The 144,179-nt window shown below is 44.6% G+C and overlaps 1 protein-coding gene across 1 annotated transcript; it reads right to left on the reverse strand.

Annotated features, from left to right (window-relative positions):
* Positions 1–7,381: 7,381 nt before the first annotated feature.
* LOC311101300 (kin of IRRE-like protein 3) lies at positions 7,382–88,351 on the reverse strand (the record flags this gene model as incomplete). The annotated part of the gene is made up of 14 exons (XM_084142428.1): positions 7,382–7,858; positions 10,486–10,572; positions 11,280–11,389; positions 12,068–12,175; positions 14,476–14,674; positions 15,907–16,007; positions 23,106–23,232; positions 23,818–23,945; positions 24,109–24,257; positions 30,243–30,348; positions 51,029–51,179; positions 62,641–62,798; positions 79,489–79,638; positions 88,213–88,351. The coding sequence occupies 14 exons, from the start codon at positions 88,349–88,351 to the stop codon at positions 7,382–7,384; spliced, it is 2,190 nt and encodes a 729-aa protein (XP_083998554.1).
* Between the last annotated feature and the right edge of the window lie 55,828 nt (positions 88,352–144,179).

Consider the following 144,179-nt stretch of genomic DNA (forward strand, 5'->3'; position numbering starts at 1 on the left):
GCGAGGGAGGGCCTTGTAGGCGTTTCTGCGTGTGGAGTTAAGGTGATGTAGAGTTTTGTCGTTTCTAGTGTCATAGGTGACATGCTGGTAAAAATTAGGAAAACCGATTTCAGTTTCCCTGCATCAAAATCACCAGCCAAGGTGAGTCCGGAACTATGCCTGTTTGTCCTCATTTTGCCGGTATGTGGTAAATCTTAAAAGTATTTGCCAGTGTCAAGATGTTTTGGTTGGTTTGAACATATGGAAAACCTTTTCGTTCAAAGAGTGAAAAAAAACACAGGATGCCTATAAATCAGTCATTTTATGACAGCTTTTGTTGGGGGCTTTAGTTAGAGGATCCATCATTTACTAAAAGACAGATGTTGGTATAATGAGCTTCCCACTGCAACAGCTGCCCTTAAACAAAAGGGAGTAAGGGAGGCGTTTTACAGGCTATTGCATTGAGGCTACAGCAGTGTAGGACTTTGCCAAGTATTGACGTGTCAGTCAACTCTATTCAATATTCCAGAAGGACACAATGAGGAAACATTTAGGTGAATTCTAGTATGGCATATGTCTACAAGAATAGAATAGGTATATAACATTATTTACAGAGAACCAAGGTTTTGAGAAAGTTACGTTAATATTACTGGGTACATCCATTAATATTACTGGTATGGACTTAATAGAGGGAGCACATTTGTGTGTGTTTTTCCGATAAACAAATGCTATCAGACATCATTTGCAAATCAGGCCTCACTATGCAGGCCTTCATTGTACAGTTCCCTCCCTCTTTCCCTCTTTCCATCTCTCTCTGCTTCCTCTCATATGCCATGTAATAGCTGTCTGTAGATAATTCTGTAATGGAGTACTTCAGCGCATCAAACGCTGATTCTGCCATCCGCACCAATGTTGGGCCTTTTGTCAAATTGGATTTCAAATCCAATTATCAGGCAAGGTAATTCACAACATAATAACCTGCTGTAATCACTCATTTGGGAGGATGTAGAGTTATTTGGGAGTCATTTTGGGAACAATCCTGCATCTGTGGGTAATTGGGAATAGGTAATGATGCCTGGGTTGGGTTTGGGGAGGGAGAGTTGGAGGAAGTCCCTTACTTTATCTGGAAATGTAATAATTAGAGGTCAGTCAGGAACATGTGTTCAAAATACATTGGTGAAGTGCATGTGGACAACTTCATTGTAACGTTGATATGAGCAAGTATGTACCTTCTGGGTTGTATTGAATTAGTTTCTTGATGTTCAAATTCATATTTTATTTTCCCTACTATGCAGATGCTGTGTTTATCATCAGATATACTGTATTTCAAGGAACATTTTCAATGAGAGATACTGTAGGTGTTCAATTTTAAGACAACGAGAGAATTTGAGAACTTGTTGTGGCATTGGCTTTGAAGACACTTTCTTTACATGCAGGAACAACAAGTGCACAGTCTGTCTGGTTACCTATTTGATGTAGAGAAAACCCTTCTTCTTTTTCATAGCCTTTCAGGGCTCACAAAGAGAGAGAATGCTGAATGAGACAGGATTTCAAGACTGCAGCTAACACTGTGAGAAGAATTATTTGGTACACACCAGTTGTGTCTCAGTTGCCTCTTTCTTTCCCTTCTCACATATTTTATCCTCAATGAGAATTCTACATCTGGTCAGATGGTGAGCTGATTATAATGTTTAAGACTAAGAAGAGCATTTTTTTCTCACCTGTATTATTATCATACAGCTATGTAGACAAGCACTCACACATCTGACTCATACATAAACACTCACTCTTCTCACAATGACAAACAAACAAGCACTCTTGAAGGTGAAATGAAGAAACATTCAGAATTTTTTTTATTTTTTTTATATAATTGTTTTTTCTTCCCCAAATATACAGAGCAAAAGCATCATAGATTCACAGACCAGTACAGGTAAAATACATTTGTTCCATTTTTTTCTCAATTTTCTTTAAATACAGAGGGCCACTGCGTGAAAATAGTGGTTTACCGAGTACAATGTTCACTTTCTCTTTACATTACAGTGTATACGTTGATGATTCACTATGTATATTGACTTTTAAAACTTCCATGTCAATAGCTTTTTGTAGCATGTTATTGAAAGACTGACAAGATATTGATAGGTAGAAAAGAAAATGGAGGGTGTTGTAGCATATACACTAATTGTAGAGATTGACTGTCAGTTTTTCCAGTTTGGTTGGCATCTTCTCATGTGCACTCTCTCTTAGTGATGGTAAAGACATCATTCGGTGAGAGAAACTACACAACCTAGCATCTGTAAACCACAATTTTCAGGCAGAGCTACATTATGACAGTGTCAGTGTTTGGCATGATATATTTCTTCACACATTTTCTTCTACTATTTAATTCAGACCAAGCAAAAGGTTCTGCGGGGAACAAGTCACTGATGCAATATAGCCACTGGGCACAGAAATCATTACAAAGAGAACTATCCACCAATCTGAGACTAGCTCACCCCCTCTCTCCCCTACCTCAGAAACAGCCTTGTGGGATGGGGAAAATGTGGACCAAACATTTGTCTTCAACTCCACTGAAAAATAATGAATTGACCTCCCAGGCTCAATGACCCTGGCAAATGGATGTTGTGTTTTATCAGGGAAGGCCAGCAACCCCATGTTAACGTTGTCTGTTTATTTATTCATCTGTTTGGCCAAGGTATATTTCTACAGCATGGCAAACAGCACCAGCTGGTGCCAAACAAACACCTGTCCTCAGGTCAAACATGCAGACTGGTGTACGCGTACCCACATGGGCATTGATTCCCACTGCAGTGCATGTGATGAGCAGGGCACAGGTGATACACAGACTCCCATGGTAGCGATTTGGTGGTGGGGGGTTGGTAGGAGGCTTGAATGACGGGAACCCGTTTACCGAGATTTACTGCCCAAAATCACTCCCTTTTCCCGGTCCCCTGTAGCTCGGTTGGTAGAGCATGGCGCTTGCAACGCCAGGGTTGTGGGTTCGTTTCCCACGGGGGGCCAGTATGTAAATGTATGCACTCACTAACTGTAAGTCGCTCTGGATAAGAGCGTCTGCTAAATGACTAAAATGTAAATGTAATAAATAACTGCGAGAATTCGGTAAATTTTAATAAATTAATTATATGAACAGCATGGTGTGAAATTGAAATGTTAAATTATATGTGATGTCTAAATCTGGCTTCTCTATGGCCTCTGCATGATGAATCATGAACTCTCAGTATGGAGCGCAGTTCACAATGCATGTAGACCTATCATCTCATCATGGTAACTTTTTGTTGTTGTGACAGGTAGGCCTACATTTGCTGCAGCATAGTCTATGCTACAATAATATAAAGACCGAATGCGCGTCGAATTTACCCATCTTCATCACCTTACTTTTTAATTGTAAAGATTTTTATTTATTTATTGCAAATGCAGAGTTTTAAAACAGCCTATCACTCGAATATTGTTGCTTTAAATCAATGCACATTTCTCTCTCTCCATCAGTTCTATTCAAATTGCATCCAAAATAGATAATCCTGTTCTAGATTAATATATAGCCCTATATATATATATATATTTTTTTTTTTTTATATATATATTTTTTAAATATTATATAGCCTTATATTTAGCTAATGAATGATGGGTTATGCATAATAAGCTTCTAACTTATAGCCTCTGTCTCTTGCGCAATATGCACGCACCTGTGCTCCGCTGGCCTCTCTCCTTAAAAAACGCACCTTAGCTCTTGGAGTCCCATGCAGGAAAGCTGGACTAGAATAGCTTGCTGGTCATTATTTTTGTAGCATTTATTATACCAATAGACTATTCAAAGAGGGATGCAAGCTCTTGTTTGCTGAATGTTAAATACAGCAGCCAATATAACTCTCGGGTAGTTTGAAAGAAGAGCGAACGCGAGATGGCGGTAGATGTCATTAGAATGATGAAGATAAGGACAACAAAACTTATTTCATTTAGGCTAGCTGTTGAACATGAGGAAGGAATGAAGCAACAATAGAGAGAGAAAGAGGAGATAGTCTAATAACACTATGGGAAATATTATGAAAGGTATATAAGCATCAGCCTACTAATTATACAAATAGGCCCTATTGTATTTCAAAATTAAACTAGCCTATACTTGTAAGTTTGTAAGCCGCATGTGCTGCACCAGATCCCATGTTCTCTCCCTGCTTTATCATGGTTTGAACGATGTGCATAATTCCAGTCCATATAATACAGTATAATATAATACAGTTCTGTAATATAGTTCACACTCAAAAAGATTAGCCTACTGGAGCTAGTTTCATTTATTTACTCAAGAGAGCATACAGCTAGCTACATCTATGGGCTTTTATGTTTTTCTGTTGTGCGTAATGTGTATTGGATAATCATTTTGACTTTTTTGGGGCTTGGGCTCATTAAATGTCTTTAATGTAGGGCTCATAAAATGTATTTAATGTATGGCTCATCAGGCTCAGGTAGCTTCAGGCTTGAATGCGGCCGAAGTCTGTTGGTACTACTCTAACCCATCAGTAAGACAAGGCTGTGTCTGAGAAGGGAAGCAAATAGAAGAGTCCCTTTCTCTAGGGATATTCTAGCTCCCATCTCCCCCCATGAACAGTTCCTGTGCAACACCCTAGAGCCAAACAGCTTTGACCGTGTGACTGTGTGAGAGAGACTGCCACAAAGAGATTAAAAACTGCTCACACAAACCACTCGTTTGCAAAGACAAGCTTGGTTGGAGATGTTAATGAACGCTGAGAGGGAAAAAAGGTACGGGAAATTGATTGTCTGTCTGTACAATATTGATGGCATAGGGATTTGTTTTGCCCTAATATACTGAAAACTGACTGAGAAAATAAATAACATCAAAAATATATACAGAGAGCATTGGAGATGTATATACAGTGTTCTAAGCGCCAAGCTGGATTATCAGCATTGAAACAGACCTTTTTGTGTTTAAGCCGTACAATGGGCGCCAATCCATTTGTAAAATTAGAGTCAAACCACCACCACTCAAGTAGAAAAGCCCATTGAAATGCCTTGAATATAATCACATGTCAAGTGCTTACAGCAACAACTTTCTCATTTGTCGAAGGTACTGTCTAACTCTTTCAAAGGATTGTCATTTTTCAGCAAGACAACACAAGGGAAGGACTAGTTAGTACATTTGATATCTATTCCATTGGCCGAGTAGTCCCGCAGAAGAAGACTAATGCAAAATGATGAGATACGAGAGGACTGTTTTAGATTTGAAAAACAGGAAATGATCATTGTAACTCGGTGTCCACTGTATTGGAACATGTTGTTTTCGGGCATTAGGCTACATTTTACCCTTCTCTAATGCTATATCTAATACCGGTCAAACTGATGTTAGAAAGCAGACCTAGAAGCCAGCCACAGGCAAACAGCTTTTACAGGCTTTTGAAGACTAACTGATGATATAACATATGATGTAATTGCGAGGGTGAATTGCTATACTGTAACTAACTGACACTCCAAGAACTGCTCTTGCAAATTAATGTACATCTGCCCCACCCACTTAAGACCTCCACAATGGAGGACTCGTAAGTCTTGTACTGTATGGTAGCTCAGGCCTGACTGTATGGTATGTGGTGATATGTAGTGTGGTGACAAAATGATGTACTGTATATTTTAGTCATTATTGCCAACACAACCACATAGATTATCTCCTCCAATACAGTGTGCTGTACTGGATTAACATTATCGCGGTTGGTCTTGTCTGGTGTTATACTACTTGTCCTGTACGTGACATGCCCTGTGTTTCATGTGACCGTGTGGCCCTCCACAGCAGGCTAGCTAGCAGAGAGGAGGCATTATGGATTTACCATACAAGTGCTTTTGTCTTTCTCAGTGATATGGTTTGTTTCTGTGTTTCCCTAATCTCTCATCTAAAATGACAACAATGATAATGGTGAAAAAAGTGAAATTCCATATCTGGCATGTACAATACATTCACTTAAAACAGTCAGTCTCACAGCAGCCAAATGAACAAAATACCAGAAATCAAAAGAACAATTTACATCATATATTCCTATTATTTTCCTTTGATGAGCAGCTAGATCCCAGTAGGTATCCAGTCTGGATTGACTGAGCTCCAGTGTTAACATGGCATTGGGAAAGCCACATGATGAGAAGCTCTGATACACAATGTTTAGATTTGGTTCCGCAGGCAGCATCCTATCCTGTGGACATGGCTGATGATCTAAAGCAGTTAGTATGAGAGACTTCACATTACATGGGTAGGGCACACCTTATAGTCAGTGAGCTATGCTCTCCTCCGTTTCAGCTGGCATGGTGCCGACAGGTTGACTGAGTAACCAACACCCTTCTTTAAATTAGAACACATCCTGTTCTGCTTCTGAATGAAAACGTTTTCTCCTGAAATGTCGCTCGGCATTTCAAATAGTCCCACTCAAGGCAAGAAGAAAAAATGGAACAAACTCTACTCTCATTTCCTAGTCCGAGTCCTCAAAACAAGTGAAATCAAGCATCTGAGTAAAAATAACGAATGCTGAATAAAAGATGCATAATGTACACTGATATTATTCCTTTATCTCAGAGCGACAAACTGTGAAACGACGACTCAGGCTTTCCGGTTGAGATCACGGGCTTCCTTATCTGCAGAGTTCTGAGGGCCGGGAGCCCGGGGGAAAGACTAAAATTGGTTAATTGTTTGGCAAGTCTGGGCAAATTTTGATAGTTTTACTCCACCCACAGAAGGGATGAAGTTGGATCAGCCAAACTTAACATACAGTGTGTGTGAGGGGAGGCTGGGGGGGAGGCTTGGGGGGAGAGGGGATAAGAGAGAGGAAAAGCTTTGACAATTAACACACATTCACAGTTGTGCTTAGGACCATAAGAGAACAGCAGAATATTGGCTTACACATACCAAGTGATTGGTTAGCTTTGCCACCCATAAGAGAGTGGTCCCGCTTTGTTTGAAAGGCAACTTGCTAACCCCCAGCAGCATTTGGTTATTTTGCTGCAATATATGGGATCCTATTTCCACTGAAATCAGTGCAACAACCACCTCCATACTTGAGTTGTGTCCATGTTGGCAAAATACCTCTGTGGCACAGCTACTGTATGTTTATGGGTTAGGGGCCTTTATTTACTAATTGAAAAACTGGGCAACAGGAGGTGGTTTCTGATGAGCTTAGGATGGGACGTGGGTGGAATGCAAGGCTTCTTGATCCAATGGTTGGAACACAGAGAAGTCTGAACAAGTTCAATGTGAGTTAATGCCACCTATTTCAAGGCTACTCACAAACACACCATGTGCTTTGAAACGTAGGTCCCTTCTCAGGAAGCTGAATGTTTCCCATAGTCCCAACCCATGGTTGGATACCCCAGGACAGACAGGCCCTCTCTGGCGGTCAGGTCAGACGTGGGTCTGCATGCGCTTCTGGAGGGGCCGTGTGAGGTCTGAGTTCTGGGAGGAGGACTGGGAGTAGTGGGATGAGGAGGAGGCGGAGGCGGAGGCCTTGCTGTCCTTGTCGAACTGCACGTAGCCGTCCTGCTTGCTGTAGCTGCTCACACTGCTGTCGCACTGCGTGTCGATGAAGGAGCTGGAGTCGCTGAGTGATCCTCTCTGGAACTCCCTCTCGCACAGCTCGATGGAGCTGCTGCCCATGCCCAGCACGAAGCGTTGGCTGTAGTCATACAGGCGGTTTTGCCCGGCACCTAGGGTGGAGTAGATGTTGGTGAAGGACATGCCCGTGGGTACCCGCTGCTTGCCCCCGGTGGTGGCAGCGGTGGGATTCCGCATCTCTGTAGTCTGGTTACCTTGCAGGGTGATGGTGGGGGTGGAGTGGTGCTCCTTGAAGGTGTTGACACTGTAGTATCCGTTGGTGGGGTCCTTTTGGAGGCAATATGGGAGAGAAGAGAGAGAGAGAAGAGAAGAGAAGAGAAGAGAAGAGAAGAGAAGAGAAGAGAAGAGAAGAGAAGAGAAGAGAAGAGAAGAGAAGAGAAGAGAAGAGAAGAGAAGAGAAGAGAAGAGAAGAGAAGAGAGAGAGAGAAGAGGAGAGGAGAGGAGAGGAGAGGAGAGGAGAGGAGAGGAGAGGAGAGGAGAGGAGAGGAGATAGTTAAAGTATTTTAATTAGTTTTATCATTGTCAAGTTCGAAAAACTGGGTATGCCTTTTTGGCAAAGCACAATAGATGACAAAAAATATTTTCCTTAGTGCGGCAGAAAGTCTGAAAAGCAGTACATCTCTGGAGGGAAACAGAGAAAAGTAAGTCATCCGCTCATTTACATGTATTTATTATTCTCAAAGCTTAAACAGTGTCAAGGTCAAACTGGCTTTAATTTAATTACCATTCAAATTGGCAAATGAATAAGGAAACAGGCTGCAGCTAAATGCGTCAGGTATGAACCGAGAAAAATAGTGGCTAAAGCTCAATATTATGATTTAGTCTTCTTCTGCATAAACCTCTACAATCATGTTACTTGCTAATTAACAGGCCTTGATGATTCACAGTTTGGCATCCAACAAGTCCTCCCAAAGTTCACTAATACCCCAGTTTTAATTGGGCCCAAAACGGTTTGTGAAAACAAAGTCTTGAATTTGATGTATGCAAAATAAATGACTTGTGGAGCCATGGCTGCCGTGCCGAGGTTGCTATTGTCACACAGCTCCTGGCTCTTGCCTCTACGATTGCTGTTGCTAAGAAGCAGCCGTGACAAGGCTGTGAGAATGAATGTGAATGTCAAGCCCAACGAGCACAATGGCGCCATGGCTGCAGTGCCGAGGTTGCTGTTGTCACACAGATCCTGGCTCTTGCCTCTACGATTGCTGTTGCTAAGAAGCAGCCGTGACAAGGCTGTGAGAATTAACGTGAATGTCAAGCCCAACGAGCACAATGCTGGATCCCAGAGGAGCCATGCTAATCATGGCGAAATGGCACAACTATGACAACCTGAGAGAATCCTCGTTATGAGTGTCATTATCAGACTTTGTGTCCCCTTATCTGGTGTCTGGTTCCCGGTGATCTCCTCCCGTACACACACTCATCAGTGTGGATCAAAAGAGCCAGGTCCAATGGGAACAGGTATGCAGACAGAACACCAGATGAATACTCTCGGGTACTGGGGGAATGGCATAAATAAACAGGACCACAATTTGATTTTTAGTTCCTGATTTGCTTTGGCATTTTGAGTCTGAATTGGACATCACCCATAGTGAGTTGTTTGTTCCACAGTCTAATGATATTATCTGTGCGTCTCGTTTGAAGGAGGTTTTTATTTCAATATTTATTTCTTCAGATGGAGAATGCCATATCTCCCACACTGTAGATGTGCTAAACTCTGCATGCAGAGTGAGGTAATGATGCTCTGAACAGCACAGTGCTTGTCTAATTGAGGAATTTGCATGTCTGAGAACCAGGGGGCCTCTTGTTAAAAGAGCCTATACTGTCTCTTTGCCTGTCTGTTTTAACTATAGCTTCCTCAACAGCCTTATATACCACTCCAAGTGAGTGTTTATGTTGAAATAACAAGAATTGTTGTCATGTGTGAGAAGGTTTTGGAACAAAAGCAGTGCAGGGAGTCCCTTTCGATTCATAGGCTTACTGCTCTCCTCATTATCAACATAGAAATGTACATGATATCCAGCATTATATTATCAGAGGGAACGTGTCATGCTTGTACAGTAAGTCCAGACAGGTATAGTCCAGTGGATTTTGTGAGTCTGTTGTAGTGCTATTAACATACAGTAATATATCTGTTGTCAGAGTGTTGGCAAATTAAAAGCTTCTCCTTTGCGAGGCACAGACTCAGCAAGTCCTCCAAACTGTATCTAGATTAGCAGTAGTGTGGCTTCTCTGGCATAACAAGTCTTGTTGATTAAGCATACTGCAATTCTAGCACACTAACCTTTCACTTCATTTTTGTCACATTAAGAGCTCTTTCATTCCAATGGAAATATGAGGAGGCAATTATCGCATTGAATTATAAATTATTGGTTTTGGTTGAATACAATGTCTCTGGAAATTTGTTTCCACTTTTTAAGTGATTTGATTGCAGAAATGGTGAACTCTCATTACAAAAGTTTAACACTGATTCTGCTTTGCCGAAGTGTGACTAATGAATATTACAGAGTGATAACGTTATTATTTTATTTTTCCAAACCATCCATCAGTGATTATAAATGTCATTTTGCCATACACATACATACTTTATACTTGTAGTATGGTTTGCTTTCTAAGTAATTGGTAACTGGTAGTGCCAGTGTATTCTGCATTCTACAGCATGGCTCCTTCACTTTGAACCTCCAGGGCCACATTTGATGACCACCTAATTAATCAAATTAAACCTTAATTGGAAACATTTGACCCCTGGCCTTATCCTCTCCAAAGCCAAAGTGGAAGGCAAATGGTCCTGAGTTGAAGATCAAGCTGATCCCTCTTGCCTGCCTCCTCCCATTTTTCTCCTTCTCCACCTCTATCTCCTTCCATCCTCCATCCATCCTCCATGATCCTGGACCTACCTTGATATGCTGGTACTCTTTCTCCTCCTCTTGCAGCACCTCTAGCTGCTTCAGCACTGACTCCTGCTGGAACTCCCCGTGTTCTACCTGCACATAGGCAAGGCACGTTTAGAAATATGAAAGTGTTGGGCTCTCAGCTTCTTTGGTCTCGCTGACGTTATCAAAACAGTCAGCATACAGGGATTTCAATTTCGAAAGATTCTGTAATAACATTCAGACACATTTCAACTTCACTCGGGGAGAGTTACTATAAATAATGTATCCATGAACCTCATTAGAGAAATGCAGATATGTAAGGTATCACATGCAGACACATTAACTCCCATGAAGTGTTACAGAGCATAATATAATCAAAGGCCCCTTGCTGAAACCATAGCCCTGCACCCCTGGGCCTTTTCAAAGCGCAGTACTTACGTAATTCCAAAAAAATGAGGCAGGGTTTTTTAATAGTCAGACATAGGGCACAATTAAAACTGCCTGCGACCCCATACGAGTTTCCACATCTCCATAGCTACACCTTACTGTGGCCTTCTCCCTCACAGGGAGAAAGAACATGGGCCTGTTTTCTAGATACAGGCCAACACAGTACCTTGATCACAGTGAATATACATCTACACACATCCGTCCTGTTCCATTATTCAGCAGGTTTCTTTTGTGCCCTAGAACAGTGCTATTAATTATATCCTAGAGATAATTAGCATTAATTATCTGTGAGTATAAAGAGGGCTGGAGGGGATAGGGTTTTCTGTTTTTTTTACAGTAAGTGGAAATGGTGGCAGGACACTCACACTCACCATCAGTTGCTTCATGGCAGTGTGCTCCTCGTTTTCCCGGGCCGCGTTGTGGTCTTTGTGTACAATCTCCACTCGGATGTCGTTCTTGGCCGACACCACCCCTTTCAGATCTGGTGGAAACAACAGTAAGTTACAGCTCAAGATGCCGAGACACACAATATTCACAGAGACATTGCTCTTCGCCCAATATCTTCAATACACTGGACTTCAAATCCCCTTGGCATGGCTTTTGAGAGTATAGTCCCCTTCCCCAACAGTACAGAGCAAGATATGCAGTTTATTTTGTTTTGTTGTCAAGATTTGATTATTTTCTGCGTACATAAGCACATCTCACACTGGCCTTGCGGTGGCTCATTTAGAACAATGCGGTTCATACTGTCATATAACAAAGTCTTACTTTCTGTCTTAATTTTGCTTGCAAGTTCTCTCTGGTGAGCACAGATGGAGACGGGTAGTGAGGGCATAACCAGGTGCACTTCCTCTGTGGTATACAACAACAACATGCTGAACGCTAGTAAAGGGTCCCACACAGGGACTCACGCACGCAGCAGCACAGTTTTGGAAAAGCGCAATGGCTGACTGTTTCTAACCTGAGGCACTGTTAGGGATGGAGTTTTGAATTTGAACATTAGACAGGATGGAAATAACTGTAGCTAGCAATTTATAGTGAGGTAAGTTATACTGCTCAATTATGAGACATGAGCCCTCACTCTATCTATCTACTGCTGAGGACCATGCCTCATTTAGCTTTGTCATGCAGTGGGTGACACAGGTACGGGGATACGTACTTCTCTGAGAGCGGGTACAACAGAAAGCTCCGATGGTCCCTATGAGGACGATGAAAGCCACCAAGGCCCCGACCGCCACCCCGATGATGACCGCCACCGGGAGAGACTCTGCGGATGACAAAACATTCCCTTCTACAATAACACATTGCAAATACAACCAGTACACTACACACATATCAAGTATACATAGATGCAAACATACAAAACAAAGTACAAACAATTCCATTGAAAAATAATAAAGACATTAGTGTCACAACCTGATCTGTTTCACCTGTCTTTGTGCTTGTCTCCACCCCCCACAAGATGTCTCCCATTTTCCCCCATTATCCCCTGTGTATTTATACCTGCATTTTCTGTTTGTCTGTTGCCAGTTCGTCTTGTCCCGTCAAGTCCTACCAGCGTGTTCCCGTGTTTCCAGTGCTCTAGTTTTTTGTTTTTCCTAGTCTTCCCAGTTCTAACCTTTCTGCCTATCCTGACCCTGATCCTGCCTGCCGTCCTGTACCTGCCTGACTCTGATTTGGATTACGACTCTTTTCTTGCCTTGACTTACATTTTGCCTGCCCCTTGTTCAGTAATAAACTCTGAGACTCGTACTATCCGCCTCCTGTGTCTGCATCTGGGTCTTAGCCTGAGCCGTGATAATTACTTAGTTTTACAAATACACACATCTCAATAACATATTAATAATAAATATTTTCCCAAATGTTTTGATGGCCAATGTGATTTGTGAACCGTCTTTGTATTCTAACATATTTCTTATTACACTGCTGATTCCTTCCAATCACATTTAATTCATACTCACTTGCAGAAGCGGCTGACAGTATTTTCATTGAGTGGTTAAATAGCAGCAGGGCTGTGAGTTGAATCAGCCTTATCCTTAAAGGGATAATTTGAAATTTTGGCAATGATGCCCTTTATCTACTTCCCCAGAGTCAGATGAACTCAGTATGAAAATGTATGCACTCACTAACTGTAAGTCGCTCTGGATAAGAGCATCTGCTAAATGACCCCCAAAAAAAAAAAAAAAAAAAAATAAGAAAATGGATACAATTTGTATGTCTCTGCATGCAGTTTGAAGGAATTAGCGCAATTACTAAGTGTTAGCGCAAAGACTGAAACTCTATGGGAACAGCTAGCATGCTCCTGTAGTCTTTCAGTCATTGTGCTAACGCTACAGTAGTTAGCATTGGCTCGAGAAAACTACCTCTAACTTCCTTCATACGTGACAGATACATACAAATGGTATCTATGAATTCATCTGAATCTGGGGAAGTAGATAAAGAACTTTGTTGCCAAAATCTTGAAGTATCCCTTTAAAGTATCTATGCGTGGCCGGATTATAATGAAGACTTAGACACCCACCTACATGAAACAAGTGCAACACAACAGAGAGCCTTTTCCCCAGCATTAACATCTATTTAATTCCTTAATTAATCCTTTCATATAAGCCAGCAATACAGTACAATTTATGGGGAGTGAATAAAAACAAAACTTCCCCATTGAAAAGACAGAGCAACACGTCCAGCTATGAAACCCAGCCAAACAAATAAAGGCTTTTAATAATAAAGCATTGGTTTAAACAAAGCCATAGTGGAATATTTGTGTTGTCGTGTGGTATGACTACTGATGTGGTATGACTACCGATGTGGTATGACTACTGATGTGGTATGACTACCGATGTGGTATGACTACTGATGTGGTATGACTACCGATGTGGTATGACTACCGATGTGGTATGACTACTGATGTGGTATGACTACCGATGTGGTATGACTACTGATGTGGTATGACTACTGATGTGGTATGACTACCGATGTGGTATGACTACTGATGTGGTATGACTACCGATGTGGTATGACTACTGATGTGGTATGACTACCGATGTGGTATGACTACTGATGTGGTATGACTACCGATGTGGTATGACTACTGATGTGGTATGACTACCGATGTGGTATGACTACTGATGTGGCATGACTATGAACTCTGCACTTGAGTTGCACCTTATCTTAACTAGCTAATTAATTCGCTGCAAATTACTCACACTGTGATTGAATATACAAAATGAGTGCAGTAACTATAAATGCATTGGCTGTTTATTTCATACTGTATCTGTCCGATTTCAACAGTCTGGGTCATCCTATTGTCCTAAAGTGAAATAATGTGAAGTGTTGATAAATCAGACACCACAAAAATGTCACTCAAACGAGATAGGTGTTGTCAACGCCTAAACACTGTATGGTGCATGTGGGGTTCGTTGTGATTCATGGCTGATAATGATAATGGTTGGTTCAACATGTGTAAACCCATCAAATCCATTGACACACACACACACTCTCTACACTAGAACCACGGCCACCACAGTGTTGAAGTAGAGAAGGTGGAACCTGTCGAACCTTGGCTCCCACCTTGTTCCTTGAGGCGGATGATTTCCGTGTCAGATCCAAAGCTGTTCCATGCTGTGCAGTTGTAGATGGTCTGGAAGTCTGCAGGGACGATGTTACTCATGGTCAGAGTAGAGATGACTCCTTCTTCGGTGCTGACAGTCTCCACCGTATAACGGCCAGACGTCCCTGACTCCAATACTGTCTCCTTCCATGACCAGGCCTGTAAGGGAATCACAAGTTAAACATGAGGCGGGGGAGAAGTTCCCCGTCTTTCACTGGGTGATCTGGCGCAAGAAATAGTGTTCCAAATGACAACAATTGATTGCCGACAAATAAGATGATTTGCAAGCATTTTTATGGTTGTTAAAACATATTCATAAGCATAAAAGTAAAAGTACTTTCACATTTATCCTTGATAAATAGGCATGCTACCTCTTTAGACCCTCCCATCAAATCAACAGCATATTCATTATGCAGCAAGTTAATGCCCATTATCAACACACACAACACTAATTAGTAGATTGCAATTATGCCAAAACACACACACTCACATGTGCACTCACATGTGTACACACACACACGCACACGCACACACACACACACACACACACACACACACACACACACACACACACACACACACACACACACACACACACACACACACACACACACACACACACACACACACACACACACACATACACACGTACACAGTTAATGGAACAAGAGAGGGCTCTGAGATTATACTGTTTATCTAAGGGCCATACATCTTAATGGGATCTGTGCTAACAGAGCATCAGCATGCATTAAATGAGAAATTAAGGGTCTAAGCTTGCCATGCTTCATGCCCTCCCATTCATACAAAAACAAATGGTTAGAATACTATTATATTCATTAAACTGATATCTTTCTCAGTTGTATTGCATGTGTTCTTAGATGGTTTAATAAAATGCTAATAACGCAACAAGAGTCCTGTCAGGGTGTCACAATGTCAGTGTATGCGGTAGACTGAAGTCAGGCGCAGGACACAGAACTCAAGGAAAAAACATATCTTTACTTAATCACGTAAAGTAACAAGAGGCCTCCACGCAGGGAGGAATAAACCCGCTCACTCACGACATCCGCGAACAAACAACAAACACGCACAGAACACAAGGGGAGCCACAGGGTTAAATAGGGGCGGAGTAATCACAAGATGGGCAACAGGTGTGAAACAATCTGACACAACAGGTAGAACATAGAAACATATAACATAGATCGGCAGCAGCTGGTACTCCGGTGACGACGAACGCTGAAACCTGCCCGAGCAAGGAGGAGGGGCAGCCTCGGCAGAATCCGTGACACAGGGCACCATGGCTGTAATGCAACCCATATACCATGCAATGCTGTGGCAAGTAGAGATAAGTAAAAGAGATAGATATTGAAGGAAGTGGTGTTGGTGTTACTCACGATGCGGTCTGGAGGTGGAGTGCTCCGGATGAAGCACTTGATCTCTCCCTTCTCCCCATGGAGAGCCTGATGTGTCTGGGTACTGGAGATTGTGGGAGGGCCTGTGGAGAGGGCACAGAGGAGAACATGTCAACACTGTACCATGAAGGCCTGTGGAGAGGGCACAGAGGAGAACATGTCAACACTGTACCATGAAGGCCTGTGGAGAGGGCACAGAGGAGAACATATCAACACTGTACCATGAAGGCCTGTAAAGAGGGCACAGAGGAGAACATATCAACACTGTACCGTGAAAGCCAATCACAAACCCACACATCATCACAATCAACCACTGCCAGATTCCTGTGGGTTCAGGTTCATGCCATGTAACACTGATTCAATCAAGTTGTGCTGCATTCAATTAAGCGGTAGACCCCTAACTGCATTCTTTCAGATAGTAAATCCTACTTCCAATTTCCAACCGACTCGGAATGCCGGCAGTAAACAGTCATTTTGGACAACAGTCATACGAACATCGCATCCAACCTCCACAATATCACCAAGGGCATGTTAGGGCTGTATGAAGGGCATCCGTGTGGGCCCAAAAAGTTGAGTTACGGTGCTCTTGATTTCTCCCACAAAGATAAGGGTCATGGTGGCGAGTGGAGAGGCATTTCTATGGGCGTAATCATGATGGGAGAAATGTCATTGTGGAGAGATAACACTCCTCCCTGTGTCTCTTCAAATTCAATTTAGCTTGCCAGAGCCTTGCACTTTGACCCGCAGCAATGACATCAATCGGATAACCTCCAGTCCTCCCTCACGACAACAGAGGAAGCAGTCTATCAGCTTAAATGGCCAATAAAAACATAGAAAAAAACTATTTTTTTGTGATTTAAGAGGATTAAGTATAGAGAAGTGGGGAAACAACTTGATTAGTAAGAAGGTGAGCTTCCTATCAACTCCCCTCCAACCCGTTCCCTGGCATCTCTCTGCCGGTACATAATTGCAGTTTATTACCTGTCTCTTATTAAAATAAATTAGCATTTTAATAAGATTCTGGCAGATGGTGTCTCGGTATGCCACTGCATGCAGGAGACTGGGAGTTTGGTTGCTGCTGCTGTGGAATGATTTCTGCAAACTAACAGCACTGCATTGAGCACTATGCAGCAACACCACTGTCTTAGTAGCCTATGGTGGACTGGCATGGGGGGTCCGGTTTGTGTGGACCTGTGTGGATGTGTCAGTGTGGTTGCATGCATAAGAATGTGTGTGTGTGTGGGTGTGAGTGTGTGGGTGTGTGTGTGTGTGTGGGTGGGAGTGTGTTGGTGTGTGTGTGTGTGGCTGGAATGGGCTCCTGTGGTAAACACACTCAGATCTATTCCTCCCGGGCTGCCCAAGGCGAGCACTGGTGGCTCGGGAGAATCTGCTCTGTGGATCAGGGCTCCAAATGAGAAATATAATTAGAGGGTTTTATCTCCCTGCCTCAGACTGCTGGGGTGTGGTAGCTCCTCCAGAGGATAGGGAGGAGAGTGTGTGTGTGTGTGTGTGTGTGTGTGTGTGTGTGTGCACGTGCGTGTGTGTGTGTGTGCGCAGACTGTCTGATCAGAGAGAGAGGGAGTTGGTGGGTGGTGTGAGTGGCACAACTACACTGCTCCAACTGTCAGTGGACACAGTCGATATGGTAGGAGACATTTCTTTAGAGAGGCAGGGAGTCTATGGAGTGGGCCGCCTCACAATCTTATCTTTGTTATCGTTTGTTCATCACCTTGTCGAAAGAGCCTACGCCAATGACCGGGCCTTGCATTTCCAAACAGAGGTGAAAGTATAGTCTGAGCTTTGAAAAGGTGTGTCATTTTGTGCTTCCTTGCAACAGCTTATTTAGCACCTCAGAGCTGTTGTCCTCTATTACAATCTCTGTCACATCCATTTGAATGGCATTTCTCAGCTGAATTATTAATTTTCACTGGTTTCTTTAAGCTCTGTCTTGGCACTTGGAGAGGGAATGAAATGCTAATTTATTGAGCATATAAAGACTATGTCTGGGGAAAGAAAAAAAGAACTACAACAACAAGATGCCCTGTGGGTGACTAGAAGGCACATCGGCCCACTTTCTCCATTAATGTGTTTATGTGCTCCCTCTCCCTGGGCTGCCTGACATCTGATTAGACATGCATACAGACAGACATACAGGACAGGAAACCACACCTACCAAGACATACACATGTAGAAAGATGGACAGACTCATACCTCTACTAACAAACAGATACACTCATTCAAATATAATATATCCATGTTCATTGATATGGACATAAACACATGCAGGCTACAAATTGAGCCATATACCTACTAGTTTTCTGTGTGCGTACAATGCACCAGGATGCATTGAACATAGGATCAAAAGAACAAGCACAATACAATAACTTCACTCAAACAAATATTGAAGCTCAGACTGACTGTGTGAGGATACTAAACTAGAGTGAGCAATATGTATCCATTAGTGACTTCAACATAAACTCCCTCCCCTGCTAGCTATTTGATTATAATTAAATTACACCAGTCCCCAGGGAAGGAGAGGATTCTCTTGTCTGTGTTGCTGCGCAGTGGGAGTCGTTGACATGCAACGGAAGAAATAACATATTGACAAATTCTAAACACATGCATTTTAATTGTTCAGGGTAAAATGATCCAGGCATAAGCAACGGGAAACAAATAGCAAAACATGCAAACACATACACTCTCCCACACCGTGCATATACTCTTGAGTATTCCTCAATCTTTCTGAGATATGATCAAGGCAGTCTCCCAAAATGCACGGTCATCAGTCATGCCCACTGTCAGAGCCAATTGGATCCTATTGGATGTCAAAGACTGCAGGTTGATGAGGGCTGAGGAAGATACAACTTAAAACAATAATCTGCCATAAAGAAAACAATCAAGCAGCAAACCGCGGGAGAGTCCTCTCCATGTGCTGCCACTTCAAAGACTCTGTTTGTACTTCCTCGGCTTGACAATCTGATTCGCCAAGAGGACTGGGTAGGGTAGAAATGTGAACATTTCGACTGAGGACCCCTGGTGTGGTTTTGAGAAAGCATGGATTTCAATTATTCAGAAGGTAAAAAATTATGTGGCTTTTTAATGTCAGAGGCAGATCCAGGCTGTGAGGCAAGAGAGGCAGAAGAACAGGCTAACATAAACAAATTAAAGAGAAGTCAAAGACCAATAAAGAAGTGGGTAATGCTTGACTGAAGTCTGCAGAGACCAAGTAAAAACTTTCAGCTTTTTTGTGGTATTTTTCCCGATGAGTGTCCAATGAGTCTTTATTAAAACAATGCATCTTCTCTTTGAATCGTGTTTTATACAGAAGTAACGCAATCTCCATAGATTGTTGTACATGAAAGAAAGAACACTTCAATTGGTTTAATAAACTTCAACAGAGATTTTGTTTACTAGTCCAGACAGTAAAAAGGATGCTGGGATGAAACAAAACTGTTAAGATGTGAATAAGGAATGACTTTGCGCCATACTTGTCACGACCGTCTTCAAAAGGAGCAGACCAAAGCGCGGCGCGTTGAGTGAACATGACTTTATTAGAGTAAAGACACGAACGACAAAAACAATAAACAAAGACGGCTAGTGAAGTCCACAGTTACAAATACTGAATACGGAGCAAAAACCCACAAAACCAAGGTGAAACCACACAGTTTAAATATGGCTCCCAATCAGAGATAACGAGCCGACAGCTGTCACTCGTTACCTCCGATTGGGAGTCACATGAATACAAACAAGGAAGACAACCACCTAGACACCCCAACCAAACAGCACACAACAAAACGAACACACCCTATACCCAACCTAACCCACACAACACCCAACAATACAAACACACCCTGGTTCATAAACAACGTCCCGGAACCAGAGCGTGACAGTACCCCCCCCTAAAGGTGCGAACTCCGGGCGCACCAACATAAAGTCTAGGGGAGGGTCTGGGTGGGCGTCTGTCCACGGTGGCGGCTCTGGCCCCGGTCGTGATCCCCACCCCACCAAAGTCACAAACTGCTTAAGTAGCCTCCTCCCACTGACCACCCTCCAAACTAACCCACCTGGATAAAGGGGCAGCTCCGGGCTAAGGGGCAGCACCGGGCTAAGGGGCAGCACCGGACTAAGGGGCAGCACCGGACTAAGGGGCAGCACCGGGCTAAGGGACAGTACCTGACTAAGGGGCAGCACCGGACTGAGGGGCAGATCCTGGCTGGCTGGCTCTGGCGGATCTTGGCTGGACGGCTCTGGCGGATCCTGGCTGGACGGCTCTGGCGGATCCTGGCTGGCAGAAGGCTCTGGCTGATCCTGTCTGGCCGAAGGCTCTGGCTGATCCTGTCTGGCCGAAGGCTCTGGCTGATCCCGTCTGGCGGAAGGCTCTGGCTGATCCTGTCTGGCGGAAGGCTCTGGCTGATCCTGTCTGGCGGAAGGCTCTGGCTGATCCTGTCTGGCGGAAGGCTCTGGCTGATCCTGTCTGGCGGAAGGCTCTGGCTGATCCTGTCTGGCGGAAGGCTCTGGCTGATCCTGTCTGGCGGAAGGCTCTGGCTGATCCTGTCTGGCGGAAGGCTCTGGCTGCTCCTGTCTGGCGGAAGGCTCTGGCTGATCCTGTCTGGCGGAAGGCTCTGGCTGATCCTGTCTGGCGGAAGGCTCTGGCTGATCCTGTCTGGCGGAAGGCTCTGGCTGATCCTGTCTGGCGGAAGGCTTTAGCGGCTCCGGTCTGGCGGACGGCTCAGAAGGCTCATGGCAGACGGGCGGCTTATGCAGCGCTTGGCAGACGGACAGTTCAGACGGCGTTGGGCAGACAGGCAGTTCAGGCGCCGTTGGGCAGACGGGCAGTTCAAGCGCCGTTGGGCCGACGGGCAGTTCAGGCGCCGTTGGGCAGACGGCAGACTCTGGCCGGCCGAGACGCACTATAGGCCTGGTGCGTGGTGCCGGAACTGGTGGTCCCGGGCTGAGGACACGCATCTCAGGGCTAGTGCGGGGAGCAGCAACAGGACGCACAGGACTCTGGGGACACACAGGAGGCTTGGTGCGTGGTGTAGGCACTGGTGGTACTGGGCTGGAGCGGGGAGGTGGCGCCGGAAATACCGGACCGTGCAGGCGTACTGGCTCCCTTGAGCACTGAGCCTGCCCAACCTTACCTGGTTGTATACTCCCCGTCGCCCGACCAATACGGGAAGGAGGAATAACCCCTACCGGGCTATGTGGGCGAACCGGGGACACCATGCGTAAGGCTGGTGCCATGTAAGCCGGCCCGAGGAGACGCACTGGTGGCCTGATGCGTTGGACCGGCTTCATGATATCCGGCTCAATGCTCAATCTAGCCCGGCCGATACGTGGAGCTGGAATGTACCGTACCGGGCTATGCCTGCGTACAGGAGACACCATGCGCTCTACTGCGTAACACGGTGTCTGCCCGTACTCTCGCTCTCCACGGTCAGTCCAGGGAGTAGGCGCAGGTCTCCTACCTGACTTCGCCATACTCCCTTTTAGCCCCCCCCCAAGAAATTTTTGGGTAGTACCCACGGGCTTCCAGCCACGACTCCGTGCTGCCTCCTCATACCACCTCCTCTCGGCTTGAGCTGCCTCCAGCTCTTCACGAGGGCGGTGATATTCCTCCGGTTGTGCCCAAGGACCCTTTCCAGCCCGTATCTCCTCCCATGTCCATGAATCCTTTGGAGGCGTCCATAAATCCTGTGTAGGTAGGTCCTGTTGCCGCTTGTTACGCTGCTTGGTCCTCTTGTGGTGGGTTTTTCTGTCACGACCGTCTTCAAAAGGAGCAGACCAAAGCGCGGCGCGTTGAGTGAACATGACTTTATTAGAGTAAAGACACGAACGACAAAAACAATAAACAAAGACGGCTAGTGAAGTCCACAGTTACAAATACTGAATACGGAGCAAAAACCCACAAAACCAAGGTGAAACCACACAGTTTAAATATGGCTCCCAATCAGAGATAACGAGCCGACAGCTGTCACTCGTTACCTCCGATTGGGAGTCACATGAATACAAACAAGGAAGACAACCACCTAGACACCCCAACCAAACAGCACACAACAAAACGAACACACCCTATACCCAACCTAACCCACACAACACCCAACAATACAAACACACCCTGGTTCATAAACAACGTCCCGGAACCAGAGCGTGACAATACTATTGGAGCGCTGATCTTGAACAGAACTAGGCTATTGATAGAACAGGGCCTCATAGCACACACTAGTGGTTGTAATCCAATGCTTAAGGGGGCATATGGATGCCATTCTCTCTGATGCACAGCTACTGTACAAGTTCAAAAAGAAGGTCTTGACAATCAATGTTTGGTATATTCAGTCGCAAACTAGCAACAACGCTGCCAACGACAGACATTGTACGATTGCATTCAACATATCCAATATATTGTTGAGGACAATACCTCACGAAAATCCTAGTCTCAACATCTGTTGTCCTTTTCTTCTATCTACCACCCAATCAAAAGGACATGGTGAGAAAAAGCCCTTTAAAGAACGTGTAAATTCTGCGAATGAAAGCTAATGCACGCTCTGTGAATACCAAGCGGTGTTAATGAAGTCATTTGTCTGAGAGTTGCCAGGTCTCCCACCATTCCATTCCTCGGCATTCATTAGTCAGTCACTGCCTGAAAACGTCAACCTCCCTCTCCTCGACTCCTACAGAATCTAATCAGCATTAAAGCACATTTCCTGTGTTTAAGAAATATAAGGCTATATCCTGGATGTGCTAGCTATATTTATCCATCCCTGTGTCTTTCTAATAAGGACTGATGAAACATAATGGAAAATAAAGTGTAAAGGAAATACATTTTCACGCATCTGTTACTGCGCTTGCTGTTTCAACAATGCTGTGAATCTCTCTGCTGTAGGCTACTACACGCTGTAGCAGAGATGTCTGCAGTGTTGAATTTGAAACATTTTTCTAGTGTAAATACACTGAGAGATGGCCTCAATGCAAACATTTATTCAGAGCTTTAACACCTGGAGAGACCCAATAGCAAACCTTCTCCTTCTCCTGTATTGTTGGAAAGTCTTTGGGATGAAGATGTGTTTTTGTGTGTAAACCACGGAAGATGCTCAGTACAGGCTGCAGTGACAAATTGCTTTCTTCTTAGCAGATGTGACCCCCAAACCTCTCAAAACATTCCTGACCAGTGTGACACTTACCGTTGACGGTGAGAGAAACCTCCTTCTCCCCGGCGCCGACTCGCGGAACCACGGCACGGCACACATATTTCCCAGCATCTTCCTGCCTCACAGCCTTGAGTGTCAGGATGTTCTCGTTGCTTAGTACCTGCCACACAGAGGTCAAGAGTCACTGAATGAGCAGCGAGAGGTCACCTTCTCATTTGAGGCAGCACAAAGCAGCCTATGCTCCTCTTAACGCCTTAAAGGTCACCTCTCTTCTATTATTAAAATCCAATTTGGGACCAGGCTCATATGAGAGAGGGGCGGTTTTGGTCTCCATCTCCAGGCTCTGAAGTTTGACGTATACGGAGTTGAGGAATGAGCCTGGCTGGCAGATCAATTGCATGCCCCTTTGCTCACCTCAACACATCTCCAGCCAGGAGTCAGGGAGCAGGACCGCTAATGAGCCCGAGCCACTAGCTGCCTCAGGATTTTTGGATTAATGAGACTTTGAAAACAACTGATTTGAGCTCAAAGGGCACTGCTTTGTCACCTGAATCTTGCGTGACTGCTGCGGTTCGACTTTTTATAATTAATGAAGTTACTGCTGTGGCCAGCATGATATAAAGTAAATGACATTGAAAGTATAGGCTAACCTGAATGGAGCAATGGATCACAATCTACAGTGTTTTGCACCTAGTCAAAACATAAACTAGAAATTTTGAAAGACATTGGATATGGGAATACTTACCACTCCAGAGCCCCTCTTCATCCAGACGATGGTGAGAGAGGGGTTTCCCATCCAGGCACAGTTGAACACAGCATCAGACCCCAGATCCACCTGTAAGGACTGGGGCTCTGCAGCCATGCGTGGACCAACTGCAGGAACACAGAGATAGTCAGTACAATCAATACAACACCACCAGCACCACAGAACACTCTATAACACAGTACCATCCGGTCAGCTACAGAATGTATCTAAATAGGATGCATAACATTGGGTGGTTAACAACAGAAAGAGCAATACAGTACTAGCACTCACAGTAGACGTCGACATTGCGGCTGATGTTGGTGCTGCCCAGAGGGTTGGTGACCTCACAGGAGACTGGCTCAGTGAAGAAGGAATGGTCCACAATGACCTCATAGGTGTCACCAGAGACCTCCTTTATCACATTGCCTCCTTTGGCCCACCTGTAGTGAAGGACAATACACAGAGAGAGAGAGAGAGAGAGAGAGAGAGAGAGAGAGAGAGAGAGAGAGAGAGAGAGAGAGAGAGAGAGAGAGAGAGAGAGAGAGAGAGAGAGAGAGAGAGAGAGAGAGAGAGAGAGATGAGAGAGAGAGAGAGAGAGAGGGAGATGAGAGAGAGAGAGAGAGAGAGAGAGAGAGAGAGAGAGAGAGAGAGAGAGAGAGAGAGAGAGAGAGAGAGAGAGAGGAGAGAGAGAGAGTGAGAGAGAGAGAGAGAGAGAGAGAGAGAGAGAGAGAGAGAGAGAGAGAGAGAGAGTAACCTTGCATGAGAGGGGTGGTCTGATAATAAACTGTTACTCGCAACTTGCTTTGACCTTAAAGTTGACCTATGGTCGCCTGGCCTATGGTTGTCAGAAAATACTCTGCTAAGGGCCCAGAATACCTGAAGAAGGAAGACCAATATGACCAACACCAGACCAATATGAAGAATGGGTTGCTTCTGATTTTTTTTACTTTCAGTCCCGGTCATCAGTGAGGGATGATGGCACCTGTCTGAAGGATGGGAGAATGAGGGGAGAGGAGGGAGGGATGAAACATTAAGACAGTTTCTCTCCTTCCATATCAATACCACGTTGTTCTCTGAATAAACCATTCCTGTGCAGGTTCTCTGCTGGCTTCAGTATGTTTTTGTGGCAGCCATCCATGCTGTCACATGACGAGTGCCCTAGTGACTGGGGGAGTAGACAGCACGTTCCTCATTAAGACGAGCGGAGCAGAGCGGCTAAGAAAAACGATATACTCCTAAACCCCTCCTCCCCTTCCCCAGAAAGAGATGTGTTTGTATGCTGATGTGGACGAAGATAACCTTTCAACTTTTAACTGTCACAAAACATGTATCTATTTTCTCACCCAACAGCACAGGGTGCACTGTGCAGTATTCCAGGGATAGGGGATTCATTTGTTATCCATGAGTGAAGCCTTGGTCTATGCTTGACTGGAATAGTATAATTTAAATGAGAATAGATTACCTCATTCATTCAGCAAGTGAAGTGAAGCAGCTTTCTAATTGGCTACAGTAGATTTTTCTCTGCTGCACACTATAGGAGCTAGTTCACTGTATGCAAAATGAAGCCTGCTGAGAGCACTGTCAGTTTAATATGCACAGGGACTCCTGTGTTTCCAAAAATATTACAATTAGGGCAGATGGGTGTGCTTGGCTCGTCTGTCCCTTTCTTACATAATTGATCCAGGAGGAGAATGTGCTGGATTCGAGAAAACATATTATTACCGTTACAGTAAGCTACACACAGCAAACGTTCTGGGTGTATACTCCCTCAAGAAAACAATTATGTACACAAAATATTGAATGAAATATTATGATAATGACTACGATAATGATGATGATGATGATGGTTTCTAAATCTCACAACACACTGTCTATGAATATTAGATAAGAATTCACTAGACAATGTCAATAAATGCGCTGATGATGACAGCGATCATCAATGCCCTCTGAATCGCAGTGTCTGATGATGAATGACTCTCCACAGGTTGAGAGTCTATGGTTGATAGAGTACTGGAGGAGTTACAGTGAGTTAAGCACAGAAGTTTGACCAGCAGGTCTCTCCCAAATGGAGTGTGAGGCTGCCAGGGCTGGGAGTTACACAGTGCAGAGAGAGCAGAGACAGAATGCTAGTGCCTGCAGGGAGTGTGAGAGCTTGGCTGGTGTGCTGGTCCCCATCCAATACAGTCTAAACATAGCCAGCTCTGCATCCATCAGACACCTGCATCTCCTCTGGGAGGGCAGAGGGGCCAGCGAGAACTTACTCAACAGCTCACTTACCACCCAGACCTATTCAGGATTTAGGTCACACAATGAGGTGCAAGTCAGGTGTATGCCTCAGGGTGTTTGTGTACGTGTGTGTGTGTGTTTGTGTGTACTCCCGAGTGGCGCAGTGGTCTAAGGCACTGCATCGCAGTGCTAGCTGTGCCACTAGAGATCCTGGTTCGAGTCCAGGCTCTGTCGAAGCCGGCCGCGACCGGGAGACCCATGGGCGGCGCACAATTGGTCCAGTGTCGTCCAAGGTAGGGGAGGGTTTGGCCGGCAGGAATGTGGGTTTGTTTCCCACGGGGGGCCAGTATGAAAAAAACAAAACATGTATGCATTCACTAACTGTAAGTCGCTCTGGATAAAAGCGTCTGCTAAATGACTTAAATGTAAAATGTGTGTGCGTGGCAATATCAGTGAAATCAATGTGTACCAGGGAAAGAGCAGTGAAAACCCAACCTTGTTCTCTCCCACTGATATGATTAAGGTGATAGCAATGGTCAAACTGAATTAAATTAAACGTCTATTGATGTTATTAACATATAAAATACATTATTATCAACATGGTTATGTACACCACAGCACAGATTATGTTGCTCATTTACATTTTCTTAATGTTGAATATATCAAAATACTTATTTCAATAGAAAGTAGAGACTTTCATAATGATGTGTCGATGAAATCGCACCCTGATGTTCCTTGAATAAAATGTGTAAATTAAATAAGACAGAAATGTCTCTTGGTTTGACATAATATGACAGAAGGCCCAATATTAGACGAGAGAACAAAACATTGTCTATAGTTTCAACACATTGTGAATGACATTCCAATATACTGTCTGCCATGGGGTAGGGGACATGAGCAAAGATGATGAGACTGTCAGTTTGGTGCCTCACAATTTAAATATAACCAGGAAGTCTGTTTGTCTGGCAATGACATCACAGTATGGTAGATCATCACTGTTGTACCTTCCTTTGAAACATTACTGGCATTAGTGGCATGGTACTAGTCAAAATAGTGTGCACAGCCAAAGTGTTTATGCCAGTAGAGCAGACAAGATGGATTTAATTTGCTGTGCCTGCTGCTTTGTTGTTTTTCTCTCTCGCTATCCTCCTCGTCTGCTGGATGCACTGGGTGGCACAAAGCGAGTCGCAGGGGAAGCACGGTTGAGGAAAAACAAACATTGGCGGTGCCCACAGACAACGTGACGGAAAGCACCATGATGTAAAACCTCTTCATTAGCCACCTCAGAGACACAGACAAGGAGAAGGTAGATGGTAGAACTGACAAAAAAATCATCAAACTAGCAACAACATCATAATTGTTAAAGTGGGTAGAGAATTGGGGATGGTGTTTGCTGGGCGTGGAGAGGGATGTGTTTGTTGTCGAAACTCCTCTTCTGTTGCATCCCGCTCTGGAGCGCCTCTTCTTAGAGTAGTGAGAAAAAAAAAAGTTTTGTATCTTTATCACCAGGGCGTTGAATATGATGTCGATGTATTATGTTTACCCCTCCTCCTTCCATTAGGTAATGAAGATCCCTTAACAGCTCTATTGTTTTACAATTCCTTGATTCACACCAACACACTCAGACAAAAACACAAACTTAATTCCAGCAGTACTTCCCTCCCTATCTAGCCTATGCGGAGTTGCCAGAAAACGCTTTCATCCGGTTTTCAGGGATACAGTATTTTCAACTTAATTCCGTTTTCCCTGAAAAGCGTAAATGGGAACTCCGCTCAGTCATCTTTCTACGCCTGCTTCGTTACGTTACTCTCTATCCTATACACAGAACTATCCCTGAGACACATGTTCTCTCCCCCCAGGAGTTAGAGTTCTGGCTCTGCCTGAGAGATATCTGTAGACTAGAGACTTATTTCCATTCGCTTCGTTAAGTGGCGTAGTGGTCTAAGGCACTGCATCGCAGTGCTAACTGTGCCACTAGAGATCCTGGTTCGAATCCAGGCTCTGTCGCAGCCGGCCGCGACCGGGAGACTCATGGGCGGCGCACAATTGGCCCAGCGTCGTCCAGGGTAGGGGAGGGAATGGCCGGCAGGGATGTAGCTCAGTTGATAGAGCATGGCGTTTGCAATGCCAGGGTTGTGGGTTTGATTCCCACAGGGGGCCAAGTATAAAAAAATGTATATGTATTCACTAACTGTAAGTCGCTCTGGTTAAGAGTGTCTGCTAAATGACTAAAATGTTAAGCAAGATTCATAGAGCGGCCAATCACAACAGATCATAGAGAATAGAAATCACCATGTCATTGACTCCTCCTCTGCTACCTTGGCTCTGTCTGTCTGCGAAGTGCTTATTGAAGTGGAGGATGAAATGGCAGAGTGGTGTGCTGGGGATGGATGGCACTCTGGAGGTTGGCAGAGAGGCCATCACTCTAAGGGCTGCCCTGTCCTTGTGCCGTATCTGATTTCCAGAGACAGGGTGTATTAGAGCTGACTAACAGCCACACCGCACCGCTAGCTCCCTGCTCTGCACTGCTGTAACTCTCTCCGGGGGACAAGGAGGGTTCTCCTCAGTCAACTCCCCAGTGGGGATAGGAACAGTCCAACACTCCCCCCTGAGATAAAATAACAAATGGTTATTTATGAGAATGTGTGCTAAAATGAATCGTAAATGAATGAAAAAATGTGATATATTATCACAGTCCTGTGAACAGCAGTGAAGTGTGGGTTCAGACTCAACTCAAAGTGGTATTGAATCCTAACACTAGTGAAACCCTTCTAGAGAGTGCCTACTTCAGCCTGAAGTTCAATCCCCCTCCTTCTTTCATCACATTCTCCCATGGTTTCCAAGGCCAAAGGAAAAGTAATCTGACCCACCAAGGCTCCTTAGGACACAGGCCCTGTAGATATGTCAGCGGAACATTGATCCTGGTCCCACTACAATAGAGACGGATTTCCACAGCGATTGTGGCAGAAGACCTACCTTTGGGGTATACCTGCACAATCAAACACAAGTCTTGTTTGCCTTGATATCTGTTTTTTAAAAGGGCAGAATCCATCAAAGGAACATCTCTGTTATGCCACCTGTGAGTGTGTTGTAGATCCATTTAATTTCCAAATACTGCTTCAGACTCAGTGTCGGCCGGGCAATTCCCTTCACTATTGATTTAGTTCCACTTATCTTCCCTTGGTTTTAAAACCCACACAGAAAAGCATGTCTTGACAAATCACCTTGGCATTTCACCTCTTCAAGGACCAAGTAAGATTTTATGAGAATTTATTTTTATCCCCAATCCTCTCTGAGAGGAAAGGAAACGTTTCTTGTGAGAATTGAAAAACTCAATGTTCCAAATCAAGTCTCTCAGTGTGTGCTTGCAGTTGTCAGGCAGAATCCAAAAAGGATTGCGAAAAAGCATAAGACATGGGTCCAGCGTAGGTTCAGAAGATCAACCCACTCCTTCCACTCAAATGTCCATTGGCCCTGCTGCAGTACTCTGACACCCATGTCCCCCTTTTAACATGAGACGTCGTAACCCTGACAACCTCATCAGATGCAACACAGCTCTTCTCCCACTCAAGGTATCTATGTTCAGGGGATATAGACAACAGTATCTCAAAACAATAGCCATGCAAGTCAATGCATTCAATAGTCTCTAAGTACATGACTGGGAATGAATTTCAACAGACATTTGTCATTAGATTTTTTTCAATATGTCTTTCTGTGAATATTATCCAAATCGACGAGAGATTTAATAGTGTCACGGCATCATAATAATTCTCTGACAGTGATTAATACCATCAATAATGAAGTGCCACATTTGACTTAATGTGAGAAGTTACAAGCTACAAGCAACATCAATCAGACAGGACCTTTGTATATCATTTGAAGTTTGTTTCAGGGTTTCTCTTTCTCATTACGGGGCATTGCATAATGCATTATGTCTGTCCCACATATATTTTGCTATGATACATTTCTCATTTAGAGACTACTAATGGAGTTTAAAGTAATGTTCTCAGACAGCATGCTAAAAGTCTTGCAGAGAGAGAGAGAGAGAGAGAGAGAGAGAGAGAGAGAGAGAGAGAGAGAGAGAGAGAGAGAGAGAGAGAGAGAGAGAGAGAGAGAGAGAGAGAGAGAGAGAGAGAGAGAGAGAGAGAGAGAGAGAGAGAGAGAGAGAGAGAGAGAGAGAGGTAGGTAGGTAATCTCACCTGTACAGTGTGACGGGTGGGTTAGCCTTGGCCGAGCAGTGGAACTTGACCAGGTTTCCTTCCAGAATGGGCTGAGGCTCCACTGACAGATTCACAAGTGGCAAATCTGTATGGACACACACCAGAGACAGACGACCAATTATAAAAGACCCCCGTAACAACCTAACAGTAATCTAGGGCTGTTGCAAAAACTTGCTTGCCATTTTCATTTACCAAATAGACCAGCATATCCCCCCTATAGTAGCTTGGCACCTAAAACCCTCACAAACTTTTACAGATGCACAATTGAGAGCATCATGTCACCGCAGGGCTGTATCACCGCCTGGTACGGCAACTGCACTGCCCGCAACTGCCGGGCTCTCCAGAGGGTGGTGCAGTCTGCCGAACTCATTACGGGGGACAAACTACCTGCCCTCCAGGACACCTACAGCACCCGATGTCACAGGAAGGCCAAAAAGATCATCAACCACCGAGCCACCGCCTATTCACCCCGCTATCATCCAGACGGCGAGGTCAGTACAGGTGCATCAAAGCTGGGACCGAGAGACTGAAAAACAGCTTCTATCTCAAGGCCATCAGACTGCTAAATAGCCATCACTAGCACATTAGAGGCTGCTGCCTATTGAAATCACTGGCCACTTTACATTTACATTTTAGTCATTTAGCAGACACTCTTATCCAGAGCAACTTACAGTTAGTCCTTTTTTTTTTTTTTTTTTTTTTCATACCCCCGTGGGAAACAAACCCACAACCCTGGCATTGCAAACACCATGCTCTACCAACTGAGCTATGTCCCTGCCGGCCATTCCCTCCCCTACCCTGGATGACACTGGGCCAATTGTGCACCGCCCCATGGGTCTCCCGGTCGCGGCCGGCTACGACAGAGCCTGGATTCAAACCAGGATCTCTAGTTTCACAGCTAGCACTGCGATGCAGTGCCTTAGACCACTGCACCATTTTAAGAAATGGAACACTAGTCACTTTAATAATGTTTACATATCTTGCACTACTCATCTCATATGTATATACTGTATTCTATAATATTCTACTATATCTTAGTCCATGCCGCTCTGTCATTGCTTGTCCATATATGTACATATTCTTAAATTCCATTCCTTACTTAGATTTGTGTGTATTGGGTATATGTTGTGAAATTGTTAGATATTACTTGTTACATATTACTGCACTGTCGGAGTTAGAAGCACAAGCATTTCGCTACACCCGCAATAACATCTGCTAAACATGTGTATGTGACAAATAAAAATTGATTTGATTTGATGTGTTGTGTGATATTTTAACAGATGTGGAAATATACTACCTATACTTTTTTTAAATGTTCATTAGAGACATTAACCTCTTAAGGATCGGACCCTTTTTTTCAATTTTTGCCTAAAATGACATACCCAAAACTGCCTGTAGCTCAGGACCTGAACCAAGGATATACATATTATTGTTACCATTTCAAAGGAAACACTTTGAAGTTTAAATTAATGTAGTAGAATATAACACATTAGATCTGGAAAAGATAATACAAACAAAAAACATGCGTTTTCTATTTATTTGTTTGTTCCATCATCTTTGAAATGCAAGAGAAAGGCCACAATATAATATTGCAGTTTAGGCGCAATTTAGATTTTGGCCACTAGATGGCTGCAGTGTGTGTGCAAAGTTTCAGATTGATCCAGTGAAGCGTTGCAAGACTGGACTATTTTGTATCAAGTCTGCCCAAATGTGCCGAATTGGTCAATTGATACATTTTCAAGTACATAACTATAGACAACATACAGAAATGACATGGTAATACAAAATGTAAGTTTACACACTCCCAGGAATGTCATACATGATGGACCATTAGCTTATACACTAACTTTCACACATCTAGATGGCCAAGTGGGGTGGGTGTGGAGCCAGAGACAGCAGGGGTTCAAACTGTAGAACCCAGTTCCTACATTTGACTATAAAAATGGATTTGATCAAACAAAACGATGCTACATTTTATCTCTGGGACCTTAGGATGACAAATCAGAGCAAGATTACTGAATGTAAGTACATTATTTACCTTCAGAGGTGAATGTATCAAACCAGTTGCCCTGATAAGTTTTTTTGTTGTTGTGCACTCTCCTCAAACAATAGCATGGTCTTTTTTCACTGTAATAGCTACTGTAAATTGGACAGTGCAGTTAGATTAAAAAGAATTTAAGCTTTCTGCCCATATAAGACATGTCCTGGAAAGGTTGTTGTTACTTACAACAGCAATGCTAATCACATTAGCGCACGTTAGCTCAACCATCCCGTATACGGGACACCGATCCCGTAGAGGTTAAAAAGCAGAAAAACACAGGAAATCAAAGCAAATAATGCAACTCTTGATAATGAGTTTTTCAGTAACTGGCAATTTGCAAATAAGGATGAACTGAAACAGTGATTTGCCCGCTAAGCACTCCATTATAATTACAATAATAAATAAACACTGAGATAGACACAATTAAAAATACATAGATGATGTTAATTCAATAAACAGTAATTAAATGTGTCTAAAGGTATAGCATTCTTTTTGAAGATACATTTTAATCGCTTTTCATCTCTGGGTGGCAAATGGTGTATCCTCCACTTCGGTCCCCCTTTATGTTCAGATAAAACATTTCAAATATGGCAAGCTATTTTTCAATTAAGTCCAGCATTGATGAAAGGGCCATTGGGATAGCCTGTAAAGTATGTAAATAATGGAGGGCCAAAAGTCCTCATCAAACACTGGCAATCTGAGTGATAAAAAACTATGGCCTTTCAGCAGTATAAGCTCCATCTCTGAACATCATGGGGCGACTCAAAGGTTGTCTGATATCACTAATGGAACACGGCAGCCACGAGCATGGCCCCTCTCACCTTTCTCTACGTCCGCTGCTTCAATTCAAATAGACTACTGCCTCTTAACTTCTACTGTGGCAACTGTCCAAGCATTTTCCATTTCTAGCTTTATATGTAGATTGCTTTTAATACAATCAAGTTCTAGATTTAACTTTGCTTGATGAAATCTAACAAAACTCTGCTGTGAAAGAGGGCAGCATGAAAGCTAGAGGGGAATTCTCTCTGAGTGCATATCCATAAATCATATGACTAATCAAATATATAGTGGGTTCCCAAATTATTGACACCCTTTTTTGTATTTGTATTTATTAAGGATCCCCATTAGTTCCTGCCAAGGCAGCAGCTACTCTTCCTGGGGTCTAGCAACATTAGGCAGTTGCATAGAATTGAAAATATTACATTACATTACATTTCATAACACTTTACCCAATATATTTAGCGTGTTCCCTCAGGCCGCTACTCCACTATCACATATGTACAATACAACATCCATGTGTAAGTGTGTGTAGAGTGCGTGTTTTATCATGTGTATGTGTGTCTGTTTCTGTGTGTCTCTTCACAGTCCCCGCTGTTCCATAAGGTGTATTTTATCTGTTTATTTTTTCAATCTGATTCTACTGCTTGCATCAGTTACCTGATGTGGAATAGAGTTCCATGTAGCCATGGCTCTATGTAGTACTGTACGCCTCCCATAGTCTGTTCTTGACTTGGGGATTGTGAAGAGACCTTTGGTGGTATGTCTTGTGGGGTATGCATGGGTGTCCGAGCTGTGTGCTAGTAATTTAAACATACACCTCGGTGCATTCAGCATGTCAACACTTCTTATGAAAGTAGTGATGAAGTTAATCTCTCCTCCACTTTGAGCCATGAGAGATTTACATGCATATTATTAATGTTAGCTCTCCGTGTACATTTAAGGGCCAGGAGTGCTGCCCTGTTCTGAGCCAATTGTAATTTTCAGAGGTCTCTCTTTGTGGCACCTGACCACACGACTGAACAGCAGTCCAGGTGCAACAAAACTATAGCCTGTAAAACCTGCCTTGTTGATAGTGTTGTTAAAAAGGCAGAGCAGCGCTTTATTATGGACAGACTTCTCCCCATCTTAGCTACTGCTGTATCAACATGTTTTGACCATGACAGTTTACAATTCAGGGTTACTCCAAGCTGTTTAGTCACCTCAACTTGCTCAATTTCCACATTATTTATTACAATATTTAGTTGAGGTTTAGGGTTTAGTGAATGATTTGTCCCAAATACAATGCTTTAGTTTTTGAAATATTTAGGACTAACTTATTCCTTGCCACCCATTCTGAAACTAACTGCAGCTCTTTGTTGAGTGTTGCAGTGATTTCACTCACTGTAGTAGCTGACGTGTACAGTGTTGAGTCATCCGCATACATAGACACACTGGCTTTACTCAAGGCTAGTGGCATGTCATTAGTAAAGATTGGAAAAAGTAAGGGGCCTAGAAAGCTGCCCTGGTGAATTTTTGATTCCACCTAGATTATGTTGGAGAGGCTTCAATGTTATGTTAGACAGGTAACTCTTTATCCACAATATAGCAGGGGGTGTAAAGCCATAACACATACGTTTTTCCATCAGCAAGCTATGATCGATAATGTCAAAAGCCGCACTGAAGTCTAAGCAAACAGCTCCCACAATCCTTTTATCATCAATTTCTCTCAGCCAATCATCAGTCATTTGTGTAAGTGCTGTGCTTGTTGAATGTCTTTCCCTATAAGCGTGCTGAAAGTCTGTTGTCAATTTGTTTACAATAAAATAGCTTTGTATCTGGTCAAACACCATTTCTTTCAAAAGTTTACCAAGGGTTGGTAACAGGCTGATTGGTCGGCTATTTGAGCCAGTAAAGTAACAACATAGGAATCACTACAAAACGTATTGTATACACAATATTAGGCCCAGCCTTTGGAACTTTGGTTTTCCAAGATATGGCTACTATATTGTGATCACTACATCCAATGGATTTGAAGCAAATTTCTGCAGCATTAGTAAAGATGTGATCAATACATGATTTAATTCCTGTACTGTTTGTAAATACCCTGTTAGGTTGACTGATAACCTGAACCAGGTTGCAGGCACTAGTTACAGTTTGAAGCTTTTTATTGAGTGGGCAACTTGATGAAAGCGAGTCAATATTTAAATCACCCAGAAAATATACCTCTCTGTTGATACTACATACATTATCAAGCATTTCACACATGTTATCCAGATACTGACTCTTTGCACTTGGTGGTCTATAGCAGCTTCCCACCAGAATGGGCTTTAGGTGAGGCAGATGAACCTGCATCCATATTCCTTAACAGTATTTAACATGAGATCCTCTCTAAGCTTTACAGGACTGTGGTTGTGAATATAAACGGCAACACCTCCACCTTTGGCATTTCTGTCATTTCTGTATGTATTATAACCATGTTGTCACGGATTCTGCCGAGGCTGCTCCTCCTCCTTGCTCGGGCAGGCTTCGGCGTTCGTCGTCCCCGGAGTACTAGCTGCCACCGCTGGATGTTTCGATAGTTGTTTGGTCTAGTCTTGTGTGTGCACCTGTTTCGTATTGAGTTTTGATTATGTCACCTATAAGTTTCCCTTTTGGTTTGTTTGCAGTTGTGTGTAATTGTCCGCTTGTCCGTTCGGTGTCTCGTGTATGTTTAGTATTTACGCGTGTGTGCGTAATCGTTCGCCTCCTTTGTTTTTGAGGCCTTTGTTTTCCCTGTGCTTTATTTAGTAAAGACATGTTGGATTGAACCTCCTTGTCCTGCGCTTGACTCCACAACTGCATCCACATCCGAACTCTGACACACATATTGGTACCACCTTATCATCAAAGGTATTATCTAAGTGAGTTTCAGAGATTGTCAGAATATGAATGTCATCTGTTACTAGCAAATTATTGATTTCATGAACCTTGTGTCTTAAGCTACATATGTTAACATGGGCTATTTTTAACACTTTTCTGGGATGCTTGATTGCTTTCATTGCTTTATTGGGAAGCTTAGCAGAAGTAGACATGCTCATGTTCTTTATGTTAGTGCAGGGTGAGCTGCACACAGTGGACTTCCTACTAGGGCACACCGGCTCAGTGCTAACAGTATAATTTTGGTTCATTGGCACATGATTACTGCATATAATAGCTGTAGGATCAGCAGAGGCATTAAGGGGAGTTAGAGGGACATACATTAGGTTACTTACATTGTGTCTTCCAACACCCCTGGGATAATGTACATTTGCTGAAGCATTATGGCAACTCAGCGACACAATGGTAGGGATTAACTGAGCTGGGCTAGGGTCATTGATAAGTCATTGTCTCAACGCAGCCTTATAATGCTGTGAAAGGATCCAGGAACCCAAATGATTTGGGTGGATCCCATCCTCCTTATAAAACGAGCTTTGTTTCCAGAAGTTATCAAAATTGTCAATACATGTTACACCCACAGAGCTGCAATAGTCTCGTAGCCAGTTATGGAGGGCTAAATGTCTGCTGAAACGTTCAATTCCACAATTTAGGGAGGGCACATGGCCAGATATTATGGGGTGTTTGTTAGTGTCAATCAGAGACCCAATCAGTTCTTTAAAATCCATCTTCAGCTGTTCTGAGCTGCCCTTCATAATGCCATTGAATCCCACATGAACTATGATAGACTCAATTTCCTGATGCAGGTTTAAATGTTTGGGAGCAGCTTATTGATGTCCTGTACTCGTGCTCCTGAATATAATAACGTTTTTGCTCCAGGGACTGAGACATTTCTCACCATTGAACTGCCCAATACAACGGCCGGAGAAGGGGATGGAGAATTCCGCCCATTCCTACCCCTCACAAAATTAATTGAACCTTTCATGGGCCCATGAGAAACAGTATAGCATATGCCCGGTGCTCCGGATGATAGGTCCAGAATTGAAATTTGCAGAATTGAAATTTGCTTGCTAAGGATAGCCACCTCATTCCTGTAATCCTCCACAAGCAAACAATTGCTGCATTGGAACTCCGGATTGTCAATATTGTCCCAGATAAGAGCATAATAAATACAGCTTCTACAGTGCTGGAAACGTTTGTTAGCTATTCCAGGCGAAGTGGGCTCCATTGCAAACTAGCTAGCAAGCTACAGTGGCTTGCGAAAGTATTCATCCCCATTGGCATTTTTCCTATTTTGTTGCCTTACAACCTGGAATTAAAATTGATTTTTTGAGGGTTTGTACCATTTGATTTACACAACATGCCTACTACTTTGAAGATGCAAAATATTTTTTTTGTGTGAAACAAACTTGAGCGTGCATAACTATTCACCCACCCAAAGTCAATTATTTGTAGAGCCACCTTTTGCAGCAATTACAGCTGCAAGTCTCTTGGGGTATGTCTCTACAAGCTTGGCACATCTAGCCACTGGGATTCTTGCCAATTCTTCAAGGCATAACTGCTCCAGATCCTTCAAGTTGGATGGGTTCCACTGGTGTACAGCAATCTTTAAGTCATATCACAGATTCTCAATTGGATAGAGGTCTGGGCTTTGACTAGGCCATTCCAAGACATTTTAATGTTTCCCCTTAAACCACTCGAGTGTTGCTTTAGCAGTATGCTTAGGGTCATTGTCCTGCTAGAAGGTGAACCTCCGTACCAGTCTCACATCTCTGGAAGACTGAAACAGGTTTCCCTCAAGAATTTCCCTGGTGTTCTCTGGGTGATGAGAGGTGTTGGGTTTGCGCCAGACATAGCGTTTTCCTTGATGGCCAAAAAGCTCAATTTTAGACTCAACTGACCAGAGTACCTTCTTTCATATGTTTAGGGAGTCTCCCACATGGCTTTTGGCGAACGCCAAACGTGTTTGCTTATTTTTTTCTTTAAGCAATGGCTTTTTTCTGGCCACTCTTCCGTAAAGCCCAGCTCTGTGGAGTGTACGTCTTAAAGTGGTCCTATGGACAGATACTCCAATCTGCGCTGTGGAGCTTTGCAGCTCCTTCAGGGTTATCTTTGGTCTCTTTGTTGCCTCTCTGATTAATGCCCTCCTTGTCTGGTCCGTAAGTGTTGGTGGGCGGCCCTCTCTTGGCAGGTTTGTTGTGGTCCCATATTCTTTAAATTTTGTTATAATGGATTTAATGGTGCTCCGTGGGATGTTCAAAGTTTCAGATATTTTTTTTATAACCCAACCCTGATCTGTACTTCTCCACAATTTTGTCCCTGACCTGTTTGGAGAGCTCCTTGGTCTTCATGGTGCCGCTTGCTTGGTGGTGCACCTTGCTTAGTGTTGTGTCAGATTCTGGGGCCTTTCAGAACAGGTGTACATATACTGAGATCATGTGACAGATCATTTGACACTTAGATTGCACACAGGTGGACTTTATTTAACTAATTATGTGACTTCTGAAGGTAATTGGTTGCACCAGATCTTATTTAGGGGCTTTTTTTTCATTTCACTTCACCAATTTGGACTATTTTGTGTATGTCCATTAAATGAAATTCAAATAAAAATAAATTTAAATTACAGGTTGTAATGCAACAAAATAGGAAAAACGCCAAGGAGGATGAATACTTTTGCAAGGCACTGTACCTACAGGTGATGACACAAACACTTAAGAACAAAATACAAATAAAACTTTGACAACTCGACAACGTTCTCATTCACCATTATTCACGATTCATAAAGTAAACTTTTGACTACTTTATTTATAAGAATCTTTAGGTGTGTCAATAATTTGAATCCTACTTTTTTGAGAAAAAAAGTATTACTTGTTAAATAAAATATAATTTCACTTTTTTTTGCATACAATATAGCTTGGTATTTGAGTAATTTATTTTATACAGTCATTACGGTACATCTACTTGAAAAGAGAAATGCAAGATGATGATTGCAGTTGCTATGGCAGGATTTTGTTTCCAATGATAGGTGTGGTTTGACCCTACAGCATACAGACAAATACATGAATGAGGAATGATAGATATGTGCAGCAAGATGTTACAACATCATTATTTCAAACTGGAAAGGTTCAAAGCCTCTACAGACCATAGACCTCCCTAGCTTTAAACTTTGAGAAAGTAGAATAATTACACATCTGTCGTTATGTAATTTGGAGATCCTTGGGCACATTACCAAAGTAGCAAAGAGAAATACGGAGATCCCATGGGGTTGGAGTTGGTTTGGTGCAGGTGCAGTAAACATCCAATTGGATGGTGTCATGTCTTCATGTGCTCTGTGTCCATTTACACTAAAGTAACATCTAGGGGCCCAGTTAATTGGATGCAGCGGTAACAGTGTGGTGGGCTGTGGGCACAGCTACTAGCAGAGAGAACAGCCCAATCCTCCCATCGTTGTAGCTGTAGGGAGATGGTTCATGTGAGCGTGAGTTATGTGTGTATGTTTCTGTGTGTGTGTTCTTGTGTACAAGTGTTCATACTTCCCTCTGTGTATGTGTGGGCATGGAGAGGAAATCCACTGTGCTGAAATCCACTGTGCTGTTTGCCCTGTGGGTGTGCAGCTGGTCTAGGCAAGCTCAGCTGCCAACGCCCCCAGAGGGAGGGTGGTCCAGGTGCCATGCTTACCCCTCATCTGCTCCCTCGACTTTTTGGGACACTATGCCCTCTTACAAACACACAACAACCCACACACCTGTGCCAGGTCTCTCCTGCAGGCCAATAAAGGTAGGAACAACATGCTGGATCCTGGAAGACACCAGGCCATCATTAACATGAACCTAGGCCAAGCTGTGAGCAGCAGTGTTAGCAGCAGGGTAGGTGTGTAGCACTATGGCTGGCTAATTGGGCGTACAAAGACGCGTGCAGAGGGAACTGCAGAGAGGCAGAATGTTAGATGTGGAGGTGGTGGCAGTGTACAATGCTACTCTGCTTTGTGGTGGGAGCTTTTCCATGGGCCTACTACCTCGACAACATTATCCTAATCGTGTGCTTGGACTCTGTAATACCTAACTTTACTGTGAGTGAGATCTAAGGACATCTTGGCCCATTGCTGTCTTTTATTACTGATTGGGCCAGGGAGTTCTTTGAAGCCAATCAGCCTGTGAAGACTGACCCTCCCTGAATGAGAGAAGCACCCAAGTGTTATGAGATGTTGTGGCATAATGCCATGATGTATTTCGCAAGTGAATAAGATGGCGTAGCAGTGCGGTCGTGTATTCTGTAGTGTGCTCGTGTAAATAGCCTGTTTTTTTTTTTTTTTTGTCTTTTTCGTATATATTTCTCAATCTCACTTTTCATCCTTCAACTAAATATACTTTCCTGCAACACGCCTCACCCAATGTGGAACGGATTCTATTATTTCTTATACCTTTTTATATAGAACTGGCTGACACTAGCCAGCTAGCCAGCTAACTAGCTACTTGCGCGCTACTTGCTATTAGCCACCATTAGCGGTTTTCACCATTGTCCGTGGCCTGCACTAACTACCAGCCAGCTCTAGCCTGGACAATTGTCGGCCAGTCTGCACAGCACGCTATCGACTCAGAACATATTGGATTTTCTGCCGGAATCACTGAATCACTGGACCTTTAACACCGGATCATCGCAACTAGCTAGCTGCAACCGAATGGATGTTGTTGTTGGCTAATCACTACTGTCCCGAAGCTAGCACCAGTTAGCCTTGAGCTAGCCTCGAGCCAGGCCCATCTCCCGGCTATCTACCTCTCTGTCAACCGGACGGGACCTCCTAGTGTCGACACGGAGCACCGGCGATCCATCAAGACTGGTCTGCCGATGTAATCGCCTGATGTGGTTTCAACAGGCTTCCCGTTGCGACGACCTTGAAGATCCATCTGCTAGCCCCGGCCCGCTAGCACACGCAATCAACAGTCGTGCCTCCTGCTCGCCTGTGCCGTAGCAGCCATCAAACTTGCTCCCGGACTCACCTATTGCTGTTCACTGGACCTTATGATCACTCAGCTACACAGCTGATGCCTGCTGGACTGTTCCTTTACACAGTACCCCATCCTGTTTATCTGTCCTTTTAATCTGTTTAGCCTCAGCCCAAACTTTCGTCGTCATTGCCAGTTGATGTCTTAGCTCTTTCGAATAACACCTGTGATTGCTTTATGCCTCTCTCCCATGTCAATATGCCTTGCCTATTGCTGTTTCGGTTAGTTCTTATTATACAATTTCACTGTAGAGCCCCCAGTCCCGCTCAACCTGCCTCAGATAGCTCCTTTGTCACACCCCCCACACACGCGAAGACCGGCTCAATCAGTGCCTCCAGTGATGCTATCTCTTTCATCGTTACCCAACGCTTAGGTTTACCTCCACTGTACTCATATCCTTCCATATCCTTGTCTGTACATAATGTCCTGAATCTATTCTACAACGCATGGAAATCTGCCCCTTTTATTCTCTGTACCCAATGCACTAAAAGACCAGTTCTTAAAGCCTTTAGCCGTATCCTTATTCTACTCCTCCTCTGTTCCCCTGGTGATGTAGAGGTTAACCCAGGCCCTGTAGCTCCCAGTATCACTCCTACTCCCCAGGCGCTATCATTTGTTGACTTCTGTAACCGTAAAAGCCTTGGTTTCTTACATGTTAGCATCAGAAGCCTCCACCCTAAGTTTGAGTTATTCACTGTGTTAGCACACTCCGCCAACCCTGATGTTCTAGCAGTGTTTGATTCCTGGCTTAGGAAGGCCACCAAAAGCTCTGACATTTCCATCCCCAACTACAAAATGTTCCGTCTAGATAGAACTGCCAAAGGGGGCAGAGTTGCAATCTAATGTAGAGATAGCCTGCAGAGCTCTATCATACTATCCAGGTCTGTGCCCAAACAGTTTGAGCTTCTACTTCTAAAAATCCACCTTTCCAGAAATAAGTCTCTCACTGTTGCCGCTTGCTACAGACCCCCCTCAGCCCCCAGCTGTGCCCTGGACACCATATGTGAATTGATTTCCCCCCCATCTATCCTCAGAGTTCGTACTGCTTGGTGACCTAAACTGGGATATGCTTAACACCCCGGCCGTCCTACAATCTAAACTAGATGCCCTCAATCTCACACAAATTATCAAGGAACCTACCAGGTACAACCCTAAATCCGTAAATATGGGCACCCTCATAGATATCATCCTGACTAATTTACCCTCGAAATACACCTCCGCTGTCTTCAACCAGGATCTCAGTGATCACTGCCTCATTGCCTGCATCCGTAATGGGTCCGCGGTCAAACGACCACCCCTCATCACTGTCAAACGCTCCCTAAAACACTTCAGCGAGCAGGCCTTTCAAAGTGACCTGGCCCGGTATCCCGGATGGATATTGACCTCATTCCGTCAGTATAGGATGCCTGGTTGTTCTTTAAAAGTGCTTTCCTCTCCATCAAAATTCAGAACTAAGAACAGATATAGCCCCTGGTTCACCCCAGACTTGACTGCCCTTGACCAGCACAAAATCATCCTGTGGCGTACTGCATTAGCATTGAACAGCCCCTGTGATATGCAACTTTTCAGGGAAGTCAGGAACAAATACACAATCAGTTAGGAATGCAAAGGCTAGCTTTTTCAAACCAAAATGTGCATCCTGTAGCACTAACTCCAAAAAGTTAAGGCTAGACAATCTGGTTTCTAAAATTAGCCACCAAAATTGTAGCAACCCTTGTTACTAGCCTGTTCAACCTCTCTTTCGTATCATCTGAGATCCCCAGATATTGGAAAGCTGCCGTGGTTATCCCCTTCTTCAAAGGGGATGACACTCTAGATCCAAACTGTTACAGACCTATATCCATCCTGCCCTGCCTTTTGAAAGTATTTGAAAGCCAAGTTAACAAACAGATCACCAACCATTTCGAATCCCACCGAACCTTCTCCGCTATGCAATCTGGTTTCCGAGCTGGTCATGGGTGCACCTCAGCCACGCTCAAGGTCCTAAACAATATTATTACCACGATCGATAAAAGACAGTACTGTGCAGACGTCTTCATCGACCTGGCCAAGGCTTTCGACTCTGTCAATCACTGCATTCTTATTGGCAGACTAAATAGCCTTGGTTTCTCAAATGACTGCCTCGCCTGGTTCACCAACTACTTCTCAGATAGAGTTCAATGTGTCAAATCAGAGGGCCTGTTGTCTGGACCTCTGGCAGTCTCTATGGGGTGCAACAGGGCTCAATTCTCGGGCCGACTCTATTCTCTGTGTATATCAATGATGTTGTTCTTGCTGCTGGTGACTCTCAGATCCACCTCTACGCAGACAACACAATTTTGTAAACATCTGGCCCCTCATTGGACACTGTGTTAAAAAACCTCCAAAAGAGTTTTAATGCCATACAACACTCCTTCAGTAGCCTCCAACTGCTCTTAAACGCTAGTAAAACTAAATACATGCCTTTCAATCGAACGCTGCTTGCACCCGCCCGCCCGACTAGAATCACTACTCTCGGCGGGTCTGACTTAGAATATGTGGACAACTACAAATACCTAGGTGTCTGTTTAGACCGTAAACTCTACTTTCAGACTCACATTAAGCATCTCCAATCCAAAGTTAAATCTAGAATCTCATGCTAGATGCTGCCAAACATGCCCTCGTAAAACTGACTATCCTACCGATCCTTGACTTCGGCGATGTCTTTTATAAAATAGCCTCCAACACTCTACGTAGCAAATTGGACGTAGTCTATCACAGTGCCATCCGTTTTGTCACCAAAGCCCCATATACTACCCACCATTGTGACCTGTACGCTCTCGTTGGCTGGCCCTCACTACATATTCGTCGCCAATCCCACTGGCTCCAGGTCATCTATAAATCTCTGCTAGGCAAATCCCCACCTTATCTTAGCTCATTGGTCACCATAGCAACACCCACCCGTAGTATGCGCTCCAGCAGGTATATCTCACTGGTCATCCCCAAAGCCAACACCTCCTTTGGCCGCCATTCCTTCCAGTTCTCTGCTGCTAATGACTGGAACGAACTGCAAAAATCTTTGAAGCTGGAGACTTATCTCCCTCATTAACTTTAAGCATCAGTTGTCAGAGCAGCTTACCAATCACTGCACCTGTGCACAGCCCATCTGTAATTAGCCCACCCAACTACCTCATCCCCATATTGTTATTTATTATCACTCCAGTGTTAATACTAAATTGTAATTATTTTGCACTATGGCCTAATTATTGCCTTACCTCCATAACTTACTACATTTGCACACACTATATATAGATTTTCTATTGTGTTATTGACTGTATGTTTTGTTTATCCCATGTGTAAATCTGTGTTGTTGTTGTTTTTATCGCACTGCTTTGCTTTATCTTGGCCAGGTCGCAGTTGTAAATGAACTTGTTCTCAACTGGCCTACCTGGTTAAATAAAGGTGAAATTAAAAAAAAGCTACTTGGCTCTTCTGCTTGGATAGCTTTGTCCTAGGAGAACCGGAGGGAAGGGAGTTGCCAACTTGCTGCCCCCTGACCCCCATGTAGACAGACAGTCACTTAATAAAGAAGTCTGTTTGTCACTTTGATGTATAAATGCATGAGTGGGAGTGAGCTCATTTGAGGCTTCACGCAACAGGCCCATCAATATGCAGGGCCGTTAATTCCTCAGATTCATCAGGAGAGTGATATAGAGAGGGTTGGAGGGGAGCTGGGAATGGCAGTGCTGTTGATGATGGCAGTATCGCGACAACAACAGGACGACTAAAAAAAGAGGAAGACAGTGTAGTCTGCTGATAGCTTTTGATCTGAAGTTCAAAGAGAGGAGCAGGTGGCGTTTTTGAACAATCAGCCAACTTCTCTAGATTTCCCAGAGATGGTGCCAACGTAAATTGCTTTCTTCCCTTTCTTAAAGCTCAATTTCCACTCTCTTTGGGTCATTGTAGACAGCTGTTCCTCCATGAGGATAAGCCTCCAGGAGCAACGGCTGGTCATGAAGGATGGGGAGTCTGTTTACAGTGCCTTGCAAAAGTATTCATCCCCCTTGGCATTTTTCCTATTTTGTTGCAATGGATTTTCATTTGGATTTCATGTAATGGACATACACAAAATAGTCGAAATTGGTGAAGTGAAATGAAAAAAAAAACTTGTTTCAAAAAATTATATGAAATAAATAACGGAAAAGTGGTGCGTGCATATGGATTCACCCCCTTTGCTATGAAGCCCCTAAATAAGATCTGGTGCAACCAATTACCTTCAAAAGTCACATTATTAGTTAAAGAAAGTCCACCTGTGTGCAATCTAAGTGTCACATGATCTGTCACATGATCTCAGTATATATACACCTGTTCTCAAAGGCCCCAGAGTCTGCAACACCACTAAGCGAGGGGCACCACCAAGCAAGCGGCACCATGAAGACCAAGGAGCTCTCCAAACAGGTCAGGGACAAAGTTGTGGAGAAGTACAGATCAGGGTTGGGTTATAAAAAAATATCAGAAACTTTGAACATCCAACGGAGCACCATTAATTCCATTATAAAAAAATTGAAAGAATATGGCACCACAACAAACCTGCCAAGAGAGGGCCGCCCACCAACACTCACGGACCAGGCAAGGAGGGCATTAGTCAGAGAGGCAACAAAGAGACCAAAGATAACCCTGAAGGAGATTGGAATATCTGTCCATAGGACCACTTTAAGCCGTACACTCCACAGAGCTGGGCTTTACGAAAGAGTGGCCAGAAAAACAGTGAAGCATGGTGGTGGAAGCATCATGCTGTGGGGATGTTTTCATTGGCAAGGACAGGGAAACTGGTCAGAATTAAAGGAATGATGGATGGCGCTAAATACAAGGAAATTCTTGAGGGAAACCTGTTTCAGTCTTCCAGAGATTTGAGACTGGGACGGAGGTTCACCTTCCAGCAGGACAATGACCCTAAGCATGCCGCTAAAGCAACACTCAAGGGGTTTAAGGGGAAACATTTAAATGTCTTGGAATGGCCTAGTCAAAGGCCAGACCTCAATCCAATTGAGAATCTGTGGTATGACTAAAAAATTGATGTACACCAGCGGAACCCATCCATCTTGAAGGAACTAGAGCAGTTTTGCCTTGAAGAATGGGCAAATATCCCAGTGGCTAGATGTGTCAAGCTTGTAGAGACATACCCCAAGAGACTTGCAGCTGTAATTGCTACAAAAGGTGTCTCTACAAAGTATTGACTTTTGGGGGGGTCAATAGTTATGTTTTTTAGTCTTATTTCTTGTTTGTTTCACAATAAAAAATATTTTGCATCTTCAAAGTGGTAGGCATGTTGTGTAAATCAACTGATTCAAACCCTCCACAAATCCATTTTAATTCCAGGTTGTAAGGCAACAAAAATAGAAAAAATGCCAAGGGGGGTGAATACTTTCGCAAGCCACTGTATTTGCTACTAGAGCGGTGGCATATCCCTAGCAATATGGAGATGGATGCTGCTTGCTGGTTGGCCCAGTGTATTACTGTAGGCGGGCACACAGGGGCAGACAACTGCAGGTTCACAGCTTGACTAACCCACAAAGCCAACAACATGCATTTATTTACCCACTCACACAATGCAGGCATATGTTTTTGCCATTCAGATTGAAGGCCCTGTGTTTGGGCTTTTTACATTTTCAAGTACCTGCAAGGTTCAACTGTAGATCTGACGCATGGTTTACTTTCAAAAGTTTGAAGAGAAAACTGGGGAGGCTGGTGGGCATAGCTAAGTAGAGTGATGGTACAGATGCTGCTGATCTCTATTCAAAACGTAACATGAACGTGACAATACAATGAATCCAGATTGAGCCACTGCTCCCAAATGTATTCCTTATTATAACATCATTACACCTCTGGCATACTTGAACTATCAGCCAAAACTAATTTCCAACCCATGTTTTCCTCTCTTTTTTTCCAGATGAATTTGTCATTCTCTGCTTGATTGTGCAACAAGGGCATGAAGCAGAGCTGGGTAACAAACACAAATCCTCCTCCACCACACATCTGCATGTTTTCTATTATATAGTCTCAACAAATGGCATTATTTTCCTGCTGCTCGCCTTATTTGCAATGCAAACACATGTTAGCCTTAACCCCCACCCCTCTCATCAGCCCTTGTGTGTGGGATGCCGTGCCCGCATGTTGGACGCAGCTCAACAGACAAATAGACACACAGCCAGCCAGGCTGAAGATATTATCACAAGGCTTGCTATATGGTGTCTTTGATTCAGAGTTGGAGGAGGTGATTTTCAGGCTTTGCCTTAACACTGGAAAAGTCTATAGAGCACAATACAAAGGCTGCCCAAAGTCATGGTGTTGTTGAGAGAGAATCATGAGCTAACCCTGCTATTAAATAATTACAGTGAGCTCATGTACTCACCCACACTAAAGTCAGCAATCTGTCCATGGTCCTGAACTCAGCCTGCCTCCTGCTTTAAATCACATTTGGCAACAGTGGGATGTACATATCTAGATGCTAATGTCCTTAACCCCCAGGTCAGATAACTCTGTATGAACTTATGTTGAGCTGAAAATGCTGAGGACAATGTAATTCACAAGCACATTAAAGTGATGATAAAGGGAAATAGTGCACACAAATGTATTGGATTTGACACAGGCTTATGCTGTGCAGTAAAGTTTTGGGGTAATGTTTAGATTACTACAAATTAGACAGCGAGAGTTAAGGCATTTTAACTGGGAAATGTGAACAAAATATAAATGATCCACTTTGGCGTTGAAATAGATAAATAAATCAAAAGCACAACCTAAATACTCAGCGTTCCAGAGATAATTCCATGCTGGGGGAGCAGACTAACTAAAATAGGACATGGTCTGTGGATGTGTAGCGTTGCTTCACCAGCACCTCAAAGACTCTCTGTACTGTATCTAACCTTCATGAAAGCCTAGGCAGGACTAATAGCCTTCATTCACCTGGAACTGGAATTGATCCTGTCTGCCTTTGTTAGAGGGGCCTGGGAACAGTTGTGCACCAGTCATAACACATGAGATACAACATACAAAGGCAAAGGCAAAGAGTATAGATTTATTCTTAGTACTTGACATGGATTACACACATGGCTTGAGTTTGTCTCGGTAACACAGCACTGTATTATTAAGTTGCCCATTCAGGCCTGAATGTTGTGTGGGGCCCAATGAAATGTTTGGTTTGAGGAGAGTTTAAAGCAACCCTCTAGAGTTCTAGGGAACTTTGGTCATGCAGTGTATTCTCTTAGCTTAGCCTTGATCGGGTGGTACTGGGTGGGTGACCCCAAAAAAAACAAAGAACATGTTGAATTTGCATCCTCCTGCAAAATGGTTTGACTTAGTCCTACATTTCTGTGTGGGTCTATTTCTGTGTGAAAGGGCTGGAGTGGTTTTTATTTTGGTCCTATTCCACTCCCCCAGGTACCTCCCTGTTCTGTGAGCAGACAGCTGTCTCTCATCAATATTTACCGCCCCCTGTCCTACACACTGCCCCCCTGTGGAGAGGAGAACAGGGCCTCTGTGGTGGCTACTCTGCCAATGGGAGGTTTGGGGGGAAAGGAGGGTGCATGTCTACCTCTCTCTACCTTGCCAATTGCTACATCATTTATTCATTTAACACCTGTTTTCTCTCGTTACAATGGGAAACCTTTGCACACTTCCTCTACTAGACAACTCTTCCTCTGTATTCACACTGAAGTGGTCTTTAGGCTGTCTATAAATGCTCATTGGAATCTGATCCTATTAGCTCTATCAAGTGTTTAAACTTTCATCACCCACCTCCTGATATGTACAGTGAGGGAAAAAAGTATTTGATCCCCTGCTGATTTTGCACGTTTGCCCACTGACAAAGAAATTATCAGTCAAAAATGTTAATGGTAGGTTTATTTGAACAGTGAGAGACAGAATAACAACAACAAAATCCAGAAAAATGCATGTAAAAAATGTTATAAATTGATTTGAATTTTAATGAGGGAAATAAGTATTTGACCCCCTCTCAATCAGAAAGATTTCTGGCTCCCAGGTGTCTTTTATACAGGTAACGAGCTGAGATTAGGAGCACACTCTTAAAAGGAGTGCTCCTAATCTGAGCTTGTACCTGTATAAAAGACACCTGTCCACAGAAGCAATCAATCAATCAGATTCCAAACTCTCCACCATGGCCAAGACCAAAGAGCTCTCCAAGGATGTCAGGGACAAGATTGTAGACCTACACAAGGCTGGAATGGGCTACAAGACCATCGCCAAGCAGCTTGGTGAGAAGGTGACAACATTTGGTGCGATTATTCGCAAATGGAAGAAACACAAAATAACTGTCAATCTCCCTCGGCCTGGGGCTCCATGCAAGATCTCACCTTGTGGAGTTGCAATGATCATGAGAACGGTGAGGAATCAGCCCAGATCTACACGGGAGGATCTTGTCAATGATCTCAGGGCAGCTGGGACCATAGTCACCAAGAAAACAATTGGTAACACACTACGCCGTGAAGGACTGAAATCCTGCAGCGCCTGCAAGGTCCCCCTGCTCAAGAAAGCACATATACAGGGCCGTCTGAAGTTTGCCAATGAACATCTGAATGATTCAGAGGAGAACTGGCTCTTTGGCATCAACTCAACTCGCCGTGTTTGGAGGAGGAGGAATCACTATCAAGTGTTTAAACTTTCATCACCCACCTCCTGATATGTATCTCATTGCATATAGGCTACGTACTCCTCGCTCTCTTTTTCATCTGAATGATATTCGTTTCATCAGTGTATTTTAGCGTTTCATATCCAGTCGCCGAGGCATGAACCCCATAATCAAATCAGTCAGCATTGGAAGTTATCAAATTGCTACCCAGCACCAATGACTCAAAGTTAAATTACAGTGCCTTTTATTTCTCGATCTCAGCGTGATACCAGAGACAGAGGCGGGGAGCATCAGCCTCGCTACCTGTCCACAGGCCAAGAGTGGAGGTGGAGAGTGAAAGAAGGTGAGTGGGAGGCCTGGGGTTAGACAAGAGGTGAGTGGGACGCAACATGACGCTAGTCAATTTGGTCCTGCTCACATTCATTTATTCATCACCCTGTGAAAAACTGTAGTTGAAGCCCCAGTTTTGCAAGTTGCAAAGATCGTTTTCCGGGATTGTTTGCTAGCAACTACTCCTTCCCCTTGTTAAGCCTTGTGTCACGCCCACAGGAAACCAGATGTGGAGCGTGGAGGGAACATGCCCGTCACAGCCATCATACCATAGCTCCTCATTACTCTCTGTGTCACACAATCACAACACACCACACTTCCTCTCACTTTGCATGACAAAAACATTAGAACAAACTGCGAGGGTTGAAAACACCAACAACTGTTAATCATTTGTACACCGGCGCCTCCATTCGCCTGCATGCTGGCATTGAGCCGGAATGCGCCTCTCGTGGCGTACATAATGAAAAGAATGGAGGCGTCACTTGTAATGGATCTCTAAATAGCATTTTCTGCTTTATTAGTCGTACTTAATGGTGTTGAAGGGGGCTGATGCCAAATCCCATTGTTCAGAATCACGCTCTTGCTGTGAATAGTTCTTGATCTAAAAAGATTCTCTGACAATTGAGACTCAATGTGTTTTACACTCCGGGCTTACTTTTCCTATTTTGGAGGGGATTGTGCATGCTCTCGTCAAAAAGATTGATGGCATAGGAGAGGAAATAAAAGAGCCAGGGATATGTGCACAGTGCCGCGGAAAGATTGTTGGAGCAAAGAAAAAATCCCATTCACTTAAGACAGACGGGTCCAGTGATATTTCATCACTGGAAACAAAAAGGTGATATTGTACTTACCCACAAAAGAAATGCAAACTTGAAACCAGTTATGAATATGCATCAGAGCTTAAAATGAATCTAGATGTTTATAATGGGTTTTTAACTGCAACTGTCAAAACGGCCTCTTTGTGCTCAAAATACCTCCACTTTCAAGTAGAAATGGTAAACAGAGAAACGTATTATCCATCGAGTCAGGGGCTGATACTGTGGTGGGAAATACCCTAGGACGCAATAAAGTTTGGTCAGGGACCAGGGTATAGGCCTTCAAAGGAGGGGAAACTCACGCTGGATGTCGATGTTGACGCTGGTCTCTTTGCCATTGGGCACAGCCTTGTTGGACGCTCGACAGATGATCTGCTGGCCTGTCTCGATGTTGGAGGCAGACAGGTAGAGGGTGCTAACCGTACTCTCCCTCCTTCCATCACGAAGCAGTGTCTGAGAGGAAAATAGAAAAAGGAAAGAGTTTAGAGTTCACAGATGATGTGGTAGTGGAGATAGTGAAACATTCTGAATAACACCATCAATCGAAACTCAAGGCCTGGAACCCAAATGCAGCAATTCACCTGGATGCCCTGGGGACAACACAGACAAATAAACCCCTGGCATGCTCAAGCCTGTAGTCTTTCTCCAAGGCTGATTGATCCGAAAAAAGGAATATGTTTCTGAGCCTCTTTTGTGTGTCTGGAGCTGTGCTCTGGCGCGTGGCTTGTCATACACCACAAAGGAAATCAATCTTCTTTTCAGTGCTCATCCTCGGAGCTGCAGCCCTACTCGCATTGTGAGAGCCATCTGGAGGCCACCCGGTGCAATTCTGCCTTGCCTGGTGCTCAGGGAGGACTGTGGGAGCCCTGCTAACCACCATGCCACAGTGCAAGCTCACCCACCAGAACAAATTGGCCATGCCAGGAGCACTGTGTGGCCAACCACAAAGTCAAGACAAATAATACTCTATTGGAGCTCTATTCAAATATAGTGTCCATTAACACAACCTCTGGGTTAGTTTTGCAAATAAACTACTGGGATTCACAGCAGAAGCTCTTCCAATATCATGTATTTTTCACTCAATGAAACAAGCAAAAATATGATATAGAGGTCCAGCAATATAGGACATGTTAGACAAGGGCAAGTTGGGACATGTTGCTCTTCATTATATAAACTCCTTTGGTGCTTTGTGTGTGTGTGTGTGTGAATGTGTGTGTCTGTCACACTATAGCCACAAAACAAAATGCTCCTCTGCAATTTATCTAAAGTTTATTCAGGATTTAATGACTCACTGTTGTGATGAAACCCTTTATTTGCTAGCAGTACTATGAGGAGCTCTGATGAGAAAATAGCATAGACAAGAAAGCTCCTCAAACTTCCTTTGAGGACCTTTATGCACTTTTCAAACCAAGGTTATGACTCGTGTGGGAGGAAAGTTTAGACATCACAGCTGCCCTCTGAAACCGGCCCTCAAGTCCTTGTTTCATAATAATCCCTGTAAATTCGCAAAAGGTGACAATATTTATTTTAGCCGCAATAATCGTTACATATGAAGGAATGTCACAATGAAAGCTATTGACAGGTTGCCGGATAATAGCAGTAATTACCTCCTCAATTTTCTCCTTTCATGGAAGTTTGAGAACCGTAATGAAACCCACCTAGATATGCCACACACTGACTGGATATTAAAGTGTCAAGGAACCTGACATTATATTAGTTGTGTGCCAGGAAGTTTGGAGGTTCTGACATGCCTTTTCATCATCTTACTTTTCTGCTTTCTCCAGTCAACGACTATGTCTTCTTAAGATATACAGGTAACTGCCAAAATCTCTTAATAAGGCGTTGGGCCACCACAAGCCTGAACAGCTACAGTGGCTTGCAAAAGTATTCACCCCCCTTGGCATTTTTCCTATTTTAACTTACATCCTGGAGTTAACATTTATTTTTGGGGGGGTTTGCATCATTTGATTTACACAACATGCTTACCACTTTGAAGATGCTAAATATTTTTTATTGGGAAACAAACAAGAAATAAGACAAAAAAACTGAAAACTTGAGCGTGCATAACTATTCAACCCCCAAAAGTCAAAACTTTGTAGAGCCACCTTTTGCAGCAATTACAGCTGCAAGTCTCTTGGGGTATGTCTCTATAAGTTTGGCACACCTAGCCACTGGGACATTTGCCCATTCTTCAAGGCAAAACTGCTCCAGCTCCTTCAAGTTGAATGGGTTCCGCTGGAATACAGCAATCTTTAATTCATACCACAGATTCTCAATTGGATTGAGGTCTGGGCTTTGATTAGGCCATTCCAAGACATTGAAATGTTTCCCCTTAAACCCCTTGAGTGTTGCTTTAGCAGTATGCTTAGGGTCATTGTCCTGCTGGAAGGTGAACCTCCGTCCCAGTCTCAAATCTCTGGAAGATTGAAACAGGTTCCCTCAAGTATTTCCCTGTATTTAGCACCATCCATCATTCCTTCAATTCTGACCAGTTTCCCAGTCCCTGCCGATGAAAAACATCCCCACAGCATCATGCTGCCACCACCATGCTTCACTGTGGGGATGGTGTTCTCGGGGTGATGAGAGGTGTTGGGTTTTGCGCAAGACATAGCGTTTTCCTTGATGGCCAAAAAGCTCAATTTTAGTCTCATCTGACCAGAGTACCTTCTCTCACATGCCTGTTGGCGAACACCAAACGTGTTTGCTTATTTTATTCTTTAAGCAATGGCTTTTTTCTGGCCACTCTTTCGTAAAGCCCAGCTCTGTGGAGTGTACGGCTTAAAGTGGTCCTGTGAACAGATACTCCAATCTCCGCTGTGGAGCTTTGTAGCTCCTTCAGGGTTATCTTTGGTCTCTTTGTTGCCTCTCTGACTAATGCCCTCTTTGCCTGGTCCGTGAGTGTTGGTGGGCGGCCCTCTCTTGGCAGGTTTGTTGTGGTGCCATATTATTTCAATTTTTTATAATGGAATTAATGGTGCTCCGTGGGATGTTCAAAGTTTCTGATATTTTTTTTATAACCCAACCCTGATCTGTACTTCTCCACAACGTTTTCCCTGACCTGTTTGGAGAGCTCCTTGGTCTTCATGGTGCCGCTTGCTTGGTAGTGCCCCTTGCTTGGTGGTGTTGCAGACTCTGGGGCCTTTCAGAACAGGTGTATATATACTGAGATCATGTGACAGATCATGTGACACTTAGATTTCACACAGGTGGACTTTATTTAACTAATAATGTGACTTCTGAAGGTAATTGGTTGCACCATATCTTATTTAGGGGCTTCATAGCAAAGGGTGTGAATACAGATGCACGCGCCACTTTTCTTTTTTTTGGGGGGGGGGAATTCTTTGAAACAAGTCATTTTTTTTCATTTCACCAATTTGGACTATTTTGTGTATGTCCATTACATGAAATCCAAATGAAAATCCATTTAAATTACAGGGTGTCCATCTATGCCATGGTGTACTGCACCATGGCATAGATTCTACAAGTGTCTGGAACTTTATTGGAGGGATGAGACACCATTCTTCCATGAGAAATTCCATTTGGTGTTTTGTTGATGGTGGTGGAAAACAATGTCTCAGGCGCCACTCTAGAATCTCCCATAAGTTTTCAATTGGGTTGAGCAGTGGTGGAAAAAGTACCCAATTGTCATACTTGAGTAAAAGTAAAGATAACTTCATAGAAAATGAGTAAAAGAGAAAGTCACCCAGAAAAATACTACTTGAGTAGAATTCTAAAAGTGTTTGGTTTTAAATATACTTAAGTATCAAAAGTAAATGTAATTGCAAAAATATACTTAAGTATCAAAAGTAAAAGTACAAGTATAAATAATTTCAAATTGCTTATAATAAGAAGATCAGACGGCACAATTTTCTTGTTTTTTGTATTTACGGATAGCCAGGGGCACACAACAACACACAGACATCATTTACAAACAAAGCATTAGTGTTTAGTGAGTCTTCTAGATCAGAGGCAGTAGGGATGACCAGGGATGTTCTCTTGATAAGTGAGTGAATTGGACCACTTTCCTGTCCTGCTAAGAATTGAAAATGTAACAAGTAATTTTGGGTGTCAGGGTAAATGTATGGAGTAAAAAGTACATTATTTTCTTTAGGAATGTAGTGAAAAGTAAAAGTAGAAAAACATAGAAATAGTAAAGTAAAGTACAGATAGCTAAAAAATAATATGTATTTTTAGTTAGTATAGTATTTTTAGTTAAGTACTTTACACCATTGGGGTTGAGATCTGGTGACTGAGACGGCCATGGCATATGGTTTACATAATTTTCATGCTCATAAAACCATTCAGTCACCACTCGTGCCCTGTGGATGTAGCTCAGTTGATAGAGCATGGCGTTTGCAACGCCAGTATAAAAAAAATATATATGTATTCACTAACTGTAAGTCGCTCTGGATAAGAGCGTCTGCTAAATGACTAAAATGTAAATGTAAAATGGATGGGGGCATTGTCATCCTATGTGAGAATAGCCATGGTAGCGGAAATAATGGCCTGCCCAGCATTTCTGTACATGACCCTAAGCATGATGGGATGTTTATTGCTTAAATATCTAAGGAATCACTCCTGTGCGGAAGCACCTGCTTTCAATATACTTTGTATCCCTCATTTACTCAAGTGTTTCCATTATTTTGGCAGTTACCTATACCTAGCGAAGCAAAAATACTATTGTCTTGGAGTGAAATAATATGTATGTAAGGAATACACAAAATAGCATAAAGATACATGATCATATACAGTGGGGAAAAAAAAGTATTTAGTCAGCCACCAATTGTGCAAGTTCTCCCACTTAAAAAGATGAGAGAGGCCTGTAATTTTCATCATAGGTACACGTCAACTATGACAGACAAATTGAGAATTTTTTTTCTCCAGAAAATCACATTGTAGAATTTTTAATGAATTTATTTGCAAATTATGGTGGAAAATAAGTATTTGGTCACCTACAAACAAGCAAGATTTCTGGCTCTCACAGACCTGTAACTTCTTCTTTAAGAGGCTCCTGTCACGATCGTTGACGAACGAGAAGGACCAAGGCGCAGCGTGATATACATTCATGTTTATTAACGACTAAACACACGACAAAACAACAAACGAAACGTGAAGTCCAAGGTAGCATACAAACAACCTACCTTACACGGAACAAGATCCCACAACTAACTCGTGCCAAAAGACTGCCTAAGTATGGTCCCCAATCAGAGACAACGAGCGACAGCTGCCTCTGATTGGGAACCACACAGGCCAACATAGATCTAGACATACTAGAATCTAACATAGACAAACCCAACACAGAAAATACACACCCTGACTCAACAAATACAAGTCCCTTGAATCCGGCTCCGGGTGTGACCACCACTTACTCTCCACCTCCCCGTTGCGCCCCTGGTCTGGTCTGGACCTTGTCGCGCTGCTTCCTCTCTCCTTCCTCCCACGAAGTACCACGCCCTGTCTGGACCCTGGTGTGGGAGACCCCGAACCTGGAGAGGGGCTGACGTCTGGGTCTGGACTGGAACCGCTGACTGGAGCTGGACCCAACGACGGTGGATCGAACTGCTCTGGCTCCCGGGTGGAGCCGCTGACCGGAACTGGATCAGGCACCGGTGAAGCGGACTGCTCTGGCTCCGGAGTGGAGCCGCTGACCGGAGCTGGACTGGACCCCGGTGGAGCGGATTGCTTCCGCTCCAGAGTGGAGCAGCTGACCGGTGCCGGACCAGGCACCGGTGGAACAGGCACGGGCCATGCCGGACTGGACACACGCACCACTGGCTTGGTGCGGGGAGCAGGAACGGGCCGGACTTGGCTGACGACGCGCACCACTGGCTTGGTGCGGGGAGCAGGAACGGGCCGTACCGGACTGGCAACGCGCACCACTGGCCTGGTGCGGGGAGCAGGAACGGGCCGGACTGGGCTGACGACGCGCACCACTGGCTTGGTGCGGGGAGCAGGAACGGGCCATACCGGACTGGCGACGCGCACCACTGGCCTGGTGCGGGGAGCAGGAACAGGCCGGGCCGGGCTGGCGAAGCGCACCACTGGCTTGGTGCGAGGGGCAGGAACAGGTCGGACCGGAATGGCGACGCGCACCACTGGCTTGGTGCACGGGGCAGGAACAGGCCGGGCCGGGCTGGCGACGCGCACCACTGACTTGGTGCGAGGGACAAGAACAGGCCGGACCGGGCTGGCGATGCGCACCACTGGCTTGATGCGAGGAGCAGGAACGGGCCGAACCATACTGGGAACACCCACCACTGGCTTAGTGCGGGAATCAGGAATGGGCCGGACCGGACTGGCGACACGCACCACTCGATTGGTCCTTCTGCTGCCTAACCAGCTCCTCTCGCCGTGCCTCTACACTTTCCTTCTGCTCCCTCTGAACCAATGACCCCCTTAATCTGGCGGCCTCCTCTGCAAAACGGCTGAACCGCTCTATCGCGGCCTCCTGCTGCCTCGTCGTCCATGGCGTGAGCCCCCCCCTAAAAATGTTTTGGGCTTGTCTCTCCCCCGTGATCATGGCCTCCATCCCTCTTGCCAGACTCTCTCTCATCTCCTCCCAAGTCCATCCTCTCTCCTCGTCACGCTGCTTGATCCAGGATTGGTGGGATCTTCTGTCACGATCGTTGATGAACGAGAAGGACTAAGGCACAGCGTGATATGCATTCATGTTTATTAACGACTAAACACACGACAAAACAACAAACGAAACGTGAAATCCAAGGTAGCATACAAACAACCTACCTTACACGGAACAAGATCCCACAACTAACTCGTGCCAAAAGGCTGCCTAAGTATGGTACCCAATCAGAGACAACGAGCAACAGCTGCCTCTGATTGGGAACCACACAGGCCAACATAGATCTAGACATAGTAGAATCTAACATAGACAAACCCAACACAGAAAATACACACCCTGACTCAACAAATACAAGCAAGTCCCTTGAGTCAGGGCATGACAGCTCCTTTGTCCTCCACTCGTTACCTGTATTCATGGCACCTGTTTGAACTTGTTATCAGTATAAAAGACACCTGTCCACAACCTCAAACAGTCACACTCCAAACTCCACTATGGCCAAGACCAAAGAGCTGTCAAAGGACACCAGAAACAAAATGATAGACTTGCACCAGGCTGGGAAGACTGAATCTGCAATAGGTAAGCAGCTTGGTTTGAAGAAATCAACTGTGGGAGCAATTATTAGGAAATGGAAGACATACAAGACCACTGATAATCTCCCTCGATCTGGGGCTCCACGCAAGATCTCACCCCGTGGGGTCAAAATGATCACAAGAACGGTGAGCAAAAATCCCAGAACCACACAGGGGGACCTAGTGAATGACCTGCAGAGAGCTGGGACCAAAGTAACAAAGCCTACCATCAGTAACACACTACGCCGCCAGGGACTCAAATCCTGCAGTGCAAGACGTGTCCCCCTGCTTAAGCCAGTACATGTCCAGGCCCATCTGAAGTTTGCTAGAGTGCATTTGGATGATCCAGAAGAGGATTGGGAGAATGTCTGTCATATGGTCAGATGAAACCAAATATAACTTTTTGGTAAAAACTAAACTCGTCGTGTTTGGAGGACAAAGAATGCTGAGTTGCATCCAAAGAACACCATACCTACTGTGAAGCATGGGGGTGGAAACATCATGCTTTGGGGCTGTTTTTCTGCAAAGGGACCAGGACGACTGATCCGTGTAAAGGAAAGAATGAATGGGGCCATGTATCGTGAGATTTTGAGTGAAAACCTCCTTCCATCAGCAAGGGCATTGAAGATAAAACGTGGCTGGGTCTTTCAGCATGACAATGATCCCAAACACACCGCCCGGGCAACGAAGGAGTGGCTTCGTAAGAAGCATTTCAAGGTCCTGGAGTGGCCTAGCCAGTCTCCAGATCTCAACCCCATAGAACATCTTTGGAGGGAGTTGAAAGTCTGTGTTGCCCAGCAACAGCCCCAAAACATCACTGCTCTAGAGGAGATCTGCATGGAGGAATGGGCCAAAATACCAGCCACAGTGTGTGAAAACCTTGTGAAGACTTACAGAAAAATTTTGACCTGTGTCATTGCCAACAAAGAGTATATAACAAAGTATTGAGAAACTTTTGTTATTGACCAAATACTTATTTTCCACCATAATTTGCAAATAAATTCATTACAAATCCTACAATGTGATTTTCTGGATTTTTTTCTTCTAATTTTGTCTTTCATAGTTGACGTGTACCTATGATGAAAATTACAGGCCTCTCTCATCTTTTTAAGTGGGAGAACTTGCACAATTGGTGGCTGACTAAATACTTTTTTTCCCCACTGTATTATTATTCTGCATTTGCATGAAAACAAAAGGACTTGGTGAAGAGTGTCTCAGATCTCACCAGGCTACAGAAGCCCTGGGACCTCTAAAGCAGAACGTATTAGCTGTCAGCAGCGGGATGTGTCAATGTAATATCCTTTCTGACACCATCAGGATTGTTTCTCTCATAGCTCTGGACCTGTCTGAAGTCATTAATCTTGTACAGGCCTGGATACAGCATAGAACTCAACACCCAGCCACTAGCTGTTTTAAAATAGCCCAAATTACAAATTGATGATTTCCCATATCACTGCCTGGAGCATGTGAGGAGAATACCTTTCCCAAGTTAAGAAATGAATTTAAAAATGGAGAGGGAGAGAGTGAAGGTTGCTCTTCAAGATATGGGATAAGGGGGCAGAGACAGTAGAAGGTCATATTGAGTGAATATGAGTGAACCTATAGTATAGTGATAATGCTGGTTACATTTCTACTGATAAATATGGAGCTTTTTCTATTTTGCAGGTTTTGTAGTCCAGAGTCTAATTCTGACAAGCTGTATATTGTTTTTACCTAACCTTAACACTAATTGTTTTTCTGTTTATTACAATTAACAGGAAGGTTAACAAAAAATGTAACATGGACAGTTTTCACCTTGCAGGCATACCTGAACTGCTTTGATTAGTTTAGGTAAAAATCCCAGTGAAAGGGAATATAAAGGGGGGCTCAGAGGGATGTCTAGTCCCTGTTTACACTAATAATTGGGCTGACATTAATATTATGCTGTTAATCTAATGAGCCTTTGATATGTCCAAACATGAAATGTGGCTCCAGGTTAAATTAAATCAGACCACACCAGAAGCACATTTCAAAGCTCATTACCAGATATTAATTTCACTTAGAAAAAATATAAATTGCATAAACTTTGTACAACCTATTTCTACAAAAGAGAAAATAATATATTTTCACAATTTTCTCTGGTCATGGGGTTAAAGAGGTCTTATTTGATTAATTTATATAATCCTACTACCAGAAAGTCAGATTCTGTTTAACAATATTAATTAAACTACTCTTTTAGTGCACCCAAGGCTACTTTTAATTTCTCTTGCACAAAGCCAGCGAGGTTAATTAGCTTGACAAGAGAGAAAAACAAAGAAAAAGTGAGAGACTGATACTTTTTTAATCATTTGAAAAACGTTAAATGTAGTGAGTAATATGGAAATACTGGAATAATAATGGGTATTATAGATTAATATGCAGGGCAACTACTTTGAACTCTACCTGTCTTTGAATGTGAAAAATGTGACATGTATAATACACTCTCTAAAGTTAATTGGTTACTTTTTCCGGGATGATTTCCCCCTGCCTCACTTGGTAGTGAGTATTACTATTAAAAGGAAATCGCTCTAATTATACAGAAAACTTTGCTGAGATGAAGGTTGGGAGGAAAATAATGAAATTGAAATACAGATAAAGAAGCGTCTTTGAAGGTTTGTGGGGGAGGAATGAGCAAGGAAACTTATCTGTGGAGGAAGAGAGGGACGATAAGCAGAACTTCCTTTCTGGTGTCATGCATTTGAATGCTTCACAGAGTAATGGATTCCCTCAGCCCTGTGGATGTTACTATGGTGACAACCCTTATGTTTTTTCATCAGTCTGAAATGTGGTTTGGGTTTACATTGACATTATACATTTTAGTAATTTAGCAGACACTCTTATGCAGAGCGACTTACAGTAGTGAGTGCATTAATTTTCATACTTTTTTCGTACTGGTCCCCCGTGGGAATCGAACCGACTACGAGACGGTTAGGGTTTAGTTATGCTCCCTTGCTCTCAAATTCAGATGTTTCCATCATCTGAAGCTTGTACTAGGCCCCCTCACAACGTACAGTATGCAACGAGTACAACAACCTACATCCGCAGGTACCAGGTCAAGCCCATACTCAATGCCATTCACATGCAGTATAACCAGATCTTTTTAATGACTGCTTCATACAGTAAGACCATGCCAGGTCCAAGTACTTATCACAAAGTAACAGCTTAATTAAAGATAATTGATCCATTAGGATATTGAGGGAGGTCATTCTGAGACCTATAGGGGTCAAAGCCATTCTTGTAGAGTAGAGGAAGCCATCATCAGGAAACTACCATCTCACTCTAGCACATCTGGCCACATTACCTCCCATCATCTGTGGAGTGTGGAGCGAGGCGAGGGTCGAGGTGAGGCAGGACAGACAATTACTAAATTTCTCAGGAGACAATCATCCACTTTTAATTGAACGCATTTATTTTTAATGGTAGTGAAATGAGGGGAGGGCTGTGACTAGAGACTGCATGGCTCAGCTGCTGCTGCCATCCATCAGCTGGGCTACAATGTCCCCACATCACTGCTGCTGCTGTTTCAGAAAGAGGAAGTGCAGGTAGGAAGCACGCTATCCCCCTACTATTAGCAAACGGCACCTCCGGCAATCGTTTTATTCAAATGGGCTTGTGCTGTATCACAGCCCAATCAATGGCATTTATCTGCTCTTGAAAAAATACGATAATGGGATGAGACAGCGGAGAGAGAGTTGGTGCCCGCTCACTCTCCTCGTTTATATGGAAATTCACACAGTGGCATTGATTACATGTTTAGCCTGCGAGTTAGTGTCATTGAAGTGCCAGAGGGGTCAGATGGCAGTGTGGTGTGGCATTATGTGTGGTGGAGTGATGGTTGAGTTGAAGGCTAGGGTTGGTTGGCAGATAATCTTCTCTGAATACCACAGATCAGGGACGGCTTCTCCAACAGAGAAGTGACCGAACTGATCTCTTTATGGACCCTGGATCTCTTTATTGACTCTGGATTGACTCTGGATCTCTTTATGGACTCTGGATCTCTTTATGGACCCTGCCACTGAAAAGAGTGATCAGGGCACGTAGGAGACAGCAAAGGCGCTGGATAGTCGCTGACTTTCATTCTTACAGTGAGGGAAAAAAGTATTTGATCCCCTGCTGATTTTGTACGTTTGCCCACTGACAAAGACATGATCAGTCTATAATTTTAATGGTAGGTTTATTTGAACAGTGACAGACAGAATAACAACAAAAAAATCCAGAAAAACGCATGTCAAAAATGTTATAAATTGATTTGCATTTTAATTAGGGAAATAAGTATTTGACCCCCTTCGCTCACTGTATCGCCCCATCATCTACTGTATCGCCACACCATCTACTTGTTGAGTAGATGCATTAGCTGGGTGACGAGGACAAACATCCTTTAGATATCCCAGAGAAGACACCGGATATTCGGGGGATTTTATTCCAATCAAACTAGGCTGAATGCTGAGGCACAGTTTACAGATGACACAAGTAATCACCCGTCACAGATGGCTAGTGCTCTTAAAGTGGCTATTCACAACAAACTTCAAGGAAAGGATTGACTAGTGTCAACTGGAATTTGATGAGTGACATAACCTATTAAATAGAGGAAAATAGTGTTTGGCTCATTTTGTCCGTAATAATAATTGAGGGCTTTTGCTTTCTACCTATGGGAATGGGTAAGTGTCTAACCACTCCCCCCTCAAAACCCCCAGCCCTCCCTCCACCCTTAAAAAACAAACTGTGTATTACACACCTCGATGCTTACCTTGGAGTACATGGCTCCATTGAGGACCTCTCCATTGCGGATCCAGATGATGGATGCGGCTGGCTTGGCGTTGTCAGCATGGCAGGTCAGGTTTAGGGGATCTCCTGCTCTCAGGCTCACCACTGGACCACCACTGATCACTGGGTCCTCAGGAGGAACTGGAGGGAAAACAGAAAGGCATTGTGTTGTAGCTACGTTATAAACATGTAATAGCATATACTTGTATACAACGACAACTGTTTTTTCAAGGCAGAGTGTCATTATGTTCACTGATGAAGGTATTGGTCAAACCTCAGACTCATCCATTGGATTGATAGAAGATATGTCTTGGACATAAGAAGGTTCGTATAAGGTGAGCTCTGTATCTGTGTGACTATGTGTAAAACTACCTGTTCTCTCTTTTTGAGTAATACTGTGCAAGCCAAGGACAGGGCGATTACTTCAAATACAATATAGCTTTGTGAATGACAAGTGAGATGAGGGGTTTCAGTTTTTTTCCCTTTTCTCTCCTGTGAAATTGAAATCCCTGGTGTCTATGTTCACTGATGCAGAGATGTCAGAGGCGTATTGGGCAGACTTTGGTCACCTCATATGTATGGAGTGTAACCAACAATGGACTCAGAATAAGAGGCCTCAGAAATCCAAAGCACAGTTCAGCTTTGTGCTGTTACTGACAATGTGAATGGATGATACAGACATTGCTGCATTTTAATCATGACTTTTACATGTCCATACATGGAGGCAATTGGGGCAATCAAACCTTTGAATAGAATTGACAGATTGCCAGGGAATGGCAGTCAGTCGTCATCTCATATGCAGAAAAGAGACAGATAGAGGAAGAGAGTGGTGGATAACTGCAGAATGCAGGCCCCTGAATGGCACTGATTACACTCCTCTTTTTACACACATGCTGATCACCCTGTTTTTATTCAAACTCCAGTGAATTATTGATTGGCCTGCAACGCTCATTACAGTGCAGATCTGGGGCATGATGGAATCAAAGGCTGCGAGCAGCTGGCATTTTTGCCTGTGAGAGTGAGAGGGTCGGAGAGAGAAGGTGGGCGGGGTTCTTCTGTCAAACAGCCAAGGGTTGGTATGAAAAAGGGGGAACTATGGATACTGTGCTACACTGTTGAATGATTTTATGGACAATGGCCTATACAGTGAGGGAAAAAAGTATTTGATCCCCTGCTGATTTTGTATGTTTGCCCACTGACAAAGAAATGATCAGTCTATAATTTTAATGGTAGGTTTATTTGAACAGTGATAGACAGAATAACAACAAAGAAATCCAGAATAACGCATGTCAAAAATGTTATGAATTTATTTACATTTTAATGAGGGAAATAAGTATTTGACCCCATCTCAATCAGAAAGATATCTGGCTCCCAGGTGTCTTTTATACAGGTAACGAGCTGAGATTAGGAGCACACTCTTAAAGGGAGTCCACAGGGAGTCCACAGAAGCAATCAATCAATCAGATTCCAAACTCTCCACCATGGCCAAGACCAAAGAGCTCTCCAAGGATATCAGGGACAAGATTGTAGACCTACACAAGGCTGTAATTGGCTACAAGATCATCGCCAAGCAGCTTGGTGAGAAGGTGACAACAGTTGGTGCGATTATTCGAAAATGTAAGAAACACAAAATAACTGTCAATCTCCCTCGGCCTGGGGCTCCATGCAAGATCTCACCTCGTGGAGTTGCAATGATCATGAGAACGGTGAGGAATCAGCCCAGAACTACACGGGAGGATCTTGTCAATGATCTCAAGGCAGCTGGGACCATAGTCACCAAGAAAACAATTGGTAACACACTACGCTGTGAAGGACTGAAATCCTGCAGCGCCCGCAAGGTCCCCCTGCTCAAGAAAGCACATATACAGGCCCGTTTGAAGTTTGCCAATGAACATCTGAATAATTCAGAGGAGAACTGGGTGAAAGTGTTGTGGTCAGATGAGACCAAAATCGAGCTCTTTGGCATCAACTCAACTCGCCGTGTTTGGAGGAGGAGGAATGCTGCCTATGACCCCAAGAACACCATCCCCACCGTCAAACATGGAGGTGGAAACATTATGCTTTGGGGGTGTTTTTCTGCTAAGGGGACAGGACAACTTCACTGCATCAAAGGGACGATGGACGGGATCATGTACCGTCAAATCTTGGGTGAGAACCTCCTTCCCTCAGCCAGGGCATAAAAAATGGGTCGGTGATGGGTATTTCAGCATGACAATGACCCAAAACACACGGCCAAGGCAACAAAGGAGTGGCTCAAGAAGAAGCACATTAAGGTCCTGGAGTGGCCTAGCCAGTCTCCAGACCTTAATACCATAGAAAATCTGTGGAGGGAGCTGAAGGTTCGAGTTGCCAAACGTCAGCCTCGAAACCTTAATGACTTGGAGAAGATCTGCAAAGAGGAGTGGAACAAAATCCCTCCTGAGATGTGTGCAAACCTGGTGGCGAACTACAAGAAACATCTGACCTCTGTGATTGCCAACAAGGGTTTTGCCACCAAGTACTCAGTCATGTTTTGCAGAGGGGTCAAATACTTATTTCCCTCATTAAAATGCAAATCAATTTATAACATTTTTGACATGCGTTGTTCTGGATTTTTTTGTTGTTATTCTGTCTCTCACTGTTCAAATAAACCTACCATTAAAATTATAGACTGATCATGTCTTTGTCAGTGGGCAAACGTACAAAATCAGCAGGGGATCAAATACTTTTTTCCCTCACTGTACATGCTATACAGTTATACATTTATTGTTGTAGAAAGGGCCATTTTCCTTTTCTGCCGTGTCACTGACTCATTTAATGCTAAAGGTTAAAGATGTAGTCAGGGATGTTAAGCACAACAAATTCATAACATATTGTACAAATTGCATCAACCAAAAAAATAATACGAATTGCAAAAACCTATATAACAAAATTGCAGGACGTAACATATAATACGAAATGGATGAAGCATTACACAATTGGATGACATACCGTAGTACACAAAAAATAGGGACCTCTTTTGGCTCGTGAGCACAACTTTCAAAACTACTGGCTGAAATCACCTATGGATGATCAACAAGGACTGTGTCACCATCAACACATCTACAACTTCTGGCATAAAATAGAGTTAACATCCAAACTCAGGAAGGAAGCTCATACAGGTTATTTTTATTGCCTCTAGTTAATTTTATTTTTGGGGTTATGGAAGGAAAGAAAACTGCAGACTAAATATAACTGATGCATTCCCCTGTTTCCACACACGTCCTCCTTCCTTAGGACAAGCAATTAAAAAGGCAGGGCTGTATAGTACCGGTGACATACTATGACAAAGTGTGGGATTGTGCAGCAGGGGAGAGCTGGGGAGAAGGGCTGCTTTTCTGCTTTGCCAGTTCAGTCTGGCTAAGCCTTGTGACTCAGCTCCCAGGTGATTCTCCAACCTGTTTCTAGACCAGACCCATAGACACATTCCTGCCTCTTCAGATGCCTCTGGCAACAGTGATATAGTGTGAAACGTTTTGTTTGTACAGAAAATATTGTGATTATTTCATGACCTTTTGATCTGGTGTTCTTCATGATTTAAAGTTATACAGGTTGGTGTAAGATAGAAATACTGTGTCTGAACAAATGGACATACAGTACATTGTAGAATGGTAATATTGTTGTGTAAGATTGGAAACAAGCTTTACCCTTCTCTTTGTCACCTGAATGAGAGAAGCCCTATCAACCCTCTCATTTGTTCATGAAGATATGAAATAGTGAGGAACAGAGATGGAGAGATGACAGTTGCTTCTAGAGATCCAGTGTTATTGGATTGCTGTCAGTGCTCACTCAATGCTGCTGAAACATTAATTAACTGTCAAGTTGTTTGAGGTATGCAAAGATTTCATCTTCTGAAGTGGCAAATTGAAAGGAAAAACTGCTCCATTTGGAGCTCTCTTAGAGCCTAACACTATGTGACTGACGACAGCACAGGCATGCATATTAAAGATGGAGTAAGTGGATTGTGGATTCAGGCTGGTATTGACTGTCACCACTCCAGTCACAATACCATGCCATCAAGGAAGAGCAACGGCTGTTAACTACCATATTTTCCGCACTATAAGGCGCACTTAAAAGCCTTTAATTTTCAAAAAAAACGACAGTGCGCCTTATAATCCGGAGCGCCTTATATATGGATCAATTGGTTAATTAGTTGATCCATTCTGGTTGTACACGGCGCTCAAGGCGCTCTGTCAAATTGTTTCAGTATGAAAAAACAATAAAAACAATGTAATAATAATGAAATGTTTCAGTACGACTGGTAAACTACAAAGCCGCACCGCTTGCAGCATTACGGCTATCGTAGTCAGTAAACACCGGTACTGTGCTTACTCACAGTCCCACACCACTTGTGTGTGTATAAAGACCCCAAAATTGTTGTCAGAACGCTTAATAAAGTTTGACTTTATCTGACTGTTTTGTTGACATTCCCTTTAGCACAGCTCTATCTAGTGGATGCATAACGCAACCCCAGTCAAACGTTTGACTGCAGCATCTTCTATTCTATGTGCCTTATAATCCGGTGCGCCCTATATATGAAAACAGTTCTAAAATAGGCCATTCATTGAAGGTGCGCCTTATAATCCGGTGTGCCTTATAGTGCGGAAAATACGGTAATCCAGATAAAATGTGTTGACTTTCTATCATAGAACATGACAGCTCAAGGCTTCCAGAAACCAGATACCCACCGGGCACACACTGGTTGAATCAACGTTGTTTCCACGTCATTTCAATAAAGTTATGTTGGACCAACGTAGAATAGACGTTGAATTGACGTCTGTGCCCAGTAGGTACAGTACAGCCAGGAAGTGATGCAATGCCACTACAGAATATGAAAGTGTAATATTTTAAAGGCTATTTTCAACCCCTCTCCTAGAGACATTATTGACCCATCTTGACCTGTAAAGCTGATAATAGTTTAGCCTTTAAACCATCCATAAGGTTTCCCTCAGAGAGGACCTGAGTGCCGCTCTAGCGAAGGTTAAGATTTAATGCATGGGAATCTCCATACGCTGAGGTCCATGGCAACACACACAGATTGTTGTTACGCTTTCAGGTCGTGTGCTCTGCTCTGGGAGACGGGCAGTGATGTGCCATGGGTGGATGGAAAACAGACAAAGAGGAGGTGGCAGGTAGCTTAGTGGGTAAGAGCGTTGTGCCAGTAACCGAAAGGTTGCTGGTTCTAATCCCCGGGATGACTAGGGGAAAAATCTGTCGATGTGCCCTTAAGCAAGGCACTTAACCCTAAATGCTCCTGTAAGTCGCTCTGGATAAGAGCGTCTGCTAAATGACTTAAATGTAAATGTAAAATGAGAACGACTAGCTTGGCTGCCTCCGACAGGGCTTTTTTCATTTCCTCAATGTGTCTGGTGTCTGTCACAGGGATGACACCGAGGATCTCTGAGTAGAATGAGAGCCAGTGTAATCTCTTTGCTAAGTGATTGGCACAGGTGGCATGCTCTCCATCTGCACTCCTCAAGCTCCCACTGTGGGTTTCCCTTTTAGGTACACAGGGGCAATCCCCTCACAAAACCAAAGGCTCACTCAGACGTACTGTAAGTACTGCATGACTGAACAATGGGCAAGTAGTTTACCTCAACCCCTCTACCTCACATGCCATAGATCTATATTTGTACATTCTACAGTGGACTTTCTACAGTGGACAATGAAGCAACAGTAAAGAGTAGCCTATTCCGAGTCACAGTCTAACTGCCAGGACAGTTACAAAAGGAAGTGTAATTCCAGTTCCCTCTCTCTCTCTCTCCATACAGGGCTGCTGTTAAGCCATCTCTCCACCACCGTCCTTCTTGCGGGCCAGTCTGACAGCCGCACAAAGGCCTCGAACCATGCCAGTCATCATCATTACAGGCCTGTTTGCAAACTCGGCAGCCCCTAATGGTTCCAAATTAGCGCTTTACTGCGGCCCCGCAATGGATTTCTCACGAGCCGGTCAGCGGCTCGGATTGATCGCTCCTCTTTAATTACCAGCTGGCTCGCTGAAATACTTCCTCTTTCCCCACTTCACTCTGGGAGAGTATAATGCAATCTCCCACATACAAACACACACACTGCTCAATAGTTTCTCAACTCCTCGGTTGGAGAGCAAAAAAACATCCTCTTGTTGTCTGAGATAGGGCGTGGAAGAGAGAGATTCTGTGAGTTTTCTTTAAAGGAGTAGATTAATCAAGAGAAGATTAGTTCTACAGTATGTGTTCTCCTCTTACTTGGCTCATACTGCTAGAATCCCTGTTTTTCCTCCCTGCTCTGGAGGAGGGATCTCAGGCATGTATTAACATTTGACCTCTAAATGTACCTTGCTCATTACTTTTTCTCAACCTTAATGATTATTTGGAGGGTTATGGTCTGCCTGTCTGTCACTACTTCACGGGCCATCACAGGTGTACCAGTTAATTTCACATATTTATGCTCCAAGCAACCTTTTTCAGGGAGTGAGACTAACAGGCGATGTGTGTTTTGATTGGGCACGCAGTGTGTCACAACTTACATTAGCCCAGCCCTCCTCCTCAGATAAGAGATTCCACTGAAGTTCATTAAAGGAGCACTGGAGTTTAATGGAATTGTATCGCCCCCTCCTGAGAGAGATAGCACTAGGGTTTGTTTCATGTTTTTGCCCAACCCAGAGCTCAGAGCCATGTTTTACCATTAAACTCAGAGCAGGCTGGGGAGAAGAAGGCAGGGCTGATTGATTGTGTTTTAGTGAGATAATTTACTTTTAGTGTATAATCAATGTTATGTATAAATGAGACTGAGGCATATGGATTTGTAATTAACCCAACCATGTGTGACAGTAAGTCTGTTATAGGCAGGGCTTGTCCGAATAAACATTGAGTATAAACCTACCCTGTGTCCTGGGAGACATTTCAATACCTCAGAACCTCTGGGATTAGCCTGGTCTGAGAAAACACCTTGATGGCGCCATTACTGGGAGAGAAGTAAAGCCAGTCTATTACCATTGGAGCTCTGCTGATGGCGGACAACCTGAGTCATTAACAGCCAAACCCAGGCTGAGGAACATTCTCCAAGCAGCCTGTAGTCCTATACACAGCCTTCCAGAAGCAGGAGAGTTGGTATCAAAGGCAATTTGGAGGTGAGTGAATGAGAGGGGTAACCTCAGAAGGAGCTGAGATGGGGGGGGGTCTGGAAAAAGCAGCGTGCAAAGTGCTCTGCTTTTGCCGACGTGTCTGGAACAACAATGGGTCGGCTCGCCCGTCGGTTTCGGCGGAATGCTCGCGCCAGCCGCCTGTCACCCCAATGCGACGGTGGCGTGACAGCTTGCAGAGGTTGTGATAGATAGATCACAAAAGAGAAGGGAGAAAAAAAAAAAATCCATCGTAGGTGGAAGACAAGAGACATACGTGGCTCACTGTCCCAAATCACAGGCCTCTTCAAGTGCTGTCACCATACACCTGTTTGTAGGTCACAAGATCCTGCCGCACACAGACTGTCTCTAACTGCTCATACCAGCTGTGTTAGTTTGCCTTTCTTTTTTATTTTCTTACAGCTGCATGCATGAATGATGCCTATCCAAAGTATCATAGTGGACACTGTCCAAATGAGAAGACAGATGATCAGTGATAGAGAGATGAATGTGTGTGTGTGTGTGCATGCGTGTGTGTGCTGACCCACAGAGGGAGAGTGAAGGCAGGGATGAAGAGGTTTTCTGGAGACATGGGAGGAGTGGTGAGATACCAGAGCTGTCAGCAGCGTGCAGAGATGGCTCCGTCACAGAGCAGCGATGTGTAGCGCCAAAGTTGCTCTCCACAGATTGGGAGGGCACTGACATTGCAGTGTTTGTGTGTGTGTTTTTAGTGTGTGTTTATATGTGCTTGTGTGTGCATGTGTGTTTGTTTGTGTGTAGCTATGTGGCTGTCATTTTGCAGCCACATAGCTGCAAAATGACATATATCTTTCCATTAAATGTTATGGACATGCATTGTTCCTTATAGAGTGTCAATCAATCTCTCACCTTCTCCAGTTCTAAATTTGTTTAAGTCAATAATCGTTATTTTCTTATGATAATTTATTACTAAACATATTATATTGATTTGAAGAGATTTCAAAAACACAGCTGTGCGTGTGTGTAAAAGTACCCCTTCCTATTAAAACTCACTCAAACCCCCAAAAAATATCTTACCTGCAATCTGTTGGGTATTAACATACAGCTGTTCATAGAGTCAGTGATATTATAGATGTTCTCTTTGTCTCAGATCTCAGTAATGTACTTTAATGTAAATCAGGGTAGTGTTAGCAGGATAATGGAAATGGAAGAGCCATATTTCTAACAAAATGACTGCTGATCAGGGGTTCTTATCTGGCCCTACTTCAGCTGACATTCTTGGCTCGAGCCAAATTGACTTCTGTGAGAGATGTATTGGTTACATACAGAACACTAGCACACTTAAACTGCAAAATGAGGTGTTTCAACATTTTATTTCAAGAGAGAGAGAGAAAGGGAGAAAGAGAGAGCTGGGGAGTGCATAAAACCAGTTCCATTAATTAGTTGTAACGGTAAAAGTGGTGCCGATTGAAATACTGCTCCCGTCGTGACTGTTACTGCAAGCCAATCAACTTGCATTCTCCCCCTGTGATTCTTCAATAAGGCATTTACTTTGTGTCCTTTCCGTTTTCATACATTACATCTATTTTGAAATGCATGATTCCGTAAATCATAAGTGGGATTCAGTGGGTTGAACTACAGGAGACCTAGGGACAATTACTGCTTCTTGTTTATGTCTTGTTATAAAAACACAATGTTCCTCATGAAGTTGCCCTTCGGTTTAGTGTTGAGATTTCATTAGCGAGACAAAATTCAGTTTTACCTTCAACAACTACAGTTGAAGGGCACTTTTTCATTAAATGATTGAGTTTTTTCCCCCTTTCTCTATCACTGTTTTAAAGTTAAGTAAAAAAAAAAAAAAAAATACATGACATTGCAATGTAATAGAATAAACATATGACTGAAGATTTTCAAAGTTCACATTAGATGCACTTCAGTAGAGAGACTACTCAGTCAGATGTCATGCTAAAAAGACCCTGCTGTGCAGAGCAGCATTGTTTGGTCCAACACTATTGGAGAAATCTAGTGGATGACCTACACTCCCCAAGGTGTGTTAAAGTCAAGTAAGTCACTGGCTCCCTCCCCTGAATGGACAAGTCTATTTTTTGGAGGACAAAGGAATGAGGTGGAAGGTAAAAATAACAAAGGGTCACGTTGAACAGACAATCAATCATTTCACCACAGGACGAAAAACTAGACATAAGACTAGAGGTGAGCTCCATGCAGTAAAAAGAGGACACTGGGAAGCAAACGATCTGTGCACAGTTAGATATAACTATATTATCCCCTTCCAACGTCGTGCTGCAAGGCACACCATGACCCCTGGCACTGTGCAAGGCTAGACCAGCCAGAGAATAATAATCAACAAGTTTTCTTGTAAAATGTGATTTCTGCCTCTGAAAATCACAGATTATCAAAGGCAAGTCAGAACTCAAAGGCTGTTTGCCCGTCTTTATCTTTGGCTGCTCCAATGACAAATGTTCAGCCATTTGGAAGGATGTGTTTTGTCAGATCTCACATCTTGCACTCTTGCAATGAAAGTTAATAATCGGAGTGCCTCTGGATGCTCTCTAAAGTTACAAACAAGGGCAGAAGAGTGGCTGGGACACTTTGGCTCTAAGACCTGCTACTTACCGTTATTAATTCCATGCTAAGGAAACTTGATTTTCCCTTAGCAGTGTGAATCTAATTAATCATTATCTTGACAGCAAATGAAAAACTGAGGACAGATCTGGCCCTCGTATTTTCTTCTGAGTTAATCTGCTTTAAAGTAAATATTTCCTAATGGGCAATATCAAAACATAAAATTCCCAGAGAATACTTATGAATGTATTAGGGCCTTATGGCATTACTTTACATCCCTTAAATATCGGTTTTCATCTTGGAGTGCATCAAATGTTGTAATCAGAGAGGGTTATGGCCTTGCATTAAAGAGAAAGACCTAGTGAGGAACAGGAAGGAACAACAAAGGAAAGATAAAACATAAGCGATTGATGAGGACTGAAGGTTCATTAGAAGACCTGTCGGCAGAAGAATGTCAATGAGCTCTCTAAATGTCACAGTAGAGACAACAGCAGACCTCATCACTCAATGTAGGCCTACTATGAAAACAGCAGCAATAACTCTTTCTCCATCGCTAAATGGTAAATGTTGCACATTTCTCTTACAAAATATTACCTGGTCTCACAGGTCTGTTTAAAGGTAGATACCTTATTCCAGAGAGCCCATGCCTCCCCCTTCATTCCTACCCCAGACCAAGGTGAACACATTGAGGCATAGGTTTGGATGCCTGCTACCTTGCTGAAGGGGATATAATTAGCCTCTGGACTACCCCCGGACCACAACCCCTAGATCACTCTCGACCTTCATGCCTAATTCACCAGACCTCAGCCCCCTTGGCCTCCAGGGCTCCATGGTTGCAGCCTGGATCCCATGGCTGCACTCAGAAATGGGGTTCAAAGTTCAAAGACCATTTTTCCAAGGGGACATATTTTCTTGAAATATTTCTGAGGAGGGAAGTTGACGCCTGGTTGCTTTATTGACGACCCTTTCATTCCTCTATGGGGTTTCCCTGACACTGCATTTATTTGATAAACTTACGTTTTACTCCTAATGCTACTCAAACAAGATACTCCAAACTCACCCACAATTGTTTTGCTAATGTGAAAACAGGAGTAGGGACTGTAGATCCTTGGCTTAAAATGCCACCCAAAATTGGATTTTGCGTTTTTGCCCCATTGAGGCATGCTGGGTATTTTGTGTTTGAAGATCATTTAGGTGTAGGAGTTCAACAGTCTTGGAATTGCCTGTAGACTAGAATTTCAAGGCTTTCTGTAATAAATGAACAAAATGACACAGTACCAATCTTAAGGGAGAATATCGAGCGACAAAAAAGCACTCCAAATCTGTGTCTTTTATCTGTAAATAACAAAGTCATAAAGAAAACGGTTCCCTTTGATATAGAACACAGTAGAGCTGGGACAGATATTGCCTGATGAGAGAGCGATAAGGGGAATGTTTTTAGATTCATTTGACAGTCAGGTAGGAGAGAAGGGAGACTGTTCCACTCTGTGGACGGACCGTCACTGTCTTCCGAGTCGATAGACACACTCTGTCACCACTGGCGGGTAATTCACAGCTTAGAGTTTTTAGTGACACGGGGCTTGCATATATTTATTCCATTACCTTGCATGTGTGCCTGCCTGGGGGCCCTCCTTCGCAATATATTCAGAAGTCAGCCAGCTAGGCAGGGGATTAAACACATCTTTTGGCGGGGCTTATGAGAAAGAATGATAAGTGTTTCACCCTCAAATAGCCAAAGAGGAATAGAGACAAATGGCTCCCCTCGTTTATTGATGATTAATCACTTTAATGGGACTTGAACAGACAAGCCCTTTTCTCTAAGTAGCGATCTTTACTTTGTTAGAGAATGTGACTGCAGCTCAACAGGCCTGGGTTAGAAACGTACAGTATATATACAAAAGCTCACAGAGCGGGACCGCCGAGTGCTGAAGTGCGCAGCGCGTAAAGATTGTCTGTCCTTGGTTGCAACACTCACTACCGAGGTCCAAACTGCCTCTGGAAGCAACGTCAGCACAATAACTGTTAGTCGGGAGCTTCATGAAAAGGGTTTCCATTGCCAAGCAGCCACACACAAGCTTAAGATCACCATGCGCAATGCCAAGCGTCGGCTGGAGTGGTGTAAAGCTTGCCGCCATTGGACTCTGGAGCAGTGGAAACGCGTTCTCTGGAGTGATGAATCACGCTTCACCATCTGGCAGTCCGATGGACGAATCTGGGTTTGGCGGATGCCAGGAGAACGCTACCTGCCCGAATGCACAGTGCCAACTGTAAAGTTTGGTGGATGAGGAATAATGGTCTGGAGCTGTTTTTCATGGTTCGGCTAGGCCCCTCAGTTCCCGTGGAGGGAAATCTTAACGCTACAACACACAATTACATTCTAGACAACTCTGTGCTTTGTGGCAACAGTTTGGGGAAGGCCCTTTCCTGTTTCAGCATGACAATACCCCCGTACAGAAAGCGAGGTTCATACAGAAATGTTTTGTCGAGATCGGTGTGGAAGAACTTGACTGGCCTGCACAGAGCCCTGGCCTCAACCCCATCGAACACCTTTGGGATGAATTGGAACACCGACTGCGAGCCAGGCCTAATCGCCCAACATCATTGCCCGACCTCACTAATGCTCTTGTGGCTGAATGGAAGCAAGTTCAGTGTCCACATACTTTTGGTCATGTAGTGTATCAACTGTTGCAGTAGTGTACTGAGCAGGAAAAGGATGCTTTAGTTAAACTCAATGTTGATCAAGCCCCCAAGCAACACTACCATCAAGAGTCAATTAATCAAATCCAACTGAGAAAGACCACAAATAAACAGAGGGTATAGCAATGCATCCTAAATGATTAGTGTCTCATACCCTTCTCCTCTCCTTGAGGCCTTGATCAAACGACTTAGCTGCTGTGAACGGCGGGGTTGGAGGAAGATAAACTTAACTTTGAATGGGTGGAGGGGAGGAAGGGGAAGCGGGGTATAGCTCCTTTGACTCTCAGTAAAGAACTTATAATTATTCATTCATATCCATTTGCAAGGGTGAGAGTAGTTGGGCCTCAATTTGTCTTCCCTCTCTCCTTTCTCTGGCTGCCTCCACCCCTACAGATCATTAGTTTAACTTTTCATTAGCGGAGATCAATAAGGCGTATCAGTCTCTCGTGGCGAGGATACTCTCGGACCTCCCACTCTCCCTCCTCCTCTCCCCTCAGTCCCTCTCCCTTGTTCTCTGGCTCTGTCATTGACTCCAGGTCCCCCCCATATTACCCATCATCCTCCACAGCAGAAGGGTATACGGAGTGGAGGGCAGAGAGAGAGGGAGATAGAGAAGAGTGAGCAGTGATTTTACTAATGCTGCTCAATAAGGCAGAACTGACAACGCTGAATGATAACCCAATAAAGTTTAATTAAGAACCAGCAGCCTCTCAGGCTTAATACTGAAGATGGCTGGGTGTGTAGCAGGAAATGAAAGTAAAAACATTAGGGACTGGCAAAGTTTAGAGATGCTGTACTGTTTCCATTTGCTGCAGCATTATCTTGATAGTTGCTGTATGCTTATAAAAAGCTGTGGCTTTTGTGACATGATCATTGATTCAGTGCACAGATTTAGTGGATTTTGAAAGTTTTGAGGGAAGGGAGGAGCACTACAGATATGACATTGTGGTTGGTTTGAGTTGGCTACTAAGTCACGGACTGCCTCCGTTGCCATTTTCTCTGTGAACATTCTTCAAAATGTGTCTATTATCAAATCAAATCAAATCAAATCAAATCAAATTTTATTGGTCACATGCGCCGAATACAACAGGTGCAGACATTACAGTGAAATGCTTACTTACAGCCCTTAACCAACAGTGCATTTATTTTAAACAAAAAAGTAAGAATAAAACAACAACAAAAAAGTGTTGAGAAAAAAAGAGCAGAAGTAAAAAATAAAGTGACAGTAGGGAGGCTATATATACAATAGAATAAAGTGACAGTAGGGAGGCTATATATACAGGGGGGTACCGTTGCATAGTCAATGTGCGGGGGCACCGGCTAGTTGAGGTAATATGTACATGTGGGTAGAGTTAAAGTGACTATGCATAAATACTTAACAGAGTAGCAGCAGCGTAAAAAGGATGGGGTGGGGGGGCAGTGCAAATAGTCCGGGTAGCCATGATTAGCTGTTCAGGAGTCTTATGGCTTGGGGGTAGAAGCTGTTGAGAAGTCTTTTGGACCTAGACTTGGCACTCCGGTACCGCTTGCCGTGCGGTAGCAGAGAGAACAGTCTATGACTAGGGTGACTGGAGTCTTTGACAATTTTGAGGGCCTTCCTCTGACACCGCCTGGTATAGAGGTCCTGGATGGCAGGGAGCTTTGCCCCAGTGATGTACTGGGCCGTACGCACTACCCTCTGTAGTGCCTTGCGGTCAGAGGCCAAGCAGTTGCCATACCAGGCGGTGATGCAACCAGTCAGGATGCTCTCGATGGTGCAGCTGTAGAATTTTTTGAGGATCTGAGGACCCATGCCAAATCTTTTTAGTCTCCTGAGGGGGAATAGGCTTTGTCGTGCCCTCTTCACGACTGTCTTGGTGTGTTTGGACCATGATAGTTCGTTGGTGATGTGGACACCAAGGAACTTGAAGCTCTCAACCTGTTCCACTACAGCCCCGTCGATGAGAATGGGGGCGTGCTCAGTCCTCTTTTTTTTCCTGTAGTCCACAATCATCTCCTTTGTCTTGGTCACGTTGAGGGAGAGGTTGTTGTCCTGGCACCACACGGCCAGATCTCTGACCTCCTCCCTATAGGCTGTCTCATCGTTGTCGGTGATCAGGCCTACCACTGTTGTGTCGTCGGCAAACTTAATGATGGTGTTGGAGTCGTGCCTGGCCATGCAGTCATGGGTGAACAGAGAGTACAGGAGGGGACTGAGCACGCACCCCTGAGGGGCCCCCGTGTTGAGGATCAGTGTGGCAGATGTGTTGTTACCTACCCTTACCACCTGGGGGCGGCCCGTCAGGAAGTCCAGGATCCAGTTGCAGAGGGAGGTGTTTAGTCCCAGGATCCTTAGCTTAGTGATGAGCTTTGAGGGCACTATGGTGTTGAATGCTGAGCTGTAGTCAATGAATAGCATTCTCACGTAGGTGTTCCTCTTGTCCAGGTGGGAAAGGGCAGTGTGGAGTGCGATAGAGATTGCATCATCTGTGGATCTGTTGGGGCGGTATGCAAATTGGAGTGGGTCTAGGGTTTCTGGGATTATGCTGTTGATGTGAGCCATGACCAGTCTTTCAAAGCACTTCATGGCTACAGACGTCAGTGCCACGGGTCGGTAGTCATTTAGGCAGGTTATCTTAGAGTTCTTGGGCACGGGGACTATGGTGGTCTGCTTGAAACATGTTGGTATTACAGACTCAGTCAGGGACATGTTGAAAATGTCAGTGAAGACACTTGCCAGTTGGTCAGCACATGCTCGGAGTACACGTCCTGGTAATCCGTCTGGCCCTGCGGCCTTGTGAATGTTGACCTGCTTAAAAGTCTTACTCACATCGGCTACGGAGAGCGTGATCACATAGTCGTCCGGAACAGCTGGTGCTCTCATGCATGCTTCAGTGTTGCTTGCCTCGAAGCGAGCATAGAAGTGGTTTAGCTCGTCTGGTAGGCTTGTGTCACTGGGCAGCTCGCGGCTGTGCTTCCCTTTGTAGTCTGTAATAGTTTTCAAGCCCTGCCACATCCGACGAGCGTCAGAGCCAGTGTAGTATGATTCAATCTTAGACCTGTATTGACTCTTTGCCTGTTTGATGGTTCGTCGGAGGTCATAGCGGGATTTCTTATAAGCGTCCGGGTTAGAGTCCCGTTCCTTGAAAGCGGCAGCTCTACCCTTTAGCTCAGTGCGGATGTTTCCTGTAATCCATGGCTTCTGGTTGGGGTATGTACGTACGGTCACTGTGGGGACGACATCATCGATGCACTTATTGATGAAGCCAGTGACTGATGTGGTGTACTCCTCAATGCTGTCTGAAGAATCCCTGAACATGTTCCAGTCTGTGCTAGCAAAACAGTCCTGTAGCTTAGCATCTGCGTCATCTGACCACTTTTTTATTAGCCGAGTCACTGGTGCTTCCTGCTTCAGTTTTTGCTTATAAGCAGGAATCAGGAGGATAGAGTTATGGTCAGATTTGCCAAATGGAGGGCGAGGGAGAGCTTTGTATGCGTCTCTGTGTGTGGAGTAAAGGTGGTCTAGAGTTTTTTCCCCTCTGGTTGCACATTTAACATGCTGGTAGAAATGAGGTAGAACGGATTTAAGTTTCCCTGCATTAAAGTCCCCTGCTACTAGGAGCGCTGCATCTGGATGAGCGTTTTCCTGTTGATTAATGGCCTTGTACAACTCATTCAGTGCAATCTTAATGCCAGCATTGGTTTGTGGTGGTAAATAGACAGCTATGAAAAGTATAGATGAAAACTCTCTTGGTAAATAGTGTGGTCTACAGCTTATCATAAGATACTCTACCTCAGGCGAGCAAAACCTTGAGACTTCCTTAGTATTTGATTTTGTGCACCAGCTGTTGTTTACAAAAATACAGAGACCGCCACCCCTCGTCTTACCCGAGTCTGCCGTTCTGTCCTGCCGATGTAGCGTATAGCCTGCTAGCTGAATGTTGTCATTGTTGTCATTCAGCCACGACTCCGTGAAACATAAGATATTACAGTTTTTAATGTCCCGTTGGTAGGATAACCGTAATCTTAAATCGTCCATTTTATTATCCAAAGCTTGAACGTTGGCTAATAGGATTGATGGGAGAGGCAGTTTACTCGTTCGCCGTCGGATCTTTACAAGGCACCCCGACCTACGTCCACGGTATCTCCGTCTCTTCCTCACGCGAATGACGGGGATCTGGGCCTTGTCTGGAGTCTGTAGAATATCCTTCGCGAACGCCTCGTTGAAGAAAAAGTGTTCGTCCAACGCGAGGTGAGTAATCGCTGTCCTGATATCCAGAAGCTCTCTTTGGTTATAAGAGACGATGGCATAAACATTATGTACAAAATAAATTACAAATAACGCGGAAAAACACACATAATAGTACAATTGGTTAGAGGGCTGTAAAACGGCAGCCATCTTCTTCCGGCGCTGTTTACATATTATATGCATGTATGTGTGGTGTGCATTTGTGTGTAAATGTAATCCTCACTTACCCAGCACAGTGAGTCGGGCAGGGCGGGACCTCATGGCTGCCTGGATTGCCTGGCACTCAAAGACAGCGTCATCCATCAGCTCCACACGTTGGATCCGGAGGTGGTGTTCCCCTGTACTGTGGTCCCCAATCACTGTGTAACGAGGATAGCCTGGAACACAATGCAACACATGCCCTGTCAGAACCTGGAGTCTTTCAACTTATATCAGCAACACTCAATCCAACTGACATTTTATGAATTGTGCAACAATGCCTGAACACAGGCAATCACAAATGAGTGAAGGATCAGTGGTGCAATATAGATTGTTGACTGCTGTGTTACCGTAAATATTAGGTAATTTGCAGTGGCATGTATTCATGGATACTAAGGGAAGCTTCCCCCCAAAATGGACCAATAAAAAAAGAACACAAATGTAATAATTTATATTTCGTCGCTCTGTGTTTCATTATTTTTCTTCAATTCGCAAGAGGTTAAATGTATCTCACCGGAGAAAGCATCCGAGAGAGCGAAACAGCGCCCCTCTGTCTCTGTATGTGTAGGCCATCTATCTGATGCTCTCTAGTCAAAAAGAGTATGACATTGTTGCTGCCCGTAGCATTGAATGCAAGGGAAGCCAGCAAACATTTGGCCTCCCTTGATAAAGAAAAGTATAAAATAATAGCCAATCAGCTTTGAGCTAAACTGAGTGAGCTCAACTGTGAATGGTCCTGGTGCACCAAAAATACGTTTTGAGGGAAGCCAATTTGGATTTGGCTTCACTCCAATCACATCACATTGAGAGCCAAACGTCATTGACAGAAACAACTTGAATCGTTGCATCTCATTGTGTTGTCCTACGGTGGCTAGCTAACTAGCTAAAATTGGCCCTTTCCTAAATTAGCCATGGATGGAGACAGGGATTTGGACATGTGGTTTTACTTAATTCTCCGTACTGGCCAATGATTATAACGGCGATTCTGATCCAACAATAAATTCATACATTGTGGCCCTGGCCTGAGAGGATGGAAGTAGCTAGATGTAGAAGGCTAATTCAATATGTAGCTAGATGTAGAAGGCTAATTCATGTTAACTAGCTAGCTCATCATTGCTCATGAATAGAAGTTAGGCTAGCGAGCAAGCATTTTAGCCAGGTAGCGTAGGAAAACAAAAAATAAAAGCATGTACTGTATTGCTCTATGACAGAGTCATAGACTGTTTCGTCAACATGAAAGAGAGGAGGATGGCATTGGCGTTTCTCTACAAGTAGGGTGAGTCAACATCTTTTTCTACTTGCACGAACACGCATGCGCACGTGCACGCACGCACACACACACACACACACACACACACACACACACACACACACACACACACACACACACACACAAACACACACACACACACACACACACACACACACACACACAGAAATCAGAACCATGAACATTCACATCATATTTAGCTTAAGTTGATTGGACTAAATAGTTTTTGCTATCTTTTAGTTGTCACTGTATTAGACTAAGCAGAGGTGATTTGATGATGTTGAAATGGTGCTGGAGTAGTGGACGCAGCTCCTGTTTTCTTTGCAACTTGCGGTAACTTACCGTGGTTCTAAACCAATAGTTGTTTAGTAGTACGAATATGTTGGAAACATTAACTTGCTTGACCATGCTATAGGTCATGTAACTGTTTGCTACAAGCAATATGCTTTGTGGACTTCACCAGACAGATGTTGCTCTCTGGTTTTGTGATGAAACAAAGTGTGGTTGAATTTATTCTGCCACTGTGTCTTCTCATTGTCTTGGCCTTAGGCCTATATATCACAGTGGCAAGGCATATGAACTAACAGGTTATAGAGCATACAACGCAATTATCACAACACATAGTTGTAATATGGCTTATTTTTTCTGTCTTGGTTTACCCAGTGATTTTACCCACGCACCGCTAATGCTCATTTGAGATGGGCTATTATTTTTCAAATGAGATGAGATTGGGTAGCAGGTCACTTTAATACAGTATACCTGTCTTAGAATTATTAGTGTCACCAATGTGAAACCAGATTTTCTTATTACAAGGGTAAAAAAACACTACATGTTGAAATAGACATTTTAACATTGGATGAAAACATTGGCATATGAGATTAATGAAAGGGGTTGAAGAGGTTTCTGTATTCTGGAGAGTGAGTATATTTTATTGCAATGGTGAAGAGGCATGGCTAGAGATTGAGATGTGTTTCAGCAGCACAGTGGTGTGAGATTTGGAATTTAATAATGCAGGAAGAGGTATGTCCAGGAGTCCTGACCATTTTACACCGCAGAGTAAAGTTGGATCCCACTGGGCACAGACATCAATTCATCATCTGTTCCACGTTGGTTCAATGTAATTTCATTGAAACGACGTGGAAACAATGTTGATTCAACCAGTGTGTGCCCAATGGGATAGCTCTAAAACACTTGACTTATTGAAATTTGCATTGAGAGTGTGTTGAGGAGTGCATTTCCCCATTGGTAAAAAATAAGTCAGAAAGGGATATGTTTGATTGTGGATCTTTATGGAAAACTGCACAAGCTATCAATATGAATAACTTGAACAGCTCTCTAAAGGCTGACCTCTGTCTAATTATTGGAGAAATGTGTATTAAACAAAAATCTCTGCTTGTGAAATTCTCCAAAATGTTCAGTGTTTCTTGGCAGTGATTGCTTTCTCCTCCTAAGGTTCTCCTGAAATTCACTGATGACAGAACCCGATAGAGTGGAGAGTTTAAGCATAACCAGGCCAACAGTTAAACATTTTATCCAATGATGCGGTTAGTCACACTGAACTTATAAATCAGATGGTATTCCACTCTCAATCTCTGCCAACCCCGCTGTTGGATCACTGCCAATAAATATCTGGATGAAAAATCGATTCCGTTGCATCCATCAATGAGTCATGTTCTCTTCAAAGATTTTCCAGTGACTTAGTATTAAACACTGGGGATTTAAAGAGGTATGTTTTAGCACATGCCACCCAAAATGAGTATAATAGATTAGGATTAATAGACTAGGAGATATCTTAGTCCGATGTAAAATTGAATTTGCTTAGATTTATTCTGACTATTTTGAGGAAGTGTATACTGACTATGGCATCTTAAAATGGACAAACAGTACTATTGCTGCATTTTTCAAGTGAAAGTATTTTAAGGGAGTATGCGAGCACACTCATTTGGTTAGTCGAGTTCGGCTAGGCGCCAGCCGAACTGAAGCATGCTCATGCAGGACGGAAGAGTATATAGCATAAACATAAAACATAGGAAAACATAAAAAGACCAGCATACAATAAGGTACCAAACAAACAGAGAGGAGTGGGTAGGCTATGTGAGCTCTGAGTGGTTCCTCTGTTTATAGGAAAGCCAGATCCTCAGATAGAGAGCGCTCTCGTCTGCCCACATACCGCTGGCAGTTATGGGTCTTATTATTCACATTGACACAAAAGCTTCCATACAGGGCCAGAAGAAGGTCAAAAAGGTTACACATCACTCTAATATAATATAGTGTTGATCAAACTGGGCATCACTCGCTTAATAACATTAATGACCATTGATCTTGAGTTCCATGCTGTTGTTGATTATGCAGCCAGTGAGTCAATGGCTTCGTTGAACTATTTATTTGCTATAAAGGACAGCTTGACAGACGTCTTTCTCTGAAGTTGAATGAGACTCCATTCCTGGAATATATGCTTTGAATGAAGATCCTTCCATGTTGTGTTCAATTACGAGAACCTGCACATTGCACTGGTGTGACCCTGTGTAAGCTCAGGAGAAATTAGATGTTATTTCTCCACAACAAGTAAATGGTATGACCTTGAAGTGACCCCATCCGCCATATATCCAGTGGAGGAGCTTACTGTACTAAATACACTACATGACCAAAAGTATGTGGACACCTGCTCGTCAAACATATCATTCTAAAATCATTAATATGGAGTTGGTCCCCTCTTGCTGCTATAACAGCCTCCACTCTTCTGGGAAGGCTTTCCACAAGATGTTGGAACATTGCTGTGGGAACTTGCTTCCATTCAGCCACAAGAGCATTAGTGAGGTCGGGCACTGATGTTTGGTGATTAAGTCTGGCTTGCAGTCGGCATTCCAATTAATCCCAAAGGTGCTCCATGGGGTTGAGGTCAGGGCTCTGTGCAGGCCAGTCAAGTTCTTCCACACCAATATCGATAAACCATTTCTGTATGGCCCTTGCTTTGTGCACAGGGGGATTGTCATGCTGAAACAAGAAAGGGCCTTCCCCAAACTGTTGCCACAAAGTTGGAAGCACTGAATCGTCTAGAATGTCATTGTATGCTGTACCGTTAATATTTCTCTTCATTGGAACTAAGGGGCCTATCCCGAACCATGGAAACAGCCCCGGACCATTATTCCTCCTCCACCAAACTTTACAGTTGGCAATATGCATTGGGGCAGGTAGTGTAAACCCAGATTCATCTGTCAGACTGCCAGATGGTGAAGCATGATTTATCACCCTAGAGAACACGTTTCCACTACACCAGAGTCCAATGGCTGCGAGCTTTGCACCACTCCAGCTCTTGGCATTGCGCATGGTGATCTTAGGCTTGTGTGCGGCTGCTCAGCCATGGAAACCCATTTCATGAAGCTCCCGAGGAACAGTTATTGTGCTGACATTGCTTCCAGAGGCAGTTTGGACCTCGGTAGTGAGTGTTGCAACCGAGGACAGATTATTTTCAGCACTCGGCGGACCCGTTCTGTGAGCTTGTGTGGCCTACCACTTTGCTGTTGAGCCGTTGTTGATCCTAGAAGATTCCACTTCACAATAACAGCACTTACAGTCGACCGGGGCAGCTCTAGCAGGGCAGAAATTTTACGAACTGACTTGCTGGAACGGTGCCACGTTGAAAGTCACTGAGCTCTTCAGTAAGGCCAATCTACTGCCAATGTTTGTCAATAGAGATTGCATGGCTTTGTGCTCGATTTTATACACCTGTCAGCAATGGCTGTGGCTGAAATAGCCAAATACATTAATTTGAAGGGATGTCCACATACTTTTGTATATATAGTTTATGTACTGTAGGCATATTATGTTGTACTGTACAACAGAATCCCACTGTTCATGTACATAAACAAATGACCCAGTGAATTCACTCCTCTTGCCCTCTAGCAGATTGAACATAATAAGATGTGCTGTTGTAATACAAAAAAGCTTGCTGAGAGTAAATGAAAAACATACCTTAGCGTATATCCAGTTTAATGGCATCTAAATGCCTTTTAAATAGACATTGGTGGATTTAGTGACGACTTTGTCCTGTGACATAACTGGGTTACGTTTATGTCAAACAGATCACACACACAATGGCATTCTTATGTAGAGTGTAGAGCATGCAAAAACCCTGCTTCATTGTTTGGGAGGAAATTTCAGGGATGTCACTGTTGTATAAATATAACTCACGTTGATCTCAATGAATTTCAAAGACAACGTGTGTTAACTAAAGCAAACAATGTAAAATAGCCCCATTAAGGGTAATGAATCCATCAGGACAGAAATGGATTTGTCTTTGTAGTGGATCAATGGCAGGGGAAGGGACGATGAATAGAGGCAGGGGCATAGTGATTTACGCTATTCAGGAAGGACACGTCTCACACTGACACCTCCAGGGATTGAAATAGGGTAGTTGGGGTTGGGAAATGGATGACCAATTAATTTGCTGTCGGGGACAAGCCAGAGGAGCACACGTGTCAGATAGCTTCCAAATACTCTTCACCTCTGTCTAGAATGTTAAGAACACTATCTGGAACATTCTAACACTTAGGTTTTCAATCATTCCATTTGTGCCCTCCAAAAAAGCATACACCAGTGGGCACTCTCCATGGACTGCTTTGAGATATATTCATGCCATTCATGCATATTCATGCCATTCATTTGGTGCAGCTTTGCGCCGGTACATCTCTCTCTTTAATTAGAATAGAAGGCGCTATACAAAGAGAAGGAGCAGAAATTCAGGGAGTGATAGGAATCATCCTCTTTTGTCCTCTGATTTATCAGACTGAATAGTGAAAGATTTTTCTCATTTTAATCACTGTTCCTCTGAATTGACACAGGCCCAGGCGGAGCGAGCTATTGCAAACGCAGCTCCTTCAATGAATAGCAGAGTGGTTCCTATATTGAAATGCGCTGCACAATATTAGACGCCTCACACTTTTATGTATACAGCTGCTTTCCTTGTGTATATAGCCGTGTATATGCCATCATTCTTTATGGCTGACTGTATTGCTTGTTGACATAGGCAGAGACGATAAAAAGAGCAGCTGTGGTACACTTTATTTCAAAAAGTGACATTCATCTTAATACACTGCTCTAAGACCCTGTCCATGCTTTTTAATAAAGATCTCTTTCGTCCATGACAACCTTCTTCAATTCGATGTATCTCATCGACACAGGCTGAATGAAGAGTGGCATTCAGATTCTGCCCATCTCTGAGTGTCCTGGCCCGGCCATTGATCAGCATACAGAGTGGAGTGTGGGTGCACAGTGGTGGAGACATGATCAGTCCACAGCCTCCGTCCACGGCCTCTCGCCCATGACCGTTAAACTGCTGCTGATGTGCCGTTAAGAGTCGCTCTCACCCTCTCTCTCTCTCTCTCTCTCTCTCTCTCTCTCTCTCTCTCTCTCTCTCACCCTCTCTTTCTCTCACCCTCTCTCTCTCTCTCTCACCCTCTCTCTCTCTCTCTCTCTCTCTCTCTCTCTCACCCTCTCTCTCTCACCCTCTCTCTCTCTCTCACCATCTCTCTCTCTCTCTCCTCGTTATCGTAAGTCCTTCTCCTTCTACTCCCTCTCTTCCAGACCACTTCAAAACTGTTGGGTCATTGTTTACTGCCTTCCCCAGCCTCCCGGGGGCCTGATAAGGGCCAGACCGGTGAATGGGACGGATTTATTGGGACAGCGTCGTCCACTGAGGTTTAATTAAGGAGCTCTATCGGTGACAAGAAAGGCACACTAGAGCAGTCACTGAAGGTAAGAGGGTAGGAGACACCAGATCTCCAGTGGAATACATATTTAATCGCACGGATCATAAGAGGCCCCGCTTTTAAAGGGCCCCAGATGATTATTTTGCCATGACTTGAATGGTAACTACTCTGAGAGACAGGCTAGAGATCCCTCAGTGATGGAGGATCTCTAGTGATGGAGGTGTGAAAGGAACTTGGCTATTTTCAGACTCATCTCCCTTACTCCCTGTATAAGGCCGTAGAATGTCGTGAATCCCAAGGATCCCATTTCTAAAGACAATCGGGGGGATAAAATATATTTTAATAAATAATGCAGATTTTCTAAGCTATATGGATTTACTCCCTCAAGAGGTCGGAAGTTAAAAGGTTGTAAATATTTATTTGGAAGAATAGATAGTCATCGCGTCTCATGAATATGGATAAGGCGCAAGCGTCAAGTGGAGAAACTGCAGGCTACTAAAATGACAGTGCAGCAGTAAGTGGTACTCCAAATTAAACAATTAAGGTAATAATACAAGAGGCACAATGTAATTTGGATTGTGAGTTACTCTTCAAAAGCCCATTTACTAGCTAAAAGTACTTGAAATGTGACCCCTGGCTACATTGATACACATTCAGTGTTGATTTTGGGGCTTCTTTGCCCACCACAAACTGTTAATTAATTAGGTTTATCTTTCTATTAGATACTGATGAGGCCTTGGGTACATTTTTGTGGTAGTGCTAAAGTGAATACAACTGTCTGGGGTATTTCACTGTATATATTATTGGACACTAGATATTTGGGGTGGAACATGTAGTGTGGTAATTAAATCTTGAATCCCACTGTCACTGCGTTTTGGACCCCTTTTAAACTGTGTTAGAGCTACAGATGTCTTCTGCATCCACTGATACCAACCATTAGTATGTGTGATTAACAGGGTTAGACTGGTGTTTGTGAGACAAGGGCGGATCCCAAAGGGGTACGGGAGCGGTTCTTCTCACAAAAACGTCTGTAGAGTTCGAATGGTTTGAGCTACAAACTATTATGCTGAGACTCTCACGAACACGTACATGTAATCTGTTTTTCTCTATGACGCTCAGGGGTTCTTCTACATAGAGGGGTTTTTCTACATAGAGATCATAGGAAATCCCAGCACATATTGTCTATAATACTGTAAGCTCACATAGCTGCTGTCACCTTCAAACTCCACACAGTTGTCTCTTTCTACTAGTTGGATATTAATTTCCCACTGAGCAAACAATTTCTGTACTTACACCATTATTATTAATAAATGTTTTATCAGGGTTTTGCTTGGCACACCTTATTTGTTTATTGACATTTGTCAATAAAACTCATGAATGTTTATGTCAAATGTTCCTTCATGTTCTACTTGTAGTCCTGGTTGCCCTGAACAGAAAATGGTAAAACACTTCAATGTTAGCCTAAATATGAAAATGGTTGTTTTGCTGTGGTTACAATGAAGTTAAGACCACATTTAACGCACAGTGCTGCATTGTTATAGGATTATACTGTATGTTTGTCTACCTGCAAAGTAACATTTCTATGGCGATGAGAAAGAAGACATAAACTTTCAAAAGATGAAAAGCAGTGAAGGGAGAAATCCAACATTGACAGATATATGACAGCGTGTAAGTAATAGTACTGGCTTGTAACAGATTGGAAAAGGGATCAGAAACAGACACGTGACAGAAGGAGATTAAGAGTGACCTATGGTTTGATCAATATCTTTCCTTACCTGATAGGTCTCTGCCAACGCCTAGAGCCAGGCCATCTTTGATCCACAGGACAACACCATGGTAGCCAGGAATGGAGCAGGGCAGGGTGACGGGCTGGCCGGCCACCACCACCAGGTCCTGGGGTTGCTGGGAGAACATAGCCTGGACTCCTGGAGAAACATACAGAAAGATAGAGGCACGGTCAGATACTATGATCTAGTTCTCTAACACATTCAAAGACATCGCCTTCAAAACACCTAACCCAAAAGGACAGGTGCAAACACATAACCCAAAAGGACTGGTGCAAACACCTAACCCAAAAGGACTGGTGCAAACACCAAACTTAACAAACCCCTAACCCAACAAGATAGGTGCATTAAAGGTGCTCCACTTTGCTGAAACTCTACTCTGCAAAAGTAATCAAAGCATTTTCATTTACATAGGATTTCCACCCATGCAGATTGGCTGCTCGTATGACACTCCCTCGAAATCACAGCCCTGTCTGCCAACACCACATCTCTGGCACACATTAACTCACACTCACATTCATGTACTTCAGCCGTTCCCGTTATTAGCCGCATGGTGCTACCAGAGCTCAGGCAGAAAGTGTGGTGTGACGGACCCCATTAGGGGTAGGGAGGGGGTGGTGGGGTGGACATAGGGTACTGGAGGCACAGTTGGGGAATGGCACTTAGTGAGAGGTGTCACTGACATGCAGAGTGTTGGTGAGCATGTTGAGGCTCTGATATCTTTGAAGCTATCTCTCTCTGAGTCCACCTAAACAGCAGCCCCCCATCCCCTTCTCCTCCTTGGCATCCTACCACACTGTAGCACAAAGACCATTGGGTAATTGGAAGGCCTTGTGAGAGGAATAGCGGGGAGAATAAAAGCCTTTTAAAGTCAGCCTGTCATCTGGGCTACAGTTCTCGCCTGCCTGTATGTAAAAACAGGCAATGCATCTTGGGATGGGGGATAAGGCAGGAATGTCGACATAGGTTAACAAGTGACACGTGGTCTCAGATCACTAAGATGGACGCTCGTGGTCTCAGATCACTAAGATGGTCTCTCGTGGTCTCAGATCACTAAGATGGTATCTCGTGGTCTCAGATCACTAAGATGGTCTCTCGTGATCTCAGATCACTAAGATGGTCTCTCGTGGTCTCAGATCACTAAGATGGTCTCTCGTGGTCTCAGATCACTAAGATGGACTCTCGTGGTCTCAGATCAGATGGTCTCTCGTGGTCTCAGATCACTAAGATAGTCTCTCGTGGTCTCAGACCACTAAGATGGACTCTTGTGGTCTCAGATAACTAAGATGGACGCTCGTGGTCTCAGATCACTAAGATGGTCTCTCGTGGTCTCAGATCACTAAGATGGTATCTCGTGGTCTCAGATCACTAAGATGGTCTCTCGTGATCTCAGATCACTAAGATGGTCTCTCGTGGTCTCAGATCACTAAGATGGTCTCTCGTGGTCTCAGATCACTAAGATGGACTCTCGTGGTCTCAGATCAGATGGTCTCTCGTGGTCTCAGATCACTAAGATAGTCTCTCGTGGTCTCAGACCACTAAGATGGACTCTCGTGGTCTCAGATAACTAAGATGGTCTCTCGTGGTCTCAGATCACTAAGATGGTCTCTCGTGGTCTCAGATCACTAAGATGGTCTCTCGTGGTCTCAGATCACTAAGATGGTCTCTCGTGGTCTCAGATCACTAAGATGGACTCTCGTGGTCTCAGATCAGATGGTCTCTCATGGTCTCAGATCACTAAGATAGTCTCTCGTGGTCTCAGATCACTAAGATGGACTCTCGTGGTCTCAGATCACTAAGATGGTCTCTCGTGGTCTAAGATCACTAAGATGGTCTCTCGTGGTCTCAGATCACTAAGATGGTCTCTCGTGGTCTCAGATCACTAAGATGGACTCTCGTGGTCTCAGATCAGATGGTCTCTCGTGGTCTCAGATCACTAAGATGGTCTCTCGTGGCCTCAGATCACTAAGATGGTCTCTCGTGGTCTCAGATCACTAAGATGGTCTCTCGTGGTCTCAGATCACTAAGATGGTCTCTCGTGGTCTCAGATCACTAAGATGGACTCTCGTGGTCTCAGATCAGATGGTCTCTCGTGGTCTCAGATCACTAAGATAGTCTCTCGTGGTCTCAGATCACTAAGATGGACTCTCGTGGTCTCAGATCAATTGGTCTCTCGTGGTCTCAGATCAGATAGTCTGTCGTGGTCTCAGATCAGATGGTCTGTCGTTGTCTCAGATCAGATGGTCTGTCGTATCTCAGATCTGATGGTCTGTCGTCTCTCAGATCAGATGGTCTGTCATGGTCTCAGATCAGAATGTCTGTCGTGGTCTCAGATCAGATGGTCTCTCGTGGTCTCAGATCAGATGGTCTCTCGTGCTCTCAGATCAGATGGTCTCTCATGGTCTCAGATCACTAAGATGGTCTCTCGTGGCCTCAGATCACTAAGATGGTCTCTCGTGGTCTCAGACCACTAAGATGGACTCTCGTGGTCTCAGATAACTAAGATGGTCTCTCGTGGTCTCAGATCACTAAGATGGTCTCTCGTGGTCTCAGATCACTAAGATGGTCTCTCGTGGTCTCAGATCACTAAGATGGTCTCTCGTGGTCTCAGATAACTAAGATGGACTCTCGTGGTTTCAGATCAGATGGTCTCTCATGGTCTCAGATCACTAAGATAGTCTCTCGTGGTCTCAGATCACTAAGATGGACTCTCGTGGTCTCAGATCACTAAGATGGTCTCTCGTGGTCTCAGATCACTAAGATGGACTCTCGTGGTCTCAGATCACTAAGATGGTCTCTCGTGGTCTAAGATCACTAAGATGGTCTCTCGTGGTCTCAGATCACTAAGATGGTCTCTCGTGGTCTCAGATAACTAAGATGGACTCTCGTGGTCTCAGATAACTAAGATGGTCTCTCGTGGTCTCAGATCACTAAGATGGTCTCTCGTGGTCTCAGATCACTAAGATGATCTCTCGTGGTCTCAGATCACTAAGATGGTCTCTCGTGGTCTCAGATCACTAAGATGGACTCTCGTGGTCTCAGATCAGATGGTCTCTCATGGTCTCAGATCACTAAGATAGTCTCTCGTGGTCTCAGATCACTAAGATGGACTCTCGTGGTCTCAGATCACTAAGATGGTCTCTCGTGGTCTCAGATCACTAAGATGGTCTCTCGTGGTCTCAGATCACTAAGATGGTCTCTCGTGGTCTCAGATCACTAAGATGGACTCTCGTGGTCTCAGATCAGATGGTCTCTCGTGGTCTCAGATGACTAAGATAGTCTCTCGTGGTCTCAGATCACTAAGATGGACTCTCGTGGTCTCAGATCACTAAAATAGTCTCTCGTGGTCTCAGATCACTAAGATAGTCTCTCGTGGTCTCAGATCAGATGGTCTCTCATGGTCTCAGATCACTAAGATAGTCTCTCGTGGTCTCAGATCACTAAGATGGACTCTCGTGGTCTCAGATCACTAAGATGGTCTCTCGTGGTCTCAGATCACTAAGTTGGTCTCTCGTGGTCTCAGATCACTAAGATGGTCTCTCGTGGTCTCAGATCACTAAGATGGACTCTCGTGGTCTCAGATCAGATGGTCTCTCGTGGTCTCAGATGACTAAGATAGTCTCTCGTGGTCTCAGATCACTAAGATAGTCTCTCGTGGTCTCAGATCACTAAGATGGTCTCTCGTGGTCTCAGATCACTAAGATGGACTCTCGTGGTCTCAGATCAGATGGTCTCTCGTGGTCTCAGATCACTAAGATGGTCTCTCGTGGCCTCAGATCACTAAGATGGTCTCTCGTGGTCTCAGATCACTAAGATGGTCTCTCGTGGTCTCAGATCACTAAGATGGTCTCTCGTGGTCTCAGATCACTAAGATGGACTCTCGTGGTCTCAGATCAGATGGTCTCTCGTGGTCTCAGATCACTAAGATAGTCTCTCGTGGTCTCAGATCACTAAGATGGACTCTCGTGGTCTCAGATCAATTGGTCTCTCGTGGTCTCAGATCAGATAGTCTGTCGTGGTCTCAGATCAGATGGTCTGTCGTTGTCTCAGATCAGATGGTCTGTCGTATCTCAGATCTGATGGTCTGTCGTCTCTCAGATCAGATGGTCTGTCATGGTCTCAGATCAGAATGTCTGTCGTGGTCTCAGATCAGATGGTCTCTCGTGGTCTCAGATCAGATGGTCTCTCGTGCTCTCAGATCAGATGGTCTCTCATGGTCTCAGATCACTAAGATGGTCTCTCGTGGCCTCAGATCACTAAGATGGTCTCTCGTGGTCTCAGACCACTAAGATGGACTCTCGTGGTCTCAGATAACTAAGATGGTCTCTCGTGGTCTCAGATCACTAAGATGGTCTCTCGTGGTCTCAGATCACTAAGATGGTCTCTCGTGGTCTCAGATCACTAAGATGGTCTCTCGTGGTCTCAGATAACTAAGATGGACTCTCGTGGTTTGAGATCAGATGGTCTCTCATGGTCTCAGATCACTAAGATAGTCTCTCGTGGTCTCAGATCACTAAGATGGACTCTCGTGGTCTCAGATCACTAAGATGGTCTCTCGTGGTCTCAGATCACTAAGATGGACTCTCGTGGTCTCAGATCACTAAGATGGTCTCTCGTGGTCTAAGATCACTAAGATGGTCTCTCGTGGTCTCAGATCACTAAGATGGTCTCTCGTGGTCTCAGATAACTAAGATGGACTCTCGTGGTCTCAGATAACTAAGATGGTCTCTCGTGGTCTCAGATCACTAAGATGGTCTCTCGTGGTCTCAGATCACTAAGATGGTCTCTCGTGGTCTCAGATCACTAAGATGGTCTCTCGTGGTCTCAGATCACTAAGATGGACTCTCGTGGTCTCAGATCAGATGGTCTCTCATGGTCTCAGATCACTAAGATAGTCTCTCGTGGTCTCAGATCACTAAGATGGACTCTCGTGGTCTCAGATCACTAAGATGGTCTCTCGTGGTCTCAGATCACTAAGATGGTCTCTCGTGGTCTCAGATCACTAAGATGGTCTCTCGTGGTCTCAGATCACTAAGATGGACTCTCGTGGTCTCAGATCAGATGGTCTCTCGTGGTCTCAGATGACTAAGATAGTCTCTCGTGGTCTCAGATCACTAAGATGGACTCTCGTGTTCTCAGATCACTAAAATAGTCTCTCGTGGTCTCAGATCACTAAGATAGTCTCTCGTGGTCTCAGATCAGATGGTCTCTCATGGTCTCAGATCACTAAGATAGTCTCTCGTGGTCTCAGATCACTAAGATGGACTCTCGTGGTCTCAGATCACTAAGATGGTCTCTCGTGGTCTCAGATCACTAAGATGGTCTCTCGTGGTCTCAGATCACTAAGATGGTCTCTCGTGGTCTCAGATCACTAAGATGGACTCTCGTGGTCTCAGATCAGATGGTCTCTCGTGGTCTCAGATGACTAAGATAGTCTCTCGTGGTCTCAGATCACTAAGATGGACTCTCGTGGTCTCAGATCACTAAAATAGTCTCTCGTGGTCTCAGATCACTAAGATAGTCTCTCGTGTTCTCAGATCACTAAGATGGACTCTCGTGGTCTCAGATCAAATGGTCTCTCGTGGTCTCAGATCACTAAGATAGTCTCTCGTGGTCTCAGATCACTAAGATGGACTCTCGTGGTCTCAGATCAGATGGTCTCTCGTGGTCTCAGATCAGATAGTCTGTCGTGGTCTCAGATCAGATGGTCTGTCGTTGTCTCAGATCAGATGGTCTGTCGTCTCTCAGATCTGATGGTCTGTCGTCTCTCAGATCAGATGGTCTGTCATGGTCTCAGATCAGATGGTCTGTCGTGGTCTCAGATGAGATGGTCTCTCGTGGTCTCAGATCAGATGGTCTCTCGTGCTCTCAGATCAGATGGTCTGTCGTGGTCTCAGATTAGATGGTCTCTCGTGGTCTCAGATCAGATGGTCTCTCGTGCTCTCAGATCAGATGGTCTGTTGTGGTCTCAGATCAGATGGTCTGTCGTGGTCTCAGATCAGATGGTCTGTCGTGGTCTCAGATCAGATGTTCTGTCGTGGTCTCAGATCAGATGGTCTGTCGTGGTCTCAGATCAGATGGTCTGTCGTGGTCTCTCAGATCCGATGGTCTGTCGTGGTCTCAGATCAGATGGTCTCTCGTTTGATTTCTCTCCTGGTTCTTTTATATTTTCTTCTTCTTTTTTTGTAACTTTCAAGTTAAATTGTTGTGCGAAGCTTAGGATGGCCTTGGCTACGTTATTTGTGTTATTTCCCTCTTATGTACACACACAAACAACCCAATCCCACATACACAAAGAAAATAATGAAGAGATATGTGCTTCTTTCCCTGATAATTATGTTGCAATATCTCCAAGGGGAGTAAAAGCGGCAGATAGGAGAGGAAATGTAACAGATTGCAATAATAGCAATAACAGCAAACATAGTCAATGATGTTGCTGTCTTTAATGCACCTTTATCTACACAACATATTGGATTTGCTTTCAATGATCCTGTTCTTTTTGTGCTTTGGGTTGTTGTTTTCCTTCTTTCTGATAGTAATTACATAGAAGAAACAGATTAGCTTTGTTTTACAACATTAGTATAAATCAGAGAGAGGTTATAGATTATAGAAATACAAACACAATGTCTTCAGTGGAAGTATTACATTAGTAAACATATCAGTCATATTTAGTCCTGCAACCGGTGAAACATGAGTGATAGCTAGTTAAAAGGTAAACACAAGTCTCCGTATTGATTTATACAAATTCTCCCCCACTGTATGCCTCATCTCGTTTATGCACCCTCATTATTAAATCAACATCTGAAAAAAGGAGTTGGGAATCCGTAAGCACATATTGGGCTATTAGTCTTCGGGAACCCGACGGGCCTCTCTGGCATGTTTTCCTGTGACGTTTTTGTTGTGTTGGCCTTGGGTATACTACCCAGACAGCCTTGTTCCGACTCCCCTATGAGGGGTTTATCTTGGCTGCACGCAGTGAACCAGTCAGCGCTCAGACACATGGTAGGAGAGACGGCGGCTTGGCAAAATCTCTTGGCATGTGACAGAAGAAGAGAATGCGAGAGAATTCGCTTCTTTTCCGCTCTCTATCCTCCCAGTCAGGATTGCTATTATCAACCACTTCAACCTGTGCTGTAATTGATTTAATGTCGGCGGCGTCTCCGGCTTGGCAGCACTAATACCCCCATACCTTCTACCTCTTCTAACCCGCTGTTCAAATCCCTTCTCCCCACTCTGTCAAAATCCTTCCCGTCATCGTAACAAATTAGACAGATTAGGATGATTTTCTCCGAGGTTGTCACAGCCTCCCTTCCTCCAGCATCAGGTCTTCAACTCACCAGTAATTATTATTATTCACAGCCTAGGATAATTATTTTAATTAGCACTAACATCTAATCAAAGCGGTAATGAAAAAATACAATGCCAAAAAAACTCCTGCCAAACAAACATGCTAACCTAAATATTCCCTTCTGGAGATACTCTGGTTCAAGACAGTAGCTAGGTTTCCATCCAATTGGCAACAGATTTTCAAGTAAATATTCTAAAATCCGCATAAAGAAAAGAAGCACACTACACACATTGTGCACAAATTCCAGCTTCACTAGATGAATAGGGACTAGATCAACAGCGCCAAAGCCATTGTTAACTCCCCAGTATTCATAAACCACCCCCTTAGTTGATGAAAGAGCCATTCTCCACAGACATAAATATGGGAGCACAGAGATTTCTCAAGAGTACAGACTCTCTTAGACCCTTACAGACATAAGATGGCTGCATAAGTCGGTGGTAGAGAGAGAGGGAGAGAGAAGCAGGGAGATTAAGAGGCGCCCTCCCACAGAGGAAAAAACAAGGTCCACCTGGTGTGGCCACTTGACCAGCAAAATGGAGATCTACTTCATTCACATAAATAGGCTATCTATGGCAGTCCACATATGTAGGTCACCAGAGGAGTACTGAGAACAGGGTAGAGGTGGCGGTTAGGGAGGGTGGGGAAGGGGGGGGAGCAGAGTAAGCCCATATCAGACTGGAGGTCCTTCAGCAGTGTTGGTGAAGTCACAGCCCTGTGCGTCGTACAAGGCTCTGTCACATCTGCCAGCATTCCGCTCCGGTGGACAGCAGGGCGGCTTTAGCGGAAACCCCTCATTTACCTCCTCCTCTTCCTCCCTGGGCCAGCTGCAGAGGCAGCCGAGCATGACGTGCAGTGGAGTGGAGACAACAGATTCCTCTCCTCCTCTCCTCTCCTCGTCCTCTCCACATGCAGAAGAATGGGGGGTCGATAACAAAGATGATCAAAAACGAGGAGCGAGAGACAAAAAAATAAAGTGTAGCAAGAAAAACCCAGGCGATTTTATAATAACAAATAGACAGTGAATTAAAAAGTTCTGTGCGGGTTTGGGAGGCGCTGGTAGCCGGAGAGGGGGCTGATTGCAGTGAGGCTCAGGTGCTGGAGGAGATAGAAGAGACCAGAGATCCCTCTTAATACTGTTTTATTAACTTCTGCTAATGGAGGAAGATGAGAATGAGCCTTGTGAAATGTCTAGACAGAGCAATATGGTGAGATTAATGGGGCCTGATTAGAGAGGTCAGGTGTGTGTGTGTGTGTGTACGAATGTGTAGGCATTTGTAGAGATAGTGTAGACACCAGGTGACTATCGCCGAGGACAACCTGAGGGCAACAGCTCCTCAAGCTAACACCTCTCACCTGTTTTCACAAACATTTTCTATAAAAAGCGCTGACCAGTAAGTCTCCATTATTCTGTGAATGGGAGGTGTGTTTCTCTCAGATGGAGTACCTTGGCTCGGCTCTGTCCAAAGCAATAGAATAAATGGGGTCCATCCTTTGTTATTTTTCAAGTAGGGCCATAGAGAACATGAATACCTCTCACCATTGACCCATGGGCCTCCAGACCTCTGCTCACCCCCTGAGGCCTTGCAGCTGCCTCTCTCCCTATTTACCCAACACAAATCACTGCTCATTCCCACAACGCCTTTTGATTGAACTCCGTGGGTCAATTGATGAGGTAAAGGCGGCAGACCTTTGATTGGGAATGAAGGGCTGAGGGTTCTGGAAGAAGCAGGCTGTTAGATGTGCTGAGCAGGGCCACATAATGCCTATAAAAGCATATTGCCTTCAACTAATGTTTTCATTTAACTTCAGATAATTTGTTTACTGTTGGATGGCTACTGCGTTTCCACACACTCCAGTGCTATTTTCACCCAGCGCTAACGGCCTCGCTGCGGCCCCCAATCTCGCCTCTGTCTGCCAATCAGCCCTGGAAATTACCATTAGAGCCGCACATCCAGTCCACTTGAGATTACTAATCAGAGCGGCGGCCGCCCAACGCCTGCCATGCCGTCCACGTTGCCTGGAGCTCAGCTACGGATCATAAGAAGGGACTATTATCCCCCTGGTTTTCACGTATCCTCAGGCCTGAGAGAGCTGGAGAGAGGAAGGAATGTACAATAGGGAAGGTGTGTGCAAGGTAGTTTTGTGACATCTTTGGCCGACCGCATGGTATGGCTTCCCTGATGGCTATATTGGCATGGATATGCTCCCACCCACTGGGCATGCTGTGTCGGTGTGTTAATTTGCTTGGGGAGGCAGCTCCGTCTCGTAATCCTGTGCCTGTCTGCTGAGCCCAGCTACCTCTAATGAGAGTGTGAAATGAATGAATAAATCCCATCATTATTGTGTTTTCCTTTTCAACATCCAAGGCAACCTTAGTCAAGTTAGAATCACCTTCCGCTCAGCTAGTGGGCCCCCACTGTTTCACTTCCTCCTGCCCAAAGATGAAAAGCGCCCCACTGAAGACAGATAGGAAAATTATCTAAGCACTGCGACAGGCTTTAAATGTACCTGTGCTGAGGCGATGTGAGTAATTTGAGGACATAATAATGGGTAAAAGGACTCCAGCAGATCTCCACTAATCCAAGCCCGAGGACTAAAGTAAACACAAACCCAAGCAATATGGATTACTGTATCTAAGCTCATCTCTCTCTAATTGAATTCTGCCCATTGGGCCCAACCTGATGGCTGGATCAATCTGAGCTCCCTATCTCTCTGCCTATACATTCATAGCCAAATGTTTATCTAGAGCTCATCCTTCTGGCTTATCACCCAAAGCATCGCTTTGGCTCCCTAATTCTCCTCACTCAATCCCCAACAAGGCACCTCTGTAAAAACAGCCCAAAACAACATGAGTTAAAACTGTGTATCCATTTGTGCGATGTGTAGATTCCACAAAAAAGAAAGACATCATAGAATATGTAGCAGCAAGTCATGGAGGTCAGTGGATGAAGGTTAGTTTTTTGGTGGATCAACAAGGGTTTAAAATCCGGCATTAAAAGCACTTCTTTCAAAAGGGCAGACAGCACTGAATGCAGTCTTGCTTTAAAAAGTAATCTTCCTATGCTGGGAATGTGACCCAAAATTGCATAAATATGACAGCACTTCCATGTCATTGGATTTTTGCACGTTGATAACATCTAATCGGAATGCAGACGTTCCCTGCAGGAAGTCTTCGGTACTAGAGTCCCCACAGTACATCAAGTCAGGATGTTTTATTAATCGATTTCAGTGTATTCACTTATGGGTTTTCTGGGAATAGGATGACAAGAATACTAAACAAATTAATTTAATGTGATTCTCAACTGTAAACAATGTCTGTACTACATCTATCTCTGCTGAGGGCGTCATAAACGTCATACATCAGTAAATGCTCTTTGAAGCCATAGTACACTACACCATATACACAGTACACTTAATTCTTTGTCATTTCTCCTCAAATGGTGTCACACCCTGGCTCTGGGACTCTATATGTTGAGCCAGGGTGTGGATATTCTATAGGTTGTATTTCTGTGTTGGCCAGAGTGGTTCCCAATCAGAGGCAACGAGTGTCAGCTGTGGCTGGTTGTCTCTGATTGGGAGCCATATTTATAGAGGCTATTTGCCCACAAATGTTGTGGGATCTTGTTCCAGTTGGTTGTGTTTGTACCGTGGACTTCACAAGTCGTTTTGTTGATTGTCCGTATTTATCACTAAAGATAAATAAACATGTTCGTTCATCACGCTGCGCCTTGGTCTATTCCGTACGACGATCGTGACAGAAGATCCCACCAAACCAGGACCAAGCAGCGTGTCCAGGAACACACGCAGGAGGTAACGCTGGTGGATGTCCTCCTCGGCTGGGGGCAGATTACGAAGGAGGAGGCCGTCCGGTACCGGAAGGCGATGAAGGGGGAGACCCAGGCAGGAGTGGAGAAGCGGCGTCAACCGGGCCGTGGTCGGACAGGCGAGAGGCACCCCCAATAATTTTTTAGGGGGGGGCACACGGCATGGGCGACTGGGCAGCAGGAGGCTGCCACAGGGCGAATTGGGAGATTAGGAGAGGAGGCCACCGGGTTTTGAGGGCCAGAAGGCAGGTTGGCGGAGCCTGGATGGAGAGCAGAGCCAACTCCCCGTACTCAGGCATGGCAGCATGAGACTGGGCAGGTTCCGCGGTATGCGGAGCTGCGCGCTGTGCCACGAGTGGTCCGGCATAGTCCGGTACGTCCTGTGCGAGCACCCCGCACGTGTTGTGCGAAGGTGGGCATGCAGCCAGGACGGAGTGTGCCGGCTCAGCGCTCGTGGCCTCCAGTGCCTCTCCTCGGTCCCGGATATCCTGCGCCAGTGTCACGTGCTGTTATGCCAGTACGGGTACACAGCCCTGTACGTCCTGTGCTGATGCCTCACACAGAGTGTGTGAAGGTAGGCATTCAGCCAGGACGGGTTGTGGCAGCTCTTCACTCCAGGTCTCCTATCCGTCTCCACAGCCCGGTCCGGCCTGTCCCTGCTCCACGCACCAAGCCTACGGTGTGCGTCACCAGCCCGGTCCGGCCTGTCCCTGCTCCACGCACCAAGCCTACGGTGTGCGTCGCCAGCCCGGTCCGGCCTGTCCCTGCTCCACGCACCAAGCCTACGGGGTGCGTCGCCAGCCCGGTCCGGCCTGTCCCTGCTCCACGCACCAAGCCTACGGTGTGCGTCGCCAGCCCGGTCCGGCCTGTCCCTGCTCCACGCACCAAGCCTATGGTGTGCGTCGCCAGCCCAGTCCGGCCTGTCCCTGCTCCACGCACCAAGCCTACGGTGTGCGTCGCCAGCCCGGTCCGGCCTGTCCCTGCTCCACGCACCAAGCCTACGGTGTGCGTCGCCAGCCCGGTCCGGCCTGTCCCTGCTCCTCGCACCAAGCCAGTGGTGCGCATCGTCAGCCCGGTCCGGCCCGTTCCTACTCCATGCACCAAGCCAGGGGTGCGCATCGTCAGCCCGGTCCGGCCCGTTCCTACTCCACGCACCAAGCCAGGGGTGCGCATCGTCAGCCCGGTCCGGCCCGTTCCTACTCCACGCACCAAGCCAGGGGTGCGAGTCGTCAGCCCGGTCCGGCCCGTTCCGGCTCCACGCACCAAGCCAGGGGTGCACGTCGTCAGTCCAGCACAACCCGTGCCTGGGTCACCGGTGCCTGGTAAGGTACCGGTCAGCTGCTCCACACCGGAGCCAAAGCGGCCCGCTTCTACGATGTCCGGTCCAGCTCCAGCCAGCGGGGCCAGACCGGACCAGGGGCGCCACGGGGGGATGGTGGAAGGGTGGTGGTCAAGCCCGGAGCCGGAACCGCCTCCGAGGAAGAATGCCCACCCAGCCCTCCCCTGGTGTGTGTACGTTAGGCGCGGTCGCAGTCCGCGCCTTTAGGGGGGGGGGTACTGTCACACCCTGGCTCTGGGACTCTATATGTTGAGCCAGGGTGTGGATATTCTATAGGTTGTATTTCTGTGTTGGCCAGAGTGGTTCCCAATCAGAGGCAACGAGTGTCAGCTGTGGCTGGTTGTCTCTGATTGGGAGCCATATTTATAGAGGCTATTTGCCCACAAATGTTGTGGGATCTTGTTCCAGTTGGTTGTGTTTGTACCGTGGACTTCACAAGTCGTTTTGTTGATTGTCCGTATTTATCACTAAAGATAAATAAACATGTTCGTTCATCACGCTGCGCCTTGGTCTATTCCGTACGACGATCGTGACAGAAGATCCCACCAAACCAGGACCAAGCAGCGTGTCCAGGAACACACGCAGGAGGTAACGCTGGTGGATGTCCTCCTCGGCTGGGGGCAGATTACGAAGGAGGAGGCCGTCCGGTACCGGAAGGCGATGAAGGGGGAGACCCAGGCAGGAGTGGAGAAGCGGCGTCAACCGGGCCGTGGTCGGACAGGCGAGAGGCACCCCCAATAATTTTTTAGGGGGGGGCACACGGCATGGGCGACTGGGCAGCAGGAGGCTGCCACAGGGCGAATTGGGAGATTAGGAGAGGAGGCCACCGGGTTTTGAGGGCCAGAAGGCAGGTTGGCGGAGCCTGGATGGAGAGCAGAGCCAACTCCCCGTACTCAGGCATGGCAGCATGAGACTGGGCAGGTTCCGCGGTATGCGGAGCTGCGCGCTGTGCCACGAGTGGTCCGGCATAGTCCGGTACGTCCTGTGCGAGCACCCCGCACGTGTTGTGCGAAGGTGGGCATGCAGCCAGGACGGAGTGTGCCGGCTCAGCGCTCGTGGCCTCCAGTGCCTCTCCTCGGTCCCGGATATCCTGCGCCAGTGTCACGTGCTGTTATGCCAGTACGGGTACACAGCCCTGTACGTCCTGTGCTGATGCCTCACACAGAGTGTGTGAAGGTAGGCATTCAGCCAGGACGGGTTGTGGCAGCTCTTCACTCCAGGTCTCCTATCCGTCTCCACAGCCCGGTCCGGCCTGTCCCTGCTCCACGCACCAAGCCTACGGTGTGCGTCACCAGCCCGGTCCGGCCTGTCCCTGCTCCACGCACCAAGCCTACGGTGTGCGTCGCCAGCCCGGTCCGGCCTGTCCCTGCTCCACGCACCAAGCCTACGGGGTGCGTCGCCAGCCCGGTCCGGCCTGTCCCTGCTCCACGCACCAAGCCTACGGTGTGCGTCGCCAGCCCGGTCCGGCCTGTCCCTGCTCCACGCACCAAGCCTATGGTGTGCGTCGCCAGCCCGGTCCGGCCTGTCCCTGCTCCACGCACCAAGCCTACGGTGTGCGTCGCCAGCCCGGTCCGGCCTGTCCCTGCTCCACGCACCAAGCCTACGGTGTGCGTCGCCAGCCCGGTCCGGCCTGTCCCTGCTCCTCGCACCAAGCCAGTGGTGCGCATCGTCAGCCCGGTCCGGCCCGTTCCTACTCCATGCACCAAGCCAGGGGTGCGCATCGTCAGCCCGGTCCGGCCCGTTCCTACTCCACGCACCAAGCCAGGGGTGCGCATCGTCAGCCCGGTCCGGCCCGTTCCTACTCCACGCACCAAGCCAGGGGTGCGCATCGTCAGCCCGGTCCGGCCCGTTCCTACTCCACGCACCAAGCCAGGGGTGCACATCGTCAGCCCGGTCCGGCCCGTTCCTACTCCACGCACCAAGCCAGGGGTGCGAGTCGTCAGCCCGGTCCGGCCCGTTCCGGCTCCACGCACCAAGCCAGGGGTGCACGTCGTCAGTCCAGCACAACCCGTGCCTGGGTCACCGGTGCCTGGTAAGGTACCGGTCAGCTGCTCCACACCGGAGCCAAAGCGGCCCGCTTCTACGATGTCCGGTCCAGCTCCAGCCAGCGGGGCCAGACCGGACCAGGGGCGCCACGGGGGGATGGTGGAAGGGTGGTGGTCAAGCCCGGAGCCGGAACCGCCTCCGAGGAGGAATGCCCACCCAGCCCTCCCCTGGTGTGTGTACGTTAGGCGCGGTCGCAGTCCGCGCCTTTAGGGGGGGGGGTACTGTCACACCCTGGCTCTGGGACTCTATATGTTGAGCCAGGGTGTGGATATTCTATAGGTTGTATTTCTGTGTTGGCCAGAGTGGTTCCCAATCAGAGGCAACGAGTGTCAGCTGTGGCTGGTTGTCTCTGATTGGGAGCCATATTTATAGAGGCTATTTGCCCACAAATGTTGTGGGATCTTGTTCCAGTTGGTTGTGTTTGTACCGTGGACTTCACGAGTCGTTTGTTGTTTTGTTGATTGTCCGTATTTATCACTAAAGATTAATAAACATGTTCGTTCATCACGCTGCACCTTGGTCTATTCCGTACGACGATCGTGACAAATTGCTTTGTTCCAACTCAAACGGTGATCATTTGGCCTTGCCTCCAACTCATTCAAGTGAAATGCAACATTGTGATTGACAGCAGAGATTTACAATGCATCCCCCTCCATCTCGTCGCCAGTCGTCCTTCCTCCTGGAGACAGAGACACATGCTCTTGCCCTTCATCGCCACACGCTGATCAGTCACACACTAACCACTCCACCGCTCGCCCTCCGACTGACAGTGCCGGGGCCATGATTGACGCACTTAATTATCCAGAGCGCAATCACTAATTCGACAACCTCACAGAACCGTGCTGTGAGGTGCATCAATTAATTAGTAGGGCATAAAGCATAAAGCCACAGTGTGTAATACTCAAAGTCATGGCATTTCCCTGAGTTTCTTTCATTAGGTATGAGAACAAGCTAGCTTGCTGCTTCGCTACACTGATTCCCTGCACTACTTATCAGTCTCTTTTGTTTCTACCATTACTTCTAGACTGGACCGTGGGAACTAAGAGGCTGACAGGAAGTGAGGTGAGGCTGGACTATTATGAGGAAGCGTTTGACTAACATAAGCTACAGCAAGGTGAGGCCACGGCTGAGGCCCCGCACCCATCTATCTCCATTATGTTAACAACCAATCAGAGAGAAAAAGAAGGGTCTTCTATGGAGTGATTTCATTGCCAACAGAAATTGTATTTGTATTCCATCATTTTTAATTTGTATTAGGATATTGCATTTGAATGTAATATTTTTTAATTTGTAATGTACAAAATGAATAATTGAATTCATAAATTGAACTTGAATTTCATGATTTGAAAGTTAATTGAGTGAATATTGTATTCAGTTTTAAATTCAACTTCAATTAATATTCAAATTAAATATTTACTGTATATATTCAGTTTCAATATGGTAGATATTGCATTAATTGTCAACATCCTTATACTTTGCCAGTCAGGAAAGGTAGAAGAGAACAGATAGAATCAAACTGTCACTGTGGTAAACAGAAGCTCCTGGTGGTCTCTGAAGCCAACGTGGCATGTTTTAATTTATTTTCTTCCTATGAATTTGGCTCTAGCATTTGAACCGTTTTGCTAAGACTCTCTTGAACATGGACGTCCCTTCTGTTTCCCTCGATGATGATCATAGGCCGCTCTAGAAGGGAGTGTCACAAAAACCATAATTTGGCCCCCATTAGAATACAGTTGTGAATAGCAGTGTCATAGCTCTTCTAAGGATGGCCTTTCCACTCCCTTTTTAATCTTGCCCTTGTGACTGACTGGGTTTGAACCAGGTCTCCTGCATGTCACAATATTCCCTCAATTCAGTTTCAAATCATAAAATACAAGTTTAATTTATGAATTCAATTATTCAATTTGTGCATTACAAATTCCAAAATATTACATCCTAATACACTATCCTAATACAAATTACAAATGATGGAATTCAAATACAAGTTCTGTTGGCACTGAAATCACTCCATGGTCATCCCCTTTTGAGACAGCTAACATACTGTATGAAATTCCCTGACACCCCACAAAAGACTTCTGGACTAAAATGGATGAGTTAGGGATTGAATGGATTCCTTTGCTGTGATATATTTAGCTGTATGACATCATACTGGGGACTGATTACAAGTCATCATGTTCTGAAGGTCAAATTCAAATCAATGGTCATTATAATGTAATCTATTATGATATTATAATAATTAATGACATAGGAAAAGGGTTATGAGGAGATTACGGGTCATCACATTAACCTTTCAATTATTTATCATTAATTTACTTCTTAATAGAGCTTAATATGCCAATTATAAGGTCACTTCCCTGATGTTTGGTCACCTTGATATTGCATTGCCACACACACAGATGTACACACAAGTATTGTAATATTTATTATTTATTTAATTAACCTTTATTTAACTAGGCAAGTCGATTAAGAAGAAATTCTTATTTACAATGACAGCCTACCCCGGCCAAACCCAGATTGTGTGCCGCCCTATGGGACTCCCAATCACTGCCGGATTGTGATACTGCCTGGAATCGAACCAGTGTCTGTAGTGACGCCTCTAGCACTGAGATGCAGTGCCTTAGACCGCTGCGCCACTCGGGAGCCTGAACTTGGTTCTATCTGCATTTTTGTTGAAATTTTGTTATTGACATAGCCTTGTTCTGTTCAATGTTCTCTACCTATATAGTACTCAAAATATCCCAATTAATGTTGTTAAGTTCAAAAGAACACACAATAAAAATTGCTAACACCATTCAAACCAATGAGGGTTTGGAAATGTAAAGTAAATTATATCATAATCATCTTTTAGCAGATAGAACCTTGTAGACCCAAGCTCTCAAAGTAGCTAATAGTCTTTAAAGGATGTTTGCTTGAAAGCAAGATAAGACACTTTGCTATTCTTAATTCCTTTCTCCTCTGAAATATTCTGGATGTCTTCAGAGGGATTCTTTGAGCACAGAATGTCTGGAGCAGACTGACTAACTGACGCTTCAAATGAAAGGGCCTGGAGATGGACAAATGGTTAGCTTGCCAGCCAAGAATAACTCACTTTTGATATGCAGTTGTAAATTAACTGGTATTACACCTGAAGCCTAGGCACCGGAAGGCTTTAAGTGAGCTGTTCAGAAAATCTAATTCATTCTAATTGCTTTTGTCTTGATCCAAGTTACTGAAAATTACATTTGATGTAGAACAAGCATTTTGAAAGATTGTCCATAAGAAACTTTACTGGGAATTAAAAGGAAATTAGGCTAATTATCATGGAGAATTTGTTTGCGGCAACCAGGAAAGAATACACGTCTTCATGACAAAGCTATACTTCTATGTATTAGTGATGATGGGCCAAAACAATTATGTTTGAAGTTAGATTTTTTAAATAGATTCAGACTAGGTTGAGACTAGCCTCAAGGTTTTTCTGCCTGAATCATTAGATCAATTGTCTGAGCTGCACAATAAATCATGTATTGCCTTTTCTGGATACTTCATCAATGTGGACAAAATTGAATCCCTCAGCCACAGCTGGTAAAGTTATAACATAGTTAGCAATAATGAACATTTCATAAAGTGGCTGTGGAATCCATTAGATGAGGCATTGCATTGCTGTCTTTATCTTCCCCTATCAGAATGTACGAACCCATTTTCCTCACCCGGCCAATGCTAAAACAAATAAGCCGACATATCCACCAGGCCCTCTCTGCAACGTGATGGCTGCTGTTCTTATGAAGATTTGTCTCTGAGACTGTAAATACATGGAGCAGGAAAGATAAACACAGCAGCCGCCGGAAGCCTGTGTATTTATGCCCGCTCTCGCGCTGCTCATTAGTGGAACAGGACAGTTGCTGAGGCACAATCAAGACGGATTGCTTCCAATGATGAGTTCAAAAAATTACAAATGGCAACGGGAGAGAGCCTCACAGACTCGCTCTCTATCATCAGCCACAGGGGCAGAAAGAAAAAATACTGTTTGTACGGACAATAGACATTCGAGTATCCAGTGCCAAAAACCTTTATTCAATCTTTCTGGCCTGCATATTTCTTTCAGTTGGCATAAAATCAACTCAAAAGAGCTTTAAGGCTTCTAAAGTTACAGAATGGGTTCTTAAGTCATGTTCTGTCCTAAGTTAATTCTGTTTCAACATTTTTATAAAACGGGAAGGAGGGCTAATGGAAATGGCTGGCCAGACAGCCTTTTGAGTTTTTAAGTGGTCAAATGTAGTAGAGATAAATACAAAGTAGGCCTATCATAATTTACTCTGGCTTTTTGCTGTAAAACAATGGGATTAATCTGACCAGCGATTGTGATTACTGTCATGAAAAAGAGAGTAATGTGGGCTTGTTTCCAAGGTAACTCCAGTTGAACATAAATAACAGTTCACTTAGCATAGAATGCAATGTAACACAGCAGTCTCTCAGGGCGTGTATTGATTGAAAACCCAGAGGCTCTCTTTGCAAACTATACTTCTTTTTTAAAAGCTTTGAGTTTTGCATAATGACAAGTAAGAACATAAAAGAGATGCTAATGAAAAAATGGGGAGAAGGAGGGTGAAGTTCAGATGTGTCTGATTGAAATGGAAGGTCCCCTTCTGTTTCCCCGGCATTGCAATTAGGTTCTCTCTCTATGAACTTCCTCCCTGGCTCTTCAGGCCTCTCTGTCACACAGTCGTGAGGTGTCTTTGAATGCCAGTGTGTAATGGCAAGTCTTCAAGGAGATATCACAATGGGGTTGTAGCTGAGACATTGAGACCAAGCATTTTCTTGGAATAGTCGTGTGGTGAAACTCTTGATGCTTTGTAAAGGGAATACATTTTGCTAGAGATGGACCTTGAAAGGTCCAGTCACAATGTGGTTTTAGTGGGATTGATCAGATTCATTATTCAGTGATGAGAACTTTGGCCAGCCTCGGTTGAGTTGCTTGATGGATGTGATCTAGAGAGGGGTTTCCTTCAATGGGCACATCATACATTTAGAGGGAGAGTCCAATTTTCCATTACATGCTGTGTCACAACAGGTAGAGAGCCACACAGCCCTTTGTCCAGCCAAAGCTGGGTTGACGAGATAAAAGATATGACTTTCAAGGCATATGACGTTCAAGGCATTGAGCAATTCTCTCCTCTTTGACAAAGATTAAATCAAAAGATAGATCAAAGTGTTTTGAAGTAAGCCCAAAGGCATAAACGCTGTGTCATGAAAGGTTAGGAAACATGTACAATTCACATTCAGGGCTTAATAAATAGAGAACCCTAACCAAGTGATATTTGTTCAGCCCACTAAAGCTGCAACCCCAGGATTGTAAAGAGAATGAAATATTATCAGCATCATGTATTCTTCTACGTGGAAGGTGTTTTTTTTCTATTACATTTATGTCCTCAAATCTTGCTTTGACACTTGGAGCACATGCAACACATTGTCTACAGGGAGTTTGTTTAGAAAATGTATTCACTCTGAAAAGTCAATGTTTTGGGAGTCTTTTTATTGAGGTAATATAGAGATGACAAAGTCAGCGAGTTTACGTAGGTGATGCTAATCCCCAAACACTTCAACTGTGGAGAAGGGCAATCATTTATCAGCTGTATTTAATTGTTACAGTAGACAGGTAAAGGTGTACTGGGAAATAGGGAGTTTGTGCGATAAATGGTGTCAGCAATTAAATGTTAGTGTTGCTGATGGCTCTTTAGTTCAGCTTATAAAGCTAGCAGTGCTCAACATACTAAGTTGTGCCATAATGTCTCTCCTTCGCAGACTTGCTGTGTCCAAAACAACAATGGGAATACAGTATTGCTGTATTTTCTGCTGCTGTGAAGGACTGGTTTGTCCCAATGACAATTCAAAAGTATGTTGGCCTTGCCAAATGCAATTGATTGGCACCATTTTTATTTCGCCACAAGTGAGCATTGTTTGAGAAGTTCAACACAGTTCTACAGTGTGCTGTTGATGTGTCCTATTCTTCAATGTTTTTCTCTGTGGATAATTGCATTCTGTTCTCAGTGGGGGAAAAAGTGTGCTATATCAGATACTAGGTTCAGTCTGCCTAGTGTTTGGCTGATTGAACAAGAGTGGAGGGTGTGAGAGAGAGAGAGAAATGTATCCTCTGCTACTTTGATTCCTTCAATTGATTCTCCTGCTGCATGTACAAAAGACTCTAAAACACAGCCCAAGGCCGCCAGGCAGAGAGGAGAGAGAAAGAATAGGGGGGGTAAAAAATCATAGAGAAACTTTACAAATCAAAATACGTTTTTGAGTCTTTATGGAACAAAGCCGGTTGGAGATGGCTCAAGTTAATACATCTCCTGTTCAGTGTGTGATCAGCCAGGGGTTCAGGTCCATTAAAGCACATCTGAGGAATTCTGAAAGGTTCCTGGGTTGCTCTACAGGGTTCTGCTATAATGAATTATTGTATGAGAGGAAAAAGCGAGAGAGACCACCACAACTAATATCTTGCTGGTGAAATAAGACTGCTAATGCTCCCATGCTCCAAGAGAAATTACATTCCAATCCTGGCCTAGCTCCTCATGGATGGCATCAGAAGGTGGGAATAACTGACAGCTCGTTACATGGCGAGGGGATGAGACGGAAAGGTGTGTTGATGAGGCATGGGTTGGCGTGAGGTAAACCATTCAAACTAATGCTCCCAGCCAGAGCCAGCCAGTAGCCAGGTGCACTATAGTGAAGGCCAGGATGGTGATTACATCACCGTTGTCACCAAGGCTCCTAATTGTCTACTCAGGAAGCCTCTCTCCCCATAGACAGCCTTTTCCTCACAATGCCAGAGGAGAATCTATGACAAGAAGATTGATCAACACAAGGCCATGCAGTCTAAACATAACGTCTTATGATGAAGGGAGCAGTAACATGGCTTATGCTATTGTTTATCGTTTTCAGAATATCATGTAATTGGATATTGTATTACCAAGCAAAGATTAAAAATGATCCTCTGGCAATGGGATATGGGACTCATTAAAATAGATGCTTGCACTGTTCACGCTTTCTCTCGCTCCTAAAAAGCCCATCTAATACCCTCCAGACAGCGGAGACATCGTCTTCCTCTATCGCTGCTGCTCCCTTAGTGAGGACCATCTCATTTTTATCCGCTGGCCGCCGTGACAGTGAGAGAGGCCCCTAATCAAAACATTTATCTTTCTTTCAGCCGACGCTCAGATAGGTGAATGAGAGCTGACCAGAAGGAGACGTATTTGTCCCAATCAGTGCCCGCCACCGTGTCACCACCAGGCGAGTGTTCCGTGTCGGCGGGACACTGATGAATCCGCCACTTAGCCTTGATTTGGAGGAGCTACTTGCCACAGCCAAACTGCCAGGTTAAATCAAAACGACAACAACGGCGCTGCCATAGCCATTACCACCAAGCAGCCATCTCATCACCATCACCATAAACTCTGACGGTATGATCCACGCTTGTTTATTGTCATCTAAGCTGTAATTGGGATTTGGATATTGTGCATGAAATATAATTTGTTTCTTTGCTTTGCTTAGCTTTGCTGTGTGTGTGTGTGTGTGTGTGTGTGTGTGTGTGTGTGTGTGTGTGTGTGTGCCACCAGGTTACGACAGCCTGCAGTCCCTTTTGTTGTCTCCCAATACGTGGCATTGTTTGGCATTAAGATAAGTACAGAGTTCCATTTTCCCAGCTGTCACTGCACATCACCAAATGGACCACATTACATGGTTTCATCCTTTAAGACGGTATGTTGCAATGCTTGTGTTGTCAGAGCAGCCAAGCACTAATCTAATCGTGATGCATTTGTAACGCTTCACTCTTCCCCTGCCAGTAGGAAATAGACTTCCCTCTTATAATAATAATAATATGCCATTTAGCAGACACTTTTATCCAAAGCGACTTACAGTCATGTGTGCATACATTTTTGTGTATGGGTGGTCCCGGGGATCGAACCCACTACCTTGGCGTTACAAGCACCGTGCTCTACCAGCTGAGCTACAGAGGACCATGCTTATGGCAGAGACTCGTAGCATATAAAGAATGCAAGTGATGGAAGTGTCTCTAATGTACTTCTTTGACTTGAGCAGCGTGCAGCATCCATCTCCCCAACACTATCTGTAGCATTAGAGAGGAAAGTCTTTGTGTGAGTGGAGACAGCAGGTAGCAACCTGTCAGAGACAGGGCTGTTATTACAGGACGAGGGGGGAGAGGAGGCTTTATCAGAAGGTGTGTATGAGGCTTCTGACACGAGATGGCATCCTGAGTCAAAGTGGCATTACACCACACCTTCGCTAAGAGGAGTCCATTGAGTTCGTAATAAAGAGATCCATTTCAGTTCGGGGCGCTATAATACATGGCTAAAGAAAGTCATTATCCTTCAAGTGAACACTTCACCATAAGTGTATATAAGGCAAAGATAATGTAATTTGGACCTCCTTTGTCTTACTTTGAATCCTTCCCTGACAACATTGTATTAACATTTTACTGAAAATAGGTGGAGGTGGGTTAAGACTCAGGAAGCCCTTTTGAAAATTTGTACATACATTATATCCTATTACTGAAAAAAACAAGATTATGGACTTTCCCTGGATGTGTGGACTTGGTCTAACATTTCTGTGCTACAGAGGAGGTGATGTGGGCTAAAGGTTATAGAACGAGATGAGGTGACCTGTCAGTGGCAGAGAGTTGTGTCATAGAGAGGGCTAGACAGAGTTGGGAGCTTTCTGGCAACTCCCTGGATGTCTTCTACAACTCTGGGTTTTTACAGAAGTACATATCCATGCCCAAATGGGACCAAGCACATCTCCCTTTGTACATGTTTCATGCTACCATGTACACAACACCATTTTCATGAAAATCACTCAATCAAAACAGAATTAGAATTTCAAAGTAGCGACTTTACAGCTATTGTGAGGACATAAAATCACACCTGCCTTCAAATAAATAAATGGGAATTCAAAATGGAGTAAAACATATTATATAAAAGAGGGAGCTGGCAGAAAACGAAACCATTTATATTTTATGTCCTTTACAGTAGATTAACAAACGCCATTAAGCGCACAGCTGTGCTGTATTCTGTGGGCACAGCATTTAGGCAGTGATATAAACGAGAGGGTAATGATGGAAAAGGTTTGCCAGAGACTCTGTGGGCAAACAGCCCCAGAATACATCAGTATTCATCAGACGTGTAAGAGATCAATGGAAATGCTCCCCTTTATTTTAGCATTTTTCACCTGAGAGATGAACGCTTATCCTACGAGTTCCAGGGTGATCTTCAAAAAACTGTTTATCAAACTACTACATTTCAGTGAAGGAGAAAACATATCATGCAATAGCTGGATTCAGGGAGAGAGCCAAATGTCACAATTTAGCTAGATGAAGGCGTTGCTCTTAAGTCAAACCCACCCTAAAAAGACTTTGCTCTCAACATAAGAGTTATCTTCTTTTTAAATAAAAACATCCCACTTCTTTACTCCCGAGTGGCGCAGTGGTCTAAGGCACTGCATCGCAGTGCTAGCTGTGCCATTAGAGATCCTGGTTCGAGTCCAGGCTCTGTCGCAGCCGGCCGCGACCGGGAGACCCATGGGCGGTGCACAGTTGGTCCAGTGTCGTCCAAGGTAGGGGAGGGTTTGGCTGGCAGGGATGTGGGTTTGTTTCCCACGGGGGGCCAGTATGAAAAAAAACATGTATGCATTCACTAACTGTAAGTTGCTCTGGATAAGAGTGTCTGCTGCATGGTAACCAGCAGAGCCATGGGGGCATCTGGAGACTGAAGAGGGTGTTAAGACTGAGCATTGTCTGGATAATAGTGAACAGATAGAGCCAGTCCTCTGAGGAGTGCTGGAGGTTTGATGTTGTAGCTCAGGGGAGTCTTATCCCTGGTTACCCTCACTCACTCTGGGCTGCACGTCTTCCCTCTGGGGCCCATGTCAGATCCCCATCCACACCCGGTGCATTGGAGTGTGAAGCCACAGGACAGCCTTTTTGCACGGTTCCCCTCCTTCTAACTTCAACTCCCCGCCTCTTGAACTTTCTGTTGCCGGCAGCGATGCCTGGGGCAACAATTCAGCTCCCGAAAGTCAGAGAGTTTTGAAACCCATCTATAGCCTCTGCTTCGTACTCTTCCCCTTGCTAATCTGATGTCTCCTTCATACTCCTGTCAATCCCAATATTTCATGCAGAACCCCTTGATGTATTTTGGACATGCTCCTGCGAATCAACACGCATGGCATGAGCTCACTGATTCACGCACACAGCTTCCAACAAAGGTAAACTTTAGCTTTGTTGGGTCCTGTCTGACTAATGGTATTGAAGTGATTATACACTGGGGCACTTCCCCGACCAGCTGTGACGGAGGTAGCCCAGGCAGTGCAGGACCCAAAGCAGAGTTCAGACACTCATTGGGCACCACTTTCTACCTCAGTGGGCTTGGGAAGTTCCCTAACTGTCTCATACAGACTCAACAAGTGATAATTAACTGTGTACCTAACAATGGTTAAAGTCTGTGTGACCGAATGGGCCCACGGTTCCAGTCTCATTAACACTGCAGAAGGAGGCAGGTCCCTGGTGTAGACAGCTCTACTTAGGCTTGATGATGGGTGGAAAAGGCCAGGAGTGAACAGTGAAGTGGGAAAATATTCAACAATGTCCTTGGCTTTATCTAATGAGAGTGTAAAGGGGATATACTGTACTCTATCCGACTCAGAATCCTGAAGTTAGTTTTAGAAATTGTACCATCCACTTTCCTCCCCAGAGGATAGATATACCTTATTATGTCAAAATGAGATCCACTTAAACCTGTTGATGATATAGGAAGCCTTGCTCTCCTCTCCACTTGAACGTGTGCCTACTGAGGTATGTGGCATGTCTTAACCACCCTAAGTGGTGATGATGATGTGTTCTAAACAAATTAGCTAGAGGGCTTCATGAGGAATGGGCGACCATTGTGACTGAATGGAGCAGGAGCACAGAGCGCTAACAGGCCTGCTAGCCTAACTGGTGATTGGACTCATTCATACACCCTCCTACACTACACTCCTGCACTAGGAGGATATTACCCTTCCTCGCTGTCGCCCAGGTTATACCAGCTATAGCCCTTTCTAACGTGCATGACGCCAGCTATCACACCCACAAGTGGGCATATTCTGCATTGGCTACCCTGGTGTAACCTCAGCAGCCGCTGATGGAGCTAATGTAGCCTTGGAAAGATCAGGTGGAGAGAGGGAGATTAGAACGCGTGCCCTGCTCTGACAGTTAGTCTGACCTTTAGCAGGCTAATCCTTGCAGGAAGGACCCTGCAAGCCACGTCTTTCTGGCTCTCCTTGCCTAGCGACATCTCTAACGTCTCTGCCTTCCTTCCAGGCACGGGGGCACTCACCTCACCTCTACCCAAATGGGGACTGGCACATAGTGTGAAAATGCTGCTGTGAGGGGGACCACTGTTCCAGCCAGGCTGAGTGAGTTGGACTGGTGCCCTGCGGTGGACTAACACACCTCCTACACACCGCAGCCCCAGTCCCTGCTGTGCTGCCTTCCACGTGTAGGACATACTGTATGTGGCTTGTCCACTGTAGGTGATGGGCTAGAGCACAGCTAGGTGAAATTAGCAGTGGGAACAACAGACATACTAACAGTGATTAGGATGCTCAGTTAAACTGCCCAGTGGTGGCATATGCTGGTATTACTGCTTCAGGTCATGTACTGTAGGATTACAACATTAACATAGCTAGCACGTTTCTGTCTGAAGCCATTAAGGACATGTTAGGACTTGAGGAGCAGTGGGAGGATAATGATGAGCGGTCTTACAAGAGAACAACTCAGAGATAATAAAGATGATGACTGTCTCTGCCACAAACCATGCTTTAGCGATGTACTGTAAATGAGCAGTCTACTGTATGTGGCTGTTTGCAGTGCGAAGCTGGAGTCTCTGCTAGTCCATTGTCTGTATACTGTAAGAGGCGAAGCATGTCTCTGTTAGTTCTCAGTGTGTGTCATGGAGCTAGTCGAGGAGGAGGAGAGGAAGGAGCAGAGGAGAGTAGATGTGTGTGACTCCCTGGCGGTTCCTGTTTTAACCCCCGCAGGCTGCAGGTTGACAACTCTCTTCCACACCTGCATGGCTGGAGAGGAAAGGACCAGGTTTTCTCTGTACTTAAAATGTCACAACCTAAGCTCTCTCTCACACTTTCTCTCTCACACTTTCAAGCTCTCTCTCCCTTTCTCTCCCTTTCTCTCTCTCTCTCTCTCTCTCTCTCTCTCTCTCACTTTCTTTCTCTCGCTCTCTCTCTCTTGCGCTCTCTCTCTGTTTCTCTCTACTTCTATCTTACCCCCCCCCCCCCTCCCCCTCACCACCCCCTCCCTCCTGCTCCCCCGTTGGCCCTGGTGTGACCCACCCATCCCCGGTCAAGGTAACAGGTGTCATAGCTGCTCTCTTCAGCCCCCAATTAACACAGCTTACCCTTGGCCAACAGCAGCCAAATGTGTACTGTAGGTGTGTATGGGGAAGCACAAAATGCAGCTCAGCTGTCCTTCACATTGTGCCATTAGTGGAAACCACATAGATTTGTTTCTATCTCCAATGCTCAAAGGAAACTAGAGGTGGCTCCTGAACGGAACATTAAGGCAAGGTAACCCAGAGAACTTGGGACAGCCATCATAGTACTATCAAAGCATAGTACCCATGCAAAACTAGATGTCTTACAGTTAATATACAGTTGAAGTCGGAAGTTTAAATACACTTAGGTTGGAGTAATTAAAATGCGTTTTTCAACCACTACACACATTTCTTGTTAATAAACTATCGTTTTGGCAAGTCGGTTAGGACATTTACTTTGTGCATGACACAAGTAATTTTTCCAACAATTGTTTACAGACAGATTATTTCACTTATAATTCACTGTATCACAATTCCAGTGGGTCAGAAGTTTACATACACTAAGTTTACAGTGCCTTTAAACAGCTTGGAAAATTCCAGAAAATTATGTAATGGCTTTAGAAGCTTCTGATCGGCTAATTGACATCATTTGAGTCAATTGGAGGTGTACCTGTGGATGTATTTCAAGGCCTACCTTCAAACTCAGTGCCTCTTTGCTTGACATCATGGGAAAATCAAAAGAAATCAGCCAAGACCTCCACAAGTCCGGTTCATCCTTGGGAGCAATTTCCAAACGCCTGAAGGTATCACGTTCATCTGTACAAACAATAGTACGCAAGTATAACCCCATTGGACCACGTAGCTGTCATACCGCTCAGGAAGGAGACTTTGGTGCGAAAAGTGCAAATCAATCCCAGAACAACAGCAAAGGACCTTGTGAAGATGCTGGAGGAAACAGGTACAAAGTCTCTATATCCACAGTAAAACAAGTCCTATATCGACATAACCTGAAAGACCGCTCAGCAAGGAAGAAGCCACTGCTCCAAAACCGCCATAAAAAAGCCAGACTATGGTTTGCAACTGCACATGGGGACAAAGATCGTACTTTTTGGAGAAATGTCCTCTGGTCTGATGAAACAAAATTAGAACTGTTTGGCCATAATGACCATCGTTATGTTTGGAGGAAAAAGGGGGTACTTGCAAGCCGAAGAACACCATCCCAACCGTGAAGCACAGGGGTGGAAGCATTATGCTGTGGGGGTGCTTTGCTGCAGGAGGGACTGGTGCACTTCACAAAATAGATGGAATCATGAGGAAGGAAAATTATGTGGATATATTGAAGCAACATCTCAAGACATCAGTCAGGAAGTTAAAGCTTGGTCGCAAATGGGTCTTCCAAATGGACAATGACCCCAAGCATACTTCCAAAGTTGTGCCAAAATGGCTTAAGGACAACAAAGTCAAGGTATTGGAGTGGCCATCACAAAGCCCTGACCTCAATCCTATAGGAAATGTGTGGGCAGAACTGAAAAAGCGTGTTTGAGCGAGGCCTACAAATCTGACTCAGTTACACCAGCTCTGTCAGGAGGAATGGGCCAAAATTCACCCAACTGATTGTGGGAAGCTTGTGGAAGGCTACCCGAACCATTTGACCTAAGTTAAACAATTTAAAGGCAATGCTACCAAATACTAATTGAGTGTATGTAAACTTCTGACCCACTGGGAATGTGATGATAGAAATAAAAGCTGAAATAAATCATTCTCTCTACTAATATTCTGACATTTCACATTCTTAAAATAAAGTGGCGATCCTAACTGACATAAAACACATAATTTTTACTAGGATTAAATGTCAGGAATTGTGAAAAACTAAGTTTAAATGTATTTGGCTAAGGTGTATGTAAACTTCCGACTTCAACTGTATTCCTTCCAGACCACCTAAAACATGCCATGAAGTAAAGTATGCTGCAGTGTTCCAAACCAGGTAAAAGAGGACTTGTTCCTGAGAAGTGCTAAAATTGAACATTTTGTCATCGAGTTTCAAATTGCCTTCCATCCATATGGATGTGTCACGTTTTGATTTACCGGTCAGGTATCTCTAGGGCCAAACAGAGTCCCAGTCAATAACAAACACAAGTAGGATAATGAAACAAACAAAGGACTGAAGAGTGGTTATCTGATTGAAATGCTTGAGTATGCAGGCGTGGATTCTTGATAACATGAGTGTGGTGTGCATTCATTAACATATAGCCCCTTGTAGTGGCGTCCCTATTACCGAGATGTCCTCTTCACGTCCCTCTTTAACCTTGAAAAAACTGCATGAATAATGGGTTTCATTTCATTAAAATGTGTGTTGTGCTATCTGGTGTTAAAAATACCTTCAAATACATTACGGAGATGGAGCACTAGACGTAATGGTTGCTGCTTCAATTTGCAGGTGCAGTTTTTTAAAATGAATTATTGTTGCCGGCCTCTCCGCTCCTCCACATTAATGAAGTGTCCATGCTGAGAATGGGGACAAGAGATTTGTGATGAGCCACAATAACGGGGGCCGGACCACTAGGCCTAAACTGATTGCTGATAAGGATAAGGGGAAAGTGGACAAATTTGCTTGAGATTTTAATTAAAAACATAAAATGATTTACTTTTGTCCACTGACCAGAAACACCTCTTGTTTCAGAGAGTATTAAACATATCCATCCCAGGTTTTCTGGTCTTCTGTAACTACATGCAAGAAGTATGTGTTGTAATTATGAATAACATCATTTGTAACCCAGGAAACTCAAACTTTTATTTGATTAATAAAACATACATTAAAATCAAATAAAATTGTATTTGTCACATGCGCTGAATACAACCGGTGTAGACCTTACTGTGAAATGCTTACTTACAAGCCCTTAACCAACAATGCAGGTGTATGTTTTCTGCTTCGCTTTAGTGGCTGGTTTGATGCTCCTATCGAAAAACCATCTGGTGTGTAGCTAGGGAGACACATCAAGTTTTTGACTGGTGAGTGTTTAGGTCTTTTGAAAATAAAGTGGAGAAGGAACGCCTACTGATTTACTCCTTTCAGTGTCATATCAATGTTGCAGGCATATTCATTGTCCCACCACCCTGCTGTCTGAGGGAGCGCCGTTGTTTACTTTCACTGTTCTGTGCGTCTCTATCTCAGCAGCGCTGAGTCTTTTGACAGACAGTGTGCATGCAGCCGGAGGGGAGAAGAAAAAGCTCTAGTGTTTGGGAAGAAACAGGCTAGACAGCTGGAGAGAGAGGTGAGGCTCCATGACAATTAGATCAGCGTGGAGAGTCCAGATCGAGAATCAGAGGAAGGCCCCCTGTAGTCATATGAGGCTAGCGCTGAACGCTAGCTACTTTGCTAACTGAATGAGCGGCAGGCCAGCAACACAGGGCATGCATACCAAGTGTGCTAGCACTAGCATGATGAAGCGCACCCCTACGGGAGGGAAGCCAAGTTGTTTACATTCATAAACTAGCTACTTGCCCTTTGACAGAGAGACAGACACCTTCAAACATGATGGGCTAATAACAGCAAATGTGTTAATTCTGACTGTAGGCTTGAAGATTGATGTGACAGACGTAAATCCACTCTCTGACTCCTAGGGATCGTATATGTGGACACAAACCACCTCTGGGCAGTAGATCTCTCCAGTAACACTGGAGCATCTACTGCTCCACTGCACCCAATCTAGCTAGGGCCTCTCTCTCTCTCTCTCTCTCTCTCTCTCTCTCTCTCTCTCTCTCTCTCTCTCTCTCTCTCTCTCTCTCTCTCTCTCTCTCTCGCTGCTGTTCCCCATCACAAGTCTCTGGTTTAACGTAACACTGCAATTCATTCCTTTGGATTTCTATGACCAATGAATCAATGTGTTATTAAATGCCAGCCTAAGAGTGCAATTTGTCCTCCAGAGGAAGTGTTCTCCTTCCTCCAGTCAGGCACAGCATATTGTCATGATCTCAAGGATCAAGGGTTTCCAATGGGAGCACTCAGTAGCTATGTTGTCCGACTACTAATGAGGCCTCTGTATCACTGTTCACAGTTACAAACGGATGGAACTACAAACCTTTTCCCTGCTGATTGAGCTGTGACCTGGCTAAGCTCTGGCAAATCAAAGACTACCTTGAGCTCACTCATTATTTATTTGTGACAGTGAGCACAGATCATGATTACAGGAAGCAAAATGAAATAGAGGAAGAAAACAAATACAGTAAAGATAGTGGGTAGATTTCATCAAATATAATACCTTAAAAGAGTTGAAGGTCACAGATGCTAATTAAAAGGAAAAAATAAAATAGCCCTGTCTTTATGCTCTGCTACAGCAAGAACCTTGAAGGAAGTGCAGCAATAAATAAAGGAGAAGACAAACGATACCTCATCATAATGACATTAGTATGATTAAAGGTATGCGTGTGCATGTGTGTGCGTGCGCATGTGAGTCACCATTTGTCATTCGACTATGCTACTTTGTCAGGGCACATTTTGGGGTCCATTAACTTATTATGCTCCAATTCACTTATTATGCCCCCTGCGTTCATGGTTTTCAGTCATCCTCAGTTGAAAAGGTTGATCTCGTGAGACAATGGCAGAACGCATCACTATTTCTTATCAGCTGCAAATAAGCTTTGGGGAAGAAGGTTGTTTGGAAAGATAATCCTCAAAGGGAATGATTGTCAAGCCTTTCCATAGAGAAAAAAATCCAGAATCTTTCATTTTCCTATGCCATTTGCAGCATAATGACATCTCAAACAAAGCCGCTTTTCCTCTATAGTCTGTAAAGACGTCCAGCTGATTCCAAAGGAACATAGGAAATCTGAAACTACTAATGGTTCAGCGATGATCTGATGCCATAAGGAAGAAGCTGACAGTGGGTTTTGCATTATCAAAGCTTTGTTGCTTGAGCATATGTTAGAGCAGGCAAACATCCATGCAGACACACGTTAGTCATTAAAATAAAGCTTTCGGGCGTCAAGGCAAATATTTCCTGGAGGGAGCGGGCACTTGGGGAAAGAGAGTGACTTGCCTGTCATCGGCAACGTCAAGAAGGCTTCATTAGGGCTCCAGCTTTTCATTAAGGCCGCCATTAACGTCAGCTCCGGTTAGCGTAAACCCCAGCCAGAGTTCCATGATGGAGGGAGCACCACAGCCATTACCCATACACCCTCTACATCCCCTTCCCCACACTGCACAACTAGTGGGCCACCTTTTTACGACACGTAGCGGGACAAACTCCTAGCTAGGCACCATAATTAAAAAACACTGGGGCTGGGAGGGTGACTTCCCCCTTCCTCCCTCGTTAGGGGGGCAATCTGTCATGTTGCGCTAATGTGTTTAGTGCGCAATACATGACAGATGGATTTTGAATTAAAACATAAAGGACTATGAGATTGCCATTACATGGAAGTAGACCTCCAAACATACCCCCCCCCCCCCCCCCTATGTTGTGATGTATGGTGTAATGCCGATATTTCTCTCCCTGCACCAGAGCATAGCTTAAAACCTAAATATGTGGGATGCAAGAACATCTTAATTTGATTATTGACTTGGTTGAGATGCAGACGCATACTGTATCTTAGGAGAACAGTATCAGATATAGAAGAAATTAAACTGTGTGGGAAGATATGCATGTACAGTGCACTGTAAATTAGCAACATGAATGCTAATAAGGTTAAATTGGTGGTGTGAATTTGGACGTTATTGGCTAATATTGTGAAATGTTAGTGCATCTGAGCCTGGCTATATCTAGAATACCAGATGTGATACATGTGTACCTTATGAGCTCAGTGAAAAATAAGATTCTGCTTAGTGTCAGTTAAAGCAGAGCAGTTGAATCTCTTTGCGCCAGCCGGCATTACATTCTTTCCAGCCAACTGATCTCAAAACCGTTTTCGAGCCGCCGTGTACAGGGACCACAAGAATGACACTGGGAGAGGATGGGAGAGAAAGAGAGGGATGGAGGCGGAAAGAGAGAGACATAAATTCATCTCTGATCTTAAGTGACGATTTGCCTTGGCGTTTTGCCAGGAGAACGGACCCTGATGAAAGAGTACATAAATAAGGGATGCAGAAGAGATGTCAGAGACGAGAAGAGTGAAAGAGACAGAGGAAGAGAAGGAAGGAGAGAGGATTGCACCCCGGGCTAGATCCCATTCCCATTACAGACTCTGGATCAGACTTCACATTAGAGGCGGTGTAAATCAGCAATTAGCCGCACAAATGAATAAATGTCAGCCATTACCTGGAGCACAACAGACCATCAGGCCCTGTCACAGAGCAATGCTACACACATACACCCAGGACCTCCTACACACACACACACACACACACCCAGACACACACAGAAACACACTCAGAAATCCTCCCCCTCCATGTCAGGGGTAGTTGACTGACTCTGGCAAGACGACGGCACTGAGGCGTGTGGCTCAATTAGAGATGTTTGTTGTAGTTTAGGCATGACAGCTGTCCCGAGAGGAGCTGTAGACACTGCTCAGGCTCTCAGCTAAACACAGCACACTGGAAGGTGGAAGGAAGTAAGGAGGGGGAGGAGAGGGAAAGAAAGAGAAATACAATGAAAAAAGGAATGAGAGTAAAAGAAGAGAGATTTTTGATGCCTGTGATGCGCACGTACCCCCAAGAAAACTTTGATGAAAGGGAACGCCTGAGTCAGACACAGAGAGGTGAAAATGAAAATGCTGGGCTTCTCTACCTCCCTTTTCCCATCCCTCGCTCCCTGAAGGGTAGGATTATTTTACCTCGTATAAAACTGGATAAAATCACCATTCAACATCTCCATTCACATGCATACATTATTAGCTGCAGAACCTCTGTATGCATGTTTTAACTCCGTCTCGTTCCACATCAGAATACCTGAATACTTGAATTAGTTTGCCATAGTCTTGGCTCAAAACCACTTGCCCTCATTCAACACCACCTGTCTATCTAAAAGCCATTTAGGTAGTTTGGACCTTTACAGTGCATTCGGAAAGTATTCAGACCCCTTGGCTTTTTCCACATTTGTTACGATAATCCTTATCAATCCAAACACAATACCCCATAACAACAAAGTGAAAACAGGTTTTTATAATTGTTTTCAAATGTATAAAAAAACAAAAACAGAAATACCTTATTGACATAAGTATTCAGACCCTTTGCTATGAGACTCGAACTTAAGCTCAGGTGCATCCTGTTTCCATTGATCATCCTTGATTGGAGTCCACCTATGGTAAATTCAATTGATTGGACATGATTTGGAAAGGCACACACCTATATATGTAAGGTCCCACAGTTGACAGTGCATGTCAGTGCAAAAACCAAGCCATGAGGTCGAAGGAATTGTCCGTAGAGCTCCGAGACAGGATTGTGTCGCGGCACAGATCTGGGGAAGAGTGGCAAATAAATTCTGCAGTTTGGAATCACGAAGACTCTTCGTAGAGCTGGCCGCCCAGCTAAACTGAGCAATCGGGGGAGAAGGGACTTTGTCAGGGAGGTGAACCTGGCACCATCCCTACGGTGAAGCATGGTGGCAGCATCATTATGTGGGGATGTTTTTCAGCGGCAGGGACTGAGAGACTAGTCAGGATTGAGGGAAAGATGACAGAGCAAAGTACAGAGAGATCCTTGATGAAAACCTGCTCCAGAGCGCTCAGGACCTCGGACTGGGGCAAAGGTTCACCTTCCAACAGGACAATGACCCTAAGCACACAGCCAAGACAACGCAGGAGTGGCTTCGGGATAAGTCTCTGAATATCCATGAGTGGCCCAGCCAGAGCCCAGACTTGAACCCAATCGAACATCTCTGGAGAGACCTGAAAATAGCTGTGCAGCGACGCTCCCCATCCAACCAGAGCTTCAGAGAAGAATGGGAGAGACTCCCCAAATACAGGCGTGCCAAGCTTGTAGCGTCATACACAAGAAGACTCGGGGCTGTAATCGCTGCTAAAGGTGCTTTAACAAAGTACTGAGTAAAGGGTCCAAATACTTATGCAAATGTGATATTTCAGTTTTGTATTTTTTATATATTTGCAAAAATAAAAAATAAACAGTTTTTGCTTTGTCATTATGGGGTATTGTTTGTTGATTGATGAGGGAAAAAACTATTTAATCAATTTTAAAATAAGGCTGTAATGTAACAAAATGTGGAAAAAGAGAAGAGGTCTGAATACTTTCCAAATGCACTGTACATCTGGGCCTAACATGTGGGAGTCCACACACTGGAAGAGCAGGATGATGAGAAGGAGCTGGAAAAGGTGAAGGAGGAGGAGGGTTCTGAGCAGCAAGCCATTTTCCAGCACAGTCAACAGATTGGCCTAATTATGCAGCCACCCAAACAGAGGGCGCTAATCCGCAGGCACACTGGCCTGTCAGCTTCCCACTACGTTCCAGTGCACATCCAGTGCACTGCCTCCCTGTCAACAGGCAGCAGGCATCTAGTTATGGGATAGAGAATTACACGAGTGCGATAAGATCCAACGTGAACGCTGGGTGCCCCAGATTCCTCCCTGTCCAAGGGTTGCCAGTGTGAGGGATGCTGTTGTAAGTGGAGGAGATACAGTTGAATTCGGAAGATTACATACACTTAGGTTGGAGTCATTAAAACTTGTTTTTCAACCACTACACAAATTTCTTTTTAACAAACTATAGTTTTGGCAAGTCGGTTAGGACATCTACTTTGTGCATGACACAAGTAATTTTTCAAACAATTGTTTACAGACAGATTAATTCACTTATAATTCACTGTATCACAATTCCAGTGGGTCAGAAGTTTACATACACTAAGTTGACTGTGCCTTTAAACAGCTTGGAAAATTCCAGAAAATGATGGCTTTAGAAGCTTCTGATAGGCTAGTTGACATCATTTGAGTAGTCAATTGGAGGTGTACCTGTGGATGCATTTCAAGGCCTACCTTCAAACTCAGTGCCTCTTTGCTTGACATCATGGGAAAATCAAAAGAAATCAGCCAAGACCAAAAAATGTGTAGACCTCCACAAGTCTGGTTCATCCTTGGGAGCAATTTCCAAACGCCTGAAGGTACCACGTTCATCTGTACAAACAATAGTACGCAAGTATAAACACCATGGGACCACGCAGCCGTCATACTGCTCAGGAAGGAGACGCGTACTGTCTCCTAGAGATGAACGTACTTTTGTGCGAAAAGTGCAAATCAATCCCAGAACAACAGCAAAGGACCTTGTGAAGATGCTGGAGGAAACAGGTACAAAAGTATCTATATCCACAGTAAAAATTAGTCCTATATCGACATAACCTTAAGGCCGCTCAGCAAAGAAGAAGCCACTGCTCCAAAACCGCCATAAAAAAGCGAAACTACGGTTTGCAACTGCACATGGGGACAAAGATCGTACTTTTTGGAGAAATGTCCTCTGGTCTGATTATAGTAAAATAGAAATGTTTGGCCATAATGACCATCGTTATATTTGGAGGAAAAAGGGGGTGCTTGCAAGCCGAAGAACACCATCCCAACCGTGAAGCACGGGGGTGGCAGCATCATGCTGTTCGGGATGCTTTGCAGCAGGAGGGAGTGGTGCACTTCACAAAATAGATGGCATCATGAGGAAGGAAAATTATGTGGATATATTGAAGCAACATCTCAAGACATCAGTCAGGAAGTTAAAGCTTGGTCGCAAATGGGTCTTCCAAATGGACAATGACCCCAAGCATACTTCCAAATTTGTGACAAAATGGCTTAAGGCCAACAAAGTCAAGGTATTGGAGTGGCCATCATAAAGCCCTGACCTCAATCCTATAGAACATTTGTGGGCAGAACTGAAAAAGCGTGTGCGAGCAAGGAGGCCTACAAACCTGACTCAGTTATACCAGCTCTGTCAGGATGAATGGGCCAAAATTCACCCAACTTATTGTGGGAAGCTTGTGGAAGGCTACCCGTAACGTTCGTCCCAAGTAAAAACATTTAAAGGCAATTCTACCAAATACTAATTGAGTGTATGTAAACTTCTGACCCACTGGGAATGTGATGAAACAAATAAAAGCTGAAATATATCATTCTCTCTACTATTATTCTGACATTTCACATTCTTAAAATAAAATAGTGATCCTAACTGACCGAAGACAGGGAATTTGTACTCTGATTAAATGTCAGGAATTGTAAAAAACTGAGTTTAAATGTATTTGGCTAAGGTGTATGTAAACTTCCGACTTCAACTGTAGATGCACCCAAGACCTCAAAAGAAGTAGGATCCCTTTGGTGATGTGCTTACAGTTAATGCATGTTATTTCACCAAACATATATGGTTAGCCATAGGGCAGTGGTGTGAAGGGAAAGAAGAGCAGAGCAGTGGCAATAACATCCAACACTGACACACTCTATCTGATGTTGCTCGCTGATGCTAAGCTACAGGACTGTTTTGCTAGCACAGACTGGAACATGTTCCGGGATTCTTCAGACAGCATTGAGGAGTACGCCACATCAGTCACTGGCTTCATCAATAAGTGCATCGATGATGTTGTCCCCACAGTGACCGTACGTACATACCCCAACCAGAAGCCATGGATTACAGGAAACATCCGCACTGAGCTAAAGGGTAGAGCTGCCGCTTTCAAGGAACGGGACTCTAACCCGGACGCTTATAAGAAATCCCGATATGACCTCCGACGAACCATCAAACAGGCAAAGAGTCAATACAGGTCTAAGATTGAATCATACTACACTGGCTCTGACGCTCGTCGGATGTGGCAGGGCTTGAAAACTATTACAGACTACAAAGGGAAGCACAGCCGCGAGCTGCCCAGTGACACAAGCCTACCAGACGAGCTAAACCACTTCTATGCTCGCTTCGAGGCAAGCAACACTGAAGCATGCATGAGAGCACCAGCTGTTCCGGATGACTATGTGATCACGCTCTCCGTAGCCGATGTGAGTAAGACTTTTAAGCAGGTCAACATTCACAAGGCCGCAGGGCCAGACGGATTACCAGGACGTGTACTCCGAGCATGTGCTGACCAACTGGCAAGTGTCTTCACTGACATTTTCAACATGTCCCTGACTGAGTCTGTAATACCAACATGTTTAAAGCAGACCACCATAGTCCCCGTGCCCAAGGACTCGAAGATAACCTGCCTAAATGACTACCGACCCGTAGCACTGACGTCTGTAGCCATGAAGTGCTTTGAAAGGCTGGTCATGGCTCACATCAACAGCATTATCCCAGAAACCCTAGACCCACACCAATTTGCATACCGCCCCAACAGATCCACAGATGATGCAATCTCTATTGCACTCCACACTGTCCACATTGCTGGACAAGAGGAACACCTATGTGAGAATGCTATTCATTGACTACAGCTCAGCATTCAACACCATAGTGCCCTCTAAGCTCATCACTAAGCTAAGGATCCTGGGACTAAACACCTCCCTCTGCAACTGGATCCTGGACTTCCTGACGGGCCGCCCCCAGGTGGTAAGGGTAGGTAACAACACATCTGCCACACTGATCCTCAACACGGGGGCCCCTCAGGGGTGCGTGCTCAGTCCCCTCCTGTACTCTCTGTTCACCCATGACTGCATGGCCAGGCACGACTCCAACACCATCATTAAGTTTGCCGACGACACAACAGTGGTAGGCCTGATCACCGACAACGATGAGACAGCCTATAGGGAGGAGGTCAGAGACCTGGCCGTGTGGTGCCAGGACAACAACCTCTCCCTCAACGTGACCAAGACAAAGGAGATGATTGTGGACTACAGGAAAAAAAAGAGGACTGAGCACGCCCCCATTCTCATCGACGGGGCTGTAGTGGAACAGGTTGAGAGCTTCAAGTTCCTTGGTGTCCACATCACCAACGAACTATCATGGTCCAAACACACCAAGACAGTCGTGAAGAGGGCACGACAAAGCCTATTCCCCCTCAGGAGACTAAAAAGATTTGGCATGGGTCCTCAGATCCTCAAAAAATTCTACAGCTGCACCATCGAGAGCATCCTGACTGGTTGCATCACCGCCTGGTATGGCAACTGCTTGGCCTCCGACCGCAAGGCACTACAGAGGGTAGTGCGTACGGCCCAGTACATCACTGGGGCAAAGCTTCCTGCCATCCAGGACCTCTATACCAGGCGGTGTCAGAGGAAGGCCCTCAAAATTGTCAAAGTCTCCAGCCACCCTAGTCATAGACTGTTCTCTCTGCTACCGCACGGCAAGCGGTACCGGAGTGCGAAGTCTAGGTCCAAAAGACTTCTCAACAGCTTCTACCCCCAAGCCATAAGACTCCTGAACAGCTAATCATGGCTACCCGGACTATTTGCACTGCCCCCCCACCCCATCCTTTTTACGCTGCTGCTACTCTGTTAAGTATTTATGCATAGTCACTTTAACTCTACCCACATGTACATATTACCTCAACTACCTCAACTAGCCGGTGCCCCCGCACATTGACTCTGCAACGGTACCCCCCTGTATATATAGCCTCCCTACTGTCACTTTATTTTACTTCTGCTCTTTTTTTTTCTCAACACTTTTTTTGTTGTTGTTTTATTCTTACTTTTTTTGTTTAAAATAAATGCACTGTTGGTTAAGGGCTGTAAGTAAGCATTTCACTGTAATGTCTGCACCTGTTGTATTCGGCGCATGTGACCAATACAATTTGATTTGATTTGATTTGAAATGCCTGTTATGACTTATGTCTTCTTCTGTGTTCATCAGAGCTGTAAAAAGTAACCGCCAGTTTCTCTTTGTAATTAGTATGAATTCCTTGCTAGTAGTAATACACAATTCACAGAGAGACTTGGTAAGAGCCAGGTGACACCAGATGACACCTCATAATGAATGGTTGTTTCCTGCCTGCCACATAATTTTACGGTCGTATGGCGCCAGGATGGAACAAACCAATTAGAGCAGAGCCAATTTACCCCTGTGGCGGCAGGTTACAGGTGCAGAGTGTGGTGTGGAAAAGTGTTACCTGCAGGAACGACAGAAAACGCTACCCCAGCGAGACCACCACTTTATCAGGCTGACTTGTTCATTTGCGTGAGAGATGGTTCAGTAAGCAGAAGGGCTCCAAGTCATACAGAAATAATGAAGCCAGACTTATGAACAAATCACATTTCCCTCTCCACGCTTTGGAGGGCCCCCAGTCTGCATTTAGGTGTGTGTGTGTGTTGTTGTTTGTGCTGGTGTGTCATGGTTAGGGAGGCAAGGACTGAAGAAAATGTGTAGTTTGCTGACTGGGTGTCTGCACCTTCTCTCTCTCTCTGACATTTACAGTTTAAAGAAACAGAAAACTGTAAGGACTTGAAGACAGTGGAGATGCCTGGACCGGGGGGAAACAACAGGCATGTAGCTGAAGGCAGCAGCTCTCGAGATAGGGAATGTATTCTGTTTCCAGGCCAAGCCTGGCTGTGTGAATAAACCGCAGCGCTCAAACTTCTGACAACGGTGGCATTCAAAAAGCCAGCATCTCTCGGAATAGGAGCCGCCCGGCAGATTCCGTCGCTGTGGAGAGTGACTTCCCGAAAAGAAAGCCCTGTCGCAGCACAGCAAGGCTCACCGCTTCTCACCCGGGCCCAGCTGAGTGAGCAGAGTTGTCTGAGTGACTTTTTACCTTCGCTGATGCCCCTTCTTCTGCCAGCCAACTGCTGTTTTTCTTATTCCCCCTGCTTTCCAAACCAAGTCTTCTTTTTCTTTCTGTGGGGTGGGAGTGTTTGGGGTCGGGGGCTGGCTTCCTGCGACCAGTGTGTTTGAAGCCATAATGTGGCAGAGCCCCAGCAGAGCCCCCTACTCCCATCATCTGTAGTGCCCGCGGGCTGCCAGCACAGAGAGAGTAGGAAGCTGAGCTAACTCGCTCACTGCTATCTTCAACCCCCCCAACACCAAGAGAGGGCTTTGTATGCTAATGAAACTCAGACGGGCAAAAAAAGCAGGGGGCATTAAATCAACCCAGCATTAAAGAATAATAATAATGGCTTAATATTGTATAGTGCGTATTGCCAAACAGTTAGACATCCTGGTTATTGATGTCTCTTTTATGACAAACCTCCATTGAAAAGTGTAGGACGTTAATGCCTGCCCTGTGGCAGGCTGGGGAATCAGCGCCAGGGAATGTTCAATTATTTGCATAAGCGAACAGAAGTATGCTCAGTCAAAAAACATATACTTTAATAATGTCAAAATCCAATTTAGTGCCGTTATAAGGCTTGGGAGCGTACTTCAACAATAACACTGGTTCTCACAAGCGATTCGTCATTATTATTTTGTTTTTTATTGACGTGAATAGCTTTGGAAAGTGGGCCATAAAAGCGTTGATCCTTAACCTGATATTGGGGCAGTTTCTCTCCCGCTCGAATGCTCGCCCACAGCCTGATTGTGGCACAGTGGGGAGAGACAGATGCCCCAGGTGCCACAGAGTGACAGAGGAGCTCAGATGGGCCTCGCTTGACCACCATTTTCCCACCCCGTTGGCAGCGCTTTGCCTCCATATGCTGTGGAGCGCATGGGCGAATTGGGGTACTCAGCTGTTGCCTGCGGAGGTGAGGGTTGGGGTCTGTGAGTCCAAGGCTGGACGGCTGGGGACACTCTGGTGTTTCTTTCTCTTTGGTGTTTATAGCTTTCGCAGTAAACTGGCAGCTCATACAAGCCCTCATCAACTGAGCTGGAGAGCAAGTCTGAGAAGCTCAGAGCACAGGCACCGACTGGACCTCAGGCTGCAGCAGCCATGGATGGGGAGTGAGTTACCTCAGAGAGGACTCAGAGAGGACTCAATTACCACAGAGAAAGTATGCATGTTGATTTTATTTCTCCAGAATATTTATCCTCCTGTCTTTGCTGTTGTCACATACTGTGCATATAGCAGAGGACGGAGCATCCTTCCTTGTACAGCAAGACGTTCTGAGAGGTAGCTGCCACATCACATTGGGATAGGACTGGGAGAAGGTCCTTTTCTCTCTGACTCCATCTCACCACCGCTGACCCAGGAGAGATCTGGTTGATTCCCTACATATGCATGGCAACCGCTGACGTGCTCTCTGTCATCATCATCATTAGCGCTCTTCTCTCTCTGTTCCAGTCCACTGAGCCAAGCTCCACAGCTGAGGTCCCGCTCCTCTCTGTACTCATCCCAGTAGCTCATCTGTCCTCCGGCTTGGGTCTCTTGTCATCCCAGTAGCTCATCTATCCTCCGGCCTGGGTCTCTCTTCATCCTAGTACAGTAGCTCATCTCTCCTCCAGCCTGGGTCTCTCTTCACTCTGCCAAATCTAGGCCCAGCGCTCGGTCTCTAATCCCCCTCAACACCTGTTAGCCCAGGGCCTGGCTGGTTGAGAGGTCCTCCACCAACACAATTGGAGCAGAAGAGCTTCCATTCTCCATGCGAGGCGGGCGGCATCATCAAATGTGTTTGTGCGGGTGGATGGCCAGGGACGTTAAATAGCATCTTTAAAAGCATCTGAGTGTGTTTGAGGGAAGAGGCCTAGATCCTCACGAAAGGCCAAGCTTTTATTTTAACAACCTATGGCTATCTGTGTTAGTAATCAACATTTTCTAAAGCTCTCTAACATCCTCCACTTTTCCAGCAGTGGGTGGACATGCAGAGTTAGTTGATGAAATGTTTTCCTTCCTTTTCTGAACATGATTGTTGCAAAGAAGCACAGCTGTGACAGATTGTTAAACCAGCGGGTCAATTGGTTGTTGGGACTGGCACAGGAACGTTAATGCATTAAATGACTTTCTTTATAACGCTGTGGTGTTAATGTGGGGCAAGAGTGACTGTACTGCCATATGAAATAACAGTGTTGCTGTGTATTGGCTTGCTGTTTCTGCCTGATGGATTTTTTATATTCATTGCCAGGTCATTCTGGACGGGTGGATGTGGCTGTTTAGCCACTATGTCCTTTAAGATAGAGTCACTGTGGCTGAGGTTGAGGGCTTCGGGAAAACACAGGGTCAAAGTTAACTTAATGATTGTCTGTGGTGAGCCGGGCGCTGTCTTGCCCTGTCTGGATGACTGGGACGTCTCCATGTGCACTGTGACTAAAAGGTTTGTTCTAATTAACAGGGCAGAGGGCGGCGGTGTCTGGATAGAGAGGCGATAATCAGGTTAGAGAGGAGGGGGAACGAGGGCGCGCTGACCTGTGAGGAGAGATGGCGGGTTGGAGGGATGGAGGGACAAAGCTTCCGTCCCCAGGAAGAGAGAGGAGGACGTGACATTGATGACTAGGAGTCGCTAAGTGTCCTCTGAGAAGACCTCACTACAGTGACCTTGGGTGATATGATGTCATATCTCCACAGTAGTGTGTTAGAACCACAGCTTTTAGCATGACAAGGACTTGCTACCGATAAATAATTTATGTAATTTTACCTTTCTATTTAATCTCACCCATGAATTTATGGAGAGAACCTTAGAGTCCTGTTCTATCCTCTGTTTCTCTGAATTAGAGCATATTCTGTGAGCCGGTTTATGAATTCCCATTCATTTGCAGGTATGCCTAATTTGACACCTGCCTCATCATTTACAATTAGGCATTATGGGATCTAAAAGGCCATCTGCCTCAGCCATCTTGTGTTCCTGGAGAGCGGCCATGTTGGTCTCCAGCTGTTTAGCATGGCAAGGCCACACTGAACCATCAGATGGCCTGGATAGATCATCATACTCTACTGTTCTGACGTGACCACCGTCAGGAAAGGAAATAACAGGACAGACCGGCTGCTGCTAAGAGGAACAATGTGGCAGTTTATGTATGTTGAAATTAGAGGCATACAGGTTCTTAATAGATATTCATGAGGACTAGCATTCATTGTTCTGTAATTGCTGAGCAAATGGGCTCATTGTGCTAAAAACATGTGCTGAAGACAAAAGGAAACTATGGGTGTGCATGGGAGATTGTCTGACACACAGAAGGAAGGAGAGCAAAAGAAAGAGAGGCGAGTTGGAGGGATAGTAAAATAATGCTCACTCCTTTGTCCTCTAGCTTTGGCATGTACTATAATAGCACTGTTCTTTCTGTCAATCAACGTTCATTGTCCTCATTGCTAAATCCTTTATTTAGCTCCAACTCTATTCCATGCACTGCACATTTTGCTACAATGTATGCATCATTCTTAATAACAACGCAAACATCTTGAGGAACAGCAACTTCTGTTTATTTCTATGAGTCATACACTATATATACAAAAGTATGTGGACACCCCTTCAAATTAGTGGATTCGGCTATTTCAGCCACACCCGTTGCTGACAGGTGTATAAAATTGAGCACACCGCCATGCAATCTCCATAGACAAACATTGGCAGTAGAATGGCCTTACTGAAGAGCTCAGTGACTTTCAGCATGGCACTGTCATAGGATGCCACCATTCCAACAAGTCATTTTGTCAAATTTCTGCACTGCTAGAGCTGCCCCGGTCAATTGTAAATGCAGTTATTGTAAAGTGGAAATTTCTAGGAGCAACCACGGCTCAGCTGCAAAGTGGTAGGCCACACAAGCTCGCAGAACCAGACCGCCAAGTGTTGACACGCGTAGTGCGTAAAAATCGTCTGTTCTCAGTTGCAACACTCACTACCGAGTTCCAAACTGCCTCTGGAATCAACGTCAGCACAATAACTGTTTTTTCAGGAGCGTCTTGAAATTGGTTTCTATGGCCGAGCAGCCGCACACAAGCCTAAGAACACCATGTGCAATGCCAAAGGTTGGCTTGGGTGGTGTAAAGCTTGCCGCCATTGGACTATGGGGCAGTGGAAACGCGTTCTCTGGAGTGATGAATCACACTTCACCATCTGGCAGTCCGATGGACAAATCTGGGTTTGGGGGATAGCAGGAGAATGCTACCCAATGCATAGTGCCAACTGTAATGTTTGGTGGAGGAGGAATAATGGTCTGTGGCTGTTTTTCATGGTTCGTGCTAGGCTCCTTAGTTCCAGCAAGGTAAATCTTAACACTACAGCATACAATGACATTCTAGACGATTCTGTGCTTCCAACTTTGTGGCAAGAGTTTGGGGAAGGCACGACAATGCCCCGTGCACAAAGCGAGGTCTATACAGAAATGGTTTGTCGAGATTGGAGTGGAAGAACTTGACTGGCCTGAACAGAACCCTGACCTCAACCCCATCGAACACCTTTAGGATGATTTGGAACGCTGACTGCGAGCCAGGCCTAATCGCCCAACATCAGTGTCCGACCTCACTAAGTCCCCATAGCAATGTTCCATCATCTAGTGGAAAGCCTTCCCAGAAGAGGCTGTTAGCAGCAAAGGGGGGACCAACTCCATAATAATGCCCATGATTTTGGAATGAAATGTTCGACGAGCAGGTGTCCACATACTTTTGGTAATGGTAGTTTGTGTCTATCATGGGGCCAAGCACCTGTGGGACTCCCCAAAGTTACCCAATGGCATATTCTGCAATCTATTGTTGCCTTTCTCCAAACTGCAGGTTCTACCTTCAGGCAATGAGAGTGCAGCAATATTGTTTGTTATGCTTTCCTGCCTCTCTGTACAATATATTATTTTCAAATAATAACACTTTTTTAAATAGTTTGTTGTATATTATTTGATTTCATATTCTGCACTACATGGCTTGGGGACAAATTTGCAAATTATTTTGTCGACACTCAAGCATTCTTCCATGACATTTAGATACAGTATTTGGAAGTCATTGAGTGATAAAGCTTAGATGATCCTAGAAGTGCACAGTATTGAAGTCTGGCTTGATAAATTCAATCCTAGCCAATAAATGTCTGCATCATGCCAAACTGTCTCAGCTCTCTTCGAAGCAGAGGAGAGAAGAATGTGAAACATCACACTGAGAGTTCGAGGGCCCCTGAAGGTCTTTAAGACCTGGACAACTATGACTTTGCCCTACGACCCTGGTGCCACATCATCCCCTCACACATTAAGATGCAGTCACATCTTCCTTCCACTGCACAATGCAACGTCTGGCACATACTGCACCATGTGGGGTTAAGAGGCCGTGTACATGCTCTACTTGCACCAGCAATACTGAAGTATCTACTGCTCCACTGCTCCCAATCTAGCTAGGGCCTGGCTCTCTCTCTCTCTCTCTCTCTCTCTCTCTCTCTCTCTCTCTCTCTCTCTCTCTCTCTCTCTCTCTCTCTCTCTCTCTCTCTCTCTCTCTCTCTCTCTCTCTCTCTCTCTCTCTCTCTCTCTCTAGCTCTCTTTCTCGCCCCCTACACCCCTGCTGCTCTGTGGAGTGTGTATCATGTTCATGTGCAGCCCTGGTAATTAACTTACACTGCCTCAGAGAGGGGCTTCCTCCCTGCCTTACACACATGCACGCACACACACACACACACACACACACTTCTGCCATGCCAACATGACCCACATTGACACTGCCCGCCTGCCTATCAAAGCCTGACAGCAGTACCTCAAGGGGGCCCAGCTGGACGAGAGAGAGTGCTGCCTTGCCTTGTACTACAGAACCCATACCAGGGTTAGCAAGGAATCAGCCTAATCATGTCAAGCCAAGTACTCCACCTGCTTGCTCTTGCTTAATTCTGTGCATGCTCTTTAAAAGCTTCACTCGCACCTCATTCCTAATGGGAAAGTAAAAGCAAAAAATGTATTCTACAAATGTATTAAACAGTTCAAGGCTAACAAGTAAAGCAGGTTTTTTCGGATGGGTACTACCGTTGTTTTGAATTCCTCTCATAGCTACAGTATTTGGGAGATGTGATTACTATGAAAGTAATTCAGAAGCTGAACCAGAGATATGCAGAGCGATGAAAAAGAGAAGTTAGAAAGTAAGTTTGAACATCTTTTGAAAAGTACTTTTTTTTATCTGGTAATCTCTTTACACTGTAAATCTAAATTGCATTGCAGATGTCATAGGGTAAAAACAGACTCCGGTGACTTACATTACAATGCAATGATGGCCAGCAGATATTCTTACTGATTTATTTCTATTTTCTAGGACTTACCGTAATTTTCGGACTATAAGCCGCGCCTTTTTTCCAATTTTTCGACCCTGCGGCTTATATAATGGTGCGGCTAATCTATGGATTTTTACAGCTAACGGCCACTAGAAGACCTCCTAAATCTATGGATTTTACAGGTTACAGTCCACCAACTTTAACGCTATGGGCTCTATGACCGGTCCGCGCCCCCCACCTTTAAGCGGCGGGCTCCAGCAGGAAAAGCTGGAGGCCGGAAAAGAGTGAGACAGGTAGCGCGCAAAAGTAAAAGTGGAACCGAGAGTGGTACGAGAGACAGAACGAGAGACAGAACGAGAGCAAGACAGACAGACATTACGAGAACGAGACAGTTTGTGCAAAGAAAGTTTTCATGCACAAACCCTCATTATGGAAAACAAACGTAGAAATGCATATGATGCAGCTTTTAAGTTAAAGGCAGTCAATCTGGCTGTAAAAGAAGGAAATAGAGCTGCTGCACGTAGCCTTGGCATCAATGAGTCAATGGTGAGACGTTGGAGACGCCAGCGGGAAGAACTGCAAAAAGTCAAAAAAAGCTTTCATATGGTAATTAAACATTAAAACACCTGCGGCTTATAGTCCAGTGCGGCTTATATATGTACACATCATTCAATTTAGCTGCTGCGGCTTATACTCCGGTGCGCCTTATAGTGCGGAAAATACGGTAATAAATTTTGCCTGACATCAATACTACCTTGAAGGCTCCACAGTACTGTATGTGAAAAACAAAAATAACAATACATCAAACACTACAAACTCAAAGTTTCACATTAGTCTGATATTGGGTTTAATCTGATCGGCCCTTTTTGGCAGAGCACCATTTAAAAGCAATGTTATCGCGTTCGCGGAGATCACATTCAAGGTAAACGCTGCATATTTTGGCTCGATTGGAAATTAGCTTGAAATGTCAAGCACGCTAAGTTACAACGCTGATCTTCTGCGGTCCGGATTTACAGTTTTTTTCAATTGCTAACATGCATTGGTCAAAAGTGAAGTCACATTGTCAAAACTCTTCACACAGTCAGCGAAACAGAAGTGTATGTGGACCAAACTGTGAATCATTTTTCATTCCTTTCACACAAAATGCATTCAATGACCACATTCTCCGAAATCCATGAACTCTTTTCTCAGTCATACTCCACCACCTGCAAAACTATATATTTGCAGCACATGTTTTCAAATGCTAACACACTGTTTCCAAAACTGTTAAAAACAAATTCAAAACAGAATGATGGCAAATGTCGTGCATTTCTGCAGTAACCAGAATGAAACATATAGAAAATCTCAGCAGAATATTTAATCATTCAAAACACAGCTGATTGCAATTTCAGCTGAAAGCCTGCCCAAGTGTCCTGTTTTTAGTCTCGTTACCAAACAGACAAAAGAGGACGGCTTCGGAATGATTTAGTTTGGAAACATGGATCAAGGAAGACAGGTTGGTGGGGAAAGAAGAGTGGCAGGGAGAGGGAGAACGCGTGGAGGACAAAGGAGAGGAAGACCAAGAGCGGTGATTTAGTCTCCCGAGTGGCGCAGTGGTCTAAGGCACTGCATCACAGTGCTAGCTGTGCCACTAGAGATCCTGGTTCGAATCCAGGCTCTGTCATAGCCGGCCGTGACCGGGAGACCCATGGGGCGGCGCACAATTGGCCCAGCGTCGTCCAGGGTAGGGGAGGGAATGGCCGGCAGGGATGTAGCTCAGTTGGTAGAGCATGGCGTTTGCAACGCCAGGGTTGTGGGTTCGATTCCCACGGGGGGCCAGTATAAAATAATAATGTATGCACTCACTAACTGTAAGTCGTCTGGATAAGAGCGTCTGCTAAATGACTAAAATGTAAAATGTAATGTCTCTGATGAGATAAGGGCCACAATTATTGACCATGTTGTAGTAAACCATGGTCTCTCTTTGAGAGAGGCCGGTTTAAGGGTGCAACCAAATCTGCAGCGTTCAACAGTTGCATCAATAGTACGAATTTTCCGGCAAAACAGCAGGTGAGAGATGCATCCTTCAATTATATTTGAACTACATATTACAGTACAATACAGTATGTTCAAATTTTTACATGTACTGACATTTTGAAATATATTGATTGTTTTGTGTTTTTCAGTAGGATCCAAAGGTTGCCTCCCACAGGAGGGATAACCAGAATATTATCAGATGCGCAGGAAATTGCCATTGTTGACATGGTAATTGGGAACAATGCAATAAAACTGCGGGAAATTCGGGACAGAGTGCTGGCAGACAATATACATTTTGGGAATGTGAATACAGTCAGCACAACGACAATTGCCAGAGTCCTAGAGAAACATAAAATAAGGATGAAGCAGTTGTCCCTTTGAGAGAAACGGTGAACGTGTGAAGGAACTCCAGTATCAATATGTCCAGGTAAGATGTCTGTTCAATAACCAAACAGGCTACATACACAGCTATGCATAATGTCAAGTACTGTCACACTGTGGATTTACTGTATTTTTGAGAGTAATGGAGATGGAAGCCAGGCAAACTGCACATACATTCATCTTTGTGGATGAAGCTGGATTCAACGTGGCAAAAACACTCCGCAGGGGAAGAAATGTGATTCAACAGAGAGCAACCGTGGATGTCCCAGGCCAGAGAGGAGCTAACATCACAATGTGTGCAGCTCTGTCCAATGATGGTTTGCTGTTACATTGGCCCCTACAATACAGAGAGGCTCATTTCTTTTCTGGATGACCTGCATAATCGACTTGTGCCAGTGGAGGAGAGCGGGGCAAGAAACTCCCCTACCTTCGTTGTGTGGGATAATGTGGTGTTTTTGTAAATATTATTGCGGTCCTGGAATTTCAGGAATTTGTTTTTTGTTTCAGCTTTTTATTTTTCACAAGTAAATTACTATATGCAAAGATGTAGACAAAATAAAGGCTATAGCAAATTGCTGCATTTCTGAATCATTCTTGTTACATATACTTTAGTACAGTCAATAAAGTGAAAAGGTGTTATTCTTATTCTATAATGAAATACTGATTTATGTGAAAAATCTTTCAAACTTCAAAGAGAAGTTCATCATTTATGTAATGCTCCCTGTTATAGTTTTTTAGGTCAGAGTGTTATGAGTGACAATGTATGCTTTCTGAGTGAGAATTTTTGCCAGTGTTATGGTCGAACAAGCTTATTTTGAGACATGTATGAAGTGTTTTGGTGGTTTTAGTGAGTTTTGGAGATGAGATTCCAGTTTTTGCCTATTGCTTACACACTTTTTGCAGAATTTGGCTCATTATGTCAAAACTCAACACACAAGCCAATCAGACATAGCACTTGGAGATTAACAACTCACATATATGCCAAAATGAAACACTGCAATCAAAACTGAACACTCCTTTCTAAAAATGAAATTCTTGCAACAAAACCACACACACAATCAACATTTGAATTACTATTTCATATCACCAGCAACACACTGATGGGCTTTATATAAAACACTGCAGTCTTTGTGTTTCTATTTTTATTGTCATTTTATTGTCATTGTCTTCTGTAAAACTCAAAAGTAGAATTTCTGCAGTAATCAAACAGTATTTACAATTTTGTTTTACAAAAACAAACATTCTTACAGAAATTCTTAACATCAAATTTAGCAACAAAACAAAAGTAAAAAAACAAAACAATTACTGGATAAATTGCTATTGGGGGAAAAAACATATACTTGTTTTGTGTGTGTGTGTGTGTGGTGGGGGCCGGGGGGGCTTATGGATCACGCCTTCTGTTCGGATCTGGCCACAAGACCTCGTCAACATCACAGGCGATGTCCTCGCGGACTAAGCATCGGGGAAAATATTGCCTTGTGTGCCGAATCCACCCTTGGATTGATCCCACCTCAATGTCTCCACATGCCTCTTCCATTGCTTGCAGAAGAGTCATGCGGGCATGTGGTTGCCGATCATATACTTTCCACCGCCACGCTGAAAATAATTCCTCGATTGCATTTAGAAAGGGGCTGTAAGGGGGCAGGTATAAAACTGTGAAATGATTATGGTTGTTGAACCAATCTCGGACCAGAGCAGCCCGGTGGAAACTAACATTATCCCAGATGACAACAAACCTGGGCTGCTGTGGTCTGTCCTGCACAACTGCATGTAGTGCATCTAGAAATGCAATTATCTGTCCTGTATTGTAGGGACCTAGAGTGGCATGATGATGCAGGACTCCTTGGACACTAATTGCAGCACACAAGGTGATATTTCCCCCACGCTGCCCAGGGACATTTACAACAGCCCTTTGTCCAACTACGTTACGGCCCCGATGCCTGGTTTTGGCCAGATTGAAGCCTGCCTCATCCACGTAGATGAACTCATGCGGCAGTTCGGCGGCATCAAAATCCAGAACTGTCTGTAACAGAAAATATTGAATACACATACAGTAACTACAATGTCTATATTTTCACACAAGTAGGGGCTGGGTTGGGTGAGTATAGACAAAAACTACAAGCTACAGGCAGGGCAGGTGGCAGCATAAACCCTCATTCCCACATCACAATATATAGTATGTAAAGTAAAGTGACACATACCTGCACATAATCATGGCGCAGATCCTTGACCCTGACACTGTTCCTCTCAAATGGCACCCTGTACAGCTGCTTCATTCTGAAGTTATGTTTCTGTAGGATGCGACTTAGTGTAGAAATGCTGACCCTGTTGATAATGTTCAATTCATTTCCATTTGCAATTATGCGTTGTTGCAACTCACGAAGTCGGATTGCATTATTTTCTCGCACCATTTCAATGATGGCAAGCTCTTGTTGTTGAGTGAAGAGCCGTTCCCTTCCACCTTGAGGAGGTCGTCCAACCATTCTGTAGAAAATGCCACCACAAGATGTCATTGGTTAGGTTATTTTTCACATACTGTACTTTCAAACTGTACACAGTACTGCAACATCACAATGGTATTCCTTTACATATACAGTACTTCACAGCACTACCCATTTTTGTATAGTATAGTTAGTACAGTAATACTGTAATATGATACAGAATCATGTGACACATACAGTAGGTACAGTCTGGAGTAGAAACTTGAAGATATACCTGTTCTCCAGTCGGAATGTCCTTATTATCGATGCTACTGTGTAGCGACTGAGGTTAGGGTGGACTCTTTGCCCAGCCTCCCTCATGGACAGGCCATGATTTATCACATGGTCCACCAGAGTAGCCCTGATGTAATCTGATATACGTCTCCGCACTGGTCCTCGTCCTCTTCCACGTCCTCTTCCACATCCGACTCCTCTCTCTCTTTGTCCTCCTCTTACTCTGACTCTCATTGCCTCCATGCTTGCAAAGTTCTAAAAATGGCTTACCTGAGGCCTATTTGTAGTGCTAAGGCTCAGACTGATTGGTGTTCTGTTTTCTGTGCAAGTGTTTTCAGGTGTGTATGTAAGTGCATACAATTGCCAGATGAGTTTTGCATTTTGAACAGAGTGTTTTCCCAATGATAACAGGTGATTTTGTTTTTGAACAAAGTGTCTGATGTAAGAAAACGTGTGTAGTGTTTCGCAATAAGTGTGTTACATAATTGCAAACAAAGTGCAAAGTTGACATTGTGTTTAAGCTATGGTTACACTGTGTTTAAGGTATGCTACAAGAAGTTTAGGTATTGAGGCTTTGGTCTAAGCATTCGGTTTTAGTGTGTAAGCAATGGGCAAAAACTGTAACTGTTTGTCCAAGATTAATGTTGGTAATGCAGACTGTGTGAAGAGTTTTGAAAAAGTGGCTTCAATATTGACCGATGCTTGTTAGCAATTGAATTTTTTTTTTAATCCTGGCCATTGTTTGTTTCTGTCTGTGGATGTGTTTGCCTTGTGCCTGTCTGTTCCCTTGTTTGTATGCTGTGCTTGTTTAAGTGTGATAATGTAATGTGGGAATGCGTGTTTCTTCAAACGTTTATACATGAGCTTGTGTGTGTCATGTGTTTGTGTGCAGTGTGTGAACGTGTGTGTGTGTCATGTGTTTGTGTGCAGTGTGTGAACCTGTGTGTGTGTCGTGTGCAGTGTGTGAACCTGTGTGTGTGTGTGTGTGTCGTGTTTGTTTGCAGTGTGTGAACCTGTGTGTGTGTGTCATGTGTTTGTGTGCAGTGTGTGAACCTGTGTGTGTGTCGTGTGCAGTGTGTGAACCTGTGTGTGTGTGTGTGTGTCATGTGTTTGTGTGCAGTGTGTGAACCTGTGTGTGTGTGTCATGTGTTTGTGTGCAGTGTGTGAACCTGTGTGTGTGTGTCATGTGTGCAGTGTGCAGTGTGTGAACCTGTGTGTGTGTGTTGTGTTTGTGTTTGTGTGTGAACCTGTGTGTGTGTGTCATGTGTTTGTGTGCAGTGTGTGAACCTGTGTGTGTGTGTTGTGTGCAGTGTGCAGTGTGTGAACCTGTGTGTGTGTGTTGTGTTTGTGTGCAGTGTGTGAACCCGTGTGTGTGTCTGACGTAGGTTCCTGCCCTACAGTAGAGTTGGGAGCTGAGTCTGACTGGTTGCTGTGTCACTGTGACGTGACATGACAGATGTGTTTGGACAGTGGAGTGCTGGCCCTGCCACACAGCATTAGACTCAACCCGCCAGAGAGGAGAGGAGAGGACAGGACTATTCCCACACAAGAAGCCCAATCACGGAGATAATAAGGCTACATCCACTGAGAGTTACAATACAGTACCAGTATGGATTTGTTCACCTGAATTGTAAAGAGTGTGATATGGTTCTTGAATAGACTGCTGAGCATATACATGTGCTTTTACTTAGCATGGTAATAGTAGGCTTGGAAATGGTGAATGTGCACTGTTCAATAATTATGAATATAAATTAGTGATTAAGAGCAATTTGCTCTGAAAATCATTATTCTTTCATCGTTTCTATCATTTTCCTGGACATGATTTATCACTCATTTATCACAGGAGTTGAATAGCAGAATAGGTGTGGGACATTGACAGGTTTGGCAGGTGTCCTCTCTCTGACAGGGTTTTTCATGTTCCTTTCTTGTCTCTCCTTCGACCCAGTGTGAGCAGAGCGCCACTCAGTGAACTACAAAGCAGCCCATTGTAGATAGAAATCTCCAAGCCGACATTGGAGGACTCTTAAAAAGTTCAGTATGCACAATGAATTATGGAATGGCGTAATGAAAGTGGTGGGGGACCTTTCTTCTGCACACACAAGTCCAAATTAGTCATCCTATCTCCCATCTGCCCCATAAAAGAATGGACTTGGACACATAATGAACATACCCTTTTGTCCCTATTATCAGTTCACCTGAGGATTCCCGGAGCCGTTTTTATTGTGTTGAACGACAGCAATTACCCCCAGTACCAACCTCAACTCAACGTAACGCCACTGACGGAGAGGGACCAAGATGAGGCCAGCAAATAACCTTGGGAAAATGGGTCTCTTATTACCATAAAATTAATTGCCACATTTATTACAAAATAAGCGAATGGACATTTATGTGAGCATAGGGAAACCTTTGCTCTGTATGCTGTGGAATACGATTACACATGGTTAATTAGCATATAGGAATTAATTCAAGTGCAGAGGGCAGTTTATGAATACTTAAAACCTGGGGAAAGCCAACAGTGTTCGATGCCATCTCAACTGAAGCAGTTTATTTTGTATTTTTTTCCTTGGCTTTTCTTTTCCAATTAGATGACATTATACTGTTTAAATTGGGTGGCTGTTCCTTTATTAAAACAGTTATATTTTTTTATAAATGAAAATAGCTCAAGCTGGCTGGCTGGCATTTGGGGCCATTTTCACACCAGAACTGCAATTCTCACACAAGAGCCAAGCCCCCAGTACTATAGAAACACATTGGCTGTTTAATTACATCAAGCCGGTGGAGGACCAACTGGCTCTGCATCTGAACAGAAATCAAGCTGTTTCTACCTCCCCCAAACGCAGCGGAAAGCAACAGATAAAATCCTGAGCAAACATGAATGAGAGCAAACCCTGAAGTTAATATTGAAGTCGATGGCTTACAATGCTATGCACGAATGTTGGATCTTTCTGCTTGCTCTGGTTTCATATCTTCCATGACGGGCGCAGGCAGCCCACTGAGATGAATGCCTACCGGAGGAACTCATCTCAGTCTGGCTGCCTGTGCTGAATGAGTGATATGGCACCACATGGTGTACGGTGTTGTGTTAGGCTGAGCGGCAGGCGGGTGCGAGCGAGCGTCTGGTCTCTTCTCTCTCTGAGGATTGTGGACAGATCGGACCTGAGGGAGTGTCTCTGATGTGTGGCTGCTGTCTACACCGCTACGGTCACGGTGGAGGTCAGTGCCGGTTGGCCCCAGGCTAAAGCTAAGGTTTCCTCTTTTAATGTCAGGATCACAGTGCTTTCTCTCCCCTCGTACTATTTTTCAATGTATCTCTCTCAGACATTCTTACTCCCTCCCTGTCCCTCCATATCTGCAACATACTCATACATGAAATCCTGTAATGAAAATCCAAATCACTAAAATGCACTTAAAGAAAATAATGAATACATTGCTCATCATGTGACCACTCCACTCAGAAGCTGAGCAGCCCATCAAACAGTGAGACGGCATCAGACTGTCCCAAACAACATGAACAGGCTGCTAATGTATCCGAGCGACTTCTCACCGGCCCTGGCTGCCGTGACTCATAGCTGTCACCATGGCGATTTGCGTCTTCTGATGACAAGCTGTCCTGCAAGCTCTGAGTCATGGTTTGGCTGACACGCTACAGACTCACACAAGGGAGGTGGTCTACGTATTAATTTATCAGCTCTGATCCTCCTTAGGATCCCAGCTCTCTCGTGTTCCTCACATTGGAGGCTAATGAAAACACACATGTGCAGCTCTGGAGTTGAGAGTGGTTTTGACATCATACCAGCCAGTTGGGAATTGGACACAGGCTGTGTGTGCCTTCTTTCTGGTGCATTTTCACATACATTTCAAGACCCCAGAGCTGCATGGGGGTGGCTAAAAATACTGAGGATGATGAGAATGAGAAGCCATATCACAATATTACAACCACCTCAGGTCTGTCTGATACTGCAGTCTAATTGGCCAACTTTAACCCCTCTTCTTAGACCTTTTGACAATATGAGAGAGTGGATACAGTATATAGCGCTGACTGGCATAGGAGTCATGACTCACCAACGCACA

The sequence above is a fragment of the Coregonus lavaretus genome (genome assembly GCF_964263955.1).
Source record: "Coregonus lavaretus genome assembly, chromosome: 26".
Classification (NCBI taxonomy): domain Eukaryota; kingdom Metazoa; phylum Chordata; class Actinopteri; order Salmoniformes; family Salmonidae; genus Coregonus; species Coregonus lavaretus.